The 121,896-nt window shown below is 42.8% G+C and overlaps 3 protein-coding genes across 6 annotated transcripts; all 3 read right to left on the bottom strand.

Moving 5' to 3' along the window:
* Window positions 1-11,146: 11,146 nt before the first annotated feature.
* rab18a (RAB18A, member RAS oncogene family) lies at window positions 11,147-22,039 on the bottom strand. Its single transcript, XM_003450239.5, has 7 exons — window positions 21,812-22,039; window positions 19,759-19,814; window positions 15,147-15,208; window positions 14,791-14,863; window positions 14,248-14,366; window positions 13,767-13,833; window positions 11,147-13,091 (listed from the first exon to the last, which is right to left on the bottom strand). Exons 1-7 carry the CDS (start codon window positions 21,877-21,879, stop codon window positions 12,922-12,924), a joined length of 615 nt encoding a protein of 204 aa, XP_003450287.1. The 5' UTR covers window positions 21,880-22,039; the 3' UTR covers window positions 11,147-12,921.
* A 1,334-nt stretch (window positions 22,040-23,373) lies between these two features.
* itgb1a (integrin, beta 1a) lies at window positions 23,374-48,940 on the bottom strand. Of its 3 annotated transcripts, XM_005471659.4 has the most exons (18): window positions 48,834-48,940; window positions 48,582-48,751; window positions 31,866-31,932; window positions 31,428-31,513; window positions 30,772-31,003; window positions 30,509-30,679; window positions 30,019-30,257; window positions 29,625-29,780; window positions 29,436-29,531; window positions 28,939-29,028; window positions 28,539-28,679; window positions 28,223-28,425; window positions 27,877-28,115; window positions 27,551-27,773; window positions 26,632-26,864; window positions 26,262-26,428; window positions 24,884-24,961; window positions 23,374-24,493 (listed from the first exon to the last, which is right to left on the bottom strand). In XM_005471659.4, the coding sequence occupies exons 3-17, from the start codon at window positions 31,930-31,932 to the stop codon at window positions 24,884-24,886; spliced, it is 2,421 nt and encodes an 806-aa protein (XP_005471716.1). In that variant the 5' UTR covers window positions 48,582-48,751; window positions 48,834-48,940; the 3' UTR covers window positions 23,374-24,493. The 3 variants fall into 3 exon arrangements, with proteins under 3 accessions (XP_005471716.1, XP_005471715.1, XP_003450266.1); XM_005471658.4 differs by having other exon boundaries at window positions 48,582-48,914; XM_003450218.5 differs by lacking the exon at window positions 24,884-24,961 and having other exon boundaries at window positions 48,582-48,913.
* Window positions 48,941-54,560: 5,620 nt separating this feature from the next.
* On the bottom strand, window positions 54,561-116,771 carry nrp1a (neuropilin 1a). Of its 2 annotated transcripts, none has more exons than XM_003450238.5 (18): window positions 116,226-116,771; window positions 114,504-114,976; window positions 113,066-113,240; window positions 95,970-96,151; window positions 88,287-88,514; window positions 84,813-84,968; window positions 82,117-82,283; window positions 72,292-72,447; window positions 70,084-70,228; window positions 66,177-66,508; window positions 64,773-64,917; window positions 61,647-61,757; window positions 60,884-60,934; window positions 58,791-58,934; window positions 58,421-58,698; window positions 58,241-58,337; window positions 58,063-58,113; window positions 54,561-57,963 (listed from the first exon to the last, which is right to left on the bottom strand). In XM_003450238.5, exons 2-18 carry the CDS (start codon window positions 114,799-114,801, stop codon window positions 57,680-57,682), a joined length of 3,000 nt encoding a protein of 999 aa, XP_003450286.2. In that variant the 5' UTR covers window positions 114,802-114,976; window positions 116,226-116,771; the 3' UTR covers window positions 54,561-57,679. The 2 variants fall into 2 exon arrangements, with proteins under 2 accessions (XP_003450286.2, XP_005471717.1); XM_005471660.4 differs by having other exon boundaries at window positions 61,668-61,757.
* Window positions 116,772-121,896: the final 5,125 nt, after the last annotated feature.

Below are 121,896 nucleotides of genomic sequence, written 5' to 3'. Positions count from 1 at the left end.
GGTCTGGGTTTCAGAGAAACTAACTGGCAAGCTAGCATTGATATTATTAGTGTCTTGTGTTTATTCATGTCTTCACCAGGGTCTTTGACATTTCGCTGCTGTACTGTTCACTTCAGCTTTACGTTTGATTTCTCACATTGTATATTGTAATGGCAGAGATATTAGGATATTTAAGGGGCTGCAGTGGCTGCTACAGCTGTGGGGGGCAATACTTTGGTGAAATGTCCTGGACCCTGGAAAAGAGACTGTGTAGACTGGGTAAGCAATTAAAGGTTACTGGCCGAGAGTCATTGGGCAGCTGGGTAAAGGTGGATGTTGATATTCAGTGCCAATTATGCAACCTGTTCAGCCATGTCTATATGCTCTTTTTTCATGCTGTTAATATAGGGGGAAAAAATAAACTTTAATCAATAAACTGATTAAAGAAGCATTGTCTATGGAGCCATAATCTGATCCTGTAGTGTAGCTGCAGTTTGCACATTTCATGTATTCTCAGCCAGATTTGGTTTAGAGCACAGCCAATATTTAGCATAAGTAGATTTAAATTCACACACTGGTGATGGCAAGCTACATTGTAGCCACAGCCACCCTGGGGCGCACTGACAGAGGCGAGGCTGCCGGACACTGGCACCACTGGGCCCTCTGACCACCACCAGTAGGCAACAGGTGAAGTGTCTTGCCCAAGGACACAACGACTGAAACTGTCGGAGCCGGGGCTCGAACCGGCAACCTTCCAATTATAAGACGAACTGTCAACTCTTGAGTCACGATTCAGTCATCCACCCATGTGTGTGAATGACTGAATGTGTAAAGCACTTTGGAGTCCTTAGGGGACTAGTAAAGCGCTATACAAATACAGGACATTTACCATTTAAATTGAAAATTTTGTTTGAATTCTGCAATTGAAGACATGCTCAGTTATTTATGAACATGGTCTTTGTTTAAAGCAAGAAATGGATTTGTAACATGGGGGTGCATATCTCATTCTGAAAAAACTTTAACAACTAATAAGTGTTACCCAAAGCCAATCACCATCATCCAAAGCATCAGTATGGCTCTTCTTTGGAAAGACATGAATTGTTAAGCACAAGGGATATTGTGTAATTGTAATTGTGTAATTTTTATTTATTTTTTTTGTCTTTGAACCCTTTTATAGCCGACAGGTATTGAAGACACGTTTTCTAAGAGGATGAAAGTTGGCATTGCGATGGTGAAAGAAGAAGACATCATCGATGTGTTGGTTGTCCTTGAGGCGGCAGCAATCCTGTCTAATCTGAGGGATGTCTCAAGTGCCATTTCCATGCTGATGGGCCTTCGTTTTGCCCTCAACATAGACTATCCAAAGGAACTTAAGGACATCTTTGAAGTCATTCAGAACATCCTAATGAACATTGGTGGAAGGCAGTGCATCTCACTAGTGCATGGTCTAAGAAACAGACTCTTGCAGAAAGCCATGCAGAACTGTAATTGTATGATCCTTAGTGTTAAGGACAGTTTTTATTTTACTGTTTGTTTTTTTATTCTTGCAAGTTCTCATTCTCACTTTTGTATGTCACTAAATGACTACACTTTACATTCCAGATTAGACAATTACTCATTTGTTCATGGTTTAAGAAACTTATGTGAACAACAATATAATGCTGGACTTTGCAGATGCTTATCTCATGCAAGTCAGTAGTTTTTCCTTTGTTTTGCAATTGAGCAGACTCAAACTGATGTTTCTGAAATATCCATATTATCAAATGTTTCAGAAGCATGCACTCATTTTCAGAGATATTGGTTCTGTGGAATTTGTTGCAATTGTAAACGAAGACAAATACAAGAGTTTGATGTCTTAGTTATTATAAACTGATCTTTACTGTCACTTATCAAAGGTTTTGTACTATTTTAATATTTCAAGTTTTATGCTAACAGGTGTGACTGAGCACAATGAAGTTTAAAAATTTTGTAAATGTAAAGAATAACTTTTCTAAAATAGCAAGTGTCCCGTTGATACATTACATTAATGCAGACTTTATGTTGTTACTTCACAAGAATCACTACTGCTCCGAGAGTATTGGTCAGAATTTAATCTTCACCCAAACTGGGCTCAAGACCAAGTTCAAATTTATTGTTTCACAGGGAGCAACCTTTGAGTTTTGATGGATTGTGAGCCTGATGAGCTACGTCACTTATTTTTCTGTTTCTCAGATGACTAAGATGGCACAATAAATGGTGAATGTTGGGTGCTCATGAGTAATTGTCTTGTCATGTTCTTAAAACAAACTTTCTGTATGAAATGATCAGATAGACTTTAATGGAATCTGTGGGGGGGGGGTTCTGTAAACAACAGAAAATTAATTTAAAGGAATGTAGATATTTAAACCTGAGATCTAAGATAAACCTAACAGGTAGTTTTGCTGAAATGGATGTTAGAAAGCCAAAAAAACCAAAACAAAACTTAAGATGTTTAATACACATTTTTATTTACATCCAGTCAATCAACTCTGATAATTAAAATGAAACTGATTTACAAGTTCACTCAGCTACCTTAAGGAGCTCAGTTAATTAATAAACTTAAATCAACTTAGCTAACAGATTATGTTAGTTAAGCTAAAATAGATTCCTAAGTTAAAAGAACTACTAAAGTATTTGAATTAACTAAAAAACCCAAGTCAACTGAACTAGGACAAGAGTTTAAACAATAGATTATTTTAATTTAGCTGAAAGGGTTTTCCCAAGTAAAAATGACAATTAAAGGAGTTGAACTGACTAACAAATCTCAGTCAACTAAACTAAGATGAAAGTTTAGACAACATGTGATTTTTCATTAAGATAACAATTGGTTGTGTTATAAGAACAAACTCTATTTCTTGACTTAACTTAAAATTTTAAGGCAGCCCTTTACCTCATATTTTTAAGTTGAAACAACAAGTTATATTTTACAGTGTAGGAATCATCCAAAAGACTGTTATTTACATCACAAACCATATGTAGAGATCACAATTAGCTATTTAGGTAACAAATTGGGTTCATTTATGACTCCAGTCTTACATTTATAGTTGCTGTTGTGATATTTTTAATCATAAAAGATGTTGCCTACTTTCCACCTTCTTAGATTTTCTTACATGAACTTAAAATTGTACAGGGTAAAAGAATAGATGTATGTTAATATTATAGGCTTTGATTTTACTGTAATTTTTTTGTCTATTTTCAGTAATACAAAACAGGTGTCATAAATGACCCCACTGAATGAGGGCCACGTACAATCACTTGAAGGTTAAAAGTCTGATTTTATTTTATTTTCTCACAAATACTGTTGTTTGGTTAAACAAAAAAAGAAGTAATACATGGACCAATAACTTTTTAGACTGCATAAACCCAATGTACACAGTATTCCAGGACAGAAGTTTGAATTCATGGGGGGAAAGCAATCAAAGTTATTCTAAAATCTTGGAACAACCTGACTCATTGGAAATCCAGCGGCAGCCAAGGCAGACGTTTCAAAACCAAGACCAGTTTCTTAAGTGGACATCTGCATGGTTTCTATCTTCAGCTGTGGTTCATCTGCCTCTAAGGAGACCTCAGTTACTGTGTACAGTAGCGCTTTATAGCCTGCTGCGTGACTTTAGCACCATTTGGCAAGGACTGTACAAGACCTCCTGAGGCCTTTGGAAAATATGGTCCTTTCACTGCTACAGAGGACACTCTGTAACAATTCTTCTTTCCGAGTTCAATCAACATGCTTTATATAATTTTTGGGTGCAGATGGCCGCGGGACCACTGCTACTGGACATATATGGTCACAGACAGTATCGCTTTTATTCGGAGCAGTCTGGCTGTGACTTTTATGGGCTTCTTGTTAGTGATTGTAAAAAGACAGATAGGAGATACTTCCCTGAATCGGCATTACAAAGAAGGGACATTCAGAAATGAGGCTGTATTTACACTGCAGCAGAATGTGCACAAAGTCGTACCTCACAGCTTTTTTTTTACCCAGTGCATTCGGTGGTAGCAGGCCACATCCTGAGATACTCAACCAGCATTAGCCTAAACGCTTCTTGTCAGCGTTGCCATGACAGAAGGTAAATATGATAACTGTCAGGCTCCTTGCAGCTGAAATAGCTTGGCTGAGCAATGTTAGAATGAAGACCAGTAAAATATTGAAATAAAGCCTAATGGCCTGTTTGGTTTGTATTTAGGGAGACAAATCTGTCAGTTAATAGGTTACTGAAGCAAAAATGTGTCTGAATGACACATTGTCTGATTTGAAGGGGTATATGGATACTTTGGTAAATGTGCTCATCTGCTTTGTTGCCAAGAGTTAGATGAGGAGTGCTTCTGCACATTTTTACCTTAGTATTTTGAGTGGAAACAGCTAGCCTGGCACGTGTTTATTAGTGAACTCTAAATATGCTGGTAGGATTGTGTTACCTTTGGAGCCGGGCTAGCTGTTTGCCCCCTGCTTCCAGTTCTAGGCTGACGTTTATGATATACTTATGTTTACATTTTAAGCTAACTAGCTGTTGGCAGTAGCTTCATACATGCCTGGGAGGTGTATCCCTATTCTCATCTACCATTCAGCGAGAAAGGAAATAAAGGAGTCAGACTTTGATCTCCACACAGTGGAGGTGGTAATGGCTGGCAGCTCATGACCTCAATGAAATATATATACGTGCTACTGTCTGACACTTGATTGGATGAATGTAAATATTTGAGTGCAGGACTGCTGCCTCCTGGGAAAACGAGCCCAGAAATCCATCTCCATAAGTGAATTTGGGAGTTGCTCTGAGCCCTGTGAAGAAGTCAAGGTTATAGCTGTGGGGAAGCAAGAGGCTACCCCTCCACCCATCCCATACACACAATTGTTATAATATCAGTTCACAGCCCCAGGGGAGGCACAAGGTATCAGTAGGGTGTGTGTGTGTGGGGGGGGGCACAGTGTTTGTGAAAAGCTGATGTAAAGCAAGACATGCAGACGGTACTGCTCTGCGTTAACACAAGCTGGAGCTCAGCGGGTAATAACATGAGCCATATTGCAACTGGGGGAACCCGAAGTAGCCAATCTAGCACTACAGCTTCCTTTATACCTCACTACGCTCACACACCGACACAGCCACAAAGATATTGCAGGCAGGCATACAGGAATGTCCACATGTATGCACATCTGGTTACCAAGTCTATGGCATCTGAAGGTGTCGGTTTCATCCGACATCTGAAACAAACTATCAAAAACAGTTCCTTTCCAAATTCCAAGAAATTCACAGCCACCTAAAGCTGAAACACAAGATGAAATTCATCAAACATGAGTGAAAACCAAATATGGCTTCTTGGCAGTATAATAGGCAACAGAAATGTGTACTCTAAAGAAAATAAAAATTGCAAACCTCTATAAGTTATAGAACTCACCAGAAGTCAAAATCCAGAAGCAGAACCTTTAGTTAAGATAGATGTATATGGTCACCTCACACAATCAATCCAAAGAAAGTTGGCTCAAAGTAACATAGAATTGAGCTTAAAAGGGTTTTTAGTTCCTGTAGGGATTATTTTGAACTGTGAATCATGCAAAACAACTCTAGAAGTGTCCAGAAATAAAAAAAAAAATTAAAAATGAAGTGTTGGAAATAACATGTCAGGCCCACTAGCTGTCTACCATAGGGCAAGAGGGGAGTAGACACTGGACATGTCATCAATCTGATGCAGGGCTAACACAGAGACAGATAACCATTTACACTTACAGGCCATTTAGAATCACCAATTAACCTAACCCCACTAACTGCATGTCTTTAGACTGTGGAAGGAAGCACAGTACCAAGAGGGAGCCCACACAGACACGGGGAGAGCATGCAAACTCTACACAGAAAGGCCCCAGCCAAATAGTAGAGTCAAATTCAAGACTTTGCTGTGAGGCAACAGTGCTAAGCGCCACACCCCCAGTTGTCGGGTTCAAAACATTAAGCCAATGCAGAAGTTTCTTAAACCTGCATTCTGTCTGAAATGCAACTGTGACAGGGAGGGGCAGCCATCTGCCGCCCCTCCCCTGGTTCTGCTGGAGTTGTCTACCTGTTAAAGGGGAGTTTTTTTTTCCCACTGTCGCCAAAGTGCTTGCTCATAGGGGGTTATATGATTGTTGTTTTTTTTCTCTGTATGTATTATTGTAATGTCTACCTTACAATATAAAGCACTTTGAGGTGACTGTTGTTGTGATTTGGCGCTGTATAAATAAAATAAAATTGAACTGTGTTAGTCAAAAAACATTTATTGTGAATCAAATTTGTGGAGATTGCTAAGGCTTATCAAATGTAACTTCACAATATTTTTTATTAAAATGTAAATTGTTTTCATAACTGGTAGTTTCTTAACGTTTTGTTTTTTGCGGGGTTTTTTCTCCTCAGCATAACAAAGCTGCTAAAATGTGGTGTACTCCCCAGGAGGAGTGAACTGGCAGATCTCCACCCAAAGACCTGCTATCACTATAGCCTTAGGTAACCTAAGCTCAAACAACGAATTCTGTCAGGCCATTAAACAGACAGACATACCTGTACTTGAACCCGCTAAATGACTCTTGTAAGCTATGTGGTTACAAAACAATTGTCATGCCTCTGTTATTCCACATAATCTGATTGAAAGGAAATCCTGCAACAAAGTGGATCGTGGAAGACACAACCAGAATGAAATGAAAGTATTTTGTGTTTGCATGACCTGGCTGCGATTTCCTTGGAGAGAGCTTTATTTGACTAAAGGGTGCTGGTAGGAGGGTGGGAGATGTAGGTTGGCTTTGTGTCTTCAAATTCAATTGTCCACTATACAGTTAAGGAGCCCAGGTTTCCTGTGGTGTGTAGTAATAAACTTAAGCTCAGGTTTCATCCAAGGCGTAAAGGACAGCAAATGGTCAGAAAAAAAACAAAGTGATCTGGACCTATATATAAGGTTAGGGACATAAGCTGCAAGACGCTGGGAAATCTCGACACGGTGTCAGGAAGTTTAAACCTCAGAAATCTCTCCCTTCTTTCAAGCTAAGCTCTGGCCTGGCGGAAAAACGGCTTCTGTCGACTAACTGTGGATCTTCCAGGACCTTACAGACCTCCTTGCCTCTTCAAAGAGAATGAAATTGGGGTCTTTTAGTCTTGGTGGTTTACAACAAAATTCTCTGGTCTGGCCCCAAAATTAAGATCAGCTTGGAAAAGAAAAATAAGCAGTGAAATTACTACACAGGGGCCCAGATTATTTATACAAAATAATGAATTTGTTTCTATACATGCCAATCATCTCACCCAGAAGGGAGTTTATTAATTTTTTTCTGCAGTGCTGCAGTCAAACATGCGTCCTGTCCATGAAAATGTTTGAGGCATGTGGAAAGCTTACACCCAGTCCATGTTGATACAATGTGATTAGTTTATTATAGAAGCCAATGGCCTGAGTACATGGCTGTTTGCTTCCATGTTGCAGTGGTAGCATCTGGTGTGGCGATCTGACACGGTGGATGATGATGACACGGCTGCGGAATGCAAGACGCAGAGGCAGTGAGTGGCAGGAGATATGCCACACGGGATGGAAGTGACGTGAACATGGGGGATTATGGGTGGGGGGACGATGAATGAAGTTACTCATCCTGCCAGCCTGTCCTCAGCCCTCCCGCTTATTGCCACAGTAACCTGAGGCCGGGATGAAAGCAACCCCAACAGCAAGAGGACTTTTCTTTTCGAGGTTGAAGAGCACCCATCTCCTGCTTTCTTTAGGACTTGTACACACAGTGCTGTGTTTTTGAAAATAACAGGAGTGAGTTACAATACAATCATTTAGGTTTAAATTAGATTGACAGGGTATCAAATATGAGGAAACTCAGTTACAGACCTATTATGAGCTGAACTGACTTACATGCATCTGAGGCCAGAGGTTCACGCCGAACAAAGACAGAGGTCTCCTGTTCACCCTGGGCCTGTTCTTATTAGGTTATGTGGAGCCTGATGTTATTATACACATATGCAACAAACATGCTGCTCCTGAGGATGTGGAGGAGCATATGTGTCGACAAAATCTATAGAAATTCTGGTAACACTATAATACACCCTGGGACTAACGTTGCAATCCCCCTATAATTAAATAGAATTTACTTTATTTGTTTTGTGATAATATTTTATTTGAAATTATGATATAGTTATATTTACAAACAAATACCTAAAAGCAGGTAAGTAGTTTTCACTATGCTGTACATTTTGGAGAGGAGGTCATATTGAGGAGGGGCTTAACCTTAACTAATTTCTACATCTTTTACAGAAAAGGTGACACAAATTATCCTGTGAATAATTTTAAGTTTATAATAACCTGGTCATTTCGTGGAAAAACCATATTTCACTATCTTACATCGTAAGCATGCTTTCCATTTCAGGGCATGGGCTGTATTATGGAGTAACTTAAGCTTACCTTTTTACACCTTTATTTAAGATTCATTTTGTTGTAATGGCGGAATTTTATTTAATTACATGGAAATTGTGCCCTTATTTGTGAACCTTATTGGAGTTTACCATTCAAGTACTTTGCTTAATTCCAACAAGCCCATACAAGGTTCAAGATTTTGTAGAATGTAGGTGGTTGAGGTGGTGGGTGTTCTTTGTGAGGCAAAGGACACAGGAGGTTGCACAGTTCAAGTTCAAGAGATCAGGCCTGAAACTGGATTCTACAGTTGCCTGACAAAAATGTCAAAGGGTCTAAATGTGAACGGGTGCAACAATGTAAACACTAGGTTCCTTCTAATCAAAGTGTTTCCACCTGCAGTGCCAGAGCCATCAGTTCTGGTCATGCAGGTCATTACCTCCCAGTTTTCTGGGACTCAGTGGCTTACCTAAGAGAGGCCTGAGCTCGACTTTGCTCCTTTTCCTTCCTCTAAAGTCGGCCAAAGGGGCATTTTCCTCTACCTCACCTCAGAAAGTAAATAGTGAAACAATCCGCAGACCTACGGGTTCCTTTTACCATCAACAAGTGAGGTTCAACCCCTAAGTGCAGAGGACATTGAGCTCTTGTCCAAAAGTTCTGTTATACTCAGCAAAGGCCTGCTGCACTTTTCAGCCCTATCCCCAACCATATCACAGCTCCTCACTACAATAGTCAGTGCAGGTGGTTGTACTAGAGGATGATCTTTTTCCAATCACCTTCTCACTCTCTTCCTCACTCATATAAGTTAACATGGCAAAACAATCACCTGATAGCAAAACGGCAATAAGCATGACAAAGTGAGTGACGTCTGGGAACCCAACACCTTATGAAACGATGCCCAACGTCTCATAAGGTTTTTACACACGACAGCATGACTGCTCTCCCGAGGAGCTCATCTGAACGCTAACCCATAAGGCCTGCTGCTCTGGCAGGCAGAGGAGGAGCAGGGAGACCAGGTTGTGCTAATGAGAGCCAGATCTGCTCTGTTAGCTTTGTGCCTGGCTGCATGCTCAGACACAGGCAGCAGGACAGAGAGCAGTCCATCAAGCAGTTCCACCAGAGCAGCTTTCAGGCTTCTGAGACAGCGAGGTGTGGCAGGACATGAGGTGTTCTGGGTGTTTTCATGTGACATCCTGAGGGTGCCAAAGAGTATTTAATCCTCCTTTCAGTGCTTTTCTGTTTGACCAAGGTTTACCAAAAACTCTTTTCCTCAGGGAAGCCAGCGTCTTTCATCCACCCCTTCAATCCGTACTGTTGAATCTTCTACCTCATGAATTGCATTGAAACCACAGACACTGAGAGTGATCAAGTTATTGATGTGGTAATCCAGTCATGTTTCTGCAATGCCAGCACAAAGCTTGATTTTTTTGGCTTTAGGTGGATAAATTTTGAACATCTACCCCAGAGGTGGAACTGTAACAACTAAAGGTTTCTCAGAGTTTAGCATCCTGGGTATCACTAGACCCATTTTACTCAATCGCAGGTTTGAGTGTGATGAATCTCTGAATTTAGCCTGACACTTCAAGTCATAAAAATACTTGATTTGACTTTATAGAGTTCCACCCCAAATCCAAGCTGCTACACTGCCCTGATATCCCTGTGTTCTGAATGTAAGTTGAGCCACTGTCAACACATTAACATTTTTGCCAAAAAGACAATTTAGTTTTTAATCATCACTTTTTTAACATTCAAACACTTTCCAACTCACTTTGGAAAAAGATTTACATTCATGGACCTTTTTTCTTTTTTTTCACCTTAATTGACGTGAGTCATGTCTTTTTAGTCAAACACTACGGTGAAATTCAGATATACCATAGTTTTAGAGTTTTTTCTACTTTTTTTGCATGGGTATGGCATGCAACTATTCAGTAACTCTTGGAGTGCAGTGTCCATTTATGTAATTGGTGCTTCATTAGAACTTTGTCTTCTAGTGCCTCTGGTTATGTGTGGAGTTTGCGTGTTCAAACCTTGTCTTCACAGTAGATCTAATCTCTAATCATGCTCCAAAAAAAAAAAAGTTGTCCATCTGTCTTTGCCAAGGACAGTTTCACAAAAAACAGATTCTAAATCTCAAAAAGTTCCATTTCCTTCTTTAAATAAAAGGTTCAGGATTCTGATGCATACAGCATTAGAGGTTGGGGTGGGGGTTAGAAAATTACCATCCACTACACAACTTTGCACAATATGTCACTAAAAGGAATGTAAACCAAACAAACGTATTCTCCAAAATATATAATCTCTCAGCTCCTTGAAGACTGTGTTTTTTCAGTGTAGGCATGAGGAAACTGTGGTGCTGCAGCGCAGCACATGCTTGGACCACATGAAGACTTTGGGCTCCACGTCTCTCTTTGACTGGGACATATTTCCACACAGCTGCCCGGAGTGCGGCAAGAAATGAGGGATACGCTACAAGGGAAGAGTCCTTGGTTTAGCTGCCAACCCCGACCCTTTTATAATGGCCCAGGAATTATGCACATCCCAGTTAAAGCACTGATAGAGTGAATTATGGCTGCAGTGGCGCTTCCTGAGGAGTTCGGCAAAAAGATGATTTAGACAGATCGCACGTCTGGGGTCTGAGGGCTCCTCGGACACTGTTTAAACACCAAGTCTTTATTCTGAAGACACAGGAATGTGATGGGTGCCGGGTGAAAAACCCATCACCTAGCAGCGACATTTCTAACATGGCAATGATGACAGGGGCGCGTCAAGTAACACATCAGCAGCAACACATCCATTTATACTCACTTAAAAAAAGAACTTTATTTAGTTTAATACATAGGGCAATTTGTAGTGAAATATGGATACATTCAGCTTTACAATTCATACACAAAGGCTCCAACAAATTCTTAAAATACGATGTTTATACGTTTCGACATATTTTAACACAAAAGAGACAGCTATACCAGTTTAATAAGTAAAAGTCTACTTCCTTTTTATTGTAACCATTAAATTTAAATGGTAAATTAGCATTTATTCATGTATTTTCATCTAAATAGAAGTAAGCCTCTAAAAGTCATTCACCAGCAGACAAACTGGGAAAAAAAAAAAAAAATGGCACACAGATTTCCCATGCAATTAAAAAAAAAAAAAAAAAAAAAAAATCAATGTGTGATGAGACATGCTCAAATTCATGTCACTTTCACTATCCCTGTTAGGAGATCAAACCCCCAGAAGTACATTTCCTGGAACACATACCAGCGCTTGAATACTGCAAACATGGTCAGAGGTCAGGGGTACAGTACATTTATGAGTGTTTCTCAGATGCTAACACAGAGATGGGAGAACTGCGAAATCCATTAGCAAAGTGGAGCGCACAGCTTTTTCTTTGATTTTTCCAAATTCAGTGGAGACACCCATATGACTCACTGCCCTCTTTAATATTGAACACTTTTCCTTTGTCTCTGTCCAGTCAAAGGGACCTATATGAAAGACTAGCAGTGATGGTGATATTACTGATATTATCTGTCTGAGTGAATGAGTGCCAGTAGGTCGCACTCCATTAAAGCAACTTGTTACACACATTAAAAAAAATTTTTTTTTAAAAAGGCGTGCAATTTTAAGAGGTCCCCTCTTCTTCAGCACCCAGTGGAAAGCATGTTGGTGCCAGTCTCTTTGATTTATGCTCTTTTCAAAAAACACAGCACTGGTTTGAAGTCCAAGTCAATAAAAGTCATAAAATACCATTCCAAACACTTGGAAAGAAATGAGGCAGTCATGTGCACAACAGAGTCATTTGATCCAAGCCTTTGACCGAGAGTGCCGAGATAAAATACAAGACGGCTCGGCTTGATAAGCTCCTCCATAAGCAGCATTATAATCTTAGAGCCTGTGCACGGGGAACAGGACAAAGCGCAGGGCAGAAGAGAAGTGACACTAACACTGGAGAAAAGTCGGCCCTGCTTTGATGCAGCTGTGCTTGCTAACGCGAGGTGCGCCGAGGACAAAAAGCATGCTGGAGACGAAAAGAAACCTAGGTCAAATACAAGAGTTTCCACTCTCATTATCATACTTCAGAGATTTAGCCATATGTCTGACAAGCTTTGGCTCACGATTCTGGACTCACTTTACTGCATCGCTATAACTAAATCACACGAGTATCAAGCGAGAACGGTTAATGTGTTCACCGTGGCACTGCGACTGCACAAAACTGCGACTCAAAACAAAACAAAAAAGAGAGAAACACTCAAATTCCATTAACAGGAAAGCTGAGCTGTATTTGCATTTTAGCGCCGCGTTGTCACTACAAAGTGTGCAAAAGGTCTGTGTGTGTGTGTGTTTGTGTGTCTGTCTGCCAGAGAGAAATAAACACTTTCACCTAAGCAGAGAGGAGAAAGTTGGATCTCTAATACCTTGATGTGTGAGGACGGAGCTCAGGACAGCACACAGCAGGAAGGGAAGCTGTTCTTTTAAAGTGTGTATGCTTGTGTGTGTGTGTGTGTGTGTGTGTGGATATGCTTGTATTCAAGGGTATTTGTCCTATGTAAATCTTTAAATGTGTGTGTAGGTAGTCTACAGCAGGGAGCAGTAGCCGCCGCAGGTTCCACCTCCCGCGTCTTCGTCGGTGAGCTGGACTGCTCGACCGTGGTTCTCACTCTGCCATAAGCCAGGAGTCTGGATTATCTTCTCCACCAGCTCCTCAAACGCACACTGAACGCCGTCCCTCGTCTTTGCACTCGCCTCTGGGAGGACAGAGAGTGTAGAGGGAAGGAGAGAGGAGGGGAGAAGTGACAGGGACGGGAATGGGGAGGAGGCGGAGAATGGAAAAGGTGGAGAAAAAGAAGACAAAATGCAGAAACAACAACTGTTAATGTCTGCGTCTTGATGTCATCATCTGCTGGCCCCCCCAGCAGGAGTGCCGAGTGGTGGAAAACATCTCAACAGTAACTGTCAGCTCCACGATGCTAATACTGGACCATAGCAGGTTATTATTGGCTCTAGTCAGCACCTGCTGCATAGCATGATAACATCCAGGAACATTTCAATTGTAATAACCATAGCATAAAGAAATAAATCCTACTATGACAAATCATGAGAAATATCTTTGGGAATTGCTTGGAAAACATGTCAAGAAATCTTTACATATTACCAAATAACACTTTAAGTGCTCAAGATAAAAACTAGGTGTTAACTTTTAAGTTCCCCCTTTTACTGACAAACCTGAAAAATAACAGCAGAGGGGGAAAAAGGAGAGTGCACTGAAGATGATATATGAAGCCTTCTTTATAAATAGAAGTATGCAAGCATTTCTCGGTGAGTATGATAGTTATTTCAAACTCTGCCTCCCCTGCGTAACAGTCTGGTGTAACTCATGTGCCCAGCAGCTCTTTGTAGAGCGGGGAATCCTCCTGACTTACCTATAAAAAGCATGGAATGTTTTCTTGCAAACTTCAGCCCTTCGGCCCTGTCTAACTCGTGGTTTTCCTAAAACAAAGGAAAGGTAATGGATTATTTGAGGTCTGTCGGGCCAGGCTGTCAGCTACTGTGGTCATCATGGGCCAGGGAGAGAAAGTGGTTTTCACAGACAAAGATCAGAATGCAATTAATTCATAACAGTATACGTTTTTAACTCCACTCACTGATTCTGGTATCGTGGCAAAGGACCAGCTGCCAGAAAATATGAAAGTGCTACTATCATTTAGCTTAGCAATCCATCAGCTGGTCGTGGGCTCACTTTGTAAAACACACTTATTTTTCGGGCAATCCATCTGCCTGTTCTGTGTGTGTATCACATATATATCTAAAGAGCTTAAACCAAGGGAAGACGGCAGTGAAGCTAAATATTAAAAATGTCACGTGCACCCTTAACATCACAATTTTATAGACAAACACACTCACCTTATCAATTTTGTTCCCTACAAGCATTTTAACAAGGTCATTCCTTGTACAGTATGTCTCCAGCTCACTCAGCCAGTTGTCGAGCTTTGTAAAGGTTTCCCGTCTTGTGACGTCGTACACTGTGACACACAGAATGAACACGTGGCTGGTTTATTTTAAAAAAAACAAAAGAAAAACAAGGAGGGATCATAATCCCACTGATACACCGAGGCGCCTTCTGTTACTTTACATCATTAGTGTGGTCAAAAACCATGAACTGTAGAGGAAGTCTGCTTTAGAGGTTTAACTTATTTCCGTAGTGTGTGTGTGTATACATGCTGCACATGCATGACCTTATGAAGACTCTGATTTAAGAGTATAAACTAACTTCCAGAAAGAGGCAGGCGTATGTGTGTGAGTCACAGGATGAAAAGCCATCACTCGCTTTACAACAGGGGCATGACTGTAAAGTGAAAAGGCCGCACACATGTGCGCTTGCACACACACACACACACACACACGTACAGGTGTTTGAGCAATGACGGTGCTAATAGCTTTGCTTACCCAGGATGACTCCCTGGGCACCACGGTAGTAACTGGGCGTCAGGGTTCGGAAGCGCTCCTGTCCCGCGGTGTCCTGCAAAACACACACTACTGCTCACACTTGCAAGGAAAAAACCAGTGGCTACAAACCAGGGCAGACAGACACGAACAACACAGACAAACTCCTTGGTGTCCTACAAGGGGTGGAAATAGTGTTACATAAGCGCCATCTTCTGGTGACTTGAGAGAAGAGCTGGTCTGGACCCGAGCTGGAGCTGTTTCATAGTTAATTTTTCTGCTCTGACAGACAAGAGCTGCATGTTTGTTTAACCGAGTGTTACTAAAGCACTGGAATAATGATAGAGTCTGTAACATACCCATATTGCCAGCTTTGCCTTGTTGCCATCCACAGAAATGGTCTTCACTTTGAAGTCAACACCTAGACAATGAAAAAAAAAGAAAACAGAAAAAAAGAAATGGGCAGTTAATCACCGAAACCCACATGATTACCTCATCCTGCTTCAGGCCCAATATGATGACTCCTACAGGTTTGTTCAATTACTGCCAACAATATCATATCATGGTGACAGACCATAATTATTGAAGATGAATTGTCAAAACATACACACCACACAATGTCTATGAACTTGTCTTAACCTGTGGTTATTCAGACTGGCATTACGCCCGTCCTGTGTCCTGCACTTAAATTACAGTGTGACCGTGCATTCATATCCACGACGAAAGGACAGTGCGGTTTAATGTCCTGAACGAAAACCGACGAGGGTCTGCGTTAAAAAAAATGAAAGGCCGGCACCTGTAAAATGGCTCAGTGAGCAATGACTCAGTCTTAAAAATCCCTGCCAGGTCCCAGAGGAGCAGACATTTACATGAAAATAACAATGTTGTACCCCTTCCCCCCCCCTCAACAAGTAAATCTCCTCTATTGCCTCTTTGCAGTGTCTCGGTGAGCGGAGCGTGCGGCGTCTGGATGACATATCGGCCTGAGTTTTAGCATCCACTGACAGATTTACCAGGGAAATGTACACTTGTGATGGGCTTGTTTTTACATCTGGGAATGAAAAGGGGAGTTCAGCTGGGAGCCAAAACAGAAGAGAGACAGAGCAGGAGAAAGGGGACATGAAGACAGGCTGATATATGGCATCGCACTCACACACAAATACACAGTCTGTTCACAAAGCCCATCACAACAACTAGCTCTTCCTCACGTCCAGCAGGGTTGCTCAGATACTGCTGCCAGACGCATGTGGAGACGAGTTTACACTAAAAATTTCCCTGAACCTGGACCAGTCTCTTCTGCTCTAATTCACTACATATACATACGGGCCTTTCCCAGGAAACACACAGTAACGCATCTGTTTGCAATATCACAACACAACAAGATGCTACTAGTGCTACAGGTCAAGGCTGGGCTGCTCTCTGCAGGCCCTTCTCTGTATGATATAAATACACCAAAGGCACAGCAGCACAACCCACTAGTTCGACACAGAGAGAGTTGTGGTGGGGAATGACACATCATTGTTAGCCTGTATTCTCTTTTGTCTTTAACCTTTTGCAACGATGACACCAAGAAGCAACAAGGTGCTTTAAGCCATCAGTAAAAGTACTATAAATGCAAAGCTGCTAATGTGCCTGCTGATCATCTTTGCAAAAGATCATTTAACACTCGGTGTGCTAGTGTGATGATGTGTCGAGACAGCCTTTGGCAATGGGAGAAGTCCAACCTCAGGGTGGTGAGAGGAAGAAAATACTTTAACTGAGACTGAATGATACCAGATTAGAAAAAAAACTGAATCTCAAGTCAAACCAGGAGAACTGACTCCAATAAAGACATCTGTTTGGCAGAGAATCCCAGCTGGCCAAGTAAAACAGTAGCGGCCCGTGCCTTGACCTTGACAAAACAAAGTATTTTCTCCGTTCCAACCCCTCTTGGGATCTGTGCTTTTCGGCCGTTTTCACAAAGACAGCTTTGTGAGCTACAAGCAATTCACACAACCACATTAGTTTGGTTTGAAAAACTAAAAAGAAAAGAAAGCACAATTCTTCATCCAAATTCTCTCAAAAATATTTTAAATCTGGAGCTCATGGATGCTTTTGTCAAAATAAAGTAATTAAGGTAGTTGCAGCTTTAATAGCTTATGAAAGTATAGTCGGTGTGTCCTCGATCCGTCAACTGATTTATTCAATTACCAAAAAAAGCCTGATATTATTTGCAGATACACAGTTTGGGGTTGCCACTACTTCTAAAAACCTTTACCAGATAAGATGGATAGTTTGGTCTGCCACAGATTGTTTTTTTCTCCACACAGCATTAACTTTAAAATAAATCTGAAAGCTTTGTGGCTGTGTCGGTGTGTGGGATTGTGGTGACTTTACTTTCAGTTCGCCAAGTGCTGCAGAACCTCCTAAATGTCCACATTTCTGCCTAGCGACCCTAGCTTGACTAAAAAAAAGAAGAAGAAAAAAGCTAAACTTTAACGGCTCTTTTACAGTTATCTGCAGTAGGTACTGGGGGTTTGGTAAACACATGCAGCCAGTATGCTGACTGAGCCTGGAACAGATAACATAAAAAGTCCGTCAACTTGTGGCTGCATTGCTCCAGACCATGTACAGTATCTGTCAGCAGCCTCAGCCAGGCATGCACACTACAGGCTGGGAAACAGAGTGAAGGACAGTACACTTAGCTGAGCATGGTTGTCACTTTAGTCTACTGCAGTTGTTTAAAGTTGTTAAAAACTCCAACTTTGGGTGGTGTATCACAGCACAAATATTCTGGCAGGCATCATTAACATCCTTACATTACTGAGGTCCTGATAAATGGTGGTGTTTGCAAATAGTGCTGAGCAACAGGTTCGAAAAAACAAACAAACCTATAACCTCATTGTTACTACAGCTAATTTAAGAACTTTCTGATATTCCTAATCAAAATTGAATAACACGCTCTATGAAAAGATCAAATGCATGTCTGAAAGTGGTCACAGAATGTACTCCGTTTTCATACATATGTCAACTGAAGGTGTACTTCAACTTATGTATTGTGATGAGCTAGAGTTTAATGCTGTACACACAACAGCAGAAGTTCACGTCATGTATGACCACGACTGGCTTTTGCATTGGGACAGCAGGCATCTGGTCTGGTGGTCCTCCCTCAGGATTTTTGGTCTTTTGGACACCAACTGTATCGATTTATGGAGAAAATATCTTTATGTAAAGCCTAAAACCAGGCACCAGTTGAATGATTCAGTATGTACTAGAAAATAATGCAGCAAGTCATTCTATAGAGTTTCTAAATCATCCATTTCAACGTTCCTAATTAAAACTCATTATTACAGATATAGAGCATAATTTTCTCTTCTGCCCTCTCATGTTTCGCTGGTCTAAGAGTCAGAGTGCACGAATATCAAATATCAGACAATTCTATCTGGTATCAAGCTGCTTTTGTGTGTTTATCAGCTTAAATGGCCATTTTGCAACTGTTTATGACAAATTCATTTATTTTAATGTAGAAAACGTTGGTCTAGAGCCCAACTGACATCCATCACTTCTCTTCCGTTTATCCAATTTTAGGGTTGCAAGGGGGTTGAAGCCTATCCAAGCTGTCATAGGGCGAGAGACAGGGTACACCCTGGCAATCTGTCCAGGGTGTATCCTGTCTCTCGCCCTATATTGCCAGTCTATTACAGGTCTAACACAGAGAGACCGTTCCCGCTCACCTTCACACCTATGGGCATTAGTTACAACCTAACCTAATCCCACCAACTGCATGTCTGTGGAATTTGGGAGGAAGCTGGAGTACCTGGAGAGAACCCACACAGACACGAGGAGAACATGCAAACTCCAATTCTCAAACAACAAGTCTTTGGAAACTACAAACAACTACCAGCCTGAATTATACTCTTACAGACACGGACAGCTGGAGTACAACTGGCTGAGTAGTCATTCCTGTTACACTTCTTGAAGTCTGCTCCCTGGGTGCATGTGTAGTTGATGCGCTGTAATGTAAATTCTCTGTGGACAAGTCCACGTGGTCAAAAAAACAAACAAAAAAACTGGCAGACATGGGGACATCTGCACAGACCCTCACACTAACTGACTGACGACAGAGGCATTAAGTATAGACACCACTTTAAGCACAGCATATATGAATAATCTACAACCTGCTGTGACATTAAAACAAGCTCTTTTTTAACCTGCGCTGTCATACTGTCTGAATAAGGACACAAATAATTAACAGACAAACAAAACAAAACTGTTTCGTATGCCTGAAGAAATTCAAGAAATGTTTCAAATCACAACAATATTCATATTGATCTTAAAATCCTATACTGGTTGGGCACTATCCTGGCAACAACCTGCTGGTTCATCAAACTTTTTGAAAATCTACTCCTCCTTTTCCTTCCTGGCTCCACCAAGGTTATACAGTTGCCTGCAGGAGCTGTGCTGCTGCTGCTGACTGAGATCACAACACTAAGTGTTGCATGTGAACATTAACCACTAAAGATTCAGTGCTGATATAAACTCATAGTCATATTTGATAGTATTTTGATAGATAGAAGCAATTTCTTTTTAATTCCTCCTTTTTTTTCATGTTTATCTTGTGGAGGACAAATGCATGTGTTGTTCTATGCAGCATAGACCAAAATCACCCCTATTTTAGTCTCTACTCCTGACAGTGTGTGGATGTTAAAGTGTTAGCGTACTCATATGTAATGTGGACATCATTACTAACCCATGAGACAAGAGGTTTAAATGAGCTCATGCTGTTTGTGCCTCAGATGAATCGATGCATTGCTTATTATTACTCAAATTCAAGATCCTTGTCTTTGTGACTGTTTACTACTCTAAGTCTGTGTCTTATTTATTCTCTGCTGCTGCTGCTGATGATGATCCTGTACTTGCCAGCACATTCTGATCTACAAAGCCACATTTTTTCCATTTTACTCTTTAACAGACCTCACATGTTCAACTCACCTATTGTTGCTGATTGTTCCGGGTCGAATGTGTCTTCTGTAAATCTTAGTAGGAGGCTGTTGACAAGAAGAAGGAAATAAGAAGATTAGACCTCATCATGACTCACACGTGTGTTTTTTAGTAATTGTATTCTCCTCTCTTGAGGATGCTTTTGAGCTGAAGTCAGGTTTCCAGTTGCCCTGACTCCTGCGGCAGGAGACAGTCTCTTTCTTTATCTCCTTCTATTGATCACTCTGTCCTTCACTTGCAAGTAAGAGGTGATGTCAAGCTCCAGATGACATCACCACTAGATTGCAGTCAGGAGGACAGGGTTCGTTTCTTAACCATGACTAATCGAGTGCAAAGGCCTTAACAGCCCCGCTGACGATGGCGATATGCTTGCTCCTCTCCCTTGACCCAGACATAATTCTCGTACTTTTTCCTCACGGGCCATCAGAAGAGATGCTGAAGCAGTAAGTGTTTATTGTTTGAGGGCCATATGGCTGATGAACTGATGCAGGGAGACAGCCAAGTTAGAAATGTATTCTGTACAGGTCAGGAAACATGAAACGCATACATTCCCCGCCAAGCATTCAACTCTGTCGTGATTTAAGGGCCTTCAGATTGCAGGGAAACAAAATAAATATCTGTAAACTATTCAAAAATAAGTGTACCTATTTGATAGTACCAAAGCTGGCCATGGATGATTCAAATGAGGACATTTGAAACTAATCATGGTCTGATTTTGTTTATTGTATTAAGCGAAATCCTATTTAATAATAATACTAAATTGCTTTCTGGAAACAATGCATCACGGCCTGGATGATGCAACGGCAGACAGCATGCAGTACAGCCGTCTAGATATTCTTCTGTTTTCTGGAAATATAAGCAAACACAGATCTGTGTTATGGTGTCGGCATAAAGCCAGTCCTTCCTCTGGGCTGAGCTTATACAGACCAGCCATCAAAAAATGCAAACTAGCAGTACAAGCCCTGTTCAAAAAAAAAGGGAAAAAAACTATTTAATATAAGTAGACACATGTTGTACATCAATGAACTGACCCAGGAAATTGGAAAAAGAGAAACCATTTCAGCTAATAGTGGATACAGTACTGGGAGTTAAAATCTCAGCTGCAAAGAGCATAAATTATTGCAAACTTTTTAATCATTATCATCTCTGCTTTCTGATTTAAAACCTAGCTGATTTTAACTTTAACACTCTGCCCTTGTTGATGCTGAAGCTCCAAGTCTTATTATTACCTCCCTTTGGTCTATTTTCAATAGATGGGTGTACTTTTGGTCAAGCACTTGTTTAAAGGCTTATAATGGCATAATTTTCTCGGAATGTTCTATGGCTATGGAAGGCACACTTGTAGTCAACACCATAGTCTACAATGTGATGGTTGATGGCCCAGGAAGGCTATCAGAATTCCTCCAGCAGCCGGGACCACTGTTATGGAGACCTGCAAACCTGGATCATGATCTCTTTTGGCAGGGACACACGCTATAAACTTCCACGCTGATGTGGGTAAAAAGCATTTTACCCTGCTTGGAATATTATCAGGTTGATTTGTGGTTGTTAATAAGGACTCTGATTACCACATGACGACAAGAGCAAGTGTATCGTTTACATGTTTTTGAAGTCCCATCTGGAGAAGGGGTACGCTTACTTGAGCGTGACCATCCTTCTGCTGGGTTCTTAATGACGGAGATGCTAGCAGTAAAGAGTGTCAGCTTCACGTTCAGCCATCAAATTAGTGTGAACAAAAACAGCCTGTTTCTAGCAATTATGTCAGACGTGCACATTGTTGATGTCACGTACAGAGCTTCTGGCATCTGACTAAGGCGTTAGCTAAACAGTTTGCACACTGTAGGCATTTCTTGTACATGTTGTACCACGACAGTTTGACCTCTGTTAGAATAAAGAAGAGGACAAACCAGCGCTGAACAGTCTACATCGTTTTAAAAAATAAATTTTCTTTATCTGCACATTTGGTTAGCTGCTACGTCCCTGCTAGCGCTGGCTAACGTTAGCAGGGAGCCACGACATCACTTTGTTGATCACTTGGTCTTACCTGGACTTCCCAACGCCGCTTTCCCCTATTATCAGTATCTTCAGCGTGGTTAGCACATCGTCTTCCATTCTCCCTTCACTGTAAGCTGTGTTACTCTCAATAAATCTCTAAAAGAGACTTGTTAAAGCAAACCTGACTAACTTGCGTCCCTGTTTACAGCTCACAGCACAGATAATAATATGACAGCCCTTTGGTGAGACGTCTCACTCCAACCATTTCCGGTATGACTTGTCACTACTTCCGCTGGAGATCCTTACAGGATATCTTGGGAGAAGATTATGTAAGACAAAGGACACAGTGTTGCAACATGTTGACGTCATGTGTTCATGCCATTTTATTAGTAGTGTATATTTACCACTAGACTCTTTAAATGGGGATTAAATTTTTCACACTCCGACACATTTGTTACTAATGTAATTTCAAAATCAACCATTTGAAATTCTTATGTCACTGACAGTCTGACAAGTCATAGTCCACTGATTGTGATTGGCAATTTTGACATTTCGAAAAGGCTCATTTCTTTACATGAGGTCTGTATGCATGTCACGCAATTCTACTTCTAGCACTCTGTTTACCAAAAAAGTATTGGTTATATATGAAAAATGTAGGCTCCTATGAATTTTCCACTTTTCAGTCATGTTCACCAGTACCATTGAACATGATTTTATTAATGTTTTAAAATTATTTTACCCTGCAAAACCAATCTTATTCTAAAGACAGGGAGGGTTTTTGGTAAGCTAACTGTACAAAACAATATGTGGTGTTTCCACAAGGCTCCATTTTTGGTCCTCTTATGGCAGGTCTATAACTAGCTCTACAATGGCAAAATTGTATGGTAATTAATTACACCTATGTACAATATCAAATACAATTTTATTTTATTTTTAGTCATTTTTTTAAAATTTATTGGGCCCTTTTAGGGTTTATTGAATAGGGACAGTGACGACAGACAGGAAAGTGGGGAGAGATAAATGGAAGACAAGAAGCAAAGAGCCATGGGTCAAACTGGAACCCAGGCCTAGTGCTCTCCGGCTATATTGCATGTGGTCGAATGCTCACACCCGAGCTAAACCGGTGCCTATCACAAGCCAGCTTGCGGCTGATGGGATAATTCGAATTTTGGAAAACAATTCAAACTAAATGAAACGATACTGTGAACTTGGAAAACTAAACTCAAATAAAAATATAGAAGAAATATCAAACCTTTGTGAAACTAAACTGAATTGAAAATTAAAAAAAAAAATGAAATAAAATAAAATACAAAGAAATTAGAAAACACAATGACTCTTATACTTCTCAATCAACTCCCCAATTACTTTTGACTCTGAAATTTTGGGATTGTGCATAAAAATGTCCATAATTCCTAAACAGTTCATGCAAGCTGGAAAGCTGAAAGTCTGCGCTTCCATCACATGTTGATTTGACTGTTTCATTTACAAGCCGCTCTGATGGTTTACACGTGCAAAATTAAACAAACTGAATTATCGTCCACAAACTTTATAGACCTAACAGTATTTACAGGCCCTTCCACAAGTGAAACACCCGAAAGAAAGAAAATACACTTTTTTTGTCCATTATTTAATAAATAAGTCATAAACAGCACTGTGGGAGAACATGATACTGAAATAAAAGGCACTTTGAAAATAATACTGTAAAGGCTTGAGTGTGGTATCTCAGAGGCATTTGGGTGTGGGAAACATTTCAGAGGTTCTTCATGTGACGTTTCAAAGACAGTTTCAATCTCACAGTCTCAAAAACTTAAAACCAGCACGATCGGATCAAACGAGCGACTTCACCAGTTCACTGACAGGACATGCGTTTGGTGTACTTGACAAGAAGACAGCAAAGGACCTGAGAATGAGTGTTAAAGTTACTTCATTTACCATATACAATCATATCTCATTAGTTAAGCAGTAATTTGTTTTATAGTAATAAAACTCCATTGATTGTTCATTACCACCACATTTTCAAAATCTGAACAAGTGGTATACGTTCCCTTTAATTATGTTTGAATCACTAGATGTTATTAAGCTGCACTAAATATAATATATACTGCATAATAGACTGTGCAATAGCCTAATCTAAGTCGAATGCTCAACATTACTCAGTACTTCCTATTGCAGTTGTTTTCGATATATACACACCGGCATACTGTCCTGATATGGCCAAGAATTTACATATTAAACTCAGGCCCTGTCAGCAAACATACAGAAACTCACAGGAGGTCAGTGCAGACAGAGACAGACGAGTAGAGACAGACAGAAGCTGAAGGAGTGTTGTGCACATGTTATATTATCCATGGTGTCTACGCTGTGTTGCTAAAAAAAAAGCCAAGTCCTCTGCCTGTACCAGTCCAGCGGCAGGAGAATACGCAAATACGCAACTTAAAAGTATATACACATACTGTACATCTAAAATACAACAAATGCATAAAAATCATATCATCAAGTGTTAGTAAAAATAGTGATGCAGTGGGCAAATGTATACACTGTAATGATAAAGCAAATAGGAAAAAAAATGCACATAAATTCCTCCGCACGCTCCTGTCAGAACTCAAAGCTACGGTAAAGGCTGCGGCTGTCGGATACTTGATAGCAGAGCTGAACTGTGGAGCTAACATTTGCCTTCATATTTGGGATTGACCACAGTCGTCACGGCGCTTTTGTAGATTGGATTTTCACCCTGGAAAAGAAAAGTTGAAATTTGGTCAAATTCTAAAACTCAATTAAACCATGTACGTTTTTGTGTGTGTGTGTGTTATTCTTCCAAAAACACTGGTTATGATTAAACATACAACAACTTGGGATATTCACTGAATTTACATGTCAGTTTTGTTGTATCACGCTTAGCAAACAGACATGCTTTTGTGACCACATACTAAACACCAGAAGGTAACAATCACCAAGCAACTTTGCTTGTCACAGCCTGTTCATGCAGTCTTCATTAATCTACTCTTAATATAGCTGCAGAGTCTGTAGGTCTTTAAAAAGACAGGTGAGAGAAAGAGATCACAGCACACACATAAACAGCCCCTGCAGGGAAAACCAAGTGGAAAGGAAAAGAAATACAAACTTAAAGAACAGCAGCTTTACGTCCATAGTTTGGGTTCTGGAACTGATTGATGGGACTCTTGTATATGGGGTTCTCTTGCTATGGGTGCAGACGAGCACAGGACAGAGATGAACAAGGAAACAAAGAGTGACAGTACAGGAGAGAAAAAAATACAAAAGGCGAGATAAAATGAAAAAGCATGAATCAGGTGCGGTGACAGAAGAAAAGACAGCATGTGAAATAGAAGGAATTTAGCTGGAAGCTCTTATTAAGCAATGAGCCACCAAAGCATTTTTCCTAACACAGCTCATCAATTATTCACTCGTTCACTTGCAGTTTTCTTGTCTTTTTGCTTTTGGTTAACCGGAAGGTGCGGAAGGTGCTCAAGCATTTAATCCTCCCCTCCCTGTCTGGCAGTTTCCCACCTCTCAAATAAAAGGATAAAAAGAACTTGACATCAGATTAAAACATTTACAAAAAAACATGAAGGGCACCTGTGATGTTTATTTCCGTTGTCAATTGCACCTAAAGATCCGTACTGAATGTATTAAAGTGTTGTTGCAGCTTAAATACAACTGTATCATGTCAATATACACAATATATATATATAAATAGATCATAACTGATGGTAGATACCTAAAAATTATAGGATGAAGATAAAAACAAATCAAACAAAGCATCTGGGTATGATATTTGACACAGACGTCTTCCTTTTATCTTGTCAGAGAGCAGGGTTACATGCACTCTTATTTTTCAAAATTAAAGGGATGTGGAGCTTTAGGCCACCCTGCCTGTGGGAATAAGAAAGACCCCAAAATGCAGAGCAACTTTACTGCTGCTGATTAGAGACATCTGCACCGTCAACCCCATTATTCACTGCAGGTTTGACAAACTCCTGCCACTAGATGGGGGAATATTACTGCACATGGAATTATGCTGAAATCCAGATTTTTGTTATATTGATATTGGCAGATGATGTGGAGGGAGCAGGGAGGGGAGGAGTCGTGGCTACTCCCCAGAAAAAGTCCAACTATGCTCAGAGTGCATAGCATTCCCAAAAAAGTCCACACTGTCTTCAACATTTTTCCCTCTTTATTTTGAGCTCCGCTCAAAAGCAACAAATACAGTCTGTGTGTGCAGCTGTGGGACGGTGGAGAGTGAGAACAAGACACTTCACAATGATTTCGAAAAGTCTGCAAATCTCATCCGTTGCTAAAAAACAACAAATGATCTTCGCAACTTAATTCTCTGACAGCGGCTGCTGTTGCTGAGCGGCCAACCGACACCTGTTTTCCACATTTAACTTACTAACCTCATCCAAAAAAACCAAAACCAAAACAATCAAAAACATTTATCCTGCTCGTCTTTCACAGAGCCACTTCCTGTTCCAGGCACTCACTGTGTCCCATTTGGCGTTCATCTTCTCCTTTTCAAACTTGGCGAACTCTCTTCTGTCGTGGATGATCATCAGCAGCTTCCAGATCAGCAGCAGGGCTAAGCCAATGAGGACAATGCCTGCGACCACGCCGGCCACAATGGGGATGATGTCAGGACCGGAGGGGCAGTCTGAAAAAGAGCAGGGTTCAGCAGGCAGCTTGAAATCACAGTGCAGCAATAAGACCATGGGAGTAACATTCCATCACATAGCTATATGTGAGTAAACAAAAGCTCTATTTTTGTAAGCCAACCACCATGGCCCCTGTAATTAGCTTTTTCTGTAACAGAAACCTTCCACACCCTGTTCCTGGTGAGCCCAGCCCTCTCCTTACCCAGCTTGTCAACCACATGGACTTCCCTTTCCGTGTCGTTGACAGCGTAGGTATAGTAGAACCAGCAGTCATTGGCATCCCTCTCCTTGCAGTGCATCACAGGGTAAGGGTAGTCATTGGGCTGCGGCAGCTTGTTCCTGTCCTTCACTGTAATCAGGTTAAAGTAGCTGCACTCCTCTTTGCATGTTTTCATCTTCTCACCGGTGCCAAATGCCCGGCACTGGACACACAGTCTGGAAAGGACAAGGAGTGTTGTTAGTAAACACAGTTAGATTTGCCATGTGACAACAAAAAAGAAACATTCATTTTAGCTCAGAACAACAAAATGACTGTATCTGATCATTTTTGACCAGTTGCTTTCAAAGCCTCAACATGTAACAAAAATGTTGTTATTTTTTTGTTACATGTTGACACGTTATTATTAGCAATGAATATATGACAGATCAGCTATTACTAGTTCTTATAAGCGGTGAATATGCAGTCAGATTTTACTCAAAGCTGATTTACGTACATGTACTTGCATAGTACAGAGACATTATGAGAGCGAAGCATGACACTTAAAGAGAAATGTTCAGCAGCTGAACAGGAACACACATGCCTATCACTCTATTATTTTAATGCATGCACACAGTAGAGGTTTGCAATAGATTCGGTGAGCATGCACTCACAGCAGTAGTAAAGCTGTAGCTGCACCAATCACTACAGTATCTTGTCAGCACTCTGGATTGAGCCTTTAATTATGTTGTGATGCCTTGTGATTTATAAGTATGTTTTTTTAAACATCAGACATATTTCGCTTTTCTATAAAATATGGGTTTACGAGACTTGCAAATCATTGCATGCTGGTTTTATTTACATTTTACACAACTTTCTATGAAATATATGCAAAACCAGAAATATTTCTACACATCAGACTTACTTGTGTTCAGCGCAGACTCCTGGACAGGTAGGGCAGGTTTCACATGTGGGACCCTGGAACTTGGGGTCTGTGCACTTGCAAACACCACACTCACATCTTCCTCTGCCGTTACAGATCTGCTTGTTGGTGGCCAAACATGTGCTGTTGTCCAGAGAACAGTCACAGGCTCTACCGCTCCACATGGGGTCGCAGATACACTCCCTGCACACACAGCGTCCATTCCCTAAGGAAAAAAGTTAAAAAAGGAAAATTGTGATTAAATACTGTAAATGGCCTAAACACCTAAATGAAGCCACAGATATAATCTGTAGCACTGACACACTCACCTCCACACAGTTTGTTTCCAGAGCGGTCACAGTTGAAGTTGTCGCACTCGCAGAACTGGCCACTGTACCTCTCCTCTGGGTTGGGTCTCTTCTTGCACTCGCATGTGCCACACACGCATTCTCCGTTGTTGCTGCAGATGTCTGTGCTGTTGTCTTTACGGCAGGTCTGATCCATGTCGTCTGTAGCCATGTCGTTGCTACTGCATTCGCAATTTCTACCCACACGGCCTTCGAAACACCTGAGACAATAGAGAGGAAGCTGGGATTCATTTTTAAAGAAGTCCAAGTACATGCGAAGGCGAGAAGTGAACGATGGCATTTTTCAGCAAAATATCTTTTGGCTTACCGGCACGCTCCACACTCAAAGGTCCCATTTAAGGAGCACTTTTCGCTTTTTTTAACAACATCGTTATTCTGGCATTGACAGTCACAGATGAAGTTGAGGATAATCTCCACCTCCTCTGTGAATCCCAGCGGCTTTATCTTGATGGTCTCGCTCTTGCCGTCATTTGGACAGCCCTTAGATGTCACAGTGATGTTAAAGTTGACCTGAATGGTGGAATAAGAAATAAAGCCTAAATGAGAGAAGAATGGTGTGAAAACCGAAATAGAAAATATGAACTTTGAACTGCAACAAAAAGAAGTCAGTCTGTATTTCCCACCTCATCTCCAATTGAGATATTGGAGCACTTTCGTCCATCGTCCTTGTCGTTAACCACTCCGTTCTTACACTGCGATTTGTATTCTATCTCCACTCCCTCTGGGAGCTTGCTGTTGTCTAGAATAACTTCAGATGAGAGAGACTGCCAAAAACCAAAAACATAACAACATGAAGGTTTTTTTCCTGCTTTGGAATGTCATCTGGTAGCTTTGTTTTGACAGAGTACAATACACAAAGGCAAAGCTGTAGGTTAAATGAGAATACAAGTACAAAAAAGGCTTTGAATGTTCCAGCTCGGTAATCGCTACAAGATTTTAACAGAGTTCATATGAGGAAATGATAACTTGATCAAAGTTTTTTAACATTATGCTTACAGCAAAAAATCTCAACAATGTACTTACATTGTAAGCGTCTATGATGAGGTTGATTACATTGCTGGAGTTGGCAGACAGCGTACCCACTGCAGACTTTGGTATCAGATTTTTCAGTTCCTGTGGAGGAAGAGGGATGTTCAGAGCAAAACTTCAGAAATCTATTAATCTCGTGGCCTCAGAAAGAGGCACAGGTTGTTTCAGCTTACACTACAGCCCCCAAAAATAATGCTTTAACCATTTTATTGCAGATTCTGATCACACAAATTTCAACTATTGCTTTGATGGGTGTTCACACTTTGAAAGGTGGGCTGACTTGCAGAGCTAACGGCAGACTGGCCTGAAAAGCAACAGCTTGTCAGCAAGAAATAATGAGAACTTCAAGGGGATAGTAGTATTAACTTAGCAGATGGCCAAGCTTTTTGCAGATGTTTTTGTTGCACTGGACAAACACATGCATGCTTAAAAAATGACAATGAAGAAAGACGTGAATGAGTATCACAGGGATAACAAGAAGAAGAACTAACTTGGTACACAGGCTGAAACTCCTCTGTGACTGCAAAGATAGTCTGAATGTTGTTGTCGCTTAGCTTCTGGACCAGGTGAGCAATTGAGGGATAATCCTTAAAAAGACCAAGGAAGAGGAAAAGGCATATTTTACAAAATCAACACAGCTAACCTGTACAAAACAGTCAAAGCACAAAGGAACTGCTTACATAATAGTGGCTCATTGTGTACACATTGTCCTCCAAGTGACATTTTCCATCATTAGGCAGTACAATGCCTCCCAGTTTGCCATCTCCAGCAAAGTGGAAACCGGCATCAGTGGAGAACACCAGCAGACGCGTAACATTCCTCCAGCCAATTTCCTTCTGATAAATAAAAAAGAAAATACATTAAGAAATTACCTGAACAGTATGTGACACATGAACTTTTGACTACATCCACAAATCTCCTTGTAAACACCAAGCACTCTTAAAATACCTTTTCACACTACATCTAAACACTTTTACTGGCACCATATCCCTCCAAGCAAGCCCCATAACGATGGGAAAATTACTTGAGAGTGAAAATTTCCTACAGGATCACTTTACTTTTCTTGGTGCTTACCCCGCAAACAGCCACTTGCATGATGGCGTCAAAGCCCCCCTCTGGAGAGTCCAGGTTTCCTGAGATTTGCTGCTTGCCCACCAGAGAGTTGAACATATTGCCGTCACTGGTCAGACTCAAGACATTCTTGTAGCTGAAGGGGCTGGTGCAGTTCTGGTCCCCCGTGCACGGGTTTAGCAGCTTGGACGGAGTGGTGCTGATGTAAGGCATGACCGTCTTCTCCACAAACGAACCAAAACCTGCAAAATAAATTTTGGAGCTAAACTAGATGCTTGTTTTTAAATGAGAAGTATTGAAAAGAACTTCATCCGACCTCAAAATTGCTTTAATAGTATCCCTCTAAACTGTTTGTTTTATCTATTTATTTTTATAATTTTGAGGGGGGCTACAAATGTATATTTGTGCAGTTATAAAAGTCTTTCTTTACTTGTGTAATTACATTTTATGACTACAGTGAGAAAATTAAACAGGTGTTATTGATAATCCTCACCTATATGAAAGTCACTGGTGATCTTTTTCATCTCCAACATGAGACTGGTTCCCAGGTTCTTGACATTCTCCAGATCATCCTTCATTGAGTAGGACAGGTCCATCAAGTAGTACAGGTCAATGGGATAATCTTCAGCTCGTTTGAACTTCAAGTCAAAAGACTGGGGCTGACCTACATAAAGGGACCGCATTTAAAGTTGAAATAAAACTGAGGTTGCTCCAGCCTGGATGCACTTCCAGTGACATTATAAAATGTGTTCTCACCAGATCGAAGGTTGAGTCTGAGTTTCTGGGGCTGGATCTGAGTGATTTCCTCTGGCTTTGGTTTATTGGTTTCGACCCCAGTAACCTTTTTGCGATTGGTCACAGGCTTGTTTGTGATGATCGACTTCTTGCCGATTGGATTCTGAATTTGAGAATCATTACAGCCCCTTTCTTTCAGAGACTCTACCTCATCACAACGGGTTGACAAGGCTTCACCCTGTTTGAGGAAGTCCTAAGAGCAGCAGCACAGAGAAAATTAAAGGAGCAGTCTGTCAGTTTAACAAGTGAAAATCTGTTCATATGTAGGCATCTTTGTTATGTGTAAACAAAGATGTTCTACAAAGCACAACAAGCCAGATGATTACTTTGGAGGAATCTCAGCTAGAGAGTGGAGACTAGAAAATTATAACAAAGACTACAGCCTACCCTGCGCTCCTAGGTAGGAGCAGTCTTTGTAAATTGGGTGAGTGTAAAATACTGGCTTCTTGCTCCTCTGTATATCATTGATATAAAAGATTGCTAAAAATGCCACCCTTCTCTTTGGGAATTGACGAATCTATCAATGTTTCAAAGATAACAAAGAGTATAAGCCTAAGATAAAACATCAAACTGGCTTCCTCGGCAGTGAAAACAGCTGACCACTTCAGTTCACGTACTTCCTGTTCACACCAGCCACATTTGGCTCCAGCCTGGATGCATTCCCCACAGTGTTTGGCATTGGCACTGATGCACTCGTTCCCCTCTAGATGGAAAACAAAGAGAGAAGAGAGAGCAGAGTCAGAGGGAGGAGAGGTATAGCGCAGTCGCTGCAAAGTAAGCAGTCCTGTTAAGCCCCCGCCCGCAAGCTTACAAATCGGTTCCTCTGAAACACTCCGCGACTCAATGGTAATGGGAGACACAGACGGATAATTCAATTTTTTCCATTATCCTCTATGCTGAAGTGGAGCTCTGCTCAGCGACATCATTAACCCTCCCTCGCCACAGTGGGACTCATCAAAATGAACTGCATGTTTACTATACGAGCTGACATCAACAAAGTGATGTAATCGGGACAAATGAAGGATGCTACGGAAATAGCATGAGTAAAATCTTACCTTTCTGAGGATTACAGTAGCAAAAGACTCCTAACAACAGAGATATCAAGATCACCTTCAGGTCCATCTGAAAAACAGACAAGGGGAAAAAATATATATATCGAGGTGTTGTGGTCTCGACACAAACAGTGCGACTGCTGTTTTGAAAAGCACAATGCCATTTGACTGTGCCTTTAATTACAATAACAGGATCTGGTGTGCTTGGTGGCCTGAGTGTCTGAATTAATAATATCCACGGATAAAAAGGTCCACAAGAGTGGGAACGAGTGTCCAAGAGATGACAGATTAAACCTGTAAATAGCTTGGTTATAATTGGAGGTAATAAATTATCCCGTTATAGCGTGCTTGGCTATTCTAAGATGGTCATAGGGTAACAGGCTGCTCATTTAAATCAAACCACTTTCACTCACGCACGCACACGCACACAAGATTACATCAACTCATCCTTAGCTTGGACTGTACCTAATATTTCTCTCCCACAATTCCTTTTACTGTAAATAGCATCAGCTCCCTAGAGTCATCCCCTCTGTCGTCATGTACATTGATCCCTGTCTGACTGCAGGCCGTTTGGTCAGCCTGGCTAGTTGCTGTTTGTGGACACATTTTATCACAGATAGCTCAAAGTTGCTAAAATGCTCAACAACTTATTTTAGCAACAACAATGCTAATGCACAAATATGTAGGCACGAGCTCCTAGCCTGGCTAAAAACAGCTGAGTTCGAGTTTACAGGCTTTATTTTTATGTATTTTACTGTTTATGTTTTTTTTTACTGTTTTCACAGTGTTTCTTTTTTATCTCTCTGTGTCACTATAAATTCTGCATAACCGCTGCAGCCTCAAAAGATATAGTTAGTGCTGACATTCTTTAAGATTCGCAGCACCTCTTACTGGCAGACCTACTCAGCCGCAGCTGAGAAGGCTCCTCCACAGAACTGCCAACCAACCACCAGCCAGCAAAGGATCAGATCATGTTGAATCTAAAACATGTGGAAGGTATACCCAACACTCCATCTGACCATAAAATACAAACTGATGGAGAGTCATTACTAAAATATTCTCAGAATCTAGAAGTCTACCACACTACACGTCAAGGATCCAAATTAGAGACTGACAGACAGTGGTAAAGTCACAAAACTTTGATTTTAACTTATTTAGACTACTGGCTGCTGCTGGCTATTCATGAAGGTTGCAATAAAAGACTGCATTCCCTCACACTGTGCTAAAGGAAGCTCTAACGTTCAGTGTTCACTGTGTTGATTGATGCATTCCTAAGCACTTGTGTGAATGTGTGTGTGCGAGTCCGTTTATCCAGACACAGAGGGGTAGACAGCCTGTCTACAGCCCCCCAGATTAGATCAGCTGGCTTGGCACTGCTGGGCATGGGCAGCGTGTTCTAGTTAGTGTTGGACCTAGACATTTAACAGAATAAAAAGATCCCATAGCATCTTCTATGGTAGAATACAGATCTATGACCCCAGCTTTAAATGTTGCGAATGATTGGTTTATGTGTAGTCAGGATACAAGGTAAAGAAGTGACTCGGGTGAAAATCCTGATCTTAAAATTAAAGAGGTTCACAATCCTCTTCTAAAAAACAGATATTTCTATGTATGTTTCTTGTTTGCAGTTAGTAAGATAAAAACAATGGCAATAAGACTCTTTTCAGGTGTCAAGTTAAAAAAATAACCATGCTGTCTTCAATCCCATGAAGCTTTGCAGCTGCACAGAGGAATTTTTAGTAAATAACTACAGTACGATATAGAGCTGAAGACTGAGAGCAACCCAAGGAAGGTTCAGCAACAGAAGGTCATCCAGAAATGTCAGACTTCTAAATCAACTAAATAACTTATCAACATTTCCAGGTGCTTTTCCTCACACACTGTTATATGTTTTAGTAAAATAAAAAGGTTGAAAAACTATCACTTCGAAAACAAAAACCCACCACTGACAAGGTATGACATACTTGGTGGAAAGTTGTTTATTATACCAAGCATGAATGTTTAAACTCAACTGTAAATTGTCTGTTTGCATTTCATAAATGCAATTTATCAGGGCTTGCAAAATTTCAAAAATCCCTGGTAGCCCTTCGGGCAGGGAGTCTTCAGTTTTTGGTAGCCCGAATAAAAAAAGAGAGCAAGTTTTTGATTGATGTTTTGTTTCCTGTATTGTTTCCTTTACAATATTATACATTAAAGTATAATATTGTAAAGGAAACAAAACATTAATCAAAAAATTGTTGAAACACAAATTATAACATTGTATAAAAATTACAATCATCAACTCAAATACTTGGTTCTAATTGAACAGAAATTTCTATGAACTTGTAAGAACTGTGTAGAACATGAATCAGTCTGTGTCAGATCCTGAATCTGAAATTTCCACTGAAGTCAAGGGTAAGGGGTAAGTGGAACCAAGATCGAGGCCATTTGCTTTTTGAAGTTTGCAAAGACTGCTAAATTTTGCCAATGGTAGTTCACTCTTTGCAACATAGTACGCTGTTCTAAACAGATTTTTCAGGTTTATTTTTGGTATGTTCTTTGCAACTGGTGTTTGTTCTGGGAAAGATATTGCAGACTGAGCAATAATGCATTTCTTGCATTTCTCATGGGTTCTAATGGGGGTCTTTCTTAAAATTACTGGTCCCAGTAACAAAGGCGCTTGTCGACTCAGAAATCGAGGGAAAACCAACAACACACCCAGCAGAACATTATGTTATTTACAGTGGTGCAGGTGTGCATTCGCTGTCAAAATAAAAGACGCGCACCAGATAAGAAGTTGCAACGCGCGTTTGCGTACATATAAAAGGCACTGTTTTTGTCCGCTAGAGTGGGATTTTCACGGCATATTCTGCACCACATCTCTGTGCGTTCATCATTTGTTTGAAGCCAGCTCATCTCCTGCAACCACTTTTCTGAGAATATGCGCTTCTTTTGCGGTTCGGACTCCTTCTGACATTTCTTTGGAGGTGGAGGAACACAAAAGTAATTGCTTAAAGGAGCTTGCTGCTTCGACATCTTTAAGAGTTCTAAACAAATGTCTCTCCTCCTCCAGAAAATCTTATGTACGCAAACGTGCGTTGCAACTTCTTATCTGGTGCGTGTCTTTTATTTTGACAGCGAATGCGCACCTGCGGACCACTTATGCGCACCCCTGGTTATTTAGCTCGTCATATTCCAGCCACAGAAATTCTTTTGTCCATGAAACCATAAAGCTGCACTTTCTTTTTGCCTCATAGTCTGATTTGTCATAACTTTTCCGTTTTGTGGTAGGCTTTTCTTTGGCTGTCACTTCTTCACCCTGACCTGTCTTATTTGGCTCAGCAGAACTAAAATACATATCCTGCTGCTTTTACACACGCACTCACATAAGCGATTCTCTGCGCAATCAACCTCTCACATGTTTAAGCTTGCTGCGGGAGATTTCACTTGTCAGGTTTGAATAGTAAGCTAATGAGTGATAAGACAATGTCAGAGGAATTGGTGCGCAATTAATCGTCACTCACCAATCAGTGCTGCCGCTCTCTACACACCGTTCGCGTGAAAGTGAAAGCAAAAAACAAGCGCAAATTCAAACGCGATTTCAATATGTCATATATTGACAGTGGCTCACCGATGCCAATGACATAATTACTCAGCTACATTTCCGAAAGAATGCAAAAGCACTGACATATATTTTTTCTTCCTATGATAGCCCGACGGGCAGGGCTGAGATAGATTTTGGTAGCCCGACTGGAAAAATCGCTAGCCCCGGGACGTCAGGCTAGCGATTTTGCGAGCCCTGTTTATGCAATTCATAAATTATAAAATTCAGCGTAGAATGCAATCTGACCAATTTATCAGCTGATATTAGCCATCTGGTCTATTGGTGTATGCATGTGTAACTGCTGATAAATGAAAATTTAACAGGTAAAGAAATGGGAGAGACACCCTTCAACTACTCTTTACTTTTCTTGCTGGCAGTCAGCTGATCCAAGCAGAGTTGAGCAGAGTAAATATAAGAAAACAAAAAAACTACACAACATTTTTTTAAGGAAATGGTTGTGTTTCATGGGTCTGAAAGCAGCCAAGATGGAAAGATGACAGAGCATTTGCAGCTGCTGCCCCATATTTGCGGAATCACAAATTCCGGCATAAAAAGATAAATAAAAATGTCCTTGCACAGTTATAGTGTATAAAATCTCACAGCTAGATGACAGTAAGTTGCAGTAAGACTGTAGTCAAGTGAAATCTGTTTTCTTACCCCTCCCATTTCAAGTGCATAATCCTGCCTACGTTGACTGCTGTAGCACAAACAACTCTGGCCACTGTTAATCTGTAGTGAGTGTAGGCTGTCCGTCTACAGTATATCTCAGCTTGTATCCATGTCTAATAACTGGAGGCTGTAAAATTTTATGAAAGGAGTTTGGTATGAGTCGATGAATCAGCAAAGCTAACTTCTGTCCAATGACAGCGATACTGAGGTGCATTGTTGAGTATATCCTGAACCTTTCCTGTCAGTAAGCCAAAGTTATTGAAACTGTCTTTGAAGTGGAAATTATATTGTTGGTTTCAGACACTTTCGGACAAAACTCAAACAAAATGAAATTGTTTATGAAAGGGAAAATGCTATTTCTAGGTCACAGCTAACATTAGCTGGCATAATGTTAGCGCAGTGGTTCCCAAACTTTTTTTGTTAGGCCCCCCTTTGTTTTACAATAAAATGCCCCCCCGCTCCCTCCGCAAAAACACATCCACCAAGCGTAAAATAATGGTTTGTTTTTTCTGTTTTTTAAAAGAGGTTGTGATTTTACACACACCCATATGGCTGTATGTGTAAAACCACTGCCTCTTTTCAAAAAATGTCTCTCTGTGCAAAATGGGTTTAAAAACATAGACAACTGTGGGATACTGTTTGTCCGTGATTTACCACGGAAACAAATTGTGGCAGGATCAGTGTTGTGCCACCAACAAAATTTGTTCCCCCTGCATCGCGAGCATTTGCTGGGCACGAAGTGAGGATCCAGTTTACTCCGCCTCCATTACAGACAATTAGACGTGGAAGTAGTGATGTTTTAGTTTTGTGAAAAAGTGAAAAATGAATGTCATCACCATTCAGTTTGAGGGTTACAACAGAAAATTATATATTTATTGTTCTCACGTGGTACCGGACGGGATTATTTTAACAAACGAAGGACATTTTGCCTGATAATTATTTTTATCCTCCTGTAACTTCACTGTATAAAGAGGTAAAACCTCCAAACTTTTCAGGAGTAGGTAGTTGATATATGAAGTGTTTGTGAATTAAAAATCAAGAATGTGGGACACTGTTTGTCCATGATTTGGAGAGCCCAGCGTGTGTTCGAGACGCAGGGGAAACGAATTCTGTCAGGGATACCTACCTTGGAATGACAGCTGTTGTGCAGGTGAAGCCAAAGGCAAGATATGCTTCATCCTATGTTGTAGTCTTTGGCTTGGAAGGAAGTTGGTTTGGAAGCATATTTGGCGATGCTTCAACCTCTGCTTTGCATTTATCTGGGAGCCCCGTCAAAAGCATTCTTTTTTATCTTAAATTCATACCACCCCCCCAACCCCTAGTAAGTAGAGTATATTTATAAAACTGTGTTTATAAATATACTCTACTTACTAGGATATCTGAATATCAGATTTTTAAATCACAACATATTGGTATTGGTCTTAAAAATCTTATAATAGTCAGGTGCTGCTACAGGATGAGAAACAACACAGTTAGGCTGTAAGAAGAAACCAAATCATATTTTTGTAATTAATAAAATTGCTTGAGAATTACTATTACTATTCACTCAGACATGTTTTAATATGGTGAAATGTAAAAAGCATGCCTACAAGAACAGAAGCTGTGCAACTAAACGGCAGCACATATTATTATTTATAAGTTCCTAGGAAACCAGGCTTTTAACACCTGTCGTTATCCTGCACCGGTGTGTGGGAGAACTGGTTCCAGGCACCAGGATGCTGGAACCAGGATTTTATGAACATGCAAACTAATGCTAAGAATACGTTATCATCTATAATTCTCTTTGCGCTAACTTTGCAGAATTCATGAGGTTTGAAAAGAGCGTGCACCTAGAAGTATGCTTTCACAAACAACCTGGTAATTTTTACTGTGAAAAATATATGAATCAAACTTGGTAATGTGTTATTACATAACAAATGTAATGACATGTGTGCTCTAATGTGTGTGTGTAGATGAAAAGGGTAATATAGATAAATTCCCTGACTACAGCAGAAAGACCAGTTACTTTAACTCCCTGTCTCTCCCCTACTCAGACGTCTGAATACATACATGGATATTTTACTCTTCACGCACACCTGAACTGTGACTAATGGCAGCCCAGTGTTTCGTAGGCTTCTGAAGGCTCAATCAGTTGGCAAGAGAAAGTGATGTATGGCAGACGCTGTGGTGCGTGACTAAAACGGGCTGAGGCATTCCAGAGAGACTGAACATTGCCTGACCAGGATAGTAACCCATAACACTGTTACTGCACTTTGGGGAAATGTGAGCTGTTGTGACACCCAAGATGCATAAACACTTACTTATCAACAACCCGATTGCAAACCCACTTTTTCCATTTTTCCACGACTGTTCTCATCTGCGCATATTCTTTATGACATGTTTTTTTTTTCTTTTTTACATCAAGTTAACAGATATTAGCTTGGGGGGGGTGAAAATCTGTGGTGCAGAAATTAATTGAGCTGCTTTAAAAGACTGGATTTACTTCCCTTCAAGCTGAGCTGCATTTGCAAGTACTTAGGACTACTTACTTCAGCAAGCACCGCCATGAATAATGACCAGTGGAGTCAAGGGAGAGAAACAGGGAGACACGGTAAACCATACAGTGGAGCTGCAAAGAACTGGTTGCAGCTCAGAGTCACAGCTCTCTTTGTGGCTAAAGGCCGGGTGCTTGGTTCCCTCAGAAAGACTGTTCTTCTAAGTCTGTGAAAAGAGGGAATGGAAAAGAAGGAAAAACAGGAAAGGGCGGTCCACAGCTCAAAGGGAAAAGGGTAGCCTCAAGTCCAAAGGAAAGGATCTCAGAGACTTTGCTTCTGCTCATTTATCTCCTAATCCTCTCTCCTCCATTTGCACTTTTACTGTACTACCTTTTTGTACTGTAAAATGAGCATTTCTAACTTTAATTGGTAATGACAATTACGTGACTATAAACAGGTCTTCACAGCTTAAGACTGATACACTTCATAGACACCGAAGGCTTGGAGTTTTTAGTTGATATTTAATTCCAGCATTCCAACATGTGTTCATTTTCCAGAGTTGCCTGTGGCATATCTTTGGCATCCTATACTCCCATCCCTCCCATTTTCTCTCCCTCATTTCCCTAACGCACTCCCTTGCGCTGCCTCCCTCCTCCCTCATATCCCCCGCACAATCGCTCAGTTCACTCCCTCCGCTGTGAGCGGAGCCAAGCCGGTGGCCCCTTTGACTCCACATACCCTTCAAACACAGCGGAGTGGGGAACATGTCTGAGCTCTGAGACGTACAAGCCGCCGGACAGAACTGAAGGAGAATACCAAACAGTGTCTGCCTGTGTCTCTATCCACCCCCACCATCATCCGGAGGACCCTCTCACAGCAGACAAAAGTAATGAATCAGGCTGCCCTCTGAGACCACGAGGATCTGATCCTTAAAGTGCTCCCACTCACCATCCAATTTTTTGCTTAAAAGGGCCTCTGTGTGCTAAATAATACTAATGAGACAAAAAACGATATTTTTAATCTTTTGGTGCTTCTTTGTTTCAAGGGGATTGATATGTGGAGACAATCCAATTTAGTAGTCGATGTGAAGTTTTGCACAAAAGAAAAGAGTAAAGCACTCCAGGTGACAGCGGCTGAGAAATGTCATAGTTTCCACGTTACATCAGCATGTTAGTTCTGTGCGATTCCTCAAGAGAAACAGCTTCCAGAAATGGAAAAAACACTAAAAATAACTGGCCCGAAGAGTGAGGCTGAAAGGCATGAGACGGGATGAGCAGTGAGTTTTCCTTCAGTCTGCCACGCATTATTTTTAGTCTAAAAAACATACAGTCAATATTCAGCTTCCATTTCTGTTTTCCCATTGCGAGAAAACGATCCAGGGGTTCTAAGAGCGGCTAACAAGTTTTTCATTGATTATGGGTAAAATATGTAATATAAAATGCATACTGAATATTCAACTAGGAAGCTGACAGAAGAAACAATTACCCAGTAACTGTAACAGAAAAACTGTAGCAGCATAATAGTGATGAGCAGATTTGCTAAGATCCTGACCTATAATGGCCAGTATTAGCTATTTGACAATAATTTCTTTCTACATTTATAAATTAAGAGATTAAAATGGTAAAGAAGACACAAGAGAAAAACACCCTGCAACCATGTTATTGATGCTGTATAGTTTGTCTCTGCAGCTTCCCTGTTGGGAGCACATTTGAAACACATTGACAAGCAGCATCTGATACAAGCAGAGTCAGGCATAGCCTGAAGAGAGTACATGAGTAATCCACCTATTGTGACTAAAAAACAATATTAAACTTTATTATCATACTCACTAAGTGAGACAGCATCAGCTGATATATCTGATTTTTAAATCGCCAGATATTAGTATTGGTATCGGACTTATAAGTATAAGTCAGGTTCCTTTACTTATTAATTCAAAGCCGTTTGTAGCTAAAAGTAGTCCATATCTCAGCAACAGTCACTGAATTCCATTTAAATTAGCTAGCTTTAAATGCTAGTGAAATGCACTAATGTGATTTGTATAAGATAGAGAGCACATGATTTCAAAAACCTTAACAGTTACAGGCAGTGGCATTTTAGTCATCTTTTTTAGTAAGTAAATGAGAAAAAAATGTGTATTTATGCACTTTCTGCTTCACTGCAAACCCAACCTTGAATTTGTTTTTGCCATTACAACCCTAGCGTCTTTAAAAAAAAGTGTGCTGTCACTCCCGATGCTTAAAGCAGCAATATACCATTATATAAGAACAGCTGCTGACATTTTAGCTGTTAAAGGTGATAACTCATTTACATAATACCGGTAGAAGCAGTCTAGCTGTTTTCTTAATCAGGAATCCTGTTAAAATGTGTTTCAGGCAATGTCAAAATTTTCCAGAATAGTTCCCTGAGAGACCTGTAATTATGCACAGTGTGATAGTTTAATAGAGTAATAAGGATAATAGCTACAGCCTAAAAAACCAGTTTTATCAGTGGTTCGACAGAGAGCCTGTTGCTGGCCTTGAAAATTCTGCTGCAGCTTTTCACACAAAACACTTAGCCACGCATGCTCTCTTGAGCCCAACATTCTCCTTGTGTGTGACAGAGGCTAAAGATATACTTCTGAGAAGGGATATTGCCTTTGAAGGACTTTTCCACTCAGATAATCTATAACACTTTCATATGACTGGTTTCTTTTTTTCTAAAAAGAAAAATGCACATCAAACTGGGTTTGTATCTCATCACATCACATCCTCGCATAGTAGCTAAGTAGAAACAATCGAAACCCTGCCACAACCTTTGGTGGAGGGCCAAGACCATATCGCTATTCAGGGCTCTATCCCTGTGTTGAAAATAGCTGTGCAATGCTAACGTTATTTTGGACTCGTCCTCCCTGCCTGGCCTCTCCAATCTCTCTTTGGTTTGACACAAAGTTAAATCACAAATCTCCCTCGAGCCTACAAACATATAACCAATTCACTACTTGTTTGTGTAGAAATAACGACACACTTTACTCTGTAGCATTCTTGAAAAAAATTGCTGTTGAAGTAAGGCAGATTTGTTTGACAGAAGACAAGCTTTGTTTAGTTTTAAGGAGCCATCTGTTTTACCATTTACAGCAATCCTATAAAAGCAGAGTGAGACAAGGCAAGAGGGTCCAGTTTTCACCACTACCAACCACCAGTCTAAACTGTACGATGGTTTTGGAAATCTTGTGGGGTTATCTTGCTGTGACAGTGTGAGCCTTGGGCTCAGTCTGTGGAGCTGGGAGCAGCTGTACAATAAGCCCTTCCAAACTCCCTGTCTTTGCTAACTCTGTCCTTCCTGCTCTAAAACACAGGAAGCTGAAGAACGTACAGGAAGCCTGCATCAATATGCCTGGAAACCAGCCAGGCATCTCTTTCTTGAACCCATGAAAATGACATATATGGATGTTCAGTGGGAAAAGGGAGAGCGAGAGCCAGGAAAAAGCTACTTTACTACAAAGAGGTGAAAGTGTTGTGATCTGCCAGAACAGCAGCTTATTGACTTTCTGAATGAAGCGTGTCTGATCTAAACCTAAACCAGGTCATCACTGTAATCAGAACTGTGCGAGAAGCTAAACAAACTTGGAAACTGCTTTAAACAACAGCAGCACTGGAGCCAAAGGGAATGATTGGAAATTAACTGACAGCTGAAGCATTTTTTAATTCTACAAAAATCAGAGCAGAACCTGGGCTGACAGCAGCCTGCAGTCTCCCATAAATATTTGCAGCTGTGAAATGATTAATGAATTGTCTGTTGGGATGGAGACAGGAATAAACATTATTTCTCCAGTACAGTCAGTATTCTGGGGAACTGCATTGTCTAGAAATAGGTCCATTTCTGCACTAGATGTGAAAATTGCAGCATTTCCAAGAGATTAACATTCTCTTTGTTACAGAAAAGGGACCAACATTGCCAGCTGCAGTCAAAGAAGGTGGTGCTAGAGTATGTCTGGCTATACCATGAGATCCTCTCTGGGGAAGCAGCTGGGTGATATCAAGGACTCACACAACAGCATGTTAGTTCTGGAGGGATGAAGCTAGTTGACTGTCAGTTTCTTACTTGCAATACAAGAGTGAGGCAGTTATCCAGTAGTAAATCAATCACAGATGATGTCATTCTCTCAGACAGATTGAAAAAAAGTAAAGTTTTGTTGATCCTGTTCATCTGGACATTCAGCCGCTGTTTAGGTATTTTAATCAAGGCTATGAATGCAGACTACATAGTGGCAATCAAAGAGAACACACTCAAAGGGAAGAAACTACAGTGCCAGCGATCTGAGATTACATGTTTTTTCACAGATATGTGGATGGACACACATAATAAAGAAACTCTGACATTTGGTTTCACTGCATGAGGCCACCCATGGACACCTCAACTGTTTTTCTATGGAGAGCCTGCTTGAAACCACAGCTCATTAAAGACACTCAGATGTTTTTTATTAGAGCTTCATACTTTACACTATAAGTGAAGGACCTCCCCTTCTGCTTCCAGGAGAGACTGGAACAGTAAACATTTCACAGCTCAAATTGTTCCTGTTTTATGTGTTCATGCATACATGTGATTTAGACAGAACCATGGGGAGAGATTATTGCTCAAAAGAGGACTTGAGCATGAAGACAGATTGTGATGTCAGCAGTTTAACTATTTAATTACTGTAGCTAAGAGCCTGTAAAAACCTCTGTATATAATACATTTAATAGATGTTACCCATTGTATTATAATGTAATAGAATGCTCCCCCTAAATATCTCCTACAGCTGTGGTAGAAAAAAGTAGAATCTCTTTTAATTTTAAGGTTTTATGTTAAACGTTTCTTTTGGCTTCTTCCTTATTCACAATGGATCACCACTAGTGCTGGGCGATATGGAAAAAATATTTATCATGATATGAATTATTTTATATCACGATAATGATATATATCACGATATACCAGCTGACCTGTGGTCATCTGGAAAGCATGCAGTCTGTAAACAGCGAGTGGAGAAGGTGCAGTCTTTGTTTTGAGTTATCGTAAAGCATGTCGCAAATCCGGGTGCACGTAAAGCGGGGGAGCATTTCAAGTTGCTATACATCAATACAACCGTTATAGCCCAAATTTTAATAATATGTATGCATTAAGTCCATAGTAACTACATAAATTGCAAAAAAGTGCAATAAACTACAAAAAAATTGAAAATCGTTATTGGGTTTTTTTTACATACATTTATAGTTAGAGAAATTTAAGAGGCTTATCCCTCAAAACTGTAAATACAAAAAAGTTGCACAAAACAGTTTCTAACCACGAGAAATTTATTTTGAGTGTCTCCATAGTTTTATTTTTGAGATACACTAATTTTTATATACTGCAGGAAAAATGAAAATAAATATTATATTGCAAATTTGCAAAAAAACAGCATGTGAATCAAAATAAACTATTTCCAACAGTGTAATTTGACTTCTAAGCATCCCAGAAACGATACAGAAAAGCATAAAGTCAAACATGACTTTTAAAAACACCAACATAGGCTTTGAAGGTAAAAAACTACATTTTGCGCGAAAATGACGTCACTTCCGGTTTTGGACAGGTAATGGCGGACATGCGATAGTTCGCGCTGACTTATATTCCAAGTAGGAAGTGTTATGAACAGCTGATTGGATCGGCAAAGCGTGCTTCTGGAATATTATGTTTTTGTTGCTGGAAGTGCTTTTTATGCAATTTTTGCAAAGCTATATGTGGAAGGAAACCGTGACCTAGGGCAAGCTAATGGAATAAGATGTAAGTACAACTCCTACGGTTTCATATGCAAAAAAAATTATTGCGCTACCTTACGTGGTTCCAGTTCTACAGGGATTTAAAAATAGTTAGGCAAAACGGAGTGTGCCTGCTCCGACCGGTTGTAAAGGGTTAATGATATATTTTATGTAATAATTTATAAAATTAGGGTTAGAAACGATAGAAGACAAATGGCACGATAGACACTTTTCTATCGTCCACACGATATATATCGTCATATCGCCCAGCACTAATCACCACAGTGGATGGCTCTGCATATCTGATTTGGCACAGGTTTTTCCAGCAATAACACTTCGGGTGCAACCCTTCCAGTGTGTCTTAAAATTAGGTAAATACATAGACTTCACATATTATACTGTGCCATTATTTATTTAACAAATTTTTAAGCCAAAGTTTAGAGGGCTTGTATGAAAATGAAGTACAGCCCACAATTCAATAGTTTGTACCTTTAGCAGCACTAAGTTGAAGGAATTGTGTTCTGTATGACTTAGTCAGTCTCTGGCATCATTGTGGTGCGCTCTTCTTTCCTACGTTGCTCAAGTTTATTGAGGTTTCCAGGCTTTTGAAGCCTTATTGTTTCTTCAAATTTGCAAACCAAAGCTGTGGTGCCATGTTTTTTTTTTTTAGAGAGAAGACGCTTTCCTAGCGTGCTATACTGTTCAGTCTTTTTTCTAATTGTACTGTCATGAGCTTTAACATTTAAAACGACACCTTTAGAGTCTCATGTTAAATGCCTGCAGATCAATCAGTAACAATTATTAGTTAAAGTAGCAACATGCTGCTTTCTGAGATGTCAGCACCTACAATGTCAGCAATCTAAGACGTAGTATGTTAGGGCTGTGCGATATGACCAAAATCTCATATCCCGAAGACATCTATCGTCCGATAACGATATAAATCACAAAAATGTAACATTTTCTGTAAATTCTGTGAATGTCGGGCAGCTCGACTTGCGTGAAGTGTTTCCAGCTGGGCGTCGCGTACCTGGAGTCGAGTGTTTTAACTGATGCATGAAACGATACATTTTTAGACATAGGTTGTAACAGCCGCCGTTTTCTTTGTGAGTATTTATTACGCGGCGTGCTGCGGGGAAAAGCCTGTTCTAACATTTGAGTCTAAGGTTTATTTTTTAGCACCTGACGGCTCTTTTTTGCTTCTCATCCGTAAATACTCTGCATCTTTCATGTGATTCAGTTTATTTTGAAAAGTCTCAACAGGATCTTGAGCTTTATTGTGAAAGGTTTATGTGGAAAATAAACAAGCGGACACGAGGTGGTTTTACCGTCATTGTTGCTAACGACAACGCATAAAAACAAGCGCTTGTCCGTCTGTAGTGTGGTTATATTAAACATAAGAGAAAGAGAGAACTTTAGGAAATTAATATAGCCACTACAGTGACCATCAAAATAATGAAAAAAATATTGCCGTAAACAGTTTATTTTGCGACACCACGAAACAAACGATAGCGTAAAATGAAACGATAGACGTTTTCATATCGTCATCCGATATATATTGTTATATCGAACAGCCCTATAGTATGTTCTTTAAAATTACAAGGAATAAACTTGGAATGGTGCAAAATCGCAAGTTTGAGTCCAGTTGGGGACGTTTATTGCACACCATAGCTGTCTCATCTCTCATTTCCTGTCACCTCCCTGCATTTGCTTATCTGACAAAGAAACCCAGCGTAAACAGGCAATGAAAATTTGATATCTCTCCCCAAGTCTTCACACAACTCTAATGTCTGTTTCTTTTTCCCATCATGTAATTTTTCTGTGCAGCTAAACACAAACTGCCTCTATTTGTGAATTACACAAACTCCAAACTTCCAGTTAAACACTGACGCTGTCACGATAATAAACAAAGAATGACAGAGTTTACAGCCCTGCAAAAGTCTCCTGTCATTTACTCCCAGCAGAACAAATTCTTCATTTTCTCAGCAGACCTTGTAGAGCCGAGGTCAGCGTTAACCGCTTCATACCTCCCTGGTGTTTCCGGGGCTGATTTTAGAAAGAGGAGGCACCCCATCTAAAAAAAGAACGGGGAAGAAAAGGGGCTAGAAGTGCACTGGAGTTCAATGTGGTGAAAATACAGGTGAGCAAATGTATTTGTGCCAAAAAACTGAGGGCTATGAGAATGGCACCCAGTAAAAGCAACAAATCAAAGTGATTTTATTGTTTAGAAATTGTTGCTCTTACAGGATTTTTAAATCTCATAAGGTTGGAGAGCACTTGTTGATGTAGAAAAGACTACTGAGGTTGATCACATGTGAATGTCTTGCTCTTTTCAGAGCTCATCAGCTTGTTGACCCGCTTTCAAACTCAAGGTAGGATGAGCACGTGTGCAGGCAATGGAGGTGAATGGCTTTAAAAGGCAATTATTTGTGCCACATTACATCTTTCCGCCTGAAATCTTCATGTGTCGCAGAGGGCAATTGTACACATTCATCACTTATGTCTCACAGAGCAACACAAACACACACATTGATCGCATCCATCTCAGTGTGACAAGTTCGCACATAACGTGTGTGCCACTCCCCAACAAAGAACCAAACACACACTCATGCATGGGAAACATCACACATCCAGAAGAAACGCCTGGGTGTGGCTCTGAGTCTAAGTGGCATTATAAATCAGCTGGGAGCCCCCCACCCCCACCCAGCAGCTGCTCCCCAAGGAGCCTGAGGTCACATCTATTCAGCTGGTGGCTACCGGCTACAACTCCCCTCATTGTCCTACATTTACCCTCCTCCTCGGTTAGCATTCTTCCCCCATGTCCTTACTGTCCTTCCTCTGGCCCCATCACCCTCCTTCATATCGCCTTCTACCCCCTTCCCCCTCCAAACTCCCTCCATCCTTGTCTCTCTTCCTGCCTCCATTTTACTGATTAAACTTCTAGGCTCTTTATCTACAGTGGTGGTTTCAGTGCGGTGGGCTATATTTATAAGGCCTTCACTCTCCAGCTCTCCTTTAAATGATTTCCAATAAATGGAAGTTGTTCAGCCTATCAATCATGCACTGCATGGGCAACAACAAGCAGCAGAAAGTAAACACTTATAAATTCTTATAGCTCTGTTTTTAGGCAGTTTGACAGTTTAAAACTTCTAATGTGGGCCTCCACGTGGGCCGCCTGCTCCCAGCGTTAAAACTAATGTCTGGGGAATTCAAATGAACCGTAAGGTCACCCGTTCAAGCCTTTTCATGTGACAATCCGAAGAAGAGCCGCCATCTGCATCTGCATCTGCTCCAAGAGTGATGATGCAAGGATGACTGGTGTTGTGCCAAAAAGTGATTTCCACTGTTTATGTGTGCTTTTTTTTTTTTTTGGCTTGTATTGTAAAATAGACTGAGGTCAACAGTATTTACAAAGTGGTTATATATAAAATAAATAAATTACATGTTTTGGAAGTATCTTTATGACTTTATGTGACATTGTACCTACATTATAAGTAATCCAGACCTTTTTGGCCACTTAAAATATCTTTGTAGAACTATTATGTTTTATTTGTTGCAAATTATCTTTAAAAAGCCATTTTTAATGCCAACGATACTTTTTAACTAGATAAATATAGGATACATTTTAGTCACTTTGCCAAAAACTGATTGCATGTTCTACCTTGTGACAGGAATATTGTTTGTGTCTGAAGATGAATTGATATCATTTATTATGATATTATTTATTATTATACATTTGACACATGTTTTGCATATTATAGGCCAACAACTCATTTATCTAATCTTAATCTTATTTAATCACTTTTTGGCAAATACCGGAAATCCCTTTTTGAAAGACGATCAGGTTTCTGGCACAACACCAGCACACCGAACACATTAGTACACTTCAGTTTGACTATTAATGACAATGTAACACACTGACACATGGCCAGTAACCACAACTATGCCCCATCGTTTGAAAATTGCATAAAAAAAACAGCCAACATCGTTACATTTTAAATCTGCATATCTCTCATGTCAAATTAAACCACAACACAATGCCTTTGATTAGATTATTACAAACGGAGTAACAGTGAAAAAAAGTGGGCGATGAGAAAAGTAATAAAAGGTTACAAACTTTATAAACCTGCCATTAAAATGTAACAGTGACAATATAAACTTAACCAGGCTGGTTAAGTTTATAAAAATAAAGAAAAAAGAAGAAAAAAAAGGAAATAAATGAACAGAGTAAAGTTGTGAAGTTTACCTTGGCGCTGTTATTTCATACAGGAGACATAAGCAGAAGTAAGCTAGCGTTTGTAGTCCTCTGCCCGCAGCAGCGGCACAGGCAGACAGCAACTATCTGCCCTGCTGGCACCGGGGGCCACTCTCTCCTCTGAAAAGTCACGGGAGATTTATCCTTCTGCTCATTCCTCTCTGCAGAAAAATATGTCGGTAGTATATATGTTTAAAACCAAATATTCGGTAGCTGGAGAGGCAGACAGTATCCGCACACTACCTGGGCGGACCTCTTTACCGCGGACTAAATGAAGGGGACGAGCGAAGAGTGAAATCCTCAGTCCTCCGCCGCTGCTCCTAAAATAAATAAATAAAAAATGCAGCAGCATCGCGCACAATGGCGCACCGAGCCTTTCCGGTTACAGCTCCTTCAACATAAAATTATAGATAGAATAAAATTATTCTAATATCTGGGGTAAAATCTAGACCTTCTTAGTACTGTATCTTAGTACCTTCTAAGAAACAGATGTCCTGTTAACCATTCCAATGAAAGTTTTACTTCCTCTAATTAAAAAGCTTTCCCAATGCCTCATTAAAGTCTCTTTACGTATTCAAAAAAACAAAAAGAACAAAAACAACTTGCGCTAACGTTTGATATTTTTATTTTGAAGGCGCCCGAATTCGTTTAACCGTCTTAATTTTGCTCACTTGACCCTCATGTTGCCTACGTCAACACTAGAGGACAGCCCCACTCACGCTCACATATACACAGTGTGTCGGTATAATACTAACTCAGTCCGTAACTCCGATTAAGTCTTTCATCACCATCATCCTCATCACTATAAGGACAGGTGGCTCTGTACTTGTACCTCACTGTCAACTAACAGTTTAACACTGAAGCTAAAAAAAAGATTAGACTATAAAGTTTAAATACCTCTGATTAATTGATCTTTTAATCTGTAATTTGCTACAAAACATTTTTTAAAAATCCAGTCGTAATTTCTTCTACTCATATTTTAAATATGATAATTTATTTCAAATGTTTTTGTTATTAATACAATTAGGTTATATAATACAAAGTGATATAAAACCAATAGAAAACAAAAACTGAAAAAGAATAAAATCAAAGGTTTGCTATAAAGTATCTATATCACTAAAAACCTGAAATTCGAGTGGACTCTTTAAAAATGTGTAATATTTTTTTTTAACAACCACAAAGCTGAAATTTAAACTTTTATGAAAATTCTTTTAGAGGTATTAGATGCCACAAATACAAAATGAGCCACTACCATTACTTATTTGTATGAGTTATAGTAAAAAATAAATAAGTAAACTCAGTCAGCTATTTATTTACTTTAAAGTTTGTGGATTGTTATTTTGTGCCTGAGAACTAATGGACACAGTGGGGGGGGGTGAGAGAAAAAATAAACAGTGGGCCGGAAGACCCTCAAATTCTGTTTGGCCTCCTGGGAGTGTTTACAAGGGAATGCAGCTCTCTATCTCTCACAGAAAGATCTGTTTTAGAAACTACAGCTATTTCTTTCTACTTTTTTCAGGTATTCAACAGTAGTTTTAAAACTCAAAGTATGTTTTTTTTGTATTATTACAAGGATAAACGTTGACATGACTTGTGATATGGCTCATATGGCTCATATAAACGATATGGCTCATATCATTCCAGAGAAACAGAAATTGCTGCAGGTTCCAATTAAGTTGTGGTTTTACTGATATACATCACAAATCACACTTCAGTAAGAATGGAGACATTGCTGAAAGGGAGCAAACATTCCCCAAAGAGGCATTTGTTTTGGATGGGCATTGACTGTTTGAATGCAAATCTAGACTATCCTACAGGCAGCTCCATGAGACATCCTGCAAAAAGAGACATGAAACACAGTGGATGTTCCAGCAGTGATCCACTGTCTTTCCACTGAATAGTGAAGATGGCAAGATACCATGCTATAAAATAAACAATAAATAATAGAAGCAAACAAACAAAATTTTAATATGTCGATTTTTGTGGATATATACATATAAAGATATACAGACTGTCAGTTACTTTTCTTGCCTATCGTGCCAATAGAAATTATTGTGAGCTGTTAGTATTTTCCCTAAGCTGGGAACTACAACAGATCTTAGTGTTCCTCCACTTGTCAAATCTCGCTGACTGTTCTTGTTTTTCTGTTTAGGTGTGGAGGTAAGTCAACCCCTATTTTTGTGTTCTCTTGTGCTGCTGATGTTCTATTTAAAAACTTATTCAAGATGAGTACATGTATTAGAATTAGAACTTAGATGTGAATAACAGTTGCGTTCTCATGTGCTAATATTATTTTTGTATTACATTAATATAGCAGGAGGTCCAGTGTCCATATGTGTTTACACTGCTCTTTAGTAATTATATTTAAACTCTTTCTCTTGACACTGCAGGGACTGTACTTAATTTCACTGTACTTGTTACAATGACAATAAAGATATTCTGATGCATAAAAATAGATTTGTCATACAAGGAGCTTCAAGGAGCTATTTTTTACTTTCTTGCTTTGAGCACATTTCAGAGCCTGTAGTTTTTCATGTTTACTTGACTAAAGAAATTGATACAGTACTTCAACTTTTACGGGAGTATTCTTTAACACAAGTATCTGTACTTCTGCTTAACTACCGGATGTCTCTGGTTTTACCACCTCTGCTGATATGCAGACAACAGTCAGTTATATTTCACTTTTAATCCCCAAGATGTTTCTCAGATACAGGTCTTGCATGGGTGGCTGACATTTTTCTTCAGATTAATATAGAAAAGACAGAAGTCCTTGTTTGTGCCCCTGACAGATTTGTGCTTTAACTTAGAATGATCACATGAAATCTCTGGATTCTCACACTGTGAATTAGAAATTATGGCTAATATTTCTATCTCATCTTTTCTGGAATATTGCAATTGCTTGTTCACTTGTCTCAACAACACCTCCTCAGAATGTCTGCAAGTTGTTCAGAACGCACCTGTGAGTACTGTCAGGTCACTTTCTAATTCAGATGCACTGGCTCCTCGTCAACTTCAGAGTCCACTTCAAGATTCTGGTTGTGACTTTCAGAGCTCTCTGTGGGTAAACACTGATGTACATCACTGAACTTTTACATCCATTTGTCTCCAGCAGGTCTCTGATGTCCTGCAATCAGGTCCTGCTGGCTGTGTATTATACAAGAAATGGTAAATGGTAAATGGCCTGTATTTGTATAGCGCTTTACTAGTCCCTAAGGACCCCAAAGCGCTTTACACATCCAGTCATCCACCCATTCACACACGCATTCACACACTAAGAAAACTAAAGGAGAGAGCTTTTCCCACAGTGACCCCCAGACTCTCCCCCACTGAGCCTCAGATCTACGGATTTGATGGTTTCTTTTAAAAAACAGCTAAAAAGCCATCTTTTTAAGTAAAGTTGCTTTTGGGTAACTTTTTTAGACAATTTTTTGTGATATTTATCTTAAAAGGTGCTATATAAATAAAATTGTACATACCTTTCTGCAACATTCACATGATAAGATCAGACTTTAGCTTAAAGAAGATAAAAGCATGGCTCCATCCTGCCTCGTATAAACAATTCAAGCTGTTGCTTGTGGTGTAATATTGTGGTTCCTTGGCACACCTTAGTACTGAGCATCATTTAAAATGCCACATTCTACCTGAGTAGCTACTGTTGCTGATTATGTCTGTCCCTTTTTGACCACAGTGCACAATCTACTAATGATAACGTGCCAGGTCACAAAGCTCAAATTATCTCAAATTGGTTTCTTGAATATAACAGTGAGCTCGCTGTACTCAGGTGGCCTCCACCACCACCAGATCTCAGTCCAAGAGAGGATATTTGGGATATGGAGGAATGAGAATTTCAGATCATGGATGTACAACCAACAAATCTGCAGCATCTCTGTGATGCTATCATATCAATATGGAACAAAATCTCTGAGAAATCTTACAGCGTTGTTGAATGTATGCCCATGATATATTAAGGAAATTGTGAAAGCAAAATCGGGACCTACTAAAAACTTGTACCTAATGAAGTGGATGGGGAGTTTTTTGTAGCTTTTTTACAGCCAATGGTGTAAAAGTGATGGGCCGTAATAGCTTAGGTATCCTGGATAAATGTCATAGGACTTCAGTGGATTCTGGAGCCCCCCTGTGGTGGGATTTGGCTACTGCATAGACAGGGGCATAACAAATACGATTTCAAATCTAAGTTTTTTTCAGAGCTGCACTTTGAGAGCAGACGACTTCGTCATGGAAAAATAGCGAGAGGCTTTCATGACAGACACAATTTCCACTTGTTATAGCAGGAAAGGCGCAGATAACTAACGGTTCTGTTTTATTTGGCAGCAGGCTACCAGTACAGACTGTGCAACACAGCAGCTTATGGAAGTCAGCCATAGTCACTCTGCGTCCGTGATAACATATCACAATACCCACAATAAAAAAAACAAACTGTGTAATATGTTTGCACGTGTTATAACTGGCAAATCAGTCCTAGTCACTAAATGATTTGCAGACTTTAAACAATATGGAAACAAAAAACAAAAATAATGAACCATCTACACATTTATTGCAGTGCTCTACATTAATACATTAGATACCGTTTCATAATAATGTTCCTTTTATTTAACAAACGTGGAATATGATACAGAATAAGGAACTCAATATTACTCCACAGAGCCACCCAGTGGCAAAATATAAAACTACAAGTTTCAGAGGCGAGCCTTTCTAATGCTGTGGTTATGCTGCTATAACTTCTTTTCTGCAAAGCTAAACAGCCTTTACAAACTAGTAAGTCAAACATTTTCAAATTTCTAGTTGTGACAAAAAACAATGTGAGTGATTCTCCTCACAATGCGACTGTGGCTTTCATGTTTTGCTCTATGTTATGTTTGACCTGGAGAAAGAGATTTTTTTTAACTGATATTGTAGCTACAGCTCTGACTGATTCTTAATAAGTGATAAACTAATAGCCTTTTAAGAAGGTGATTTAATAATTATTTCTGCAGATTTCAATAAGAGCGACTGGAAAAGCTAAACACAAAAGGGATTTTTCATTATCCCCTAAATTAATTATTAAAAATTAATCTTTAGAATTAGTAGACAACATATTAACAAAGAAGCAGCACTTTAAAGCCTCTGGAAAAGATGACTTTAAAACCCAAAGAAGTACTGCTAAATAAAGTATCCATATCAGACACTTTCTAATTGTGGTGTAGATCAAGCTACAATTCTCCATCAGTCGTGCCACACAGATAAATGACTGATGTTACTCTGTGTGTTAATGACTAATTAATTAATGATTAATTGATGCTAAGCATAGCTTTGCAAGATTATTAGTTTTCAGCAGTCTGAGGAGAGCTAAAACAGCGATGAAGTTGGGTTTGCATGCTCTAAGCTCTCTTGCAGTCAATAGCGTGTGAAGGATATAGCAGCCCAAAGATGTTAGGACTCTAATTTGCTTGCTCACGATGATGAGGGTCCTGCTATTTCTTTCAAGATGTGTATAAACATTCCTCAACGAGCTGCTTACATACTGTACTTCTATCTCACGCTCTAAAATGAAACTGACACTAAAACTAGAGATTTAAAAAAACTATCACTGTGGTGATACTTTCTGTCTCATTTCCTAGCCGGCCAAAATAAGTGGCAAAAAGATATGACCCCTGTAAAATTGGAAGAAAAAAAAATCAGTGAAAATGCAGTTTGAACTAATGATAGACCAGGATCAAAATCCAGCTGAGTGACTGATCCCAGCTCACATCAGCTTCTCATTAGTGGTCAGCACCCACCCTTTACTTTATGCCATCAATTTCACCCCTGTTAACTACTTCAGTAAGGTGGAAACTCTCACATTAGGAGACTTCTGATCTGGGATCACGAGGTTAATTTTCACCTGTCATTGCTCAGTGTCAGGCCAAACGAGCCGGTGAGTTGTTTCTCTTTTATTAAATGCAGAAAAAAAGCAAAACTCCTCAGCAAAGAAAAGTTCATCCTCCTTCATGTGGAGACGCTTTTTTTTATTGTATCTTTGGAAAGCGGTGGCAATGAGACAGAGACCAGACAAAAAAAGTTCTCTTTTAACATCACTGTGTTGCCTTGATAGTGCTTTCACATCTCAAGCAAAAACAACAACAACAAAAAATATGCTGTTTCAAAGAGCTGCTTGCTTATGAAGCTGCTGGTTTAACCCTTCACAGCAGGGCCGTGGTTTAGATTAGAGCAGAAACAGAAAAGAAAAGAAAAAAAAACATTTCAAAGCCTGAATTACAACTCACAAATTCCCTTTTCAATTTTTTAAGGCCTTTGCTGTTTATTCCTTTCCCCTCCCGCCCTTCACAACAGTAATTTACAGAAGCAGTATTGAAAATAAAAATCTTAATTTCTTGTTATTGTAAAAAAAAAGAAAGAAAGAAAATCTGCACAAAATTCTGAATGACAGTACAAAACAAAGTGTTAATATGCCATGTAAATGTACGGGGGAGGGACATTACTGCTGGGAGGAAAAAAAATCTCTTCTGCCTTTTTCAATAATGAAAACATCTCAGTATTTTTACATTTCAGAATTATGTCATAATCTGAAACTATATATATATATGCATGTATATATAAAAAGAACAGAAAAAGAAAACAGGGTTTTTGATTTTCTTCAGTTTCTTTTTTTTTTTTTTTTTGCAAATGTATGCTAGAAACACATAAACCTCTTAAATATATTTGTCAGTGCAACATTATTTCTTTTGAGTCCGCGCTACAGTATCTTTTCTCCTTAGCTGCTGCAGCTACAGTGCTCTACAGCTGAAAGCACAGGTGGGGGAGGGGCAGGGGGCGGTGTAAAAGCTGAGGGGAGAGAGGGTCGCCCGGTCCTGAAAAATAAAATGAACAAGCTGAGAACGTGTGTTCACCACGGCACAACATACAAAGCACATCCATGTAAAAAGACTCCACGCCTCCCAGGATTGACTTTTTCTTTGATTGTTTTGACTGTGGCACAAAAACCCCGCACTGAGTTCAGGGGCCCCAGGGGCCTCGTGGGGGTGGGCACCACCACCCTGGGATTGAAGAGTTCACACCTGGGTGACGTTTCACTTCTTTTAAGCTTAAAAAGAGATAGAAAAAACAAACACATTGCTGTTCTCTGTAAGTTTCCTGCCATAGGCTCCCCCTTTTTTTGATTTTTTCATGGGGAAGGGTGCGGAGGAGGGGGACTGTGGTCTCATGGTATTTTGTGTTGGCGAGGAACCCCTCCTCCCCCTCCAGCCCTCCACCGTATGTACAAGGGGGCAACCATCCTTTGGTAAAACCACGGAGGGAGGCCTGGGGGTCTGATTCAGGTGACGATGCTCGATTCCCACCCCCACCCCCAACCCCACCTCACCCCCACTCCAACCCGCTGTACCAGTGTCCTGTCCTTTTGACATCAGCTCTGACATCACAACATTATGGCTGCTACACGTGAAACACGTTAAAAACTCTTCACAGCCCCCCCAAGAGGAGGAGGTCGGGGCGCTTGAGCTACACTACAGCATGTGGACAATACAAACTGGGCTTTTTTATTTAAAAAATGTTTTTTTCATCATGAGACACACGTGTCTGGCTAAATTACTGATAGCACCATTCGTCAGTTAGTGTGTTAACCCCTCTTTTTACAGGTTTCTACCATGAGGGGCTCGCAAAACAAAGTGCATTCAAGCTGCATTGTCCAGATAGCACTGCCTGGGTGAACAATCCACAGTGACAAGACAGTCAGGGATTTAGATAAAGCAAAAGCAACGAGGATTGGTGTTTTTTGTTTGTTTGTTTGTTTTTGCCAAATATTTGATATATTTTACCACCTTCTCTGAAATTGTCACGAGTGCGTTTAAAGTTCTGGAAAACATCACATCGACCAGTTCAGCTCACAGCAGAGATATGGCGTGGTCATGAGTGATCAGAAGAAGAAGAGTGCTGAGAGTTCATCTCTCTTTTTTTTGTTTTGTTTTTGTGCGTTTGCTACCTCTCGATTCATTCATCCTTGGGGCTCTTTTTGAGAAGTGGATGTTTCGGTGACAGATGGCTTGAATGCACATTGAAATCGCTGGAGCGTCAGCGATCGGGCGAATCGTGCTCGCCTGAGCGACTAAAAATGAAACGCTGCACCTTCCACGAAACAGTCCAGGAGATTGTATTTACACACACGCACACGCACAAACCCATGACAAAAGGGATACTGCAGCTTTTTTTTCTTTTCCTTTTTACTTTCTTAAAAAAAAGGGCAATAAAATATATTAAAACTTATTTACAGTGTGTGTTTTTTTTGTTTTGGACAGAAAACAAACAAAAAAACAAATACAACAACAACAACAAAAAAAACTGTGATAAACTCTTGTCCTGTTTTGCAGGTATTTCTAAGGTCATGTGCCCCTGTTTCCTGTCATTATAGCTTAAGCCAAGTACAGTAAAAAACACCGATATCAACAGAGGATTCCAACAAAAACATATTAAAGGCACTGTCAGAACCATACATTGCCATGAATGGGACCCTCACTTCAGAGTGATAGGGGTCAAAGGGGGGGAAAGGGTACATGTCTCACGGCACACTATGTTTGCCACGCCATGGGGCGAATCTACAGTTTTTACCGGATATGGTTCACTTAGGATGTCGATACGTCTCTTTCTAAAAGGTGAAAACAGCCGTTACCAACTGATAGTAATAATAAAAAGACGTTTCTTTTTTTTCCAGAAAACGATAAATACTTTAAACATCATTAATAAATTGGTCTCAACACCAGCATCCGATTGTAAAAATGAATGAAAATCAAAATAGAAAATTAAAATATCATCTGAATCATCTGTACATATTTTTTTCCTGTATTTTATTTGTACACAGTGTCCCTCCCCCTTTACTGGTAGGCTCCGTTTTTTGTTTTTTTTTAACTGCAGCTCCTGAGAAAAGCATGGATCAGTCCAGACCTCCTGTTGGTTCCTGGACCTGTCCCTCGTCCAGAGATTCGAGGGCATCAGCAGTCCCTTCTAAGCCCGTCTGCTCGCAGACAGGCGGGATTATATGCCTGCAGACAGTCTCGCGCGAGAGCCCGGCCCATCGCACACAGTCACATGAACCCGACTCACGCCTCCGAGTATGAGCTCTGTACGTTGAGTTTGTCTTTCTTTAGCTTGACGCCGTCCACAAGCTCAAAGTTATAGTTCTCCAGAGCTGACAAGTTCCTGTCCGACATGCCTCCGTGTGAGCAGGCACAGTATAAGACCACGCCGCAGATGGCCCCTAGGAAGACCCCGAGGGCAGACATGGCGATGATGGTGATCAGGATGGGGTCAAGCGTCTTTAGCATGCTGCCTTCAGGGATCTGGTTGGTCTCCACAGAGTCTGGATAGTCTGTGTTTTCCGGAACTAGAGAGGAAGCAAGCAGCAGAAGAGAAAAAGAAAAGTGAGAAAATAAACTATAAAAGGTTAGAATGCACAACAAACCTGATGTGTGAAAGGACTTACTGATTTCATTAATATCCTCCGGTAATATTGGCTCGGTGGGCACGTCTGGATCTTTAAAGAGAAATTCATATTAAAAGCAGAGCTAAAGGACAAGAAACTGCAGTCAGAGCTGTGTGCTGTAGTGCTGTTTTAGTTTAAAAACTGAATGAAGGCACTGAAAGTATGAACAAAGCTTCACCTTTACAGTCTGGCAGTGTGATCCCATCGAGAACCTTAATGTCATCCACAGCAATGTCTCCCCAGCTCTTTCTCTCCACAAGACTTTCGATCACCACCTTGGCAAAAAAGAAAAAGTGAGCCTCTAGAGTGACAGCACACACACAAAAAGCACAGGTAAATTAAAAGGTGGGTCAGTTACCTGATAGGGTTTGTTGGTGCGTGGCACGAGAACACGACCTTCCCTCCAGCGGTTGCCTTGGTGGCCACTGACCGTCCACAGGAGGACGTCCGCAGGTCCCTTCTCCGTTTGCTTGCGCTGCTTGATGTGTAGTGTGCCGATGTGTGGCCCAAACATGTGGTACCAGAATGACACACAGAGGTCCGAGTCCGGGGAGCTGACCACGGGGCTGACGAGTCGAGCCACCTCTGTCTCTTGGGGGCTGGTTGCTAAGGTGTAGATGAAATTCCCCGGTTCACCTGTAATGTAAAGCCCTTGTATCAGTGACACAGAGGTAAAATGCCACATGTACTGTGTCAGAGGTTGCGTGTCTATCATCTGAGTTACTTACCTGTGTGGTCCATGTTAGGTCCGATGTTGAGGGTAGGCGTGCCGCTGGACTGGATCTGCCACCTAGATCCCGTGTCCTCCGATGTCCAGCTGCAGAAGGAAGGATCGTTGGCTCGGCCAAAGTCGCAGGCGAACCAGAGAAAAGCTGTGCGAAGAAAGATCAAGATCATGTGTCACAGGAGAAAAAAACCTTAATCATTCTGCTTATTACAAAAGGAGAAGCTGCCTGTAGCCCTGGGCTCTATCGGAAAAATGACCGCAGGGCCTGTCATGGTATAACTACAGGCTACACTTTGGAGCTTCCTTCTCTTATTCTGCTCTAGAACAGACCACTAGAGGGCAGCAGATAACTGTGGGACATAAGCTTACAGTCCTACAGGTGGGGGTGACACAAGCAGCTAACTCATGAAGGAGAAGCAGGAGTAGGACAAAAGGTAAATTACAGTTCTGACATGAGAAAGAGTGTGAACCAATGGCACAGACCTCATGCAGTCCTTATGTCTTGGCTGTATTTAATGATCTCCTCTAATGAATGCAACAGGGTATGTAAAGAATGCATTAAACGGGAACACAGAAGAGTCAAAACCCCCAATGGCAGAGACAGGAAGACAGATGCCTGGACACCGTGCCCAGTTGAGAAAGGAAACATTCATAGCAACCCGCTGAGAACGGAGGATTTTAATGAGAGCAGGGACATGGGATTCGAAGACAGCTATGGTAACAGCGCCGGGGCCCCACTCCAACAATGCCATCCCCTGTGGACACACGCCATGTCGAGGAAGCCTTCATCGAGGCCAGAAAATGTGTGGGAGCTCGGGCTTTAGTGTTTTCCAAATTAGATAAAGAAAGACTTCAAGGAACACTGGGGAAACGAGATGTTTGGGAGGCCAGCCATAGCTTTATTCTCCAGCATGAAATGCCTTTAGAGATACCACTCTCCGAATGACAGAATCGGCGAGCTAATATTCCCTTTAAAAATGGGAAGGATTTAACTAACTTCTGCAGGCAATGACGCTACTTACCCATTAAACACAAGGGATGGAATTCCCATCACATATCAACCACATTTCAGGGTCCAAGCCACCATTTTGCCCATAGAAACCCCATTCCCAATTAAAATGGCTTTGGCTTTTTTTTCCATTAATAGGAGCCTGTGACGAGACTGGATATGATGAGCAGCCACATGACTTGGCCATCATATATACATATATATATATATATGTAAAAAAAAAGTCTATTTCTTGATGAATGTGAGTGGAAACTATATCCCCTGAGATTAAGGTGCATGACACACACACCTTCACATGGACACACACACACAGCTTATTAGCATGCATGGTTTGAGAGTCTTGAAATGAGAAGTCAAATAGATAGGTGTTTACCTGTACTTCATTACATTCATACAGACATACACACACAAACACAAAAATATGCATAAATGCATAGACACATTTGCATCTCAGAGCTACTCTAATAATATAGCTCATGCCCCAAATCGAAGACAGACCACAGAGCCAGCTGATTTAGAGAAAGGGGGTTGGGTGGAGCCTACGGCCCATTAGCCAAGGTCAGACTGGGGCACTGCTTCTCAGCTGCTGCCTCATCAGCCTGCTGTAGGAGACACTGGCTATGTGTGTCTGTCCATGCATGTGGGCCCCAAAGTGCACCTAACTTCCTCCAGTCATTTGCATCTGGCTTTTACAGGTCTGTGCGCGCTCTGTGTGTGTCGGTGTCAGCCTGGTGATTAGTGATTATGCTGAGAAGGCAGCAGCAGAGCACCAGTGCTAATCATCGGCTAGCCTTGCATCACGTAGCCTCCCTTTACCCTGTCAGCGGGAGCCTCTCAGGGCCATATCATCAGCTTTAATAACAGACACACATCAGAGGAGAGAGGCTGGCTCGAGCTGGCAATCATTATCTCAGGTGTGTCTCTTGATGAATTCATGAAATGAATTCAGAACAAACCATGAGCAGTTAAACATTTGCCCCGCTGTATGTTTCATCACTCTGGTGTGCAAACTTTGAAAGGTCAGTGCTTTGTAACATGAAGCACTGACCTTTAAAAAATATGTATATATGGTATTTTTTGCTCACCTGGGATGGTATCCATTTCAGCAGTAGTGCTCTCTGGCATCATGTTACCACCTGTCACAATACAGAATGTTAGCACAGTTAGCCCAGCTTTGCAAAGAGCTAAGTTTCATTTTAAATAAGTATCCATGCTAGCTAAACTTGGCTAATCAACGCATGCCTTGTCTCTGGCTTCCTTCTTATGAATGCCCTTTTCCTGGTATTCCTAGCAGGAAGGACTTATGGAATACACATGACTGAGACGGTGCCATGCTCATCATTGGAGACTGCTGGTTAATGGGGAATGCAGGCGACAGTGCAGGCTGAGATAGTTAACTGGTTAGAAGAAAAGTAGGCTAGGAGTGAGTGGAGGCAGGGAGCCAGAGCAAAAACCAAGTGAGAGATGAAATGATAGAGAACAGATGTGTGTGAATTTATTTCAGGTGCAAATGCAACAATGCTTTCTGGTGAGCGCTCACAGCTTAAGGTAAGAAGTGGTAGACTGAAGAAGAGGAGGTGGTAGCAACGGGGGCGCAGCAAATTAGAGATGTGTGGCTGCCAGGACACACGAGGGTGCATGCATGCTTGCCAGTGTGCAGGGTACAGTACATGGAAGACAGGGTTTGGTATCAAAATCTGACTGCGGCAGGGATGCTACAGAAGCCGTGATGGCGCCGAATCGAGGGGAGATGATCGAGCGCCAGCCACAGCAAAAGCAAGGGGGAATTAGGGTAGGGAGGGTTTGGGGGAGGGGCTGGTCGCAGTCTCATGAAGGCGATGTTAGCACCTGTCACATCGTAGTCATCACCTGTGCCACTGTGGCAGCTCGCCTGGTCGTCGTCGCACTCGTCAGACGGGGTGGTGCTCGGGATTGCGGTGGTTGGTGGGAGTGTAGGAGCTGGAGAGGTGACGGCGAAGGGAGAGAGAGGAAACAATACAAGTTAGATTATAGGTTAAACATGGAAAGTGCACTGATTTTAGCTTAAGGGATTTTTTGAAAAAAAAAACTTTAAAAAAAGGTTACAGTGTTTTCCTTTGTTTTTAAGGCCAGTATCTGTTGAATAGCATCCAATTTCTTTTTGTTAATTGTCTGAAATCCTTCTTTTCAAGCCTATGGTTTAAGCATATAGTTTAAACAAAAACAGAAAAGTAAAGAAACGAAGAAGAAACAGTGAAATATATTTCTGTAAGCTCGGTTGCTGTGCTCACAGTTCCATGCTGAGCATCAGTGTAGAACTGAGCTATTAGTATCCCTCCTTTTATCAAGCTGTGGAGGTGTGGGTGTATAAATAGAGCTGAAGTGAATACATGGTGCGTAAGGCTTTGAAACTAGAAGGTGGAGTAACAGGACTTGGGACTGGATATAGGCAGGGCTCTGGGCTGCCATTCCAGGCTATCATTATGGCCCTGCTTCACTTGGATGTGGGAAAGGCCCAAGATCCGCACCATGCTCCAGTGCCACACAGCGGTGTGCCTTTTGGAGGTTTAAGACCCAATATTTCTCGGGACTCCTTGAGGGTATCTGCACACTGAGGAACTTCCCCAACAACTACATGTGTTCTAAGGGCTTTTTTATATGCTTTCCCACTTCTATAGGGCCGCTAATGGCGTGATAGCCAGCTACAAACAAAACAGGACTGAGCGTGTGTTTGTTGTGTTGTAAGTTTCAGGATTACAACAGAGTTGTAAAAGCAGGGTATAACTGTGTGGCACAGACAGAATAGCTATTTGTCAGCACAAGTCTTTACACACACACAGCTTTGGGGATTTTTTACTTTATTCTAATCAGTCACTGCTTCACTGTGTGTAGAAGCTCAAGGTGAGAGGAAATGTGGGAGGACAGTTTTGCTTTGATGAGTGAACGCTGTGTTGCATTTTCCCCTCGTCACACATAGTCATAACACGCTTGGACTTCACCGTTGTTCTGTTTTTACACATTTTGTTTCAACTTTACAGCTCTTCCCGACACAGCTGACATATATACTTGGATGATTTTAATTTTATATCAGCCAGTATCTGCAATGAAGTATGCTTACATCTAAACTAACCCACATTCATTCATGTCACTGACATCACTTCCTGTGCTTGGAGAGTCCATACACTGAAGTAGGAGCACTGGAAACGATTTGCTCATTGCGCATCGGTTTGAAACTGCCAGCTTGTCTCTTGCTGGCATATCAGGCTCAGGTTGCCTAGGTGATTCTCTGTAAATCAACAGTATTCTTCACTGTCTTCGGTAGTGTCACTCGCTTAAAAGTTTATTGCACAACCTGACTACAGCCTCTGGTCTCTGGTCACCATGTCACCACAAATTCCTTCCAGTTTGTATGGAGCTTTGAAATGCTGCTCTTTGAACAGGGTTCCAAGAACTTTTGATAGTCCCTACTTCCTGCATGTAATTGCCGCATAAAAAAGTGTACTTCCTCCAATAGTTATAAGAGCTACAAAACAGTTTCTGTAGTCCAAACCTTTCATAAGTGTTTGCACTGTCTGAGGATTAAACTGGCTTCCTCAGTGCAGGCTGGGGAGAAGGAGTGAGGAGAGAGGCGACAAAAGGGAGGTGAAGACAGATAGGGGCAAGCATCTTGAAAAATGTGTACAATATCTGTAGGTGTGCGTGAGAGCGATTGAGTTTGTTTGTGCATGTGTGTGAGCCAATGCTCTTGCTTGCTCTCTCTGCTAGATGAAATATGAGGCAGATTAGCCCCTGTCAGATTCAGGGTGGGGAAGGTCAGGGATGGGGTCAGCGCTGCGTCAGGGGAGCCTCTCATAGAAATGAGGATTTCGGCCTCCTGCTACGGCTTGCTACACACATACACACAAGCACATTTGTACACACTAGGAGACGCACCTGCCTGTGCACTCGCCCGACTGTGTACAGTTTCCTGTAACCACATGTTTGGCAAGGTGATTGCGGTTGCTCTGTGTGCATACATCTGTGCGAGTTTGTGTGTATTTGGCATTAACAGTGAAAACAAGCATTATCATCTGACTAAAGCTCCCGGTGGGAGTCCATGAGGCTTACAAGAGAATGGGCCTCCCTGAAATCCAATATGTAAATCCACTTAGGGCTAGGATGCTCCGTGCGCTTATATTGCTGAGCGGTTTTTGTGCTACATCAGCTTTGAGAGAGGCAGATAAAGAGCTGGAAAAAAATAAGGGTAATTTTAAAGATAGCAAAGTGGGTGCAGTCCTTTGAAAGAAGAAAGACGTGCCGAGGTCGGGAAGAGTGCAATGAGGGCCAGGGTGCAATAATCCTAGTGGGCCAGGTGGGCTTTCATTTGATCCCCTGTAGAAGTGGCTAGCTATTGGGGGCAGCTTTGATGTAACAGGGAGACAAGACAACTGTCCCTTGTAAGGATAAAGAGCAGGAGCTGGACAGCTGTGGGCTCAACATAGGGAGCGCTCATGCGCGTCTTTAAATAAACAGGGCTGTGGCAAAGACATGACGTGCTAGCTCCTCACAGCCATGCCATTAGCTAGGATGATAGACTGCTCACCTGCGTGTGAGTCAACACACGTCAGATGTGAGCATGTAGTCTGAGAGGTCTAGGTGTGCCCACTAAGGTTATCATCACGGGGAGAAAATGAAACACAATTGAAGACAGTCTTGGCGTCAACTACGGGAGTGAAAATGTCATTTTCGAGGGCTAAAAGCATCACTATAGCTGAAAATGTCAACGGCTCGGAGAAAGGTTTCACTCTGGGGGAGTAACTTTGCCACCACTGGTAAACACATAATTGTTGCTGGTGGAGAAATGAGCACCACGGGTGGAAATGTCACCAGCGTCAGTAGAAATACTACTCTAATTCTTTTATAGTTTTGTGCATCAAAACAGAAAGGAGCATTTTAGACAGAGGACAGACAATGCAATTGATTTTATTGAAATTCCTACATGTTTTTGAGCTTTACCTTCAATCTCGCAGCCCAACAGCTCCAGCCGCAGGCCCATCCCAGCAGGAGTGGCCCTCTCTGGGTAAATCCTGACAAAACGGGTCAGCAGAGGCTCCACGGTCCTCAGTTCAGGAGTGTCATAATTGCTGTTGCCTTCAAATATCTGGCAGGGAAAAGGGCAAGAGTGATAAAGATTAGTATTGACTGCTACAGCCCCCCTACAGCAAAATTACTCCTACGTTCTGAAATTGGATACAGAGGGTTGGTTGTGTTGGGTAGGTGGACAGATGAAAAGTAAAATAAATAAATAAGCTGACCAGATCTGTAATCTTGCTGATATCCAAAGCATAGACTAGATGAGTGACACAGGAGTCCAGTGGAAAAGACAGCATGACTCACCCCTCTGACAAAGGTAACTTTCGGCTACTTTAACTCTTTCTCCGGTCCTCCATGTGGGAAGGTATAAACCAAGGAAAAGAGGAGGCAGTGTGGGAGAAGCAAGCCAAGAAAGAGATAGAGGATTGACGGAAGTGGATTAATGGGTTTGATCATGTGAAGACGCCTGGTGAGCCTTAGATGCTGGGAAACTCTTAGGCAAGAGGAGAAAGGACGCTAACTAGGACAGCCGGGATATGGATCCTCCTCACTCCCTTCATAAATCAACCATCAGCCCATCTGGATCAGATTTATGCCCTGTCAGGGACACTTGTAATTGGGGACGGGCTGCAACAGCTCTTCTCAGAGGTGTGTGTGCCTGCATCCGCGAGTATGCACACAGTTACATACTTTGTGTGTAAATGTGTGCATGCATCGAGCAAAGTGTTGGCAAGTATGCCTTCAGCGCAAGGCAGTGCCACTGGGAGATAAATCTCTGGTCACTTCTCGACTGTTGCCCGTTCTTTCCTCTCTCATCCCTCTGACTCCCTTTCACCCCTCCTTCCTCTCTGGAGAGGTTTCACTATCCATTGAAAGGGTTGAACGGTGTGTGTGTCACGCAGAATACAAAGCAGGAGGAGAGAACAGGGGGAAGGACTCTGCGAGACTCAAGATGCTTATCCTAATGTGATTCAAAGCACTACTGAAATTGACTCACAGTGACTGCTCAATGACTCACAACTGCCCGGCGCGTAGTCGGGTGAAAACTGACTAAATGCGTCATAATCACAATCGATGTTCTGACGTATCTAAAAGACATTTTTAGAAGTTGGTATTCAAATCATTTTCCACAGTGCTGAAGGTAAAACCTTTGTTAAATCAAAACATCAATTCCAATCCATGCCCTTGAAAAAAAAAACCTGGGTCCATGAATTGAAAAATGATCAAGAGTGCTTTGATTAAGGCTAATCTTCTGATTTGATAGTAGAACTGAACACATACCCAAGTAATGTTGGGCACCGTGCGAGGTAAGAGAGAAAAACCCACCTTCGGCCTGTTTCCACTGGTGTCGAGCACCATCCTCCAGTCCGAGCCATTGTTGCTGTAGCCCAGGCGGAACTTCTTCATGAACACCTTGTTTTCACGGTGCTTCCCCCCCTGGATGATCAAGCCCCTCACTAGCTTCTCCTCGCCGAGATCCACCTGTAGCCATTCATTAGTGAAGGGCTGTGGCTGGGGCAGCAGGGTCCATCCTGTCCTACTTGTTAGCAAGCGGGCATTCTCTGGTACCCAGCTCCGGTCTGTATGGGAGGACGCGGTGATCTGGTTGTCATTGATTAAGCCTGATACCATGCCCAACATGCCTGAACACGGGTACTCTGAAAGGCAAAGTGGAAAGCCAAAGGTGCTTAGCTTTTTGATACAAATGAAAGAAAACCTAGAGAGTGGATGGATGGAAAAATAAAACATGCGATCTGCATCCAAAGGCTTGAGGTTCAGCATCAGCCTTGCCACGGCTCTGCTTCGGTGAATTTGAGTTCATACAGGGGCATCGTCATGGATAGTCAAAGTCAAAGTGAGGACGACTATTCCCCAAACTCGTTGTGATGTTACTGTGATCTCTGCCTCTATTCTCTTTCTCTGTGTCTCTCTGCCTGCAGATCTCATGCATACTAATTCTTCTGCCTGAAGCGGTTGTCTCCAGGCAGCCAATTAAAACCCTCCTCTCTGTTGGTGTTTCCATCTCCTGCATTCTGGGAGCACTTTTTCTTTTCATCTCTCTGCCCCTCCCTCTATAGACTCATATACACACAAAAACACATTCTCTTTGTGTTTTATCTGCTGCTGTTGCTGCACTCGTCTACCTTCTGCTCCGCAGCTGTTAACATCTGTGGGACCGCATCTTTGAACACCTTGTTGTTTCCTGTCCAGAATTCCAAACTTTTTTCTCCTCTTTCATTTTATTATTTTTTTCATTCTACCTCTGTGATCATCTATAGCTCAACCTTTTGTATATTTTATGATCTTTGATTCCATCTCCAGTTCGTTTCCAAAGAGAGAAAGCTGTTTTTTTTTTCAATTTTTTTCCCTCAGGCCTTGTTTCCAGTGACATCCCCTTGTATAATGAAGTAGAAGGGTACCAATTCGTCGCTACAGCTTGTAGAACCATCTGAATGCTTTAACCTGAAACTTTTTTTTTGTCCATTTTTTTGACCTTTCTAACACTACATGTGAAAATAAAAACAAATTTGTCTCAAATAATAAGTTTTTAAAGCTCTGTCACACTGGTGGGCTGCTCTGAATTTAGGATTATAGTAATTTCAGCTGTATAAACTGACCACAAAAACTAAAGAGATAGGTATGGTTTGTCAGTAGATACACATAATTATGTTCATATTCTTTTATCAAATGTTTTGTGAAATCTGTGAAATAGTTTAGTACCATGCGAGTGATTGATACGGGCACAATAGCTCTGAACCCAAGACGGGATTGTCATGCACAGCAACTTACATATGCTGTAAACACTGTAAAGGAGAGCGACTACACTCTTTTCCAACTCTGCATTTACATTCTTGACCTCTACTAGAGTAACTTTGCATGATTCATAATTAAAAATAATCCCAATGTTTGCTGGGCCTCAGTCCACATTATGTCTGAAACAAGCCATTTTAGCTCTCCTCTCTCTTAAAGTGAGAGGTCACCTTTACTTAAAGCTATCTGTCCTCTAATTGGCTGCCCCACACAAACAGAAGGTGGATGTGCAGCTCAATAAAAAGACTGCAGTAAATATTATATACTTCAGAAATTCTTCTTTGCATAGCTAGAAAGAATCCACAGGAGTCCACAAAAGTTTCTCCACAAGCTGCCACTCGAAGTCTGACACTTGTATTAGAAGCTTTTATTGGGCTTAAATCTTCCTGTGTGTCTCGTCCTAACTTTCCTCCAACACTTAATCCCAAGACACTGAGTCAGAGACCTGTGCTAAGCAATAATATATTTACTATCTGGCTCCCACGGAGGGATAAATCCCAGCATTATTACATCTTCTGTGTCTGTATGAGACAGAGCGTGCACTGTACCGCAGCAGGAATCAATAGCGTAGCTGCGTCTGGGAAAAGTCAGCGAAAACTTGGAGAAAACAAGGCCCCGTTCAGACTTGTCTTTCTCTCTCTTTTTCTCTGTCTCCGGTTATCTAAACCGGCTCCTGTGAGAACCCGTGGGACAAATCTCCGCTCCCGCATTCTCGAAAAGGTCCAAATTGGAGATCATGTAACAAATGCTGGCGGTGCGAATGCCCCTCGACCGTTTTATTTTTCTCCCACTTTCTTTCATCTTTGGCCAGAATCTGTTTGAGGGCGATCAGCGAGCTGGCCTCTGGCAGAGCAAAGGCATACTGAACCCCCTTTGAAGTGGGAGGATACAGAGAAAGGTACACATGTGTGATAGTGCGTGTGAGAGACACTGATCTGAGCTTAGACGCTCTACCCAAGTGCCTTGGTCATCTGGAGCTGTTAATCGACTTCAGCTGTGATGCCATGCACGCAGCGACACACCCAGGGGAGCAAGCACAAAGTGATACGCGGCTATGTGGGCCACGCTCAGGGTTTGGGTGGAGCATCAGTGGTTTATCAGTGATATTTATACACCACGGCATATTTACTAACAACAGGGTGGCGGATCTTATTCATTAATGAGTAGCTGTTTATATCGGCACGCGACCATGATGATTTAAGGGAGAACATCTTGCCGCATTCTGGGGTTTTACTCCTCCTCTCCTGTGATGCCTAAGTTATGGCTTTAAAGAAAAACTGGAAGGGGAAAACTTGGAAAAAAATGCAGATTTGAAAAGTCCTTTTTTGGTGAGAAAAGCGGCGATGAACTTTAAGAGCACTTTAAAAGCACTAGTTACTCAAGATCTTGTATCAAGGATTTGTAACTAAGTGTAGAACGGAGTGAGTCACTGAGTTTATGCAGCCCTCAAGAGCCTCAGAGCTTCTCGCTCTCTGCTAGCATGCAGTGAAGCTGGCAGTGTCTTCAGAGCACCCAGGGGTGCTGACGTCATGCCCGAGGCCCTGTGGTGACTCCGATCCTGTGATGTGTTTATGCTCTGCGCAGCGGTCTGGTCGTGCGCCCCGAAACACACGCCCCATCTGTAACCCTGCTGTACCCACAGTGCTCTGCATATGTAGCAGAGAGCTACAAAGCTCCATTTAAAAAAAATTAAAAAACAACACTCGACCGGCTCACATTTAGCTGGCTGCAACTGATCCCATCCCTAATTTTAATCCAGGGCGTAATCCTGCACTAACAACATTGGAAAAAATAAAAGAAGCTTACTTTCATATTTTTGTCCCTGTTCACTTCATTTGTAAGAGCAGGGGAACAAGACACACATCCAAGCGCTAATTAGAATTCAATACACATGTTCATAATCCCGCAGCGAGTCAGGCAGATGTGCTAAAAACCATACAAAAGGGAGCCGCACACACATGCACATACCACACATTAAAATAACATCAACAAAAAAAAAAGGCAAAGATGAGACAAACAAAATCAAAGCTTTAAAAGCAAAGCCAGACTAAAGAGGAGGCTGAGGAAAGATCTGCAGGAGGGATGGGCCCAAACAGAGCCCACCCGGCTTCAGCTCACTCTGCCTGCAAGCTGTTGGTTTCATATATATTGGATGAGGTACATCTAAACATGGGGAGACATAAATAGGTAATCCTCCTTCATGCACCACTTCTCTATTATGCAACAGCTTGCTTTAGCCTTAAAGGAAGCAGATAAGGAGGGAGGTGTTTGCACCAGTGAGGCCTGGATGGGAAATATCAACTAGGTTGCCGCAAGAGAGCAGAAATTATGACTAGAGTCTGTGGTGTAAGCTGATTAGGCATATGAAAATGGAATATGGAGTCACTGTATGAATGTGTATGTGATCTCAGCAGCAACCAACCTGATATCTTACAGCCGTACACCTCGAAGCGCAGTGCGATGCCTGTTTCCCAGGTAACCGGACGTATCCGAACGAATCGCGTCAGCGTGGGCTTGGGAAGCTTCGTCTTGGCAACGTCAGTTGGGTTGGTGTTGCCTTGGAAAACCTGTGAAAGATGCAGGAGGGAAGTAAGTTATCGACAGAATATGCTGAGCTGCTGAGATGCAGAATTTCTACGAGACAGAGACAGAATTCACTGGGGCTCAGAGATCGGCCTTCATCTGCATTAAATTTACACAAGACGTAGCATTGGAAGGCAAGCTTTATGGCCACTTTTTTAATGAGATGGCTTAAATGTTTCCTCTTTCTCCATATGTAGCAGACCCCACAGGCTGGGTAATGTGACTATGAAACCTGAGACGAGATATACCAGATTGGCTCAAGATGCTCTTTCACTGTCCTCTGTTTCCTGATCAGTTGGAGGTTTTACTGCAGCGTCTTGTTGAAAGGTCACAGACGTCACTGTTCCCCCCTTAGGTCTGTTGACAGTTTACTAGCATCATATGAGTAGGCTGGCCACCCAGCCAAACAACTCCCCACAGTCCGTCACAGTTCATTCCGGGTAATTGAATCACAGCAGTGACCACGTGACCTCCTGACCTCCGTGACTTAGCGGCAATGAGGCAAAGAGGAACCCAGCTGAAGTGAGCAGGATGGAAAGAGATAGAAAGGCAGTAAGTTTGGTAGTTTGGCTAATCAACTCTAAAGTAAAAAACTAAGAGTAGTTCACGCAGCCGTGTCCAATTGCTTGCCACGCACTCCTTCAGTACAGGGACATCACTGAGAGGACCCTGTAAGAAAACCTTCCACTCTCTCAAAAGTCACGCTGAGTCTCCTCTCCACTCGCTAACTGTAAAGTGGCTTTTTCCGGAGCTGCGCTAAGATGCCAAACTGCAGTCTCAGCATGTAGCAAATGGTGCCCCTCTGCACAAAAGCACTTTAGAGTCCGGAAAAACACAGGCTGAGTTTACCACGGTACCTTTAAGCTGCCACTTTATAGAAGTGACAGTGAACTTTGGAGAGGCCTGAGGGGACATGTACACAGCAGCACAAACAATCGTGCTTGGATGCTGTGTTGCCTTTGAAAACTTCTTGATAGCAGTGGTAGCCTCACACTCTTTTGATTGGAAATTGTGGTATTTACATGCCATGGAAACCTGGGGACTGTTGGACACACACATTCTTCCCTTGCCCTCTGGACACCCACAGAGAGGCTTCCAGATGGACAAAACCTGTTTGACAGGCTGATCTGTAATCAGTGGTCATCGCCTGTCTCACTCCGGTCAAGCATACTATCCCTCTCTTCCTTCCTTTTCTTGTCCCTCTCTGCCAGCTGCTCAAACACAACAACCATCGCTCCCGCTCCTCTTTATCTCTGGTCTGTCAAATCTTTGTTTTTCCCTGCTTCTTAAATGAAAAATTGACAGGTGCCTGACATAAAACAGAGGCAACATTCCAACACACTCCTCCATGCAGTGACTTTATTGCCGTCGTTTTTGCTGTAAATGTCATGCGCTTACATGGAGAGTGGGTATATTACCCTACTGATTTAAAGTGTATAATTACATGTTGGGAGAATGTGGTTTAAGTACATACAGCCTGGTATTTCCCCTTTAGTTGAGTTCGTAAGCAACTTTGAAAAGACCACAATTTAAATCAGCTAGATGTGCTGTTTGGACGGGATATTCCAAGTGTAGCACATGTGCACGGGTGGTTTTTCATGACACAGTCACTGGTCAAGGAGGAGTGAACGTCAGCTATTTTGATGATTTAGTTTCTTCCAAAACAGTCTTATGAAGAGCTACAGCCAAAGCATCTAGAAACACTATCAGAAAGCGAGCACAACATTAGTTCAGACAGGTCATGGAGTTAAGCTTAGTCGTAATCCCAGCCTGTAGGACACGCTATTTAAGCTTCTTTAACGAGGCCATAGTTGCAGCGGTTCTGGAAGCTGACCATAAACCTCCTTCACCTCGGCTCCTCCTTTCATGCTGCATCTGAACTGATCAATCTCACATCTGTGATCACTGGTGCCTGCTCTGCTCTGGGTTCTGTTCATTTATCTGAATAAATAAAGCTTTTTCACTGCAAAAATAGTTCATAACACAGAGGTGGTGCCGGTACACCACTCATGGCTCAAAAGAAACTTTTAATTCTTGAGGAATATACCTTCTGTTTGGAGCCTTCTTTCAAAGTGATCCAGTCCTCTCCATTAGAGCTGACATCCACTTTGTAGGACTTGACAAAGTAAACCCTCTGGGTCTCCTGGGAAATGGCGCCCTGGGTGCCGATGGCCGAGACGAACCGCAGGAACCCAAGGTCCACCTGAAAAGGATGAAGAGAGGAGAGACAAGTTTACAATGAGTTTGCCGATCACTTTACTTTCTCCTTTAGTGTTTCCCTGATTAGCCTGGGCATATAGTGCTACGATGTAATGCTCTTTGCCTGATAACTTTTGTAAAGACGTCTTTCAGCGCACAGCCCGTATTAATAATACACAAGACAAGTTGGAGAGTTAAAAATGAGTCCCCGCTATCTGATTCACCTCCGGTCATAGTCTCATCAGCAGCTACCTGGAATTTAATAAACAGCAATAAAATGATATTCGCATTAATGAAGCAGAGACAGGACGACAACTTAATTTCCGGCGAGAGCTCATTGGATAAATGTGAATAAAACAGGGTCTGCAATCACATCATCAGAACCGGTGAGCAGGAAAGAAAGATACAGACAGAATATCAAATGTTGTGTCTTTAAAATATGCAGGGCTTTATAAAGTAATCATGAACTGCAGTACATTACTGCAGGGCTATTATATTTTGACAAGGAGACAGCCAGAGGTAGCAGGGTCAGAGAGGTGGAGGAGTGAATGTCTGTGCGTCTCTGTGTACGTATATTTTCCTCAGTGCATGGGCGCTGCACTCAGAGATGATGCTGGGCAGAGAGTGGGGCTGGTTTCCATCAGACCTGGAAAAGGGAGCGCAGTCTGTGTCTGCCAGCCATCATGCCTGTTTAAAACCACCACCATCACTGCCAGGAAAGACAGAATCCACGTCCTTATATATATGTCCCCGCGGCTTCTGTGTCTGCGGCAGGAACGGCCTTCAAAACTTGCTTTGATCACGTTGATTAGTTTACCAGCGCAAAGGAGAAGCCAGGTATTGCTAGTCTGGGGATAAAGGTGTAATTTTTCAGCCACCAGCAATAATAAATGAGCTCGCTCTGACCACTGCAGAGGCTCCTTGGACCTCACCTATCATCCCATCATCCACAGCAGAGGCAAAGAAAAAGAGTGGGTGTGGTGTCGACCTGCAAAACTTTCAAAGAATCCTAAGCCCTTGGTGTAAAAGTAGCGTCTTAATTTTAACAAGCACTAACACCATCTTTTGACAGGCTGAGCTGACGGTAATGAGGAGTAATGGTATTGCGTGCGGGCACCGTTTAAAAAAAAAAAAAAACAAGAGAAATGCAAGAAGCTTTGGCGTTGGTGGAACAGATTTCCAAGATCACGGGGAAAGACGAGGCCTTTGATGTTGACGTGAGATGGGCTCAAGCCCCGACGGATGGCGACCAGAGTCTCGAGCAGATTACTGCATCGACTCAGAGGAGATAGTCGGCTTGAGCATGTGCGACAACAGTCAAATCCTTTATGGGAGTGTGAGCAGACAAGACACTTTAGCGTGTGCATGTTTTTAGGCAATCAGAGCCAGGGTTATCTTAGCAGAGTTCCAGCTCTGCTGAGACTAAAGCCACACAGAATCTACCTACTTTGCCTGCCAACATTATATACAGTAGTGTGCTTCCCTTAATGATTCAGAGCGAAGGGCAGGGAAGGAATATCAGCATGCCACAAAATGCCGGTCAATCCCGCTCCAGAAATATGAAGACATAAACAGATGGGAGCAATAAATGAGGTTCCACTCTGCTATTCTCTCACTCTCTCCTGGCTGCCTAAAGGATGTGGATGGATGAAGACTAACAAAAAAGACAGTCAGATACGGAGACAGAATACTTTTGTTCCTGTCTACAGGCTCAAGGGGCTTTTACAGTAAGTCCCCCTGATTTCTTTTGGTCTGCAAATAGAAACAAAATCAAATCCTGTCAGCTTCAGCCAGTTCCCATTTAATAACACAGGAACTTACTTCCTGTCTGCTGGCTAAAACGGCTGCATGTGCCAGTAGTGGATGGAGGAAGCTGGGTCTGTACTGGCGTTAAGTGCATTAGCCAAGGCAGGTCTTTAACATCTGCATTCAAATGGCCAGTCTGACATATTTTCAGCCTGGACCAATAGCAAAGCAGTTTACTGTAAAGGCTTCACTGAAAATGCTCTAATAGGAAGACTTGGCCTTGGGGTTGTTTTCTCTGAATGGATCTCATTAGGTTTAATGGAGGAGAAGAGCCTCTGGGAATGAAATGAGTGGCGGGGCTAATTGGGAACACTCGTGGGTGCTCAGACTCAAACAATCTCAGGACATGTGCGTGCCAAAATATTGCTGATTAGTAGAGACATTTTGTCGGTGGGTAAAAATGAGTGTTTGTGATCACCTTGCGCTCATTTGTTTTAAACTCCTACAAACTATCACGGTGGTGGGCATAACCAAATCGCTGTAATGCTGTAATGAAAGTAAGTCCAACAGTGCAATCGAGGTAAAAAAAAAAAGGGAAAGAGGAGAGGTGAAGGGCGAGGAGAAGGTTAGGAGGGGAGGAACAAGTGGCTGACAGTTATGCCTCGCAAGAAGTGAGGGACACGAGTGCAGAGTCTCCCGCGAAGAAGTGCACAGACTAGATCAATTTCACAGACACAGCCTGATAACAGGGCCTGGGTAATGAGCAAAGCATGATTTATTAATGGCTGCTTGTTAGAAGCAGAAGAACGGTGCTGAGGCTGCGCTAACAGACCGGGGTTGCACGGGTCACGGAGAGAAGGCGGGCTGCCAGGGCACTTGGATGCAAAGCAGAGTCCATCCTACGCCACAGAGACCGCAGTGAAAACAAACAGGCCCAGATAATGATTACTAGTGGGACTCCTTTTAGCCCAGAGCACAGGACAGAACTTGCTGACCTATATACATAAACCGATAGCCAACATTTAGAAACTGAGTGCACAGCGGAGCTTGGGTAAATAGATCACTCACAGATGATAAGCCGTTTGTCATCTGCAGATGAAAGGCTGAGTCATGTCTAATGGGTGATGTAATGACTGCGAGGAAGGTGTGAATTATGACTCCTAATCGCAGGCCTAAAGGGAGGCTCTGCGTTTCCAGACTCTGCTGATCAAACAGAACGAAAGCTTGTATCTGCTGCGCATTTGCCATATTGTTATTTTTCCCCCTGCGTAAGTGTTTGGACTCAAGCCCACCTATAGATAAATGACAAGACACATTCTGGGACATGCCAGTGCACAGTAACTCATATCTGGTGGGACACACAACCTGAGCCATAAACATGCCAGGTGGGGTAAGAAATCACCCACAATCTTTCCATAAAGCAGTGGCAGGCTGATATGTGGGCAAGGCTTCAGTGTGTCCTTGTCTCCCACGAGTTTTTCCTGCTCCGGCGCAGTCCAGAGTACGTGTGACTTTCTCTCCGAGTGTGCGTGCGCCTGAGATGTTTTCTCCCTTCCTGTTATGAGGCAAACTGATGAGTCAAAAGCCCTATGCCTCACAAATGCCAGTGTGCACAGCTCCGGTGGTTCCACAATGTAATGGAAGCAGAAAGGCAGAAAGAGAATCAGTCGTGGTCTCGGGCTTGTAACATCAGCCAGTTAAAGCCTGGTGTGAATGCAATCAGGCCGACACACTGAAATCAACAGAAGGCGTCTGGATGGTCTGATTTGATTACATCTGATTTGGTGTGCAAGTTTGTGGGTGTAGAAAATATTCACTTGTTTCACATTTTGTCATGTTACAGTCTTAAATTCAATTTCTCACCTCAAAATTCTACACACAATGCCTCATAATCAAAAAGTGAAAAAAGTATTGGGAAATTCTTACAAAAAAAGACTAATTTAATCCATATAAGGAACAAGTGAAGCGCTGTGAAGACTTTCGGATGCACTGCATGTGTTCAGACAGACGTTGTATTTCTGTATCTGTTTGCACAAGTGTGGCTTAGTTTGAAGTTTTCTAATTATACCTCATTGGCAGTGGGAGCTGTAGGCGTGATCATTAGGTGTATTGTCTCTGCATGACTCAGATGTGCAGCAAGGCCACATGATATGTATTTCGAGGCTAAAGCCTTGTCAGTTTTGTGTAGGTGTAGAAAGAAGACATGTGGTTTATAAGGCCTGGGAGGGAAGGAGGGGTGTGTGTGCGTGTGAGAGTTGGGGGGGGGGGGACTTTAAAGAAACGGCAAAGACTCAAAAGCTCTATCTCTCGCTGCTTGATTGGCTTATAATTGAGTTGCCAAGGAGTTGCATAGAGCAATCCGTACTCTGGGAGAAGAAGTACTTTTCTTTGAAATCCATTTCTCTGCTTGCCCAACAGAGGGGGGGAAATAGCTTCCTATCTGTGTGGGCTGCTGACTGAATAACCAAGGCCTCTAGGGAACAAGTTTATTCGTTTTCCCTCACCAAAAAACAACAACAAGAGAAATGCCCAGGGTGAGAGAGAAAGGAGAGCTCCTCTGAGTTCCAAAGTCAACGAGCAGCTGGTAGACACAGACAGAGGCCCCGGTCCAGGAAACAACCCCTGGACATGCTTTATGGATCTCAAAGGATAGTATAGTCAGAAGTGATGAAGCAGACAGAGAGTCTCGAGTCACTTTCTTTTTTTTTTTTTTGGCATACAAAATCTGATTACAATCTTCTTTGTATGCTAATGAGAGGAGGCTGACATTTCGGTGAAGCTGACATTCGCACAGATACCTCGCCACGAAGCTAAAGAGATGCGCTTCCATTCCCAGATGCAGTATTTCTAAACCAGCTTTTGGCAATCTCTTCACTAATTTCTTCCGCAGTCACTTTTGGTGTAGCGGGAGCTTTGTAGGAATAGCGCAATTACCTGGAAACTGTAATTAATTCGTTCTTGAAAATTGTATTACTCAAATGCTCCGGGACCTATGAGCTCCTCTCACGACCTTCCATTTATCACAGTGTTCACCTGACAGGATTACAGTTTATTTTTAGCACCACGGCACCTCTTTGGTGGCACTGAATTATGCAGGTCTTCCCATGCGCCGATCATTTGTTGTCTTGACAAAGAAGGATGTACAGGCTGGATGACAGCGATAGTTAAGTTAAAGGTTGCCTGGTTTGTCGCACGTGAGGTGGGGGTGAGATTAAACATATGCACTGTTGCGTGATTGGAGAGGGAGGATAACAGTCTGGCTTCAAGTTTTTCCTTTGTGAATCATCATTATAACACAACTCCAGGGTCATTCCCAGCCATGCCACACACATGACTAACGTGCTGAGTAATGATTATGAAACCCAGAAACAGTGATAGGGATGGGAAGCAGGGCAGACCTGAAGGTATGTCACGTCTGGAAGTGGCTGCATGATCTGATCTCAGAATACGCAGTTGCACGTGATCGCTTAGGGTTGATGACCGGCTATGGGACTTTCAGGCACTGAAAATGAAGCTGATTATGGTTGAGCTGAGGTTTTGTCTCAGAGTACTTATGCAGCACTGTTTCATTTAATTACATCATGCTATTCCTCATGTTTCGATTTCTAGTCTGACTTTTGGGCCGCTCCAGTCGAGTGTGGGTCTCTATTCTCTCATTGATTTTCCAATTGAGAGCAAGGCCTAGAAGGAGCAAGGCACAGACAGCATCCATTGTTTCCATTTGTAAGGCATGATGATGATCTCACCAGCAGCTGCATGCCAGCCTCCGCTCCTCGGCTCTCGCTAGACTTCATCAACTGAGAAGCTGCTGTTAATTACTAGTCCATATTCTAATTACTTATCACTCGGTATGGGAAGTAAGCCCAAACAGAGGCTGAGGTAAAGAAGCAGACAATAGCAATGAAGGAGACATTTTCACAAATCATTGATCTAAGGTTTAGAGACCATTTTGATATGATGGAAAATAGGGTGTCAGATCCAAGCTGCAACCCAGAGGGCTAAAAAAAGAAAGAAGCCAACGCCACAGTATCTAGCTAAAATGATGGATGTGGACACTATGACATCACGCAGTGGTTTCTGGACTCCTCATTTTCAAGTGTTAGCTTTTGTGCAGGTGACATATTGGCCTTTCAGAACCAGAAATAGCAACATTTGGATAAGCGAGTGGATAAATAAGTTATCCGCTAAAGCTAGCATCCACAGTTTGCATCTGTCCATCAGCGGAAAGTAACAAATGAGTAAGACACAAGAGTTTGACTCACTAAAACTGATGCATGAACCTCTTGGATGGTCTGCACCACACAGTCGACCAGGTGTTGGTTATGGCTCCCCGTGTTAGCATACCCGTCAGGTAAAGATAAGCCTAAATGCTTTTTGGGCTATTGGTAATTTTTGGAGCATTTTCTATAAAATTAGCAAGATCAACTCTTAGGGAGTCCAGCATTGTAACTTAGCACTTATTAGTGGGAAATTATGTCTGTGTCATACACACATGATGTCTATGAAATCTTTTACTTACTAGCATTTGCATGTACGGTTAGTTCTGGCTGTAAAAGAAAATAAACAAACGAACTAGAAGCAGTTGCCCATAATGTTAACTTGAGGCTTCAAAGTGAGACTTTAAAATCTAATCTGACATAACCGTGCCTTTGTCCGTTTATTATATACAGCCTGTGGGCAGACCACATGGATTTAGTGTTCACTCTTATCTGATTGGTGGCAGAACTGCACCATTATCAAGGCTCTGTGCAAGTGTTTGATTGGTGAGGGTTTATCCGGCCTCAGATTCAAAGCACAGTTTGCTGTATGGCTTTGCCTGGGCAAATACACTCAGGAGGGGCTGTGCCCCCCTGTGTTTCAAATTCCAACATAAACCTGTGACAATTTCCCCCGTAAACGGTTGACTTTACCTTGAGATTAATATTGCATGTGGGAGATAAAGAGGCATATTGTGTCAACAAACACCGATATGCTTCTGAACCTTTGATGTCTGCCACAAAGGTGAGATTAAAGCACGCATGACAAGAGTAAAGGGACTCATTATCTCCATTTATGATTAAACAATTTAGCTTATCAGAGACACATAAAAAATACATAAATACTGACAAAGTAGTCAGGGATAATGCATCCTGACAAGAAGATTGAAGATAATGGCAGGATCCGTTCCAGCTAAATTATAGATATGGAGACAAGCTCAAACTCATGAACATAAAAAAATAAAAAATAAAAGCCCCAGCTGTATGGGATAACGTGTGCTGTATATCGCCATTATGAGATGCTCAATAAAGAGGCTTTCAGGTATTGACAGTTGGTTTCTCTCCAAGACAGTCTAAATTATTCATGTTGTGTGTATGTGCAATCAATGGCAGCCGTCTCACAGAGATTCCGTCTTGGAGTGTCTTTTATTGAGTCCTTCAGATGCTTTACTGACTCTTGGTGACCATCAGATCCTTCTTCCGACATCCTTGACAAAGCCATTGTACACTATGTGAGCTTCTCAGCAATTTCCCTAATCACGCTCCCCGAGGAACCATTACACCAATCCATAGACTATACCTCCCGTTCAGAGTTAAATGTGTCGTACAGATGCGGATAGTTCCTCACTAGTGTTGTGTGAAAACTGGTGGTGTATCCTCAATTATTATTTTCCTTAATACCTCAACCTGCTCCAGAGAACCCCACTGCTAAGCATCTGAAAAAGCTGCGTGTTGCGCAGGCAGGTAATTCGTATAAATCTTTTTCTACCTTGATGTAGATCTGTAAGCCTAAAATTTTCAAGAAGAGGGAGGGGAAAAGTGTGGATCGAGAAGGAACAGATCTCAAGCATGAAAAAAGAAAGAAATCAAGGGCCGTTTTGAGGGATTATTGTTGCTTTCTTTCCTCCCTCTTCCCTCCCTTGTAAACCTCCTCAAAGGACATCTGTCCATCTCCGCGTAGACCAAAGGGGCTGATTAATGACCTGGCTAACCCAGCACTCAATGCTGTACCCCACCACACCAATCTAATTACCCAGCGGAGAGCGCACAGACTCCAGCATCTCGCCCTCCTCCTTTCCATGCATCAGAATGAGGCAGTATTAAAATGGATGACAAATCTGGATTATGTTCGGCAAAGAAGAGGCAAAGCAGAGCAAAAGAAAATGCCCAGGAATCAAAGGCCGGGCTGTCATGAATAATAAAACTGTCTGCCTCAAACTGCAGTCAGGGGATGATAATGAAATAAATAATGAATTGATTACTATGCATCTGACTGCGCACTGAGATGATTTGTACGTGCCGCGAGGGGGGACTGAGCTTGTTGCAACACCACGGACAGGCTTAATGAAAGAGGAATGAAGAATTCTAGTCTTTTAATACCACTTGTGATAATTGGACTTCTGCTCAGGGCGCTGGGCACAAGTACATCCTCGGAAAAAAAACCCATAAATTACGTGGCAAGCGCAGACTTGGCTCTTTCACAGAGTCTGAAATTAGACAAGTCTCATTCGGTGTTTTCATCTGATTAGTATTGGGAAATCAGCATGCTCATTAGACCACATCCCTCCTTTTAAAAATGCAGATTTTACTGCCAAATCAAATCCTCAATATGATCAATACCAAAATGGGGGGGAGGCTGGAGTGGCAACAAATCATTGTGATAACTCACAACATGACATGGAGGAGAACCAGAGCGGCGCAGCCTTCAAGTCTAAGCTGTTACACTTATCGGGCTGTGAACAATGGACTTTCCTTTTAGAGAGACAAATGCTGTAATGCAACAGACCATCCAACCGCTGGAGGAAGTGGTAAAGGAGCCCGTGCCTTGTTCCACTGTGACACATGCTGAGTTCCTCTGCAGGACAATATGGACCCTGCTAGACAGTCCCACTCATCCACAAACTCAAGTATGAACGCACGAACACACACAAGCAGGGGAGACTGCACGTAAACTGGCGCACGTACACACTCGCACGCTGATTAAATTAGTCTGAAGGAGCAACAGGGGCCCCCAGGACAATATTTTCATTGCAATAATAAAGGAAAAGCTTGCTTATGGCCCTCCCCAAGCAAATATTTGGCTTTGGGTCAGCTCTATTATTCATCCCCCGAGGAATATGCCGGGGCCAAAGTTTTCAGCAGTGAAGCAAAGACTGTAGAAAAGAGGCGAAAAAGACAAACAGTCTGGGCATTTACGAGGCCTGGAGGCTTTCGGTTAATAAATCAAACAAGCTCTGAATGCATCTAGGTAGTGCATCAGTGGGTATGTCGGGGGGGGGGGTGCTGTGAGTGGACTTGGAATATGTGACTTATCCCAGTCTAGGGATGGAAGAACTAAATCCTTAATCTTCCCACATAAAGTTCCCTTGGTGGGTGATGATCGCTTTGTGCAGATAAGCTGACAGTCAGAAAAAAATATGATGGAGCCTGTTTGTGTGTTTGAGAGTGTCTGTGTGTGTGTGAAGCCAGGCAGGACGCCTGGAATAAATCCCAGCATCCCCCAGAGGCGGTCTCTGTTATCACGGAGAAGGAAAAGTTATCAGATAGGACAAGAAGACAGAGGGAGGGAGAGAGAGATAGACAGGTAGGTAGACAGTGATAGAGAGAGTGGACTCGCAATTTTTGTAAGGCGTGAACTTAACCACCCCAGAGGTCCATCAGGACAGCTGACATTCATCATCGGAATTGTTAGGTGTTATGGAGAAGCTGCACCTCCAGAGGCCGAAGGACAAACACGGAGCACACCTACTGTGCTCAAGCAGGCAGCGGTCGCGTCAAATACACAACACACCCTCAGACTGTGACGCACCTCCAGAAACACAGACCACAGACAGCTGGAGAATTGTTCCACCCTGCCATGGCTGACCCGCGTAATTTGATTTAACTTCCTGTTAAAAATTTAATTGTTATCCGTGAAGCGCTGTTAACTTCCTGTCAGTGGCATGGGTTACCTGTATCCACTCTTTGTTGGAATCCTCTGCTGGTGTCCATGCATTTTCATAGTAGTTGAGTCTGGAGCGCTCTGGGGACCAGCTAGGATTGTACTGGGATGAAACCATGATCTGATCTGACGTTATCTCTCCCGATTCCATTCCCAAAGGGTCGCTACAGTCAAAGTCTGCAAAGGAAAAATGTAAACAATGTTTATTTCTGAGCAAGTCAAAATGCAACACAGCAATGTCTTTTCAGGGCCCCCCACCCCCACTACAGAATCAGAGCTTATCTCTGGGAGGAGGCCACCGCACGACAGCCACTCAGCACTGCTGGCCGGGAAAGAGGAGCACATCAGCAGTGCCTCGGTAAATCCTTTCCGCGTCTCTCCCTCTACTTTTTAATGGAAGCAGGATGGAAGCGTTCCGCATTAAGACGTAAAAATGTCCTCATAAAACATTCAGTGTAGGCTGGTATTACGCGTTAGAGTGACTTTCCCTCCAGTAATTTATTTTTTTTCCCACTGACTGGATCAGTTTCCCTTCACTTCCCTGTGGGCAGTTTATCTTTTTTTTTTTTAACCTTTCTCCCCATTTTCTCACTTATTTGGTCTCTTGTGGGAGTTTAGGTGTATTTAGTGTCTGTATTTGGGGACCATACATCACACTCAGTGGTCAAACGCCCCATGGGAGGAGGTGCTTCACTTGTTAGTGTTAACTCTGGGCAGCTGATTTGTGGTACCCGGGGCTCCGTAAACGAAAAGACTCCGCTGGGTCAGATTGGGGTCAGCCCCTCTAACCTCAGTTGGCTGGACATACTGACCCTGCTGTGGAGTGATGAAGAAAATGACCTTTTGATCCGGGCAGTTTTTCATTAAGTTCACCACAACAACACAGAGGTATGCGAAGGCACACTTTCAGCCACTTATGTAAGCAGCTCTTGTTTATTTACTTCTTTTTTTTTTCCCCAATGGGGAAATTGGTCATAAAGCATAAAGCAAGTAGCATGCTAGCATAAATGTAAAAGCTTATGACCAAAAAAAATACAGTCATTTGCTTATATGCACACACACATGCACATATTCAGATGGCTCAGGATGGAGAGTAGTGTGGAACTGCTGTGTGGCTGCTGCCTAAGAGCTAACACAGATGGTCTCCCCATCTGCCGGCCTGCTCACGCGCCTCAGTCAGTGGGTCAGCGTGCATCCTTGTGCTTTACAGTGTCGACGTGTGGCTGTATACGCATGTGTTTGTGCACAAAGGTATGCTGGAGTCTCCGTGTGAGGCCGAGAAAACTGTCTCGCACCTCCCTGCATTCATTGTCGCCTTTCTTTGAGAAGACAGCCTGTTCTTGCCAGACTTTTGTACTCGGACCTACGTCACCTAGACTACAGACCGCGATCAACGAAAAAACACAAGGAGGTTGTCTGTTCGCTTTCAAAGGTGGTATCTGATCACGTGGATTAGCGACCAAAGCAGGGTTTGATAGCTGAGGAAAATGGCGACAGTTGATAGAGGGGATGAGTGCACGAGAAAGAACAAAAGACAAGGCCTCTTTTCAGCACCTTATCGCCTCTCATCAGTAGCTTTCAGCTGGAGCGTACTCATCCCTTCGCCACGGAGAAGCGAGAAAATCTACCGTGTATTATGCATAAGGGGATTATGAATGATTCAAGCAGTACAAGCCTGGAAAAGCAAAGACAGGGTCTGGAGATTTTTATTTTCATCTCGGATTTGCTTGAGTTGGTGATGTAAGCCAGAGCAACTGACTTCTTAATGAAGGTGTGCGCTGATCACAGGTCAGATATTTCACCGGGCCTCTTAAGGGCGAATGTGTAAAGCTGCCCCGTGTAATCTGATCTTGGACGCGTGATTAAAACAGCCCGAGTGACTCGGAGTAAAGTAAAGAGAAGTGACATAAACAGTCACAGCTCTTCTCGTTGCTGCGAGGTGGCCTTGTTTCATTTGCAGCATGTGTACAACAGCAAAGTGTGCCTTCCCCTTTGGGTGAGATAAAACGCTCTTTGGAGATGATTAGTAGATTGGCTGGATTTCATCCATCTCTGCTGCTATTCAAAGACCAAAAGTGTGGGTGTGGGTATGTGTGTATGGGGTGGTCTAGCCTCTGGACAGATTTATGACTCCTACCAGGACTTTTCCTCCTTAATGAAATGTTTAGATGGAAAGTTTTGCAAAACGGGGTCAGGGGGTCAGGCCCCATGACAGGGACACTGAACGTAAAAGCCCCAGGGATGTGTGTAAGTGTGCGTCCAGGGTTGTTACTGGTGAGGAAGCAGTCTTTTGGAGCCCGTCTGGGCTCATGGTGTGTAAATGTAAGCCTTGTAAACCACAGGAGGCAGACTTGTAACCAGTAACACATTCTCCAAATGAAGAGGCAGGAGGTGTTTATTTAATAACTCTTATAAGTTCTGCTTAACAAGTGGGAACTTGTCACAACAGGACCCACTGAAAGTAGCAGACAACATCTGCTTCTTTGTGTAATATTCTCCTGCTGGTTACATTCCTGCCCTCTAATTCTTTTACAGCTAGTAACTTTTAAAGTTTTCTTTCACTAAACAAATTTACATTTCTGCCTCAGTCATCCCACTTGTGTACCAATGTTCTTTGTCTACCTGTGATTCAGCCTTCCTGACATCCCCATCTGTCTGATTTTAAGTGCTTTTTCTGGGGGTTTTTTGGAGTGTATGCCAGCTCACCCTCTGGAACGGTTCTTTCGATGACGGTGAAGTTGGCAGAGAAGCCTTCCTTTGCGATGGCGCTGTCGGTGTTGATTGTCAGGGCCAGGATGCCTGTGTAAGAGATGATCCTGCCTGGGGTGTTCTGCCCGCAGTACCTTCCGACGTGTGGGCCAACTGGAGAGAGAAAAAGAAGAAATTAAGCGCAAACATATAATATGTTCCTCGATATAGACTTGGGTGAAGGTCACACATGGCTTTTAACTAGCCCCTCACCCCCACCGTGGAGGTGTGAAACCTGGTGTGTCAATCGACCCAATAAAGAAGAGCGAGAAAAGACTCTGTTTGTTCGTTTGCCTGCCACAGGGGAAAAAAAAAAAGCAAGCGCAACCTGTGGCGTGCGTGGGGGGGAGGTCATGGTCTCTATTTGCTGGCTGTAAATACCACAAACCTCCTGTACCCACAATTGTTTTCTTAGACCTGAGGCAGACACAGCCGTGGCCCAGCGAGGCCAAACAAGTAAAGACTGGAGCGAGACAATGGGGAAGCATTAAGTCGGAAAGCAATAAAAGCGGGAGACCGATGTGTTCGGCCGGGCAGACTGAGTAGAATGGGAAAACAGGACGGATGAAAGGTTGGAGGTGGAAAAATGCAAGGAGAGAGAGAGAGAGTGATGGAGGGACGAGGGAGGGAGAGAGAGAGGGAGAGCGCGGGAGCACAATGACCTTGCCCTGCGTCTCTGATGTGTGCTGTGATCCGTGCGCACTGGTGAGTGTGCGTTCCTGTTGGGGGAGCTGGAGCTTATCTGTGATTAGTAATGCTGTGATCAGCAGCGAGTGACAGTCCTGCCACCCCGTGGCCTCCTGTCATCCAAAACATGCCACTTCCAGCCCGGCTCCTACATGAAAGGCAAAGGCCAGACTGCTGGGGCTCGGGGGCGGAGGGGCAGGAGCGGTGTGACGGCTCGGATTAATCTTGATAGACCAGGTGCCTGGTGTACAAATGTGAGACTCTACTGTATGTTTGCTTTTGAACCTGAGCTGAAAAAAAATCTCCTGGATTATCTGCATGAGTCCCCAGCACTATGTTATTTTCAAGAACCTTGCTGCCTTTTCTCCAGCCTGTTCCCCAGGGAAAAGGCATGCTGAGGTTCCACGACACACCTGTCGAGTGAGGTGCACTTTAAGAACAGGGGTAAGGGGTAGCACAGATCCTCCCCCCTGCTGCTTCACGAAGACCTGCGCCTGCCCAAACGTCTCCCACCTCTGCCTCCAGTCTTCCGTGCTAATGCATCATTATCGATCCTGCACGCACCACAGGAACCGCCTAGCAGAAGCCGACACGCTGCTTTCCTCCTGTGGCTTATTTTTATACAGGACTGTGGATCACACGCGGCAACACTTGAGTGACGTGACGCTACATCAGTTCAAAATGGCATTTTCCAGTTCCTGCTCTCATCAAAGCTTCCTGTATGCAATGATGAACTGAGACAGATCTGAATCTTAATCATCAAGCAGTGCCGGAAACGTTACTTTTTCTAGACCCCCGGTGTCTTCTGTAAAAATATGTATTAAAAGGTGATAATAATGTGGCATATTCTCAGCTCCCAGAGTCTTTGAGAATCGACTTAATCAACACCAGTCTTGAAAATTAGACATGCGTCACCTCTGGCGGGGAGGAAGGGTTGCACAAATGAGTTGTGGAAATATTTTGCGGAATCAAAGGTCAGCTCGGCAAAAGTTAACATCTACAGACACACGGGCTCAAAGAAAACTGAGCTTTAAGTAAACTTACTTGAAAAGGCGCCGCGATTTGCACTTCAACCTTATCACCTCCGACGTGAAAGCAGAGAATACCGATGTGAACTGGGCTGAACGCAACAAGATAAAATTCTTTCAATTTTCTGCCACTGATGGCTGAGAGAAGCTTTCATCTTGTCTGCACCCGTGTTGGAATAGCCAGGAGAAAAACTGAAAACTTCAAGAGGTGATTTCGCTCACCGAGTTCAAAGCCTCGTCCCAGAGCAATGGAAGCCTTGCTTTGAACGCTGCTTGCTTGCTCTCGCTCCATCGTTCACCTGCTGATTTTTTTTTTTTTTTTGTGAGATAGATGGATTTTAGAACGCCATTTTAGGGGGGAATATTTTGATTGTGTGTCTGGATCCACGTGAACGTTGTGGCCTGTGGTAAACCAAGAGCAGCAGACGTCCCGTGGAGTGCTGTTTGACTCTAATAAGCACTTCTGGTGAGAAACACAAAGAATCCTGCAAAGGAAATTCCTTTTGGAGCAATTTCCTGCAAGATCAGACTGTGTTCTCCACATGTCAGCACCCTGAAGCAGCATCAACTTAAACATTACAGCCTAGATCGGACCTTCAACTCCCAAATGTATAGGCACTAACAAAGTCTTTGACACAATACGGTCTGTGACTGAAAAAGGAAGTATGGGAGGATTGTGACAGGAAGTGTTCGGCATTTGGCAAAGACAAAGGATTCTGTTAGACCACTGCCAAGTATGGTTAAGGCAATTAGCCTTCTTGCCCAAAGAATGTCATCTTATTGTTTAGTTGCTCCTTTCCTTTTGGAAAAACAGCGAGCAGAGAAGCTGAAACTTATCACTCCACTCACCCGCATTCTCACGCTCCCACCACAGGTTAACAGGTTTTCTAAATAGTGCGATAACACATATTTTCCCATGTTTGTTATGCTGGTGTTGACACAGCTAACTTCTACACTTGGTTGGACATTAGATCTCTGACTTTCAAATACCAGAGTTTTTAGTAGTTTTAGAAACAACGAAACAACTTAGTAATGACATAACAGAGTCAAAAAATTAATTATAACAGAGGAGCTCAAACTGTAGCTTAATTAGAAAGGAGTCATAAAGTGTACATGAGTTCAAAAATGGCAGCTCCACAGCAATGACTACACAGATCAAGCACAGCATTACAAGCACTGACAGGTGAAGTGAATAACAATGATTATCTCTTCATCATGGCACCTGTTAGTGGGTGGGATACATTGGGGAGCATGTGAACATTTTGTCCTCAGAGTTGATGTGTTAGGAGCAGGAAAAATGGGCAAGTGTAAGGATTTGAGTGAGTTTGACCAGTTGCATGTGTGGCGCACAAGGATGCACTATGGAAAGAAGGCAACCCTGCAAAGGCAGTGTGATGTTTGGAGCAATGTTCTGCTGGGAAAACTTGGGTCCTGCCATCCATGTGGACATTACTACCTACGCAGGTAGTAGGTAGACACTTTCATGGAAATGGCACTCTCTCTTTCAGCAGGCCCTCGATGGGTCAGGGCGATAGGGGGACCAACACAATATTAGGCAGGTGGCCATAATGTTATTCCTGATCTGTGTATATTAAGTGATCTAACACTGCCCAGCAGGTAGCAGCGGTGCCCTAAATTGTTAAATGATGCATTGCTGCAATGCCTCACACTTTCACATTAAATTGCATTCATTTCTTTGTTCTTCCCATTCACTCACCTCCAGGGAACCCATCCCAGATCTCCAGCCGGTCATAGCGGCAGAAGACACCAGTAGGGGGCGTTGGGTCGGGCTCCAGCTCAAAGCTCTCGAACTCCAAGATGATTTCCGACATTTTCGGGGCAAAGATCATGAAAGTGCAGTCCAGGTTGTTGGGGTATTTCTCAGGGAACCCAGGTGACTTAATGATGCCACTGTTAGAGGTGAAGTTCCTGGAGCATTCCGGACCTGCAGGAAGGATGACAGGAAGAAGTGAGATGAGAAGTGAGAAGATGAAAGCCGGACAAAGGAAGACATTTGAATGACTATTGCTTAAGTGAGATGGTTAGGTGTTAAATTAACTTTGAGAAGCTCAGCCTTCCAGCTGCCCTACTGAGGGGAGGACAGTTTACGGCCCATAGGTGCAAGACCACCTCAGTAGTTCTTGTTTTCACAAGAGGCTACATCTGGATCTCTCAACCCTTCCCTGCATTGCTCCGAGCTTTTGAGCACCACACTCCATCACTGTCTGTATGTGTGTTAAAACTGGAGGAACATCTGGGCTGAAAGTGTAAACATTAGTGAAAGGCCTCAATCACCAGAATCGGGGGAATGATGAATAAAGACCTTGATTCGTTCCTCACACACACACACATTCACACACAAGCCCTCATCAGGACATGTCTGCGAAACATATGAGAGGTGCTCGAGCAAAATTACAGCGTCAGTGATGGAAAGCGAAGTGAACGACTGCGCATTCATCAACACGTCCGCACGCACACCTAAACACACAGTTTTACACCGGGAAAAGTCAAAATATTTATGCACAGCTCCCCGGAGAGCTACCTTTCAGCTGATGAGGAGTATTAACGCATTTCCCATGGCAGACACTTCTCACAAGCACAAAATTATGATTTAAGAATGATTGACATGTGATTAAAAAAAAACTGAGACTAGCAGCTGCTTGAAAATGTTTAAATGTATGTGACAGACATTAAGATGTGTTCACTATGCAGACTCAAGCATCAGTCCCGAGTGTTAGAAAGCCCCTATTTTATACAAACATATACACAGAGATAGAAAATCAGAAAAAAAAAAAACTACTGTCGTTCGGGGCAATTATTTTGAGCCATTAGTTGTAGAAATGTACCCAGGATAACATCATTTTCATGCTAGTCTGGCAGCTGGCGTGATGGGTGCAGATGGGGCCAATCGAAACCAAAATTGCAGGGAGTTATCGTTAGACAGAGCCACCGTGCCGCAGTCACTGCAGCTTAAATGAATGTGGCAAACTGCTTTTTTTCCATCGCCACTCAAGCATCTCACTGGGCACCTAATTGAAGACCATCAACCCCACTTGAGCCTGTCCACCGGTGCTTTGAGTGAAGGGATGGAGAGCCACGTTGATTTTCTCCCCTCGCCCCAAGCTGAAAGCCGCGGCGAGCCGGCGCTTTGACTCCAAAAAGAGTTGACATTTAGTGCAGCGGCTAAAGTGTGGCTTTCGCGAACAGTGGGCGCCATTAATTTCTCAGCTTCCCCCTTCGTATTTACCCCAGGAGACAATGGAGTGATTTTTGTTCAGGGAGAGTGCTCCCCGGGATGAGAGGGTTGCTGGATGCTGGAGATCTGCACTTTGCCACATTTGAGATTAATGTCACACAGTTCTGGGGGTGGGGGGGTAAAACTATAGATGCAAGCCAGTTCTTTCTGTGGTGAGTGTTCTAGACAGCTGTAGCATCCAGAGTGCTATTCAGGTCAATGTGTTGAATTTCCTGTGGATATTGGCTCCGAGCTCCACTCTCCATCCATTTCATCAGCTTCTACCGTGACCCTTATCTCAGCTCAGCAGTTGACCAGAACAGATTTAGAGTTTGGAAATGGTTCACGCTGAAAACCTGTCGAAATCCAAGCAGTAGGCTGGCAGTCAAAGAGCACAGTACCACCACAAACCTCCCCCCATACCTGTTTCAGTTTTATTTTTTTTTTTTATTGATTGATTTTTGTTAGTAGAACTACAGCTCTTACAGTATCATTTCTCCTGGTTTCTGATTATCTCTCATATTACCAAAGTCCCCACACCAGACTTCTCCTCTGAATGCTAAAAGGCATTAACCACAGATACTGTCCCCAAACTGAACCAACCTCACCGTCAACATTTCTGTTGCTATGTTCTTTCTGAACTGTCATAAGTGAGGCCAAAGCAAGGACAAACCTTCTTATACTGTCAGCTTTTTTGTTCCTGGCTGCATGCAACTCCCTCCAAATAAAAAAAGAGGAGCGAGAGAGACAGAGCACTCTGGTTGCTCCCACCGGTGAGATAATCATCCAACAGATCTCTTTTATCTGCCGTCTCCACATGGGAGGGCTTCTGTCCCCAGCTCCTCTCACTACGCCCAGGATGTTTTGTGCTGATGCGAGCGAGTGGCAAACAGAAAAGCAGTCACGCTTTCCTGTTGCATCGCCCCTACATGCACTGCGTGTGTCTTGACAAGGAGCTTCAGGAGACAAATATATCCAGCTGTCAGCCAAAGGCTAACACCCTGCCCCTCAGTTACTCCCCGTCTCTCCCTGTGCTGTTTTACTGCTGCAGTTGTGGGTGTCTCTCCTCGTAGATTCGTTAAAAACAGGAAAGGTTAAAAAAAAGGTTTGTAAACATGAAAAAGTGTGACTCGGCAAGCACGCGCAAACTGCAGCTTTTAAACTTAAAGCAGAAGGACGAGCCAGCATTTACTGGCAGCCTCCAACCAGACACTCCACTGTTTACCGCTGGCTGTAATGACTTCTGTTAACTCTCATTTATATGGAGTCCTTCTCTGGATGGAGGAGTAAACAGATGTCACTGGCAACTTGCTTTGTGAATGATTTGAATTTGTTTAACAGGGCAAGTTGTAGCTGGCAAAATGATATCTAATGGGGATTTGATTTCAATCTTTGCTAGAGTGAGAGATTCATAATGAATGCTAAATAAATGTGGTCTGGACATTAAGGGAGTGGTGCGCCTTTCAACTCTTAAGTCTCCCCTGATTGCTTGTGCTCTGTGTTGCTCTGAGTGCTGAGAGAAAACCGGAGACTGTGTGTTAATCATTAGAACAACCAGGGAACGCGTGTCAAATGTGACAGCCTCTTGCTATTTTCCTGCTTTTCCCCTCTTTTTCTTTCTGCTCCTTTACCACTTCAAACTTTGTCTTTCCATCTAATCATCACTGCCCCCCCACCAACCCACCCAAGTCAGGGGTATTAGTGGCTGGAGCCATAGAAGCTGAAGGTGTTGTTCTTAGGCTGTTAAGTAAATCACCACTGTTTGTGTTCTATGTCGCTCTCCGGCTGATTATTATCCCAGTTCTGCCCCCCTGTGCCATTAATGCCCCCCACCGCCTTCACGCCCGCCCCCGTCCCTTCCCATTTTGTCCTCATGCCACACTGACAGAAGGGTTAATTGCTGGTGGAGAATTAACTCCTTCCACACTAAATCAAACATTAACCTGGAGCCTGTGGAGTGTCTGTCATTGAAACAGATGGAGGAGGCAGGTTTACATTTACCCCCACACACTCACACACACACACATCCTGAGGCTCTGCACAACTGACGTGGTATTTAGCATGCGCCTATGACATCACCCTGCCTTCCCCACTTACAAGGATGGATGACACAGCGCTGATAGGATGGGGGTGGGCTGGGGACACAGTATCCCTCGGGCTCCCCTGAAAGAAATTCGTTGTCTCGAGTTTCCATGAGGGCCTTCCATGTGTGCGTGTGTGTACAATGACAGTGCGTCTCCAGATGTGACCTCTGCCATCAGGATGTGTTGTCCAGAAAAGCCGCCCTCCCATTAGGTCCCACCCAGCACACGCACACACCTTCAAAGTGTTTTCACAGGTGTGTGCTCAGAGTAAAAGCAACCACATCTCCATGACATGATAAACAGGGCCTTTGCATGAGAACATATATATTTTAGTGTGGCATGGTAGGCCTCACTCCAACAGGCTTATTCATTCTGCTGAGCAATTACGATGAGCTGTGCGCGTGTGTGCGTGTGTGTGTGTGAGTGGGGTGGGGGCTACCAGTGGCACTATCTCTGCCTGCTCTCCCACTTCAATGGGAGCTCGGCCAGCCTCGGAGCGGCTCTAAGCAAACTGAGGAGCTGCTAAAAGAAAACATATGTTGCGCGTGTGCGCACACACATACACTTAAAAGAGGACGGTTCTTTCCAGAATCCACTTGAGGATTTCAAGTGCAATTCTGTCAGATGACAGGATAAACACGGGTCTTCTTCTTACAAAAGCAGCCGGATTTCATTGGTGGATAATCCAACGTCAACTCATTTTACACTGAGGGGGGGGGGGCACATTACTGCTTTTAGCTCTCATTGTTGCTCAATTTTTGCAAGTCGAGGCCATAGTTTTCCCAGCGCATTCTTTTTAATCGACATTTTATTTTTATCTGGGCGTCAAATGCCTCTGTAGAGACGCACAAACACTAGCAGCTTGCTGAACTGCTCCCATTGGGCCAAACACTCCTCCCTCTCCGACTTATCCCTCTTGTCTATCTCTTTCTTCACCACCATCTAGCTCTTCCCGCCTCTCACCAGACCTCAGCCAGCAGAGCGAGGCTGCCAATTTGTGGGCTATAAAATAAATAGCCCATGCTAATTAAGATGGTTGGATGGGACTGAGGAGTGAAGAGGGGGTAGAGACTGATGCAGAAGCAGCCATAGAGAGCCTGCGAAACAACCTGTTCTCTACCAATTAGACACTTTGCAGGCATGCCGCTGATGAAAGCCAGGGGTACAGATGCCAGGATTTTTCAAGTGTTTGTGAATTTGTAACTACACAGCTTACAGCTGACGTGAGTGAACCTGCACATATAAACATACTTGTAAAAGTTGGCATATGATCCCAAAGGGGGGGCTGTGCATTTGAATATGTTTGCCTTGTGAGCATATTTATCTTGCGCGCGACCTTTGCTTGTGTTAAACCCAGGATGAAAGGCAGCAGCAGCCCCTAAGGTTGACTTCCAGTGAGCCGGGGCCTATAATCACAGTGATAAACAGCCTGCATTCTTTGCATTTCCTTCATTGACATGCACGGGCGTGAGTCTCCCGTTTCTCCATCCGTTATCGGAGCATCTGTGTATCATCATTAACGTTACATGTGTTAGCCAACACAATGTTTTCCCAACTAATGCCGTGCGTGTTGATAAGCTGCGCTAATCAGCTAGCTTTGTATCTCTCTTTCTGCCCGGTCCTCTCTTTCTCTCTCTCTCTCACTCCAACAAACAGAACTGCTAATTGATCTCAGAGCCCATTCTTGGCGGGAGCCAGCGCCACAGTAGTCAAAACACAGAGTGAATTCAAAGCTTAACGATGGTCTGGATCCACTAAGAAAGTGATGGCGCACCCACGGAGCTCTTCTCTGCAGGGGGGGATAGCACTGGGTGAAAAATATTCATATGAAAAAGTTCGACCCTGGCCCCGATTCGCTCTCTGTCCACGCTTAGATCCATGTTTCTTGCTAGATATGTATTCCCTGTGAGTGTGTTCAGCAGTTCCTCCCTATCGCCAAAGGGCCCCTAACACGCCTCATTTATAATCAGTCCTGGCTAATAGATGAGACTGGGAAATACCAAGCTAATCGTGGAAAGAATGTAGCAGATTTAACTAGCCTATCAGGGGGGAATGTGTGTGTGCGTGTGGACCGGTTTGCGTATGTCGAGGTGGAGTGTCGCTTTGATCTCGTAAATGGACCCACACTCCACCAGCTGCCCTACTGTGATGGTGACACGCACAAACCCAGACATACAAGCACAAACACACACTCGCTCAGATTAAAAGGAAGGAGGAACCTTGCTGGGCTATTTATCATGTCTCCTGGGGTCACGGGGGGCTGTCCCATAGACTGCTGCTAGGGTTAATTAATAAAAGGAGTCTGTCGCACCTGCCTGCCCACTACTCTCTAGATATGCTGTTCTCCTCTGCCTTCTTCCAGTCTAAACAAAGGAAAGCAGCAACCCAACAGGAAATTCTCTTTCTTGCTATGCTGCGGTCTGATAAGACAGACATCCCCTAATAATATTTTTGATTTAACATACCTGGCTCCCACCTAAAATTACCCAGAGGTCCTATTTTTAAGTATTAAGGGAGGAACATGACTAACTGCATACTACTGTGGTGCTGAAAGCGCTTCCTCAGCTAGAGCCCTGCTAAGTGGATTGAAATCACTTTCTCCACAACTAGCACATCAGAGGTTATAATAGCTGGTTCATACCCTTGCTGTGGATTGCCATCTGACAATAAACTAACACTTGAAACAACATTTGTTAAATCAGCGCTTAGCAAATTATGCCCATGCTTATTGTCTAATAATTCACACCAGATGAAAACTGCTACAATTATGGAACATATGGGACTATGATTCATTGGTTTTGAATGAAGCATATTGCTTGCCATATTGCATTTGCATAATTTGATGCTCTAATGCCTTGACTAAATCACAAACAAACCATGAAATTAGATGGAGGGGCTCTTTCTTGCTTCATTATCAGAATTATTCCTCCAGCTTTTATAGCGTGTTGCACCGCGTTTGATAGATTTGACAAATTAGGGGACTGTGACAGCGTTCCCTCAACTTAAAGCAAGATGTCAACAACTACTTTAAGGTGTCAGCTCAGACATTTTAAATGTAATAACAATGCAAATAAGAACAAAATAAAGATCATCACAGAGTAAGCTTGCTCGAAGAAGGAGGAAAACACAACTTTGAATTCATGGCAACTAAATTTCCAAAGGTTTAGCAAACCACAGTGGTTGAAAAGCGAAGCTGATGCAAAAAGTGCTTAAAACTGCAGTTCCAATAATGGCCACTTGAGGTTGTCTCCAAAAAGCAAGCCAAGCCTCATACATCAGTAAAAAAATGTCAAAGGTAAGAGAAGATATAGGCATGTCTACAGCCAAAAAACATTTTGGATCTCTGCTGCAAAGTTCATGATTAACAAGGGTGGATGTTTTTTTTCTTACCCACCCATTTAAAATGTTTCAGAGCTTAAAGCACTGTATGATTGAGAACATCTGCAGTTCAAGTGACAGGTGTGTGTTGACCCAGGTGGTTATAACTGCTAGCTGTCTAGTGAGGTATTACCTCAGCTAATTGAAGCCACGGAACGAGGCCCCTTGATAGTTTTTGTGCTGTTAATCGTCTTTGGGAGAATTTGGTGTGCAATTATGTGACAAGTGATATTGCTTATTGTTTCATTATTGTACTAACAAATCGTCCAAGAGGAATTTCAGTGAGTTAAATTCCCATAGAGGTGCTAACTAAGCTAGCTAATATTAGATAATAATAACTCACTGAAAAATGGCCCCTTCTGGCTCCAAAAAACAAGCAAACAATACAATTGGTGACATCACAGCAGCGATGTAAATCTTTAATATACAGTATGTGTTCAAGAAGAGCTACTAAATTTCCTTTAAGGTAAGTTTTGTCAGTTGCGTTTCTGTTTGTAACTCTGCGGCAGCCCCTTTTCTTTTTGTTAAAAAGAACAGAGGAGAAATGATTTCCTACATCCTTGAATAACAGCATGCACAATTTGATACTGCTGATGGAAAATATGCAACACAGCAATTTTTAAATATAAAATACAAGATAAATATATTTCCAATGTGAATGTGAAAAATATTGCTATTGTGCAAAATGATAACTGCCACCTACCTGTCTTAAAGATCTCGTATCGGATAGAGAAGCCTGCTCCGTGGGTCTCGTAGTCGGACACAAATTTGATGAAAAGCTGGTTTCCGGAAGAGACGACTGGAGAAGGGGCAATCTTTCCACAGTACTTCCCCACCAACTGACCGCTCTCATCGGTGCCATCCCGTACCTCCACATAGTCATATCTGAAGAGAGAGGTCACAAGGGAGGGAGTGTCAGTCCCAAATGTTGTATATGAATCTTATTCTTCTTTGAGTCTGGTGTTTAGTTTATAAGGTTGAAAATCAGACTATTACTGCTATTACATGCATGTGCACACATTCTCAGAGGACCACAGAGCAACACAACATACTGTGCAGGTTATGTGATGGAAATAACACACTGTGTGCTAATGAGGTCTCAGGTTAAAACTCAGAGAACAGGTGGGCAGAGTTTGCTTTCATTATATCGGTGTGCAATGAGCACACACACGCGTACAAACGCGCGCACACACTGCAGAGGTCTTTCTGCTCCCAGCAGCACCGAGGTCAGATTTATGTAACTGCTTTAACTGGTGAACTTGAGCTGAACAGTTGTCTATCTGCTGTTTAACCACAGGATAACAGCCACAGTGAGCCTGTTCTATAACAGAATAATATGGGACTCCAACGTAATTATATTTTGGCCTTTGGCTTAGATTGGTGTATAGAACGAGCAGGTGCTAAAGCTATTAAAACACACATACACTCAGAGAGACACACACATGTACACACACTTGAACATCACATTCAAATGGAATTTCAGACCCACGGCTATAGAAGGGAGCAGCCACTTAATTGAGTCAGCGCAGCGTTCAGGAGCCGAAGAGGAAAACAGCTTTGAAATAGGACACACACACACACACACACACACAGATTCTAGCATGTGAAACTTAAGCTGGTAGAGGAGAAATCAGAGCGCCTGGCCATCGGGGGTGGTCTAACTAGCCCCTGGTTATCTGTGGGTGCGAGTATTTTCAGGCACTTGTTAAAGGTGTACATTAAATGCATTTGAGTTGTGGTTTTCACTCTAGTGCCTGCATGTGTGTGTGTGTGTGTGTGTGTGTGTGTGTGTGTGCAAGTTTGAACCATGTGCAGGGATGAGTTTTCCGTGCTGTGTTTTGACTGTGAGTGACAGATTGAGTGCTCCTCCAAAAGCAGATTTCAGTTCAGGTTTCCAACATTCCTAATTGCCCAGAACACGAATATCCCGCCAAGTTTTCCGCTCTCCAGGCCACTTATCGTGGATATCCATACCCAAACCACGAGGGCCTGTGGCACAGTTCCTCCATCTTAATCAGGAACCAGACGAATAAAATATAATTCACACATAGTACATTTAAAATAAAACAAAAAAATTGATATATGTGTGTCTAAGGCGCAGCAAGTGTGTGGTCACAATCAGTTGTGCACATGCTCTGTCTGTCTCCTTAGAAGAAAATATGTGCCTTCTGGCAAGCAGGACCTCTTTTCATAGTTTTCCTTGATTCCCAAATTACTGTCAAAACACCGGGCCTCCTTAGTGATTCCGAACTCCCTTAATGCGTGGGATTTTACACAAAAAGGCGATTTACACTTTGAATGATGGCGAGGGTGGACCAAATCCCTCAGGTGAGACCTCACATGTATCAACATGTACCCTTTGACACCTTTTTGTGCTAAATGGTTTCCTTCACCTGCCTCAAATTTTTAAAAATGTTTTTGTAAAACAGGAATTGAATTACCAGCGGTGGTTTGGGATGAAGTGGGAAAGAGAGTGCCCGCCGGGTTTTCATATGCAAAACATTAAGACGAGCAAGAGGGACTGACATGTGAGAGGCGAGGACAGAGGGTAACTAACTGTAGAGCTGGACAGAAGTGGCAGCGCTCCAAATCGGGTCTCCTGAGGCAGCGCGGTGGATGGATGGCTTCACTTGTCTTTCGGCTCAGATGGGGTGATATGGAGCTGTCAAGACACACTGAGCCTTGTTCTTCTTCTTTCCTTTATATCTTTAGCGTGTCAGGTTAAAGGTTTGATACCAAGAAAGCAGCTGTCTGCCTGCCAACAGCCTTGGATAGCCAGATGTTTAAATCTTTTTTCAGAATGACCCCCCACACAGGCGACGTCACTGGATTACAACTGTCATCATTAGCTATTTATAATCTCTGCCTCTCTTCTACAGTGCGTTTTTTGTCACATCTTCTTCCCATTGGCACATGGCTGCTCCTCCCTTAGCGTAGTTCTGCTGAATGTTGCTTCCTGCTAAAGGGAGTTTTTCCTTCCCACTGTCACCAAGTCATCTGATTGATGGGGTTTTCTCTGTATCATCGTTTACCTTACAATAGAATAGAATGCCTTTATTGGCACTATACAGTTGTACAATGAGATACAGAGCATCTCCTACTCAGTGTAAACATGCTGGGGAGAGGCGGTACAGTTCTGCAGTGCTATGTACATATGGACAGTATAACATAGGGAAAAAGATATATATATATAAAATGTACAATATACAAGCCGTATTTTTAAGAAAGAAGAAAAAAAAGAAAGTAATATGTAATAAATAGTGTTATGTATATACAGTTGAGTTATTGCACATAGAATTGGTATAAATAATGTTATGTATATTCAGAAATAAAGCATCTTGAGGTGACTGATTTTGCACTATATGAATAAAACTGAAGTGAATTAAAATGAATAGATTCTAAACTAGTTGAGTCACCTGAGAAAACAGAGAGTTTATTTTCAAAAGTCTTACTGGCATAGGCATTTTCTTCATTTGAGTTTAACTTTTGACAGGAAGCTGCAACAATAAGATTTCTTCCCACTTTGTTTCGAGTCTACACACAATCAGTTTCTTCTCTCCTCTCCTCTCCTCTCCTGTCCTCTCCTTTCCTCTCCTCTCGGTTCCAAGCTCACAAAAGCGAACATCAATCTTCCCATGGCCCTGCTCTGTTCTATCAGCAGACTTATAATTCACCTCAGAGCCTCTGTCTCTGCAGCTATCCCCCCCCACCCCCACCCCCCACCCCCTCCCCCACAACTGCCAAAAGCTGAGCATTGCCAGATGCCTAAAAAATTGATGCAGAGATGCATCACTGCGATGAAGAAGGAAAGAAGAGCAAGCTGCAGTACAACTGATTTTCTAAAACTGATTGAGTTTCTATGTGTTTGCATGCATGCATGCATGCACACACATACACACACGTGTGCACGCTCAGCATTAGGCGTGTGAAAAGAAGCTAGACAACTAACTAACTAATGTTTTCATCTCATCAGCCCTCACAGACTACCTTTTCACCCCTCCAAGCAAAGAGAGGAAAAGGCTTATTTTGGACTTCTATTTCGATTCCGATCACACCGAGAAAAGCTGTTTACTGCATTTCCACCCTGGCACATCATCATCATCAGCTTGGATGGCCCTCGTGAAGTCGGCGCAGTGGGAGCGAGAATGCAGATGGAAGAGAGAATACGCCCCGGGGGGTCCTCGCTGTGAAAGAGAACGCGAGAGGAGACCTCCTACTCCAAAATGTCTCTATTTGTTCCTAAGTGACTGGTGCATCAGCCAGAACTCCAGCGGTTCTGCGCCACCGGGTCCCACATGCTCCGCTTCTCTAACAGAGAATCCATCCGGGCCCTTATCATCTGGAAGACATTACGGGAAAACGCTTGGCCGGGCACTTTGACGCCTTCAGAAGTCACTCCTGTTGCCAGCTGTGTTAAATGCAGCTCTAATCTGTTACTCTAAACACCTGTGGGTGCTCACCTCTAGGGGCTAAGAATCCTGAGGGGGGGACAGAGGACAGTTAACAACTTCGATTTTGGATATTAAAGGCAGCACACGAACATGGCCTACTTATAAACCTCCCCATAGTTTTGGGGGGTTTGCTGCTTGTCTGCGTCCCACTGACCTGTCGAGCTAAACCCAGATTCCTCTTCTCAGGGGCCTGTGCGATGACCTTTTATGCTGCATCACTGCTGCTCTTGTTGTTATTCCCCATGACAATGCAATCTAGTTGAGCTGTGCACCTATTTATCTGTCTAGTCTGCTTTGGGCCTGGGTGGGCCTGCTAGCACACCACAACACACACAGATAATTACACACACACACAGTTAGCTGCCTACCACAGTGCTAATAGTGAAAACGGTTTGCCAATCCAGTGGGGAAATTAAAGGAAAAAAGAGAGGGAAAGAAGCGGTGGGTGGATGCGGAGGTGGTGGTGGTAGGGGGGCAATGTAATTCTCAACGACCTTCGCTTCACCGACTCAAATGTATTAGCCTGCCTTCTTTCTTCAGGCACAGAGAGAAAGCAATCCGCTAGTGTCAAACGAGAACATTAGCCCTCCTCACAAAGCTAAAGAGAAGGCGACAAACCACCGGCCTAACAATATAACAGTTATATTGCCTGAAGCTTTCCCATGGAAATAATCTGTCCTCCCTCTATAAATGTCTGCTTGATATGGTTCTACAAAAGCAATGCAATCTAAGGCAATGCAATAACGCTATGACAGACTGTATAAGGCTCACACAATTGGTTAGATTTCTTAATCAGACCATTTATAAGCTCAAGCTTGCTGCGGGAACCCCCCCCCAGAACAAGAGCTCTTTCTTTGCTATCGCCCCTTGCTTCAGCTGCATAAAGAACAAATGCCTGACCTCCTTTCTCAAGCATTTCTCTGTCTGCAAGCTAACATGAAAACATGTCACCTATAACATGTAAAAACAGCTCTGGGGAACATAAGTGGAACTGGCTAAACAGCAGACTTGGGACGGCTCTGCAGGACCCAGGGAGACTTAACAGGAAAACGGACCTTGTTGTAGGCTGTCAGAAAATTCCAGGCCCAGGGACTCGATTTATTAATGAGACTTGTCGAACAAACTGCCACTTGGGGTTTTGGTAAAACATTGTTAAGGTTTGAATAAGTGAGCGGGGGAGGGCAAAGATCAGTTGATCTCTGAGTTACTTTTCATATGCCTGGGGGCGGGACATGCCTCGCTCAAATAAAATGATCTGTCGTTCTCCACTTTCCATCCCTCACAGCATCCCCATTGCATGTGACATTCATTAACCTGAGCCTAGAATAACAGGTTCCATTTTTCCTTGGGCACCAGTCCAGCTTTAATGACCCTTGTGTCAGCTTGCCTGGACAGACAAGGAAGTAAGGAAGAAAAAATGAGGACGTAAACCAAGCCTACGTCTTAATGTTCGCAGCTCAAAACATTAACCTTAATGAACTTTCTGACTTCAAGATTTCGATTGGAGGCAGAGATCTAATTATTTAAACAGGAAAAAAAAAACCCACAGGGTTGTTTTAAGCTAACCTTAACTTCTCAAACCACAGAAAATTATTGCACGAGTTTACGTTCTTGGAGCATGGCAGCACACCCAGTGGAATAAACCACCAGCCAATCAGGGCCGAAGGCTTCAGAAGTGGTTCTCACTTGCGAGGGGCGGAGGGCATGATTGGTTAACTCGCCAACCATGCTTTTGTATAGATGGATGGAGATAAAAAAGATGGATGAAAAGTTGGATATTCCCCACCCAGATGGCCCAGCTGCAACCGTCAGTGGGCCTCTCTGGGTGTCACCCCCACACGGTTAGACGTATTTTTAGACGCTGTAGCTGTTTTGGATTTTGCGGCAGCCCTGGCCACACGTTCGTAAGCATATTCGCTTTCCTAAACTGCAATTATCATTAGCATTGATGGATTTAGCATGCTTCCATCCATTAGCTCCCCTAATTACACTGTCGAGAGATCTGCCATCGCCAACAATCAAATTAATGAATTTGGCTGTTTAGACTCAATTATTGCACACCCCAACTCCCCACCCCTTCTGCAACAAGCACAATAATCCCTTATTCAGAAATATGAGCACCCAGACTGACAGGAGGGAGATTTCTGCCCCAGGGGGGGCTCCTTCCCCGCTTAGCACAGAGCAGGCTCACACTAATGTGAACTTAAGGGATGATGGGAGGAGACAAGAAACAAGTGGGGGAAATAAAACTGACCACAAAAGCTCCCACTGTTAGCAGGCTGTCTGAATTGCCTGTGCTCACCTCACAAGTGAGGCCCACTGCACTTTGAACCCTGGGGAAGTATGTTCAGCTGACTCGCTTTCTGCTCCCATGAGCCACTGACGTGCCTGCAGGGCCAAAACAGAGCTGTGCATATTTCCAGTAATTCTCCGTGGACACACTTGGACTTTATTCCCTTACTCGAACAATGAAGCGCGACTAGTCGGTCATAACAACAAGACTATATGTCAGTAGTTACCTTGTAGTTCCTTGTACTAGTGTGATACTGCTAATTTGGAGGTTTGGGCCTTTTAAGGTATTATCGAACCAAAAATAAAACAGGTAGTTCTTTTTAAGTAATGCACTTAACAAAATTTGGTTTTAATGCATCTGAAAGTTAAGTCCTGCTTCAAGACAACTCAATGAGAAGAAAAATGTGGATGAAATGCAAAAAAAAACCCCTGATGACTTTCCCTTAAGTAAAGTATTAAAATAAGAAGGAGCTGTTTTTTTCCATATGTATCTAAAATATTTTCAAATATTCTGAAACTTTTATATGTTAAATTTTTGCTACAAATTTGGCCAATATTTCGTTTCATAGTACACATCTTGTTATAATGAATATTGTGGAAATGAGTAACTACAATCAATTAGAAAACTGCCCATGGCAAAATGGGAACACACATTTAGCACATTCCCCCCCTACTTAGTGAGCTTGGGAAATGAATCTGTTTTGCATACAGCAAATACAGCATACATGCTTCTGAGTGCAGATCAGAGCGTTCACACTCTGAATGTATGCGTTTCCAAATGAAGCGACTGGGCCTTTGGGTATTTTCTTGAAACATTGCTTGGAAGCAAAGTAGCTATATCTGTTACGGCCTTATTATTTAGTCAGCTTGACTTGGAGCTATTATGAAGAACTATGTCAGCGATACACCGACTCCTGAAAAGGTTTAACATGTGGACAAAACACAGCTAGAAACTGTGTGATATCATTTACAAAGGAACCAAAAAAGGCCGGCAGGAAATTAGTATAACATTTTTATTTTTTATTTTTAAAGCATGAAAAGAGAGCAACCAAAAAAAAAGATACAAAGGATGAAAAAGGTGTGTGATTTCTTAAAGATAGCAGAGAGAAAGACAGAGAGAGAGAGGGGAGAGGAGCACTCCAGTCCATTTCTGGGGCCATTACAGGAGGGAATGGCTCCCATTTGTCCCACCTTGACATTTGAGAGGATCTCTGATTACACATGAGAGAGGGGCAGGCAGAGGTGAGCGAGGAGAGAGTCCTCCACAGGGGTCTGTGGCACGGCTCAGATGATACGCCGTTGTTACAACAATGAGAAGTCAAGGGTAAAAATAACAGGGCACCAGGAGAAAGGGGTGATGTGGCACAGCAGGGCCGACTTGGATACTGTCTTTTTTTAAGCGTGCTATCCCCACCCTTCTTCTTGTCGCCTGCTCTACCCCACGGAGCACCTTGGTGACATAAGTACACGTGCACCCTGCTGGGAAGGAGGGAGCAAATGGGCCCTTTATCTGGACCTGTAATGAAGACTCAAAAATCCATAACCCTCAGCTGACAGGATATGTGCTGGTTTAACATTTCATCTCTTTATATAGCCCTTTAAGTAGGGGTCAAATATGTTGTTCAAGTGTAGGTATTCAAATCATCTCTAAACACATTATAATTTAAGAGCACAAAGACTCGCGGTTTAATGCGCATGAAACATGGAAACATGACGCTTTTTGCATATGAATGTTTCAATATGCAAAACACTTCATTGTCGTAAGCATGTTTGGAAAAGCCCAAGACTGTATGCCTCTGCTCGTGTTGAAAAATTTCATGCAGACTTCATTCCTGAATTGGGTTTTGTGCAGGCACAATGAGAAATGCCCGATTCCATCTGCTCTCACGATGCTAAAAATGACTACACACTCGGTTGATGTGATCATTTGTTCCTTATGTCGCATCATTGTGCTTGTAGATAACTGAGCACAGTTACGGACAAACACTTTGAATTTAAAACCCACATACCTTTTAAGAGAGGTACGTGGGATGGTGGTTCGCCGCTGCTCAGAATATGATTTTCTAATGACTGAGACCGTATGATGCAGGAGAGACTATAACCATGACACTAATCCTAAGGGTCAAAGAACAATATCCTGTTTATCCATGTCGCAAAAGGGTGTGTGCATTTGTGTGTGTGTGTGTGGTTTGGGGTATGGGTTAGGGTGCTTGTTAGAGGACAAAGTATTACTAGATATCCTGTTCATGACTGCATGTGTAGGATGTACAGCACATGATTGAGGTCAGGCTTGCTGGAACCATGTGAAAAGAAGAGCATTCAAAAAAAGGAGATAATTGTAAACAACTTTGTGCTAGTGACCCACTGAACTTCACATAGGACAAAAATCAGCTATGTGAGCTCTTCTTTGCTTCATCTTTTATGGCCTGACAAGAAAAAAAGAGCAGAGCCAACATCCAGCAGCATCTACAGAGGTAATCATCTATCTGCTTACAGCGGCACTCCCTGTCGAGTAATGAGCACGCCGCTTTCAAAGAAGAGGCAGGAGGAACCTGACGAGGAGAGTTAAAAAAAAAGGAGGAAAGGAAGGGAGGAGGGGAGCTGAGTTTGAGGTCAGCTAGAGGTAAAGCCTTCGGGTGCTGTTCAAAACTCTCTCGCCTCTCCACAATGGACAGGAAGGGGAGAAAGAGTGCGGCGTGGGTGGGGTGAAGGTGTTGGTTGTGTTAAGAGGAAACAGCTGAGGGGAGATAGAGAAGTTCAGTTGGTGATAGAGGGAGTGAAGGAAAAGCCACAAAAGAGAAAAGCAAAGCATGCAAACAGCTGATAGAGGTGCCAGCACGAATCCAGTAAAAAGGTCAGTGGTGTGAGTTCTTGCACATGGCTGTGCAATGCTTAGGATGCTTGAGGGCGATGGTAATAATAACTGCACCGGGAATTATTCAATTAAATATCCCATCCATCCCCACTGGCAATCTCCCTCCGCTTCCCTTTCTCTGTCCTCCCTGGAGTGGGTCAGAGAGCAGTCTGGGCAGGGTACTTCATGACCCGGTCATCTGGCTGGACATCTAGTCTCTTGGCTGGGAGCAGGACAAAACTGTGAACATGTGAACATTCCCCCTCCCCCCGTGGAGGACTGCGACTGTGTCCTCTTCAGTATGAGCGACCGATTAAAAAAAGAACAAACTACACCTGACCTCAGACTCGAGACAGCACAACCTGAATTTCTGAATGTTAACAGGAAGAGGAAGGAAGCGAGAAGAGGAAGAAAATAAATGAGGGAAGTGTTTCTACAGTTGGGACATATGTTTGCACAGTGAGGAGATCGGGCGATGCCAGATTCGGGGCAGTTTCCTTTCAATGTAAACTAGCCCTTGGATGGAAAAGCTAATATTTAAATCCTTGTGCTTTATTTCACTTTGACAACTGCATTGTTCCCAGATTGTGCAAAGAAGTCAGATTTTCCAACGATGCAGCACTCTGTAAGCCAAACGGGCCGTGCTGTGAGGGCCACATGCCAAGCAGTGCATCTCTTCCGTGGCGTTGGGCAGAGAGGCTGGATTCTTGGCATTGCAGAGCTGATTTAAGTGCTGATGACCGGCCAGCTTCTGCCAACATTTGGAGGGCAAGGTGACTCTTCCATTTACTGGCCTGACAATTGAACTTTACCATCGAGCTGGATTAGCGGCATTATTTCCCTCTGCTTTCTGGTAAAGCCTGCTGGTGATAGGCATACATATAAGAGAGGGGCCTTCTGGTTGGTTATCCCCTCATGAGTGAGGGTCATGGTGGAAATGGTGGGCAGGCACCAGACACCCTAGCTACTTATATTACTTATAGTGCTACCCTACTGAGATAACACCACAAATGATTGCTGCTAGGCTGGATATAAAGGCCGTTTTTACAATTACCACCAACTAACAAAAGAAATATACTTGTGAGGAAAAAAATGTAATAGTGGTTGTAATAAAAAAAAGAAAGGAAGAAAGAAAGAAAGACCACAACTACTGTTGCCAATTTAGTGAGGGGAGATCAAGCAAAGAACAAACAAAGCGAGGGATTGTGAGTGGCTCTAACTCAATCAGAGAGCAGTGGGGTACCACCCCATCAATCACTGTCTGCTTGCTGCCCTCGCCGAATCACGCTGAGTTGAGTGGTGAAGAACCACCAGAGAGCCAACGACCCGCTGTGGCGCAAACACAGTGACCGAAAATGACCCCAGGGATCTATCTGGGGGCTGAGACGGGAGGGCCCCTTGGCTTCCTATTTCCTACCTACCTACCTACCTACCCTCTCACCCACTGCAAACAAACTTTACCTTAAGAGAACCCCTCTGGAGACTTTGGCTTGATTGTCTGAATAGAGAGCCCTGTGGTCGCCGAGACCACCCCCTCCCACCTGCTGCCCCTTGTGGATCTGTAAGCACCGTGGCGTTAGGGCAACAAACAAGCTGAGCAGGCCACATCAATCAAAATCACGGGCCCCCTTTCAAGGTTAGACCACTGAGTGAAACGTGTCTGACAAGCCCGGCCACGCAGCATTAAAGCGTCTAGAAGTCCCTCGCCTATTCAACTAAAGGGCCTCCTCTCCTCCCTTTTCTCCTCTTTTTCTTACATTTTCTTACAGTTAATAGATGTAGAGAGCCGAGATTACCAAATGTTGTCCTGTAATCAGGAGTCGCTCCATTCGGTTTCCTTTTTTTCTTACAATCTGTTTTGGATAAAGGAGTTAAAAAAAAGCATAAGGCTGACATCTCTAAGCTGTGTGGGCCGCAGCTCCACTCCACAAGAAACTTCCATATAGGGGAAGCTTGTACTGGGTTGGAAAGAAGAAAGAAAAAGCTGAGCAGTGTGCCAGGAGCAGCTTAGGGATAGTAGACCCTGGCAAACACAAGGCGCTCACTCCCACACTGAGATGACAAACAAAACGGGCAGACATGTGAGACGCTGATGCTTTTGTGCTGTCACAGATATGTGACTGCTGACTTGAAATCCGGAGGGTTGTTCTTGAGCCCAGAGCTTGTCGTCTCCTTTTTTTCCCCCCTCTTTCCTTTCCCTCCCTCCTTCCCTCATCCCTCCTTTCTCCCCTTCTCCTCTGCCGTGAAGTGGACCTGCCTCCTGCTGCGAGGCAGAGTGGCTCGCCTCCCGGTTGTGGTTAGGTTGTTGTGCATGAATCAACGCGGTGACAGAGCAGCAGGGAGGATGGCAGATGCCACGGCCAGAAAGCTTTTCAATCAGGCTGCCCTTCCAAGCTGCTGCCAAGGTGAAACACTTCACCGGTGGATGAAAAAAAAAGACCCTGAACCCCACGGTCACTCTCACTCGCTCGCACACGCATACATGTGCGAGCACACATGTGCCCAGACCTACTTTAATCCCGCTCATTAGCCGGGGAGTAAGCCCTTCATGTTTAAAAGAGATGAAGAAGGAGAAGAAAGGGAGTAATGAGAGTGAAGGTCAGTGGTTTTCTGATGCAACATCTCTGTCTGCTGTCTGTTCTGCTCTGGCCTCCTGTTAATTAACTGCGGCTTTCATTTGCTTTTTGCTTTAAACGGCTCACCTGCCTCATTAAGAGTTGCGTTTTTTGCACTGAGAACGCTCGTCTCTGGAAGTTTTTTTTTTGGAATCCTTGCTGGCAAAATAAGGCTCCGTATAATTACAGTGAAGTCCAAACAAGACACATTCAAAGTGGATTGCTTGCTCTTTGAGATGCTGCTGACAAGCTTTTTTTTTTTTTTTTTCCTAAGGCGCAGTGTTTCAATGTAATTTCGCCTCTGATTTGATTTCCATTGTTATGAGCTGTAGGAGTCTATTGCTGCAGAGAATACCAGGTGCACAATTTGAGCTGCCATTGTCAAAGCCGCTAGTTAAAAGAAGCGGTGTCGCCCTACGCACTCCGTTTTGCTGCGCCTATTTCACGGCGCCAATTTGAACTCCCCCACCCCTACCCCCACCCCCACCCCAGCATGGATGCTTCAGCGACATGCACTTAAAAAAAACACATAGAGAACAGAGTGACAGCAGAAATGAATGCCCTCTAACCAGCTGTAAGTATCTCTAACAATCCACGTCAATTTAGAGACCCAACTGGCAGCACTGTGGGTCACAGCCCCTCCTTTCAGAGCTACCACCACCACCACCACATCACCACCTGCTAACAGAACATTTCTGTTGCATTCCTGTTTTTTTTCTTTTTAATTATTTTCCTCTGACGGCTACTAAACAAACAGTCCACCTGTGCTCCTTTGCCTGCAGTTACCTTGCACAGCCGGTTTTGAGAAGAATAAGCAACACTTGTTGCACGTGTGAGCTGTAGTGTCAGAGCAGCGTTTTGTTGTTGTTGTTTTTTTTAACTAACTTTTTGTATTTGCTTAACTGAAGTCTTTCCCTGCACAAAAGACACTGGTGCTCTGGGGAAAATGAAAGCAACAATGCTGGAAAAACAGCAGAACAGCTTCAGGGACTGCGACACTCAAGCACCAACACAAGGGCTGGTTGTTTCTAAGTGTTGCAGCCGTCTTCCAGAGACCACACGTGGAAAAGAAATGCACGTGTGTTTTGGATCTCATGAGATTAGATTTTTCGTGTTATGATAACTTTGTATTTTTTCCATTTTATGTGAGCATCAGAATTAAGTACAAATCTAGTAAATGTTATGGGGTTTTTTTATGAGGAAATCATAGTACAACTTGTATAGAAAATAGAAACATTCCTCTCATGTGGTGGCCCTCTGTGCAGGCTTGTGCCTTGGGATATGCCACGTCCATTTTTTGAGCCTCGCCTGCAGCTGCAAGATAAGTTACAGAGTGATTGTGAGGTGGGTAATCAAAACAAGCAAGAAGCAGCTAAGATTAAGGGAGGAGCTCTTGCTTCTGCTGGTCTTTATACTGTAGCTGCTGTGTGCTATTAAGGCTGGAATGGTAACAAGGGAATTAGGAAAAGTGGCCAAGAGGATCTTGTCCCTAAATCCCCTTCTGTCCTCCACTCTCACTTCCTAGAAACAGGTGGCAGTCACCTTTGTGGGACACTGTGCCCATGTTGAGTGGAGTTAGTGGGATTCCACATGACAAAGAAAGAGCCATGGTTACAGGGTCAGTTAATACCCCCACCCCCCACTTCCCAAGTTCCTGTCACCTCTGGATCTCCATGCCACAAGGGGTAGGATGCCTATTATAAAAGGGACATAGCAGAGAATGTTTGTCTTCCCAGCAGGCCAAGCAGCTCTGTGTGTGTGTGTGTGGGGGGGGGGGGGGGGGGGAATCAGTGGGAGCCTGGAGCAAAGGGGCATAAGGACAGAGAAAGGAGAAAACTACAATTAAGAGAGGATACAGGTGCTTTTCCAAGCTTTCAGTTACAGGCACCTGAAGATTTGAGGGGGGGCTCGATGACTTTTGAACTCTGTGTTGAGGTGGGATGTTTTCGATCTCACTCACAAAGAGCTGCTCGAGAAGGCATTCCTTGAATATCTTCTCTGCTTAGTACCATCCTGCCATACGTGTCATCTGAACCCCTCCTCATGCTACTCTGCAAGTTGGAATTTCAGCAAGGTCCCAGGAAAATACCAGGGAAAGGCAAAGAAAGCAGGGAAGGCTAAGAAAGAGGAGGCTGTGTCTCCTTCTCCTTCTGGTTTTTATCCCTCTCTCTCTGTTCCAGCACGACTTCAACTGGCTTACAGACTGCAAGGGAGTTTTCAGTGAGCTGAAGACAGAAGAGCTTTTTTGGAGGGGGTTTGTTTTCTTGCTTTCTTTTTGGTTTGGTCAGCAAATCCAGTGCTATCAAAGATTCATAATGTTGTCAGGAGTACATCATATCTCGAGAAAGTTGGCTCCCCTCCTTGACTCAGCAAGAGAGGAGGAGGAGGAAAAAACAGCCTCCAGCTTCAGATGAAATATTTCTAGGTCTTGATTTAGTTGAGTTTAAAACTAGAAACCTTCACCAGATTTACTTGAATCTTACAAAATAATAATAATAATAATAATGATGATGATGACACGAGTCTGTTAATCATATATGAAACCTACTCATCACTTCTTTAGATCCATCTCCACTTATACCTCCACATGACAGAGCTAGTGGAGCCAGATGAGCCTGACAGGCCTTATCAGATAACCGTGAATAAAGAGGGAGAATAGGTGCGCGGCGCGAAAGCATATCTGTTTACTCCAGCTTTTCACTCCGGCTAAGCTTGCTCATTCCGACGACTTTCAGAGCGAATTGACTTCAAATATTTGCCTTGAAGCGGGCTGCGCCTTTGCCTCAAACTTCATTAGCTGTGCGAGGCAAGTGAGGGCGGCTCCAGCTCCCCCCAACCCCCGCCCCCACGAAAAACTCCACTCTGTGAAAGTCTACAACGGTGCGTGAAAGGTAAACACGTTCTGCATTCAGAATCGCAGGGCTCACTTAGTCGCCTTATCTCCGTGATGAAGTGTTTTCCTCCTCCAGCTCTCAGGATACAGGCCCCTGCACTTCCCCAAACAAACCTGTCAAGGGGAGCGAGCACGTGCAACAACAGCAGCAGCAGCAGCAGCAGCACGGCAGCCAGGCTCCACTCACAGGGAAGGCTGTTTTTCTTTTCTTTTCCAGGAGCACCACTTTGAGTGCTTCTTGTTTAGTTTGCTGATAAGACCCATGTTGGAGAACATGTGGTGCATGTGTGTTCCATTTGCCCACTAATTAGATTGCAAGGCAGTGCACTGAAGCATGCATTGTAACCCCACCGCCTCCACCTCCACCCACTCTGCCGGTCCATCAGATAAGGAAGCCATTCTGGGCTCTCATCAGTTTCCATTATGTAAAGGGTTGACTTGGTGAGTGGGGCTCCAAGAGGGACTCTGATGGCTCAACACAAATCGCACCCAACCCAACTACTGTCTGCAGATACATGAGTCACTTATGTTCCCTCACTTATAATCAAGTTACCCATGGACATTGCCATGTCAGCTATTAGGCCAGCAATCAGCCTTCATGTTGCACAGTGCCATAGTTTTGAAATTAAGGAGGGTGGAGTGTGTGTGTGTGTGTGTCTGTGTAGAATATGTTGCGAAGTAGAAGCAAAGTCCCATGAAAACCACTCCATTAACAGCATTAAAAATGAAACGGCACACGGGGTTAAAAATAGGAAAAAGGCTGTGGGTTAGGCTGACCCCATTTTCAGGTGCAATCTCTGTGAGGCCCACATGAATCAGAGACTCAGTGACTCAAGTCATCTGTTAATTTTTTCTTTTTCCTCAGGACAAGCAGGTTATAGCTTCCTAACCACTGAGTCTTCTTCAAATGTAATGAGAGGCAAAAGAAAACCAGAAGCAGCAACAAGGCCCTTCTGACACCCACTGCACAAACTTCATTTGCTGACAAACGCATGAGCGACTGGTTAACTGGAAACCACCAAATTTGTGGCTGCTAAATGAAAGAGCAGTGCTAATTTGCAAATGACACATCAGTGGCTCACTGAGCTCAGTCCTCCCTCCTTTCAAACAAAAAAAAAAACCTTCCTTGCTCCCGCAGCAACTCCATTCTCCTTGCTGCGTGTGTTTAGACACAGGAAATTCATTCCTGACTAATTTGATTAACACAAGCATTGTTACTGCTGCCCCTACTCCTACTCCAGTCCCTTCCTCACTCTCAGTTTCTAACTAAGGACCTCAGACAGCTTAACGGCCCCCCGGTGCTGAAATTGAACCCAAAAGAAGTGTCAAAGGAGCACCTGCACTCCAAAAAGCAGTAGCATCCCACTCTGCACTAAACCCCTGTCAGCAGTAAAGAAAAGTTAAAGTGGGATTTAAATCTGGGATTAAAATAAATAAATAAATAAAAGAAGCCTGCGAGCGTATATACTGGGGCCAATTCAAGGAGCACAAAAGAAAGTGTAGGGTCCAGGTTTTGGGTGGAGCGGAGATACAGTAACAGGATCCAGCAAAGCCCTCTACTCTCTGGAGCCCTGCAGCGTAAACAAACAGCTGAGACAGAGACAGGGCAGAGGCACCGACACACATGCACACACACACACATACACACTAAACACCACATCACACACAATCAGACTGAGGCAGTCTGCCCAGGCAAGGCTCACCTCAGGGCACCCACACTGACACCGGCTCATCACATTACTGTCTGTCTCTGGTTTCATCAGCTTAAACTATCTATCTGACAACAGCTTAGCCTTTTTGCTGGATGCAACAGCTCACAGCTTACAGGTCAAATAAGGATCGGTAAGTAACTGTCGCTGAGAGCGCCACCTTAAAAGAGTGCTTTCAGTAAGTTTGGGGTGAGGTGGAGGGGCCCTAGTGAAAATAAAATAAAATAAAAAATCCCATGTCAGCCAGATAATTTCACTTTGTTCTGACTTTATTAAAGTGGTTGTCTAATTAAAACAAGCTGTTTTTAATGCAATCACTTCTTTGTTTTTATTTGTTTAGAAAGTAATTGGATTTCGAGTCACTGGTTTACTGCTCAGACACTTTATTAGACATTCTTTTTTTCATGCAGTGGAGAAAGTAGCCGCAATTAACCGCCTCTGCTGAGGTTTTGGCCTCTTCAATCCCCTTCACCCCCCTTCCCCTCGCTCCGTCTTCTGCAGAAGCACAGCAGTTCAAATCAGTATTAAATGCTGGTGACTTCACTCCACAAAGACGAAAATCAAGGACATTCCAAAACCAAATGGCAGGGGCGAGACATTCCTACTCCCCTATGTAGTGCCAGAGCTGGATTACAATAAGACAGTTTTCACTGAGCCCACCTCCGACACTAGATGGCGCAGTTTCATGAGCAATGGGCATGAGGGGAGAGGAGGAGTGGGATTCAGACTTGCGTTACAGACAGCACTTTAACAGTGCCTGTAAATCAAATATAAATAAACTTAAATCTGTAGGTGCTCCTTCCACCGCCAACAGAAGAAAAACACACATTTACTGTTTTTGGCAGAGGTCTCACTGTTCTTTTTTTTTTTTTTAATTCCCTATCTTTCGATCAAATTGGGCCCCCGGGGACAAAATCTGCCGGAATGAACGAGCATTTGTATTTGCACATGTGTTTTTCATGGAGAAGAAGCGCGGTTCACGTACTTGCACTCCCGGTCCTCCAGATCAAAATGCGGATTGAAGTTGATGAGGATCCGCTGGTGAGGACCAGGCGCCGAGATCACCCACACGCATCTCTGAGAAGGGGGATAAGACGCGGGGTATCCGGGCGAAGTGAGGTAGTTGGCGGTTGAGATTCTGATGTTGCCCCCGCATTTATCTGCAGCGGGGAGGGGAGAGAAAATAAAAGAGAGAAGTTCTTAAAGGATACGGAAACAAGCGAGAGTGATACTCACATCCTTGGCAGCTCAGAGAGACACAATAGTTTGGACTACTACAGCGAGCTTTACATGACCATCTCTCTCACACACAACACACTGCAGACAAATCATCTTCTTCTTAGGAATAATGTTTTGGTGTAAGTGTGGAGCGAAAATGTTGTTCCAGAAAACCAGACCGCTGCTCTGCGAGATGTTGCAAACGTGCTTATCTATCTTTAGAGTGGAAAAAATAATCATCAGATTGCGACTCTACGGTGAGGGTTAGTCAACAGCAAAATAACGCAGTGATGGAAAATTATCAGTAACGAGCGAGTGAAATTCGCTTAGTCGTTAATTTCATGCTGTGACATGCACATGCTTAAATTACACTGCCACACATTACGAGGAGAAAATGATAAGCCTTTGCTGACTGATCCATATAACACAAAGGACCGAACAAGAAGACGCCCTTTTATTATTTATTAATTATTTATTGTTATTATTTTCAGTCATTCTCCTTTAATCTTGCATGTAAAAGTATCCACTCGTTAAAAAACAAAGTTCATTTTGCTTTTATTTCTGTGTTATAAAAGCTCCAGTGTGCTTTCCTAACGCATTCTCCCTCCGAAGCCTTTCACAGCGGAAAATAAAAGCTGAAGCGAAACAGAACCTCCGAGAATAGAAACCGGGAAAGTTGTGCAAGCCGAGCGTTTGGGCTGACTTTTTGAACTTCATCCTGACTTAGAAATTCTTTACCAGGAGCACAAGAACCTGGATGCCCTAAAAAAGTAGTTGAATTGGTTTAAAAACTGCTTTATTGTTGGAATTAAGTCTTTGAAAAATATCTGCAAAGAAAGCAAATATTCAGGAGTATTTTAATGGCCTTTTGGTAGAAAATATTTGAACGGAAACAAGGTAACAACCCTAACGCGCTGGTCAACAGGAATATAAAAGAGATCCCATAAATACAAGTGAAATCATATAGGAGTAAAAACGGGTTTAAAGAAGGCTACAGATGAGTGTCAGTAAAGTCACTTTACTAAGTCTGTGCGGAAATAATATCAGAGGGGTTTTCTTTAGGCGTTGGTAGAATGAGCAGGTGAGCGCCTTGTGAGTTTGCCCGGAGATCAGTGAGGGCTAATCTTTAGAAAAAACACCGGGATTAGTAGCTTTGCAGAGTACATAAAATCTTTATTTATAGAGAGATCAGATGTCACACTTACCGTTTTTGAAAGCCTTGGCCACCGAGAGGATTCCCATGAACAGGATAAAGACTAATCCACAATGCATCCTTGTTTTATCACCAGAAAAAAAAATAAAATTACGAGTATATAGATATAAAAAAAAAAAACCAAACAAAACAAAAACAGAATCCTCTGAAAATAAACTCCTCCAAAAGATTTTTTTTCCTCCCGGGAAAGTATTCTTCTCTCTGCTCTGACCAACAAATAAAGCTGAAGTGTCTCTTAACGAAGTTAGGAGTGATCTGAGTGTGGGCTCAGGTCGCTGGCATCCTGTCATTCAGCTCCGGTTTCCTCTCGCCTGCGCCGTCTGCTCTCCACTCTCCAGCGCCGACCTTGCCATATCCTCTCCAAAACAAGCCAAAGCGCAAGGCGGGCGAAGAATCAGCCACTCCAACCCGGTCTTTTGCGTCCTTGGTCCGTCAGAAGGTGCCCGGGCAGGATGTAATCCTTGGCTGTGGAGTGCACAAAAAACAAAACAGCACAAACGTGAGAGGTGAGCAGACTATGAAAGCGTGTCGCCTCCGTGCGCACTGGACATTCCCCAAAAGTGTCTAAAAGCGCCTTAACTGACACAATTAAGACTCTGAAGGCACGGGTACACCCCTTTCCCCCAAATTGTGACCCGCTTTGCTTCAATAGGCTTAGAGTAGAGACTGGGAGAGGTTGGTGATTGGCTTGATTACAAATAGCCAACCTATGTCTGAGAGCCGTCGCGTCTTTATAAGTAAGGAGAGCGGCACACTGAGTCGCAGAGCACCAGCGGTCCGTTAAGTGACACTACTCTCTCTCTCTCTCTTGCTCTCTCTCCCTCTTTCTCTCTCTCTGTTACTCACTCACGCTCTCTTCCGCTCTCTGTGACAACAAGGAGTCTGACATTAATGCAAGATGTAGCGACACAACACTAAGCCCCCCACCCCAGCAACTATCTGAGATCTCGCCATAAACATCAACAGCAGCAGCAGCAACAGAATGCTACTCCTGGAGAACAGGCTACCACTCAAGCCTGGATTTTAGGCGGTATTGTAGAGGGCATTTCCCCGGGATGTGGTCATTAGCTTGTGTGTGGGACCGATGCCTTTATGTTATAAACCTGAACTATCTTTTCCGCCCAAGTTCCCCTTTGTGGCTCCAAGTCCTAAAAACACAGATAACATTGCTCAGATGTAAGCCCATTTGTATCGAAGTGCTTATTGTGGGCCTATTTTTTCCACTACAGTGTTTCCATCTTTCTCTTTTATTTTGATTTTATTATTTTTATTATGTTATTTGCATGCCTTTTATCCACCACGAGCTATGTAAATGCTACTGCTCTTAATAACCACCCCACATCAGTGACACCATTTAGCTGGCACTCTGAAAATTTAAAAGGAAATCAATTAAAGCATAAATTACGGTACAGCCTCGAGTCGGTTACTCAAGGCTGCCCTTACTGGGTCACACTACACAAAAAGGAAAGAACCTCAGCAAACACAGCTTGCTCTACTCTAAATTCCTGCATTAAAAGAAAGTAAGCCAGTGTATGAATAACAATAAAATCGACGGTAGAATAATAAAATGGTCATATCAGCCAAATGTGTAAAAACTGCATTAAAAACGATGACAGACTGCTCTGACATTAAGTGGACTCACAGCAGAAGATTTCTTTCAGTCCCTCACACAAGTTAAATACATTCACAAAAAAAAGAAAAAAGCTGCATTCACCTGCTTCTTCGGGACTCGCAAACCTGCAGGCATCCAACCCTCCCCACTCCACTTTCAACACGAGTGGAGCGGAGTGTACGATCCGATAGGCTTCCCCCAAATCCTATTAAAATGACACCAAATCTTCTTCCGAGCTCCCAAAAAAGCAAGCCAACGTATCCTCCCCCCACGATAAAAGAAAAAAAAAAAACTCCTCCCTGGGCTACACGCCGTGGAAGAATCGCACCGCAGTCCAGTCCAAACCGCGCAAAGGCGCACTGCCGACACCCGGAGACGCTCTCCCCTCTCCGCGTACAGACGGTCCCTTCACCGCGGATCTCTCAGGGTCTCCCTGGCTGTTTAGCTCTCATTCACGCGCGGTCCAAACTGCAATACGACCAGCGTGTGGAGGAACAGTGTTGAAAATTCTTCAGTGAGGGGGGTGGGATAAAAAAAATTCAACAGGATAAAAAAAATAAAAGTCCTTATTGGTTTAATTCAACTTGTTTCCCGTCTCTCTCCGTGCGCCACCGCTCTCGGCTCCTCCACTGATGCAAATGCAGAGGGTTTGAGTCCCCTGCTAGCCACACACACACGCACACACACGCCCCTTTACGAGAGAGGAGCGCGCGGGCGCGCGCGTGTCGGTGTGTGCGTCTCTGCAATGCTTATGCAGATTTCACTCAACTGCCTTTCTCTACCTGCCCGTGGGCTTTGTTGGACCCTTTTGGGATGTCACATTACACGTGAAATACTGAACCGACAACGTCTCTGCGCACATGAGCCATCATGAAATATTATTATTATTATTATTATTATTATTATTATTATTATTATGTATTTATTTATTCATTCATTCATTTATTTATTTATTTGTACACACACCATCCCGTGGGGAGCTGGACCATTAAATACAAATGCTAAACATTATAATCCACATAGAAATGTCGCATTAACACAATATAGACACTGTGTGGTCCTGTACAGTTTTCTGGAAGCTTATAGAGGCCCAAGGGGACTCGACGAAGTTGTGTTGCTGTGATCAAAGAAGCTGTGAACTGGTCGTGAAAGACATTAGGGATGTAAGAAGCAACACTGAAAAGGGAGATCAAGTTGGCTAATCATGGACAATATAGTCCCTTTATTTCTTTATTCCTTTATTTTTATTATTCACTTATAATTCATGAGAAGCAAGACCTTTCCAGATCAACAGATTGTTTAGCGGAGAGCAGAGTGACAGCAAAAGTTTTACTTATGAATGAGGTTGTGAAGTCATTGAAAGGAACTCCTCTAATGACATTTCATCACAAAGGTTTGTCAAAACATCCTTCAGTGGTTTATTCAATTGTGCAACTTTCCAGAAAGAGGAACTCAAAGCAAAGTTTCATTGTTTCACACAGATTAAACTTCCTTCACTCTGCTTCTTTAGTCGCACTCGTTTGGCCCCAAAGCCTTGCAAACAGGCTTTCACTGGAGCTCTCTCTGCTGTTTTTAGCTCAATTAACTGCAATAAGCGGAGGTTTCCGAGCGCAGGTTCGTGGCTGGCAGGTTTCTGCCCTGTAGGGGGCAACAAAGCAGGCGAGCAGCTCAGAGAGAGCAACCCATTGCTCCTCAGGCTCACCTCACTGTGCAGCCTTTGAGATTGCACAGCTGTGTTTATAACCAGAGCGCACTCATTCAAGGATTTTGCAGACTTAATCATTATATTCACTATAAATCCAGTTTACCATGCGTCAGCATTAAAGTTGCTTTTTTCTCTTCCTAGCATTAGTGGCAGCACAAGAATCTTAATATAGTGTATATTATATCCTGCTTGTTCTATGATAAACACAAGCACCACTTTGTTGCTTCAGAAGGCTGATGTGCAGCTATACAAAATGTATTGAGATGTCTCCTGTTTGAAAAGTTTCTGTGGAACAATTTAGCAAGATAAGCTCGCAAACCTCGTCCATTATTATTTCTTATTCCTAGAGAGAGAGACAGAAGGAGGAACAAGTGGCTTTATTCCCACCCCGGCCTCAGTAATTCTCTGTCTTCCTGATAACACAAATGCTAAAACGGTGCCGGGCATCTGTATCAAAGGCAGCACTAACTAGCCTTTCGTGTCTCCCGGATAACACAAGGAACAATGGCTTAGAGTCATTTCACAAGGGTGCCTGTGAGTGCCATATCTAAAATGAGCCGGGGGATTGTAAAGGAACAATAAAAGAGCCATTTAAAGGATTTGCTTCTTCATATATATCCTCACTAATCTTTAGTACAGCCTCGATGAATAATTAGCTCGGGTACAAAAGCAGACATTTTATGGCTCCTGTGAGTAGTGGACTTGATTTCATTAGCCTGCCCTTTATTCACCAAAGTGAGTGAGTCCAAGTGAAATGTACAGACTCAAAGTGTCTGGCACAACGTCAGAGCGAGCATTCTACCCCAGTGTCTGATTGAAAAGTCACCTGTTAGCTTGAGAATTTGGAGATGGTTTCATACTTTTTGCGATATTTCAGGTGGGGGTGGGAGGGGTTATAGACATAAAGTAATGATTCAATAATTAAGTGAATAAGTAAAATGAATAAGTTGTGTTTCCATGTCAAGAACAAGCTCTGAGTGAATGTTTTTGATGATTGATTAATACATAGTAGTTTAAGAGACTGGAAAATGAAATATGTCAAACTTGGTTAGAGAGAGAAACACTGGCTACATATGCACTTAACCAATGAGCAAAGTGAACATGCTGACATGGAAACGAGGTCTAGCAGGTCTGAACTCCCATCTCAACTTAACTGACCACTACCCTAGCCATCTGATTTAGCCTAACGTGCTGACTTTCTGCATTTTCCGATTTCAGCTGCACAGCCAGGATTGATGTTTCCAGCCTTGCCGCCCTAAATAACTGGTCGCGCAATGCTTGTCCTGATGTCATATCTTCAATGCATCATGCACTGATCTCAGGTGGACTGCAGGTCTTGCTTAATGCCATCACGCAGACCATCAAGACTTTTGGATGCATTCAATAAAAAGTCAGAAAGGTAAAAATAAAAAACAAAGAAAAAAAACCCTAACAGGTGCTTCATCTTATTCGTATTTTCTTAGTAAGAAAACAACAAGTACTCAGACTGTCAGAGGGGATATCACTGCAGTGCACACTTTGGTCTTTTAAGTTCAGTATGAGATGACAGATACGGTATTTACCTCAGCAATAGGAAAACATAAATGCATGTTCCCACCCTACCGCAGTACAAAGCGGATTAGAGACACAGCCTGAACTTTTTCAAAGACTTTGTTACCTACTAATCATACAGTGTTCCATGGCAACTGCTTCCAAAGGCAGCCTCAAGCTGAAAGGTTAATGTGCACGTGAATAAGGGGCATACAGCTCTGACACTATAGAAGTTGCTGTACCTGTTTCACACTTTTGGGAGCTGCTGATAATTACTTGCCAAAAAATCTTTCACACACTCTCAAACAGGCTTGCTGGCATAAATGACATACCTTCAAAATGTGTCTAATACTGTGGGGTTTTTTTCTTTTTGTGAATGGGGGCAATGTTGAACACGCATGTGCATGTTTGTGCGAGGCAGCGGTGGGAAAGAACCAGGTGAAAGAATTCAAAAACAAAGCAAACAGAGATAAACAGGAACCAAAGTCAGCTCTGTGAGGACACAGGAAACCGAGGAGACCCGGAAAAATCCATGCTGACATTTGAGGGGTGAGTTTGTAGTGGTGGTGGTGGTGCAGGCTCAGTCAGATCAAGGTCTGGTGTAATTGCTACAAAGGCAGCGTTTCTCCTCTGGGGCGTTTGCTGGAGCTGAAACTAAGCGTGAGAGGAATTAGCAGAATCAAGCACTTCTGAAGTTTCGAGACCTTCAAGAAAGAAACAACAAACCCAAAACATGTTTGGGGATATTTGTCATTCAAACAGAAGCTGGAGGGAAGGGAACAGAGGAGGAAGGTGGTACAGGGGGAACAGAACAAAAACATAAAGAAATGGTTTTATTAGAAGTAGAAACATTTACAGTGACATTTAGTAAAGCGGGCAGGATGTATGAATAAATATGCATAATGTTGCCGGGAAGCATTGAGAGCTTCTCAGGGGCAGAAGGAGGGTGAGAGTGTTGGCTCCTGAATTAATGATGAGGGAGCCTACTGTCTGTCTCTGTGTGTGTGTACGTCTGTATGAGTGTCTGCACATGTGACAGCATTTAGTTGCAAATGTGTGTGTCTCTGTGTTTGAAGTTAGGACACACAGACACACACACAAACACGCACGCACACACACACATCCAACTCACTCTTGCAACACCCCAATTTCACATCATCACTGATGGAAATTACCCATTCCTAGATACCTAATCAAGCGATCATTTTTGGGGGGAGACACACAGATTTGCGATTGTCTCTGATGCTTAATTACATTTCTGGAAAGCTGAAGAGCAAACCTCTGGGTAAATTCCAATTTTTGGGGTAGATATGTTTATTTTTTTCTATTCAGGTCGGGTAATTTTTGATTTTCCACTTGTTTTTTTTTTCTTCTCCACTTTGGAGGCTGAGATGATGAATATTGTGCAGCTCATCATCAAAAGCGCAGGGAGAAGCCCCAGAGATCAGGCCAGTGGAGGAGAGGGAGGGATGGGTAAGAGCGGGAGGGAACTGTCAGGAAGAAATGCTATGTAGGTCAATGAAGAATTGCACTGGGATATTGCCTCCTCAGCTCACAGTCTGGGAAGCTGATTTGATTTCCGGTGAATCCATCTGACTTGAATTATGAGAGATTACCCTACCTAAAATCACCTCAGTGACTGCCGTAGGAACCCTCTCCTCTCAGGGGGATCTGTACCTTGAGATCATTACTTTACCTACTTTAGATCTGTCCAGATTCTTTAAAGAAACCTCCGTCAAACAGCTTCTGTGGGGGATCCTTCAGACTTCCTCTCAATCAGTTTACCTGGACCTTTCAAACCGACACACATTACTACTGTGCATGGTGAACCTATAGACTTTACTGAAAAGGAGCTACTGTCATGTCACCCGTTGGTGAGGTCCAGTTGTATTCAGCTGAGAATTTTTGTAGGGTAGTCACTTCCTCCTGGCTTCATTTTGCAGAAGTGAAAGCAATGTTTATCATTACAGAAGCAACCCATCACCTGACAGGAAAGTTGATACTGGAAACTTCTTATACAGTATTGTCCAAAGGCCTATATTTAGCTAGGAAAATGACAAACAGGTACAGCAGTTTATTGGACATGTGTTGGACATACTTTAATTTGTTCCTTTTGTTCCTGAAAAGCACTATATGAATGAACTTTCCTTACTTGTGATGAGGCTTTGGCAAATAGCTGATCAACTCAAGGGCCAGATGCTTCTTCCAGGTCCCGTATCAGGTTGTTGCTAGATTTTTTAAGGATGTGGCTTTGTTCATCTGCTGTAGAGAGGTTTTTTTAGGCTGGCTACGTCTTAATTTGCCCTCCACTTGTCAAGTTTACTTAAAACTTTTAATTTCACACTGCACACCCACATGTATACCACGTTTTCAGCTAATAGCTCTTGGGAATTGTCTTGTTGGTGCAAAAATACAATTTTATTCCTGTCACAGTGTGTTATCTTTGGCTGTTTTGTAAATCAACCAAAGAAAGGGGAATATATTGTTTGATTTTTTTCCCAGCAGGCTGCTAATAAGAAAATGCCTGAAGATGGTTCT

This window comes from Oreochromis niloticus, linkage group LG9, assembly GCF_001858045.2.
Source record: "Oreochromis niloticus isolate F11D_XX linkage group LG9, O_niloticus_UMD_NMBU, whole genome shotgun sequence".
NCBI classification, from domain to species: domain Eukaryota; kingdom Metazoa; phylum Chordata; class Actinopteri; order Cichliformes; family Cichlidae; genus Oreochromis; species Oreochromis niloticus.
Note: the sequence above shows the minus strand (reverse complement) of the source record. Positions and strands in the feature narration are given on the sequence as shown.

Bases quoted from the DNA above. Each gene is read 5' to 3' on its own strand.
- itgb1a (XM_005471659.4), bottom strand. From the start codon at position 31,932: ATGGACCTGAAGGTGATCTTGATATCTCTGTTGTTAGGAGTCTTTTGC. The intron at 31,004-31,427 runs GTACGTGAACTG...TGCTGCTCTTAG, and splicing joins GTGGCTGGTGTGAACAGGAA to GACTTCCTCAAACAGGGTGA. The intron at 30,680-30,771 runs GTGAGAACACAT...CCCTTTATGTAG, and splicing joins CAGACTCAACCTTCGATCTG to GTCAGCCCCAGTCTTTTGAC.
- nrp1a (XM_003450238.5), bottom strand. From the start codon at position 114,801: ATGACAGGATGCCAGCGACCTGAGCCCACACTCAGATCACTCCTAACT. The intron at 82,284-84,812 runs GTGAGCTGGCAT...TTTCCTTTGCAG, and splicing joins CGAAAGAACCGTTCCAGAGG to ACTTTGACTGTAGCGACCCT. The intron at 61,758-64,772 runs GTAAAGCTCAAA...TCACCTCTCCAG, and splicing joins GTTGGGCTGCGAGATTGAAG to CTCCTACACTCCCACCAACC.
- rab18a (XM_003450239.5), bottom strand. From the start codon at position 21,879: ATGGAAGACGATGTGCTAACCACGCTGAAGATACTGATAATAGGGGAA. The intron at 15,209-19,758 runs GTGAGTTGAACA...TTCATTGTCTAG, and splicing joins GGAACAATCAGCAACAATAG to GTGTTGACTTCAAAGTGAAG. The intron at 13,092-13,766 runs GTAAGTCAGGAG...CTGTCCTCCCAG, and splicing joins ACATTCCATGCTTTTTATAG to AGGCGAGTGCAAAGACGAGG.